This window comes from Cynocephalus volans, chromosome 1, assembly GCF_027409185.1.
Source record: "Cynocephalus volans isolate mCynVol1 chromosome 1, mCynVol1.pri, whole genome shotgun sequence".
Lineage (NCBI taxonomy): Eukaryota > Metazoa > Chordata > Mammalia > Dermoptera > Cynocephalidae > Cynocephalus > Cynocephalus volans.
Window position 1 is genome coordinate 22,205,793 of NC_084460.1, and position 144,179 is coordinate 22,349,971.

Consider the following 144,179-nt stretch of genomic DNA (forward strand, 5'->3'; position numbering starts at 1 on the left):
AGCTCCTTGAGGCCACGGGTCCTGGGAGATACGACTTCTGTCTCCATAGCACTCAACCCAGGGTAGTGCAGAGTAAATGGTGCTTAATAAACACTGATTGATAGGCTCGACTCAGGAAATGAATTGTTATGAACAGCAGTTTCATTCTCCCTGCAGTCACTCCATGCTGCTCAATCAACCTGAAAACCAGTTTCCTGAATCCACCCTCATGGAGATTTGTCACAGAATGTCTGGGCCTGAGGGGCCTTAGAGCTTTGCTAATGTCCTCATTTTGCAGATGCAGAAATGAGGTCCAGAGGAATTATATGAGCCCCCCTGGATGTCCTGCTTGCTAATGGCAGTGTTGCTGCTTCTCACGCCTGCAACTGGACTCTTCCTTCTCCCACGATGTCTCTCAGAGGGGTCAAACCATCTCTCACTCTGGCCTCTTACTCTTGGTTTTTAAAATTTTACAGTTTCTGTTGCAGGAAAGAGAAAGAAGTGGTCAAGCTGCCTCCACCAAGAGGCTGAACAGAAGACATGAATATAGACCAAATTCACTTTATGGTCATTATTTACCCAGCACTGGTCCATGCCTAGCCTTGGTAGGATAAGCTCTCTGGCCTTCAGGAAATTTCTTTCTATTCAGAGAAGGAAGATTTACACATGCTAATAGTTAAAGGATCGTCCTGCTATGTAGGCTTAGAAGCACAAATGAGTAGTTGGGTTAAGCCTGGGGGCTGAGGAAGGGTTGAAATATTTTGGAGGGTCAGGTCCCAGGAATTTGGAGAGGTAGAGAGGGCAGGCCATCTGGGTGAGATCAGCATGGGCCTGCAGTTGTGTTTCATCCTGCTGGCATTAAGGAGACTGGGAGGTTTCTGTGAGGGATGGGATGGGATTCCCTCAGTGGTTTGGGAAGATAAGCACAGTAACAACAGTGTATGGAAGAGGCTAGAAGAGAGAGAACTGGAGACAGGGAGAACCTTGAGGAGGGTCTTGAGGAGATGAAAACTTGAAGCAGGTGATGTCAGCGAGAAGGGAAAGAAAAGGCAGATGTAAGAGTCTTGTTTTTTAAGAAAATGAAATCCACTATGCGCCAGTACAGTTCTAAATACCATACAAATCTGAACTCACTCAAGCCTCCTGAACTAGGTACTATTGTTATTCCTGTTTTACCGATGAGAAAACTGAGGCATAGTTAGGCTAAGTGACACGTCCCAGGATACATACTAATACATGGCAGAGTCAAAATTCACACCCAGGCAGTCTGGCTTCCATATCTCAGCTCTTAACCCCCATTCCAGCTATATATAGTGAGACATTTAGAAGTAAAAGTCATGGTGAATTCGCACTTTGTCAAGTCTGAGTGACTTAGAAAATGTTAATGCCATTGATGGGTTAGAGACATCAAATGAGAATACTGGCCTGTGGCAAAGAGGATACACTTGTTTTTTTTTTTATACATTTTGTTTAAGGTGACAAAAACATGTATGAGTAGAATGTTCCATGGGAAATTAGAGGTACAGGAAAGGACCTTGGTAAAGACTTGGAAATTGGCAGATAGGTGATAGTTGAAGTTCTGAGAGAGGGATAGTTCAAGAGTGGCAGACATAAAGTTGAATTCTATGATATTGTTGATGCTTGCCTACATTGACCAAGAAAAATGATGGTTTTTATATGGATCAATCAGGGCTCATGACTGTGCCTTAAAAAAAGACCAGAGGTTGAGATCAAGAGGGAGAGAAACTGCTTCAGAGATTGACATATTAAAAGACACGTGCACACACACACACACATATACACACAGATCATATTCTTTTACAATATTTATTTCTAAGCTGTATTTTTTGTTTATTTTTGAATAGGCAAGAGAATCACATAGCTGATAATTCAAAAAGGGATTTTATCCGTCAGCATTACCAGCTGCAGACAACAGAATCCATTATAGGGGCAAAGGAAAGTTTCAATAATTTGAGTCTATAATAAAAACTGACAATAGATGGATTAACAAGAGAAAAGGTATATAAATTTATTTATATGCAATTGCATGGGAATCACACAAAATATGAGACTCAAAGAAAGGTCAGATGACTAAAGTTTTTATTCCATAGAGAAAGGGGTAGGGTCTTGGGACTCTTGGGGAGAGGTGGCAACAGGTTATGGGAGGTGAGGGAAGGAAAGCTATAGCAAGCAAAGGCTGTCTTATTATGCAGGTGAAGTCTCTCAGGTAGCAGTCCTCAGAAAAAATGGGTGGTAGTGGTGGTAAAAGTTTCTCTGTCAGACCTTTAAAAGTGTCAGAGCTTTAGTCTCCTTTTCATGTGAGTTAATATTTCCTAGGTTCAGATAAGGGGGCCTCAGAGAAAGCCTCTGCCTGCATCCCCTGTTTGCTTTACTAATGTAGATAGATGTAAATTTCATTTACAAAAAGAGAGCTTTTCAGAGATATTCCTGTCTGCAGCTTCTCTGAATAACCAACATGAAATACGCCAAAGAAGTATATTTTGGGGTGGCATATTTTGGTTTTCCACACTACTCTAGCTAATTTAAGCAGGGAGGGATTTGCTAGAAATGCACCAGAAAGTTGAAAGGGCTGAAGGAATAAGCTATAAACTGGGATTCCAGCAACAACTCCCCAAATCACAGCACAGAACTAGAACAAGGCTGATTCCTGTGCCAGGTTTCCTTGGTTCTGGTCAGGAAACCACTCCCCTCACCAAGCCCAGAATCACACGATATCTGCCACAGTCAAAAAGGTGTTGGCACCACTACTAACCCTGGAAATATCCTGCTTCCAATTCCTCCAGCCCCAACAAAATGAATGCCCCATGCCCTGCGTATTTCTTCATAGGTGACTGCTGAATGTCACATGTATGTCTGGAAGGCGGAGCCCATCACATGTCTGCAACAAGATGCTAGGGAAGGTGGAAAAGGGAAGGTTTATTCCCAAGGCTGGGAAATAGCTGAATGTGGAGAGGCATTCAAAAATATTTGGGAAGTTGCAAATGATAGAAGTCCATGAAGAAATAAAGTTGAAAAATCCTTCTCACCCTCTGTGATAGATCATTTCATAAATGGCCCCCAATGAATCATGCCTCCTTACGTTAATGCCCTTATGTAGTCCTTTCCCATAATGACTCTGAGTATGGCCATATGACTTGCTCTAGTCAACGGGGCATCAGCAAATGTATTGCAAGCCAGCAGCTTGAAGAGTGCTGTGCAGTAGGGTATGCCCTCTAGGAACCCTACTTTCATGTAATTCCCCAGTCAGTGGCCAGCCCCAACTGCCAGACATGCAAGCGAGACCATCTTAGAGCATTCATCACCAATTGATCTGCCAGATGACTGAAGCTGCCTGAGTGACCCCAACTCCTCAGATGAGCCTGGCGCAAGTTGTTGACCCTCAAACTTTAAGTTATAACACCAGTGTCAAGAGTTCGAATCTCCATACCGGCCAGCCACCAGAAAGAAAAAAAACACAAAACATTTAATTAAACTTATTTTGAGATAACTATAGATTCATGTGCACTTGTAAGAAATAATGGGGATCCTGTATATCCTTTACCTAGTTTCCCTCTGTGATATCATTTAGCAAAACTGTAGTGTAATATCACAACCAGGATATTGCCACGGGGCAGCAAACAAATCTTGTTCAGAGTTCTCCATTTGACTTGTATTCATTTGTGTATATCTAGTTCTACGCAATTTTGCCACGTGTAGGTTTATGTATCTACTACCACACAGAATAGTGATATTGGTGATTTGTAAGTTTTATTCAATTTTATTGGTATTTTTGAATAGCCAGCTTTTGGTTTTATTGATTTTCTGTATTGTTTTCTTATTCTCAGTTTGATCATTTCTGCTCTTATTTTTATTATTTTCTACTTTCTGCTTATTTTTGGACTTATTTTGCTCTTCTTTTTCTAATTTCTTGAAGTAGGAACTTAAATTTAGATTTTCTTTCCTCTTTTGTAATGTAAGCATTGCCATAAATTTCACACTCAGTACTGCTTTAGCAGCATCCCACTTTGACATATTGTATTTTTTCATTTTCATTCATTTCTACATGTCTCCCCCAGCCCCTTTGAGACTTCTTCTTTGACCCATGGGGGGTTTTTAAAGTTTGTTGCTTAATTTATTTAGAAGTGGGCTGTTTAATTTCCAAGTGTTTGAAGATATTCTTTTGTCTTCTGTTATTGATTTCTGGTTTGATTCCATTAGAGTTGAAGAAAACACTCTATATGATTTCAATTCTTTTAAATTTATTGAGGTTTGTTTTATCACCCAGGATATTGTCTGTCTTGGTGAATGGTCCATGGATGCCTAAACAGAATGTATATTCTGCTGTTGCTGGATAGAGTATTCTATAAATGTCAATTAGATTTTGTTGGTTAATGGTATTATTGTTCAGTTCTTCTATTCTCATATATTTGCTAATTTTATGTCAAGTGGTTCTAGCAATTGCTGAGAGTGGGGTTGTGAAGACTCCAACTATAATTGTGGAGCTCTGTTGTTTGGTGCACATACAATATATCTTTTCCGATTACTTTACCTTAAACCTACTTATGTTGTATTTGCTATGCTTCTTTTAGACAGCATTTAATAGGATTGTGTTTCTTTTGGCCAACTCTGAAAATATCTGTATTGTAGGTGTATTTAGACTATTTACATTTAAAGTAATTATTGATATGTCAGGGCTTAAGTCTACCATTTTAGCATTTCTTTATTTCCTTTATTTGTCTTTCGGAGAGCTACCTAAACATTTTTTTTTAATTTACCTTTTTTTTTATATGTGTTCAAATATATCATTTTGTGAAGTTTCTTTTAGTGGTCGCTCTAGGTGTTAAAATATACCATAAAAAAAAATATATATATATATAAAATATTTAGCCTACTATATTGACCTTTTATCAATTTCAGTGAAGTTTTGAAACATTACTTTCATTTAGGTCCCTTTACCTGTGTGTATGGCAGGAAAAAACCAAACTGACCGATTACTGTTTTCTACTACTATATTTTCATACTCAATGCACTACACACTTCTATGACAAGATTTGTGGAGGTTTCCTCCCATATCAAGCAATTCTCCAGCAGACACCAACTCAGTGTCCTACAATTTAACTCAATTCTGACTGCACTTACCTGGAGATCGCATCAGATCCCATTGGTTAAGAGCACAGTCCCACAAGACTTCCCCCTCTCCCTACATTAGACACCAATCACAAGTTGCAGGTTGTCACCTAGACTTCTACCAACTGGCTATCAATTGGGGTTGCCACGACTGCCTATTCAGGTTTGATAATTTGCTGGAATGGTTCACAGAACTCAGGGAACCATGTTACTTATGTCTACCAGTTTATTATAAAGGGTATGATAAAGGATACAGATAAAAAGCCAGATGAAGAGATACATGGGCAAGGCATGAAGGAGCGCAGAGCTTCCATGCCCTCTCTGGGCACATCACCTTTCCTGCACTTCCATGTATTCAGCAACCTGGAAGCTCTCTGAACCCTGTAGTTTAGAGTTTTATGAAGGCTTCATCATTAAGCACTATTTATTATTAAGTCAATCTCCAGCCCCTTTCCCCATCTGGAGAATGGAGGATGAGGGGTCGGGCTGAAAGTTTCAAACTTCTAATCACCGCTTGGTCTCTCTGGTGACCAGCCCCTATCCAGAAGCCAGCAAAGAGTTGTCTCATTAGAACAAAAACCACTCCTATTATCCAGGGAATTCTTAGCAGTTAGGAACTTTGTGTCAGCAACTGGGGTCAAAATCAAGTATTATAATAAAAGATGCACTTAGCATTCCTATCACTCAGGAGTTTATAAGGGTTTTAGCAGCTCTATGCCAGGAACTGGGGGCAGAAACCAAATATGTACTTCTTGTTGTATTACAATATCACAACCTGCCCCTCTTTTTGAGTATAATTGTTTCAAGTATTTCCTCTGCATGTATTAAGCATCACAATAGAGTTGTTGCAATTTTTGTCTCAGCCATCAAATATGATTTAAGAAACTTGTAAGGAGAGGGATCCTCTATTTTGTTTACCTCTCTTTTTACCCATTCTGATATCCATCTTTCCTTTCTAAACTTCTAAGCCTTCTTTTATAATTTCCTTTCTGTCTGGAGAGTTTCTTTTAGGCATTCTTTAAGGTCTGCTGGCAATAAATTCTCCTGTTTCTCCTTCGTCCCTAACATATAGTTTCACTGGATATAGAATTCATGGTTGACAGTTCCTTTCTTTTAGCGTTTGAAAAATGTTGTGCTACTTGATTCTGGCTTTCATGGTTTTAGATGAGAAATCTACCCTCATTCAAATTGGTGTTTGCCTATAAGTAATGCATTTCTCTCTGGTTGCTCTTAAGATTTTTTTCTTTAGTTTTCAGAAGTTTAATTATGAGGTGTTTTAGTGAGGATTTCTTTATATTTATCCTATTTTGGGTTTACTCAACTTCTTGAATCTGTAGGTTTCTGTCTTTCACCAAATTTGGGGAGTTTTCAGCCATTATTTCTTTGAATACTTGGTTAGCCTCGCAGTCTTTCTTGACGCTTTTATGGGCTCTGATGACATGAATGTTAGATCTTTTGTTATTGTCTCATAGGTTCTTCCTTCCCACCCTCAGTCTCTTTTCTCTCTGTCATTCAGGTTGAGTAAATTCAATTGAAATGTCCTCAAGCTCAGCGGTTCTCTTCTGTCATCTCCACTCTACCACTGAGCCCATCCAGTGAGTTTTTATTTTTATTGTTATACTTCCAAGTTTTATAATTTCCATTTGTTTTTTTTTTTTTTTGTAACTTTTACTTCTTTACTGAGGTTTTCTATTCTTTGATATGTTTTGAAGGATTTCGTGGTTACTTGTTGAAACCATTTTACGGTGACTGCTTTAAAATCTTTGCCAGATCCAACATCTGAGTCATATCTCACTATCTGTGTCAGTTGATTGCATTTTCTCACTCAAATTGTAATTTTCCTGGTTCTTAGTATGAGAAGTGATTTTCAATTCTATCCTGAACAGTTTTTGCATTATATTAGGAGACTCTTAATCCTATATAAATCTCCTATTTTAGTAAGCAGCTTCTCTGTTTAGGTTTAGCATGTCAGTTTTTGCCCACTTTGGTGGGCTGTATTTTTAAAGGTGGTTGCACTTTCTGAACCTTTGTAATGCTATTCTGGTCTGCTTTCTTCTTCTGGCTCTGCTTAAGATCCTACTATATCCCCACATATGGTGCCTGCAGGGGCAGAAGGTTTTCTTCTCTGGGTTGAGTGTTCTTATTATGTGGGTGTAGGGTATGCCCTCCATTACCTTCTGACACTGCATGGATGGCTGGAAGATTCTGGGCCTGCTGGTGTCACCTGGTATGAGGCAGTGGATGACCTGGCCTGGGTTTCATTCTTACCACTGATGTGGGCAGATTGGGCCCACTGCTGCTGGTGGGGGTGGGATGTGAGATGGGTTGGCCCACATGGCTCCTGCTGTTATCATTGCTGTGGGCACATCAGCCTGCTGCTATCTGCGGCTGTGGGGTAAAGGGGAGGTTGGAAACATTTCTGCTGGTGCTGCTGCTCTGGGGAGATCAGGTCCACCACTGCCAGTGGAGATAGGCCTCCCCACTAAGTTCTTGCTGAGTTTCTCCTTTCCTGGTCCTTTAGACAGAGAAAGCAGACTTTTCCCTCTCTCCTTTCCTTCCTTTTCTCTCTCTCTCTCTCTCTGTCTCTCTGTTATCTATGCCTGTTGGTGGTTTCAGGATGGTTGGTACTCAGAATATACAGAAGATAAAAAGAAAACCCAGGGAACTCCCTGTGGTGTTGTTCTTTAAGTCCTGAGATCCCTAGCCAGTCCACCTTCTTTCTACTTTTCAGAATCCTTTATGGTCGTCTGTGGAACTGTTTCCATGGTATTTGGTTGTGTTTAGAAGGAAGAAGCCAGGAAAATTGAGTTTAGACCATCTTCTCCTGAAACTGGAAGTCACCTCAGGATTTTGAGCAAATGCTTGTTGGTTTAAGCCACTAGAATAGTTTCTGATTGTTGCTTTAATAAATTACCACAAATTTAGTGGCTTAAAAACACAAATTCATATCTTATCCTTTGGAGGTCAGAAACCCAAAAATGGGTCTGGCAGAGAAAATCAAGGTGTTGGCAGGGCTGCATTCCTTCTGGAGGCTATAGGAAAGAATCTATTCTTTGTCTATTCCAAGGAAAGATATCTGTTCCTTGGCCATGGCTGCCTTCAGCAATGACATCACTCAGACCACTTCTTCCACTGTCAGAGCTCTTTCTCTGACTCTGATACTCCCACCTTCCTCTTATAAAGACCATTGTGATTACATCATGCCCCCCTGTATAATCCAGGATAATTTTTCCATTTCAAGACCCTTAACTTATTCACACCTGCAAAGTCCCTTTTGTCAGGTCAGGTAACATATTCACAGGTTTTGGGGATTAGGACATGGACATCTTTGGGGGACACTGTTCTGCCTACCACAGCCACAAAATTTTGTGTTGGTTTGTTACTTAGCAGTAGATAATGGATACGCACTTTCCCCCCAGCCACCCAGTTCTACACCATAGAGGCAGCAAGAGTTAGCAGATTATTTTGTATCTCTCCAGAGATATTTTATGCATATACAAACATTTCTCTCTTTCCTCTTGCCTCACCCAACACACAAAATGGTAATTTACTACACAGGCTGTTTTCCCTTTGTTTTTATCCCCTATTAATAATATATCTTGGAGACATTTCCATATCAGAATAAAAACACCTTTGTTCATTTTTACAGACACATCGTAGTCTATAATGTGGATATGCCATAATTCGTCTAACCTTACTATTGGACTTTTGTGTTGCTTTCAATCTTTTGCTTTTTCAAACAACTTTGCAAATGTGTAAGATGGGAGGCATTAAAAAAGCCCCTGCTGGGATTTGAGGGTAATTGACAAAGGCCTTATCTTCAAAGGAGATGGTTGCTAGTCTCTGTCCTGGCTGAGAGGGGCTTCAACTGAGCAGTGACAGTGGAGGCTAGACTTGAAAGGGATAAGGAATTAATGAGCATGGAAAATACAGGACCATATCATAAGTTCTGTGCTCTGTCACTTACAAAGCATTTTCAGGCATATTTTGTTTACATATATACTGAACAGTCATTAACTTATGAGATTCTCCTAAAGACTCTGAGATATAGCAATCATCTATTACCTCTAATTTGCAGATAAGGAAACTCAGGCCCAGAGAGGTTGAGTGACTTGCCTGAGGATGCACCGTGGCAGAGCCAGATCTCAAATCTAGGCCTTCTCTGTCTCCAAATTCCAGCATGTTATTGTGTCTTAACTATTCTCTGGGTCCAAAAATATGTGAGTAAAGGGAAGAGGAGGAACTGGGCAGAAGTGAGCCATAATTAAGTTTTTTGGTGCATGGGGGTGTATGTGTGCTTTTTTTTTTTTTTCTTAAAGATAACAGAGACATGTAAATATGATGGAAAAGAGAGAGGACAAAGGAGAGATATGAAGATATAAGACAGTGGGAGAGAGAATGTGAAAATCAGGGCAGGGTTAGGCATTATTGCATTCTTGCTGCCAAGAACTCTAACCACAGAATTTGACAGTTGTATACCTTACATCCCAATGATCCTCACAGCTTCTAGAGAGTCAATGTGGCAAGCATTCAACAGGATCCCAGGGGGAATTTGCAAAAGCAACCAGAAAACTTTAACAGTTTGAATATCCATGAATTACCATCTCATGAAATAAAAAAAAAAAAAAGTGTGCTTATGGCATCTGACATTTAGCTGCAAATCCTGAAAGAAGCAGAGGAGAAAATAACAGAGAGGGCAGGGATGCTAAATCTGTGTCTTTCATGAATGCATCACCCATTGACACAGCAGCTAGAAAAAAATCTCACTTGGGTGGATTTGAAGAACTCTTGATTTGGTTGCTGGCAAAACCACTGTCTCTGATGCACAGCTTTCAGGGATTTAAGAAAAAAGCAGTGAAAGAATAAGGTCAGTTGGTTTCAAACAGGAAAACAAGCCTTGTCTGGTCCACAAGCATATTTGCTGTGAGAATAATTTATTCCTCCCAGTGGTGGTGGGAGGTGAAAGGAAGGGGTCAAGGAATAGTCTGGAAAGGCCTCTCTGAGAAATGGACCCCCCAGGTAGAAAGAGCAGCACGTGGGATGACCCCGAAGTGGGAACAAGGGCAGCATCCTGGACCAGGGCATAAAAATGTGGGTTCTGGAGCCACTTCTACAACCTATTAGCACTCTGTGCTTCAGTTTCTTTTTTTCTCCCCCTGGGGTTGGGGTGGAAGTTGAGAGAAGGAGGCCCCTCAGTTTCTTCATCTATGAAATGGGGCTGGTAATAATGGTGATTGAGATGATGTTTGACACTTAGTAAACACTCAGCAATCCTACCTTAAAACATGTTGGTTAAGGAGATGGCATGTGGGCAGAGGCCAGCCGTCAACCCAAGGGCAAGGAAAAGCATGGAAAGAAGTATGTGATGAGGTCAGGTCTATATTTGTAATTTCTTAGCTATTTGTGATACATGCTTTCATATTAGAGCACCCATATCCCCACATCTTTGTCAACACTAGATAAAATTCAATTTTTCAATGTTTTGCCAACCAAATTTAAAAATGGTGACACATTTTAAAAACTCCATTTCTTTAAGAATTAGGTCAAGTGGTTGTTCATATTTATTTACAATTTGTATCACACTCTTAGTTCATTTTTCTATTTGTTTATCATTTTAGTTTATTTGCAGAAGCTCTTTATATATTATGGCATTAAACTCTTGTTTGTTGTGCTTGCTTTGGCAGCACATATACTAAAACTGGAATGATACAGAGAAGATTAGCATGGCTCCTGTGCAAAAATAACATGCAAATTCATGAAGCAATCCATATTTTTATCGTAAGCAAACTCAAGGAGATAAAAGAAGACTCAGATGACACATAAAAAAATGAGAAAAACAATCCAAGTTTTGAAGGAGGAAATTTACAAAGAGATAGAAACCTTAAAAAATAATGTAGCAGAACAATAACTAAGATATGGAACCAACCTAAATGTCCATCGACAGATGGCTAGGTAAGGAAAATGTGGTATGTATACACAATGGAATACTACTCTGCCATTAAAAAGAATGAAATTCTACCATTTGCAGCAACATGGATGAGCTTGGAGAAAATTATGTTAAGGGAAATAAGCTAGGCACATAAAGAGAAATACTGCATGTCTTCACTCAAAAGTAGGAGCTAAAAAATAAATAAATGAAAAAGAAAGAAAGGAAGGAAAGAAGGAAGGAAGGAGAGAAGGAAGAAAGGCCACAATAATATGTTGAACTTTCAGAAGGAGAGAGAACAGAACTGCGGTTACTAGAGGTGGGAAGTGAGGAGATTAGCAAGAAAATGGCTAACAGTCACAAGAATGATTATGTTTCATAATGATGACCAATTTGATCATCATATATTGTACACAGGTATTGATATTCAACTCTGTACCCCACAAACATGTATAATAGTTTTGCACTGACTTTGCACATGCTGTTCCCTCTGCCTGGATGCTCCAGCCTTTGTGATGTTGGCTCTTGTGACTCCTGCAGATTTCAGCTCAAATGCCATTTCTTCAGCATCTTCCTCAGACCACCCAAACCACAGTGCCCACCCCAGGCACTACCACCTTATGCCCGCCCCAGAGCACTTCTCACTATTTGAGATTACCTTGTTTTTGTCTGTCACCCCTCGTTAGCAGGTAAATGCCATTAAGTTAGATCTTCCAGGTCGGGTTCACTGCTGTAGCCCCAGCTGTAGTAGATGCTCAGTTGCAGTCATGGAATGGATGAATCGTTGGGTCAAAAAAATCTGCTTTTACAATTTTAATAGAAGTTGTCAAATTGCCCTGAAAAAGCTATACCAATTTACCTTCCCACTGATAGAGCGCCTGTCTCCCTGTGCCCTTGTCAGCACTAGATTCCTTCCAACTTTTCACTGTCTCCCCAAAGTACAAAAATCAAGAAACAAACAACAACAAAAATATGTTTAGGATGACAAAAAAGTTTTGGAAATAGAGGCGATGGTTACATAGCATCATGAATGTAATTAATTCCATGGAATTGTATGTTTAAAAATGGTTAAAACAGGGCTGGCTGGTTAGCTCACTTGGGAGAGGTGGTGCTGATAACACCAAGGTCAAGGGTTCAGGTCCCCATACCAGCAGGCTGTAAAAACAAACAAACAAAAAACCAAAAAACCCACATGTACAAAGCAAAATGAAAGGTTAAAATGGCAAATCTTAAGTTATACATATTTTACCACCATTAAAAAATTTATTAAAAAAACCCCCAACAACAGAGTATCTCATTGGAGTTCTAAATCACAGTTCTTTATGTTTGAGTGTAGTTGAGCATGATTTCAACTTATTAGTCATACATATATTATTAGCCATATATATATATATATACATACATATGTTTCTTAACTACCTGTTCATGTATGTCAATTTTTCTCTGCAGTTGCTTTTCTTTTTTTGTAAGAATCCTGTTTGTTAAAGAAGTAGTCTTTCTGTGTTCTAAGTATTTTTAATAGTTTTGATCTTGTTTATGGCCTTAAATATTTTTTGCCTGCAGAAGTTATATATCTTTAGGCACTCAATTTCATCAAATTTTTCCTTTATGGTTTTTATGTTCTGAATCAGTCTTAGACAGATCCTCTCTATTCCAAGATATCTAAATATCTCTATATATGTATCTATCTATAGCACCCATGTTTTATTCTAGCATTTTAATGATTTTTTTTACTTTAAAATCTTTAATCCAACTAGAATTCATTTTGCTCTACAAAGTGAAGTGGGGAATCCAGCCTTTTTTACTCTTCCTCCTTGATATGGGTCTTGGAGTAAGACCACTTGCTAAAAACTCTACTTTTCCTTATGGATTTGAAATGCTGCCTTCATCATATACTCAGTTTCCATATGCATTTATATCTATTTATGGACTAAATTCTTTTCTTTTGATTTCTCTATTTCTGTTTTATTGCTGCTTTAATTACTGTAGACTTCAAAATATTTTCATATTTGATAAAGTTAGTCCTTTCTTTTTAATTTTCTGGCTATTCATGAATGTTTTGTTTTTTTAAATTGAAACATTGTACATATTTATGGGGTACAGTATATGTATACAATGTGAAGTGATCAAATCAGGGTAGTTAGCAAATTCATCATCAAAAAAACATATCGTTTCTTTGTGATAAGAAGATCTAAGCTTCTCTCTTCTAGCCAATTGATTGTTTTTTGGTGGCTGGCTAGTAGAAGGATCCAAACCTTTGACCGTGGTGTTACAGTCTTCTAGCCATTTGAGTACAATAAATTATTGTTAAATACAGATGTCTAGCACTATTGTACACCAGTAGAGCTTATTTTTCCTATAAGCTGTAATTTTGTGTCCATCAACCAACCTCTCCCTATCCCCCCCCACCTCCCACCTTCCCTTGCAAGCCTCTAGAAACCACGGTTTTCAAAAGAATTTGCATTATGCTTGCAGGGTAAAGAGGGGCAAAGGTAGATATGGGTAGACCCGATGGAAGTTTCTCACAGTATTCCAGGAGAGAGATGGTAGGAGACTAACAGGGTAGAATCGATGATCTATCCTACTGTATTTGAAACTTCAGTCATTATGGGGTATACTTTCATAATTTTTGACAAATCTATATGTCACCTACATTATTATTAATTTATTTTTTCATTAATTCAGTCTTTTAAATTTTAAATACTTATATTAAGCTCGTCCTACGTAATATCCATGAAAGCATGGATTAGGTGTAACAGTTTTATTTTTATAACATATTAAACTGAATAGATGAACAACATAAACATTGTTTGTCCGTGTAGCACCTAAAATTATTTTGTGTACTACAAGCAGCTGAAGAAACATTGGTCTGAGAAAACTATTCTCATCAGTTCTCCAGATAAAAATCTCCACATAAAAGGGGCCCCATCTGGGTTGTCTGGTAGTATCTTGTATTAGTCTGTTTCTGTTGCTTATAAAGAATACCTGAAACTGGGTAATTTATAAAGAAATAAAATTGATTTCTTACAGTTTGGAGGCTGGGAAGTCCAAGGTCTAGGGAAGGCATCTCATGAGGGCCTTGTTCTGGGTGGGAATTTTCTACAGAGTCCTGTGGTGACCAGGGCACCACATGCCGAGGAAAACTAACCTCTTGCTTGCTCTCCTTATAAAGCCACCAGAATCATGCCCATGATGTCTCATTACTTCACGAATGGATTAATCCATTCATGAGGACACACCTCTCAAAGGCCCCACCATTCAAATACCATAATCACATCTCCCATCCTCTTAACACTGTTACAATGGAGATCAAGTTTTCAACACATGAACTTTTGGGAGAAACATTTGACCCATAGCATATCGGTTGCTTGAATAGGATGCTGCTTGTGCCAGTTCAATGAGTTTGGGTGGTTTCATTTGTGAAAAACATCAAGATATTCACTTATATGGTATGTGCACTCTTTTTGTAATTATTATAATCCAAAAAAAGTTTTTAAAGAATTGCTATACTGGTTTGTGCTAATTACCTGCAATAAGATCTGTTACACGTGCACTTACATAGGTTATGCAAAGAAATACACTAATAAAATGAATAATATTACACCAATTTAAAACCCTGGTAGCAATTCACTTCTTTAGCTTTCTGATGTTTCTGAAAGCAAACCTAGTCTCACAAAGACCCCAGTAGGTCTGAGAAGTGCCACAGATGATACCAGAGGCCAGTCAGAATGTTCATGGAATGATAAAATGTTGGTAAAATTACCCATAGGGCAGAATTAGACAATAATGCCAAAGGCCAGAACCTCAATATCCTTATCTCTTAGCCTTTATTAAAGGTTCACAGAGATAAATGGAAAATGCCATCCTAACTTCATGGAGATCAAATTAAGGAATGAGATGGCAGGGACTCAAATATCTTGTGCTGACCTGTCACAAACACTTACTCAGATGCAAGTAAACACACACCACATTTTTACCCTGAAGTGATTCTGGCTTTCAGACTCCTAAATTCTCTGCTTTCGCAGTCTACCTCCTACTGAGGACCCTCGGCACCAATATTAACGAAAGTTATGATATTTCTGACACTAAAATCTCACTGTGAAATAGAAGCTGCTGTTTCCCAACATGGTGATTCATAGAGCTTGTTTTGTCCTTTAAAAACAGTATCAAATAATCCAGTTTCCTTCTGTTCATCGCCATGGAGACAAATTACAAATATTTCAGTGGTTGAATAATGCTAAAAGTACAGCACTCTTCAAGGGCATCTATTAATATTCTTCACATTAAAAAAAAAACAACAACACAACTAGCTACCTTAAAATTTAATCTTCAGCTTTTCAATTATAAGTCCCACTGGTTTCACGATTATTTGGGGGCCAGTTGAATAGCAGAAGCCCACAGAGAACGATGCAGAGGATTGCTTGTGAGACCTGGAGTCTTGTTTTCTCAAGAATCTCTCAAAGACCTATTCATTTCCTATTGACTGCCATTTAGGTCTCCTGCCAGAGGCACCTCCACAATTCAGTTTGAAACACCTCTGATCTTTCCAGAACTGGAAGCATGAGTATGTCATTCCTAATCTTTAAAAGGCTTTTCTCTCCGTCCACCCGTTCCTGAAAGACCTTCTTGAGATGGCGCACTCACTTTTAATGTACACTTTTAGGCTGACCCATGTACATAATCTGCTTTCTGGAAAGCTTGTGGAGTCTTATGACAATTAAATTTCACCTCAAGCTTCTCAAAATCTAATTGCACAGGGCTGCCAGCCTTCTTTCATTGTTCCCCCAAACAAGCAATATTGCCCTTTGCGTCAGTGTAATTTGTTTGAACTGTCGAGGTAGGGATTAGTGTGAGGTTTCCAATTACAGTGTCAGAGAGCCTGGTGCCAGGTGATATAATTCTACCAACTGAGTCTCAAATGGGGGCTCAGGACATGACCCACAGGGCGCAGCATCTGTCAGCACAAGCCTGCACTGGCTATTTAAGGAGCTCACTGGCAATGCAGAGCTCAGGACCATAGGGCAGGGACAGGACAGCATAGAACCCTGTCTTGGGCAAGTGTTTGCAGATGGAGCTCAGGGTGTTGGAGGCAGGGACAGGGCAGAGGTGAGGGACAACTGTTCAGAGGGTGACAGAGGGTGCTGGCAGCAGTCAGGCAAAAGATAAAAATAGCAAGAGGAAGGAAGACTCCACCTGGGCAAAGGATTCCTTACTCTCTTCGACCACAAACTGACATAAACACATGGCATTAGCCTAGCATGTCATAACCGTGCTTGCACATACTTTGGTGGCAGATGCAAATTGTTTTCTTCTCACCTTTCACATTTGCAATCTTATGGAGACAAAGAGACTTTTATTCTTAATCTGTGAATTTTAGCTGTTATTTTAGATGGTCCAAATTTTCCTTTCACATCCACTTAGTGTCATAAAACAGGAAATTCTGGCTTTGGAGAGGAGGCAAGGGTATATGATTAAGGTGTGATGTACTTTTCAGGACAGTATTTAAATCTTTACCTTATTTTATGACATATGTCCCACATCACATGGTCTCAGTTTTATAACTTGGTATAATTCTTGTACCTGATTCAGCACAGAGCTTTGTACCCTTCAAATAACTCATCTCACAAGAAGCCTATCCTCTTAGGTTGGGTTCTCCCAGAAGCAGACTGAGTCAAGGATTCAGATATAAGAGGTTTATTAAGGAAAGGCCCCCAGAGACACGAGTAAGTGAATGGGAGAAGGAGGATGGGGGAAGGGACAAAACCGAGTAAGGGTGTGATTTTATGTGAAGTCCCAGCCTCAGCCTGATCCCAAGGGGATGGAGCTCTGGAGCATGTCCTTCCTTGAGGGAAGCTGGTCTTTTGACTCCTAACTTGTCAGTCAGTGGCCTTGCCCAAGGGGTAGGGTGACTATGGCGATAGAAAATTCTCAGACTTGCTGGCTCTCCATATGGGCTGACTGGCTCCCATGCCAGGTGATAGATGCCAGCCTTTAACTGCAAAGCACTTAGCTGAGGGTTGAGTACACAGAGCTGGTTAGAGACCAGAGCAGGTCTGGGGAGCCCATCAACAGTGCAGGCCACAGCGCTACACCTCCAATTCTGCCTGCTTTCAACATGACGTACCAGTTATGGGTCTTTCATCACATTCTGCTGCAAGAGAAAACGAACAATATCTTTTGAAAGCCCTGGAGTTGGCTTTTCATCATCCAGAGACATACTTCCTTCCCCCAGTGGGTAGAAGTGGGTGTCCCTGGAATGCCTCTGTAAGATGGAGCAGCCATCCCGGTTGAAGATGACCCGGGCCATTTGAAAACTACGGAGGGCATACTTTTGGCTTTCCTCGTCCCTTAGTTCAGTGATTTTCTGAGACAGGCACTGGCAGACAGATGTAGAGAGTGTATTCCCAGAGCCTGACTTTGGATGGCCAAACATTTCATAGAACCTGTCCAGGGATTTCCGAATTCCATCTTCCTCTTCCTTGGTCTCTGATTCGCCTTTCACAGAAGGGTCAAGCCAGAAGTTCTCAGAGGCCCAGGAGTCATTTTGTTCAGTATTTATGTTACTGGTCTCTGCAAGACAAAACACATTCCAATACTCAGACACACAATCAAAATGATCAGAAAGCAAGCCAAGAACAGACGATGTTACTTTTCAGTTCAACACACTTACTGCCCTTGGGTAACGGGCAATGGGCAGAATCAGTTGATTTCAGAATCTGCTCCCACCACCCCGGGGCTATGCTGCTTGTTTGCTCACAACAAGAACATCTTACCTGCATGTGTCAGGGGTTCTTAACCTGGGGTCCCTGTATAGAAATTCAGGGTGACTGTGAACTTGGATGGGAAAAAAATCACATTTTCACTAAGGTTTACCTGAAATTAAGCATTTCTTTCCATGATAAATATAGGCAACAAGCCACCACACTACCTTTAACATTGTTGGCCAATAGATCAATGCTGTTTTTATTTCACATTAGTGTGTTGAAGATGTTCTGAAATATTTATGCTTATCACTATGCTATGAACTGAAATGTGCCCCCACAAAAATGATAAGTTGAAGACCTAACCCTTAATGTAACTGTATCAGGAGAGAGGGCTTTTAGGAGGTAGTTAATGTTAAATAAGGTCATAAGGGTGGGGTCCCAATCCAACAGGATTGGTAGCCTTATAAGAAAAGGAAAAGAGAAAGATCTCTTTCTCTTTCCATGTGCGTGCACTGAGGAAAGGCCATGTGAGCACATAGTGAGAAGGCCGCTGTCTGCCAGCCAGGAAAAGAGCCCTCACCCGAACCTGACCATGCTGGCATGCTGATCTTGGATTGAGGAAAGGCCATGTGAGCACATAGTGAGAAGGCCGCTGTCTGCCAGCCAGGAAAAGAGCCCTCACCCGAACCTGACCATGCTGGCATGCTGATCTTGGATTTCCAGTCTTCAGAACTGTGAGAAAATAAATTTCTGTTGTTTAAGCCATCAGTTATGATATTTTATATCAGCCTGAGCAGACGAAGATATACTACTGTGAAATTACCATAGTTATTAATCTTGATACTAAATCTTATTATTTAAGCATTAGTTAAAAATCATATATTCATTACAGTACCATAAATTGCTTTTAAATATTTTAATAACTACATTTCAACAGTTTTTCTTGGTAATCCTATATATTTTACTTCATGCACTTAAAAATACAGTTTTATTCTTTAAAATTTTATGCTTTAAATCAAAATATTACATTTTCCTTTTTGTGCTCTGATAGAAACTTTTCTAAATCACCTGCTTTGACAAATCCCTGCCCCTGCTACCTCAATTAGCAGCTATGGTAAAAATATTTGTACTTGCTAAGGATGAAGGAAGGTGCACAATGCAGTCGGTGGAGCTTTAGGAAAGAAATGAGTTTTCAATTTTGGTCCTAGTTTTGCTACCAGCTGGATATATTACCTTGGACCAGTCTACAACCTTTCTGGGCTTCAGCTTCCCCAACTTTAAACAGGAGTTTTACCAAATAGTCTCTCTTCTAGAATGTCTATGGTAATATAAGGATCAGAGAAGTAGATAATCCAAAGCATTAACACATCCAAAAAGAACGTGGACACATGTTCTGTGAGACACACACGAGCCCACACACAAACAAGCATTCATTGATTCAATAAATGTTTACAGAAAGCTGATATTAGAGCAACTCATTACAGGTTGCTGCAAGATATACAGAAGGATGCCAAAGACCCCGTCCCTCACTCGAGATACTAGAAACCTAACTAGGAAGGGAGATATACCCCTAGATATAAAGCAAATGAAAAATAAAATAGGATTTACATAGATACACAATAATGTGATGACATTTACTGGGACAGTGTGGATTCAGTGGACAAATGCAGTGTAAGGGAAGGATCAACTTATAGCAGAATTAGTGAGGGGTGCCTCTTTGGAAGGTTACTTGTGATCTTATTATCAAAGGACCAGCAATCAGAGGCCATGGAAACAGAGAAGGAGGGTTAATGAACAAAGGCCAAGTGGCAAGAGAAACAGAAACTAAACTTCCCCATGGCTGGTCCAGTTCTCCTCCTCTACCAGTTGGCCATATCTTCAGTGGTCTGAGACCCTGCTGGGAGGCAGAAGGAAAGAGAACTCACACAGTGGCCAGGGAGGCTACTGAGACCAACAACAGAGACTATGCGTTTTAAAGAATTCAGTAGCATTCTATACTATTTCTACTATACTAGCTTCCAGAAAGCCTAAAACTATATCCCAGGCCCCTTAATCACTTAAAAAAAAAAAAAGGAAAGGTAAAGAAACTTCCCTTGACCCTGCTATATCCAGAGCTTCTGCCCAATTCTTCTGTCTGAGTTCCCCTCAAAGACTCCCTCGCTGGACTGAAGCTCTCTGGATGGATGGAAGGAGAGGGAGGCAGACACTAGCCTCTTTCTGGTCCCAGTTTCAGAAACAGCAGGAGAACAGTTCCTGGTCTGTACTCTGCAAAAGTGCCAAGTTCATGAAAAGCAAGGAAGACTGAGCAACTGTTCTAGACTGAAAACAGTCTAAAAAGAGACATGACAACTAAATGCAACAGGTGATTTTGAACTGGATCATTTCACCATAATGTTTGTTACTGGAACAACTGGTGAACTGTGAGTGAGACCTCAGGATTAGATGGTAGTCATGTACCACTGTTAGTGTCCTGATTTCGATGGTTTTATTTTGTTATGTAAGGGAATGCCCTTTTCTGCAGGAAAATCTGGGGTGATGGGCATGAGGTTGGCAACTTACTCTCAAATAATTTATGGGGGAAAAAAAGCTCTTTGTACTGTACTTGCAAGTTTTCCATAAGTTTGAGATTTTTTTGAAACAATTTGTTTATTTATTTATTTATTTTTTTAAAAAGATGACCGGTAAGGGGATCTTAACCCTTGACTTGGTGTTGTCAGCACCACACTCTCCCAAGTGAGCCACGGGCCAGCCCCTGAAAACGATTTAAAACAAACCTATGGAGGGATAATTGCTAAAACTTCCTTTGGTGGCCTACTTTAATGTTAAAATGAAAAACTAAACAAAAAGCCTTAGCCCAGGGCTTGGCAAATAGTATTTGCCTAACGAGTAGTATCGCTGTCAGAGAACCAAGGGGAGAAGGGAGAAGGGACAAGGGACAAGGTCTTGCAATAGCAGGATGAGGTGTCCCTTCCCACTTTCTTTCCCACAGATGACCTAGTTCAGGGGTACATTGGCAGGAAGACAGGGCCTGAGAAGGGTCAATAGGAAGGGTGGGAGCCAGCAGGGAGATCCCCACTAGCAACACTGGGAAAGTTGGAGAGTTACTAAAATTGCTCAACTGACGCTGCCATTTATATAGAACACTCCAAGTACCATGGCATGTGCGTAGTAACTGGTCAACATGCTTTGACTTACAGAATTTCAAATTTTTATCTGAGATTCATTTTTAGGTTTCATTTAATTTTAACTTGTGAAATCCAATGTCCTCAAAAGAGCCTAAAAAACTAGCCTGTCTTCTCTATTTTTCATGCAAATGTCAAGCAGACTGCAACTCATCCTCAAAGAAATGACCCTTTCCCTTTCAGAAGAGCAATGACATATGAGTTGAGTCATCTACTGTATCAGTTCTTTTGAACACTGCCTCCAGTCCATTTTAGTCTTTGATTTTCTTTTAAAATTTGCTTTCCTACCAATTACCAAGCTTTCTCTCTAATCATATGGCTATTGTGGCCGTTTGCATGTTGCTGTTTCTTCACCAGCAAGTAAAGCTAATCTCCTTCCCTTTTCTGATGCACCCACATGGGAGGTTGATGGATCTTTCATAACTCAGTCAGTTCCTGCTCAGTGGTGCATCCTCACAGCTATGTTCTAAACCCACCTTATTCTACCTGTTGATATATCCCAGACTTGTAAGGCTCTCAAATGGGACAGTAATGTCCACTCTAGGGAGAGTCCAGAGACGTTTTGTGTCAGTGATTGCAAAGTACTACTTGCATTTTATTCAGTGGGGTCAAGAATGTAAACATCCTACAATGCACAGGACATTCCCATACAACAAAGGATCATCCTTTCCTAAAATGCCAGTAATGCCCCCCTACCTCCCGACCCCTACCCTGAAGAGGAACACTGGCTCAAAGCAAACACTCACTGGCTCAAAGGATGGATTTGGGGAGGAGTGGGGAGTGTATGCTGAATCCCACTGCATTGCAGTATACTGATTTGCCCAGGGCACCTTTGCTATTGATATCCACTTGCTGCACAACACACAGTACCCATTCACGTTATGCATTCTTCCTTTCACAGACCTCCAGATGGCTTTTTTTACCCTCAGCAAGGACCCCAGTCCCATCAATTTTGGCATTACCTAAATAGGGTGGAATTTCCCTTTTTATTTCAATATGCATTCCATCATGAATAGGACATCTTTAGGAAGAAGAAAAGGAGGACAGGGCTTGATATCACAATGCTTTTGCGTGCACTGTTTCAAGGTAACCCATTTATTAAATTTCCTCTTGGTCAAAAAGAAAGGAGATAACAATAGAGATGTTTGAGATCTTTAAAAACCTAAAAATATTTTTATATCTTTAGGAGTTACAGATGCTAATTCGAACTCACTAATCTGAGACAATCAATTAGCATGGAGCATTTGAGATTAACGGTTGCATTCTGTGAGAGATGCCATTAGCCTTTGGAAACCCCGATGTGTGATGGGGGATTCTTCCAGAGAACCCTCCACGGCTACTTCTGTGGCTGATAACCGCACAGCAGGATTTCATCTCTATGACACATTTTAGCCCTCTACTCTAACGAGTTTCTGCTAAATGGATTTGATATTTAGAGTTCTGTCTCCTTCATACATCTGCATCAGTAGCCACCTACCCTATCTTATTTGTCCAGAGTTTCTTTTACTAGCAGTTTCTCATAAGAGGATCTGTGGTTTCAAGGCTATACAGAGCTGAAAGAAATCTCAGACTTAATTTGAAAAATATGGAAAATATCAGGATTTAAGGAAAGAAGAAACATGTGGCTTATGCGGTCTCCTTCCATGCAGCTCCCATGGGAAGCTGCCCCTTTCTCAGGGCCCTGCATGCCACTCCTAAGTCCCCAGGCCCTGCTGCCTTCGTTTGTCTGTTGGAGGCTTCCTGGGCTCTGTGTGGCTCTAAAAAACAGTCATGGCATGAGAAGAACAAGATGAATGGGGGACATCCTGGTCATCACTGGTCAATTATTAGCACACTGTTGATGTACTACTCATCTGTGTGACAGGAGTCAGATTTCAGGGGTTTCTCAGTGCCCTAGACAGGTTGCCTCCATGGGTGACACTACCATTTTAAGTATATTAAAGGCTGTGACTCACGGATCTGGGCTAGGCTGTATCTTCCTGCACCAGACCTCACTTTCTTCTCCTTCACACCCTCTTCTGTTCCTCTCACTCTGTAATCTGTAGAGGAAAGCAGGAGTGAACAGGATCATTGGATGAACAAGATTCAGTCCTCTCTTCAGCCCTACAGGCTGCATGAAACTCTGGCTGGTGCTCACATCTCCATCTGCATCACTGCCTTGAGAAATCTGGCTTCCTTCCTGGCCCTTGATCTCATCAAGCAAGCTCCTCTTCAGAACCTCTGCACTTAATGGTCCTTTGTGTGCAACAAAAGTTTTCTGCATAAGTGCATGATTGGTTATTTTACCTCCTTCAGGTCTCTGTTCAGTTGTTACTTTCTCATTGAGGCCTTTGGTATCAGTCAGAATGGGCTAGGTTACGCTGCATAACAAGCAAGCCCCACGTCTCAGGGGCATGAAACAACAAAGTGTCATTTCCTGTTACTTGTAGATCTGTGTCATACTACAAGTACAACCATTCATCCTAGTCCTTATCCTGGAATGCAACCAATGGAGTAACTACTACCTCAACTTTGCTTTGTGGTTGTAGCAGAAGTAAAAGGGCATAGGGAAGCAGGCACTGACTGGGAAAGCTCCATCACCTCTGCTCACATTTCACTGGCCAATGTGAAATCATATGGCCAAGCCTGACTTCAAAAGGATGAGCATAAAAATTAACCTGTTGGGAGGGGCAGAGAATGTTGGTGAACAATAATTCAGTCTACTCTAGCTTCCTTAACATACTATTTATTTTTTTTTTACTTTAATTTTTTTAAATTTTATTTTATTTTGTCAATATACAATGTGGTTGATTATTGTAGCCCATTACCAAAACCTTCCTCCCTCCACCCTCTCCCCCCTCCCTCCCAACAACCTCATATCTGTTCGCTTATCGTATCAACTTCAAGGAATTGTAATTGTTGTGTCTTCTTCCCCCCTCCCCCAGTTTATTTGTGTATTTATTTATTTTTAGCTCCCACAAATAAGTGAGAACATGTGATATTTCTCTTTCTGTGCCTGACTTGTTTCACTTAATATAATTCTCTCTAGGTCCATCCTTGTCCTTGCAAATGGCAGTATTTCATTCTTTTTTATAGCAGAGCAGTATTCCACTGTGTAGATATACCACATTTTCCATAACCACTCATCTGATGATGGACATTTGGGCTGGTTCCAACTTTTAGCTATTGTAAATAGTGCTGCAATGAACATTGGGGAATAGGTATACCTTCGACTTGATTTCCATTCCTCTGGGTATATTCCCAGCAGTGGGATAGCTGGGTCATACGGTAGATCAATCTGCAATTGTTTGAGGAACCTCCATACAGTTTTCCATAGAGGCTGCACACTCCATTTTGCAGTCCCACCAACAATGTATGAGAGTTCCTTTTTCTTTGCAACCTTGCCAGCATTTATCATTCACAGTCTTGGATATTATCCATCCTAACTGGGGTGAGACGAAATCTCAGTGTGGTTTTGATTTGCATTTCCCGAATGCTGAGTGACACTGAGCATTTTTTCATGTGTCTGTTGGCCATTCATATATCTTCCTTTGAGAAATGCCTATTTAGCTCTTTTGCCTATTTTTTAATTGGGTTACTTGTTTTTTGTTGTAAAGTTGGTTCAGTTCCTTGTATATTCTGGATATTAACCCTTTGTCAGATGTATATTTTACAAATATTTTCTCCCACTCTGTTGGTTGTCTTTTAACTCTGTTAATTGTTTCTTTTGCTGTGCAGAACCTTTTTAGTTTGATATAATCCCATTTGTTTAATTTTCCTTTGGTTGCTCGTGCTTTTGAGGTCATATTCATGAAGTCTGTGCCCAGTCCTACTTCCTGAAGTGTTTCTTCTATGTTTTCTTTAAGAAGTTTTATTGTTTTGGGGTGTATATTTAATTATTTAATCCATTTTGAGTTGGTTTTAGTATATGGTGAGAAGTATGGGTCTAGTTTCATTCTCCTGCATATGGATATCTAGTTATCCCAGCACCATTTGCTGAAGAGGCAGTCTCTTCCCCAGTGTATAGGCTTGGTGCCTTTGTCAAAGATCAGATGGCTGTAGGTGTGTGGGTTGATTTCTGGATTCTCTATTCTAGTCCATTGATCAGTGTGTCTGTTTTTATGCCAGTTCCATGCTGTTTTGTTTATTATAGCTTTGTAGTATAGCTTAAATTCAAGGTAGTTTTATGCCTCCAGCTTTATTTATTTATTTTTTTGCTCTGAATTGCTTTGGCTATGCGTGTTCTTTTGTTATTCCATAGAAATGTCTGCATAGTTTTTTCCATTTCTGAGAAAAATGTCATTGGAATTTTGATGGGGATTGCATTGAATTTGTATTTCACTTTGGGTAGTATGGACATTTTCACAATGTTGATTCTTTCAATCCAAGAGCATGGGATATCTTTCCATCTTCTTGTGTCCTCTTTAATTTCTCTCAGCAGCTTTAACACACCCTATTTAAAACTGCATTTCCCATATTCACATTAGCCAAAGGTGGAAGCAACCCAGTGCCCAATGTCAGATGAATGAATAAACAAAGTGTGGCATGTGCATACAGTGGAATAATATCCAGGCTTAAAAAGGGAGGACATTCTGACACATGCTACAACATGGATGAAACTTGACATTATGCTAAATGAAATATGGCAGCTGTGGCTATGGCGGTGGCTGTGGTGGGCGGCCCATGTGGAAGTAGTGTTTTTGGTGTGCTTCTGGGTGCGGGATGCTGCCCTCAGCTCCCACCTAGGACCCTGGGCATGCTCTGCTTCTTGCTTGCTTGAGAGTGGAGGGGGCTGCCCTTGGCTCCTGCCTAGGACATCTCCCTGCCCTACCACACTCAGTTACTTGCTGCTAGAGAAATTGTCTTGTGGGGTGTGGCAGATATCTGTAAGCATATGGTGAGGTATCACCAACACATTGAATATTGAAGATCAGAAATAGAATGACCTTGAGTACTTGTGTAAGCCACTGTACCGACACTGGAATCAGTAGGCTCTGGACTTATGTGAGATGAATAAACCCCACTACATTAGCCACTGTTCACTGTGTACTATTACTAGGGTAACTAGTACTCACTGAGGTGACTGGGAAGTTTGCCCAGGACAGTCCTGGTTTATGCCCATTGTCTCAATTAATAATTAATAGCACCTTCTTTCACTTTCAAAAGGTTCCTGGGTCACATGACTCATTACATGTGTGCATGCATCAAGACACATTACATATATAAGCTGATGCTGGAGGAGGGGCAGATACACCTGGGTTAACAGTGACAAGTTCCTACCACACACTCTGATGTCTCAGGAGCTGAAATTTGATGCTAGAAATAATCCTAATCTATGGTATAAATAATAAGATGTCTACAGGCTTGTTTTCTTTTGTTTTTTGCTCAACCTTCCATGGATTTGTTCTAGTACACTCCAAGACTATCCTGTTTTCCTTTTCCCTCTTTTCAAAGCTGGCATTTCTTCTACTCCCCTGCTGTCTAAGAACCTTTTGGTCACTGCCCAGCAAGTGACTCACTCTACCCATCAGCACCTCGCTAGATTCCTCTTTCTGGTGTCATCTGGCTTTTTCCCCACTACATAACAACACCAGTGTTGGGAGTTCTAAGGCACCTTACTTCCTATTTTACTAACATAAAATTAATGATAAAAAAAATCAATAAGCTTAAGCCTCCTTTTTTTCTGATAGCAACCCCACCATCCATGGTTTATACATTTTAGAATTTGCAACTGTTTCTTTAAAGGTCAAAAACCAAATACTTACAAAGAAAGGTATGTGGATATCAAGATATTTAATGCAAATTAACACTTCAAAAGGATGGTTGGGTCAGGTGCTTTTGAAACTACAGTCTCTGTACTTGTTTACATCTGAAAGTTAAAACTGGATGAATCACCCAGAGGGGAAGTGGCATATGCTGTCATTCTTCATCCTAATGACAAACAGATGCAATGGGCAGAGGCCAGGTCTTGCAGGAGGCCACTGTTGAGGAATAAAATAAATGCAGGAAAAAGTCAAAGACATGTGTGATCAGTAAATAGCCCTAAAATTAGGTGCTAGGGCACTTTAACAAGAACAATGTTCTGATTTGTAAGCTATCTTACTTTTATCTCGGCATTTTATATTTTAATTAAGAAATTAAAATGTTGTACAAATTACAGAGAACTAAAACATCCAAGTTCACACCACCCCAAATGAACAATTAACATATTGTCATATTTGCTTCAAATCTTTTTTTCTTATTAAACATTTCAATTAACATCGACTGCTTCATAGATATTAATTTGGTTCCTTCCAGTCCATTTTTGTACCTTATGTACACATGTATCCATGAGAAATATAGTGTTGCTTTGTGTGTGGTGATCATTTTAATTTCACTTTCAATATATGAAGTTTTGCATCTTGGTTTTTTTTTTTAATTTTGCTTTCAATATACAAAGTTTTGCATTCTACTTTAGGATTTTTTACTTCTAGCCATTATTGATGTATATAAATCTGCTTTGTAGTATTCTAATACAGGAAGATACGGCATTATTTTCATCCATTCTCTTGCTGATGGACATGTAGGTTGTATATAATTTTTCACTATCACAAATGAGGTCTCAGTGGGCCTCCCGATACATACCTCCTTATGCACACATGCAAGACTTTCTCTGGAAATATGTTCAGAAACAGAATTATGGATTTGAAGGGAATGTGTATTTTCAATTTTACTAGATTCTGCCACAATACTCTCCCAAGTGGTTGTGGCAATTACATTCCCACCAGTAGTGCCTGGGTTTTCCTTTTCCTCCACATGTTTGCCAAACTCTGATATTTTCACACATTTCAAATTGTAGCTCCTTATATGGGTTTGCCTTTCCCTGGTTACTAGTAAGCCTGCGTTGTTTTGCATACACTTATGGGCCATTTGGGCTTCCTATTCTGTGAATTGCTTATTTACCATTTTTCTGTTGGGGTTTTTTTTTCGCTCCTTCTCTCTTTTATCTTATTTATTTTTAATAGCATATGAAATAATTACAAAGAAAACATTTTTGTCTGACCTTTTTGTTTTTGATTAATCTCATAACTAGATAGCTCCAGTTTCTTACACAGAAGGGAATAAAAAGAATATGACGGTGAAATAAAGACTTCCTGAGAAGCCACACGGTTTGTTTTTGTTTTAAAGGCAAATCTTTTCAAGCAACACAACCCTCACAGTGTCAACTTATCATGACCAAAAGGTGACACTGGATTTCAACTCCACTTAGTAAAGAAGTCATGCACCAAGCTGGACACAAGAGCAGGGAAAACATCTGGCTCCACCACTTCTTATTTTCCAGACAAGAAAACTGAAACAAGGACCAAGTCTCTAGAATCAGTGGATGAAGGGGTTGGCAATTAGAACACAGAAAAGGTCTATCTGTCCTCAATTTTCTTAATTAGTAGGATCTTCGTGTGGTTGTCGTTTGCCATAATTAGGGCCAGTGATAGCCTTGCATGTTGCTGATGATAAGCTAGGCAGGGGAGTTCAAGGGCCTCCCTAAATGATTTAGAGAATAAAAGTTTAGGAACTACTGGCTTAGATCATAAAAATGCTTAACAATTCTCTTCTTTACTATGAGACTGAGGCCTTCCCTGAGGCTTGATTTAAAACAGCTTGAGTTTGCATTTTGTCATAAAGGAGTAACCAAGTTAAACTATCAGAACCTAAAAGCTAAAAAAAACATGGCAAATTATCTGGTTCAACTCTCTCACTTTCTGGACTAGAACCTTATAGCTAGAGCTGGAACAAGAACTACTGAGCCCATCCATGTTCTGGGGAATGGCTTTAAGGCATTTGTGCACCTGAGTCCTAAAAGGGGACAATGAGACAAGGTGGTCAAAGGAATTGGAGAGACAATTTCCTTCGGGCACCATTTGGATTCAGGAGTTTCACTGAAACAGTAAAGCCATAGTTTAAAAAAACAAATTCCCCCCAAATGGTTTTTAAGCTTTCATTGCACACAGGCAGTTTCAACAGATTTGTTCATATCCTAGCCTAGATGAGAGATCATACTTGTGAGCAGAAAGGAAAAGCAAGTGATTTGGATCTCGGTTGCTATGGCAACATTGCTATTTTGATTAAGCCTGTTTACTTCTGCAGAGTTAAGTTAAATGTGAGCAGCTAATAAAGATGATGCTTAAAACTTTAACATTACCTGTAAGAAAAATATAAGCACTTTAAAAAAATGATGCTTGAAGCACTACCGGATACATATATTTTTTTAAATTAAGTAATTTATTTTAATTGACACACTATAGTTGTACATACTTATGGGGTACAATCTGATGTCTTGATACATACATGTGTTGTATAATGATAGGGTCAGGGTAGTTAATATATCCATTGCCTCATGCATTTATCATTTCTTTGTGATGAAAACATTCAAAAGCTTCTCCTCTAGCTATTACAGAATATATAAAATTTAGCTGTTAACCATAGTTACCTTACCATGCCATAGAATACCAGAACTTATTCCTCCTATCTAATTGTAATTTTATACCCATTGGCCAACCTCTCCCTACTTTTCCTTTCCTTCCTCCCCTTCCCCAGTCTCTGGTAACTACTGGTCTACTCTCTTCCTCTATAATATCAACATTTTTTTTTTTTTTTAGATTCCACATATAAGTGAGATCATGCAGTATTTGTCTTTCTGGGCTTGGCTTACTTCACTTAACCTGATAGTCTTCAGTTCCATTCATGTTGCTGCAAATGACAGAATTTCTGTGTGTGTGTGTGTGTGTGTGTGTGTGTGTGTGTGTGTGTGTGTGTGTGTGTGTGTGTGTGTGTGTGTGTGTGGCTGTGGCTGAATAGTATTCCACTGTGTGTGTATACGTTGGATGGAATGTTCTGTAAATGTCTGTAAAGTTCATTTGGTCTATGGTGCAGTTTAAGTCAGATGTTTCTTTACGCTCTGTCTAGATGATTAGATACATACTTAGCAGGGATATCATTCCCATTTGCTGGAGAAGCAGAAACCTCATCCTTTATCCTGAAGAGGAATGCGGGCCTCCCACAGTCTGTCCAGATTGACAAGTGAATATTCGGTGATTTTTAAGATTTAAAGAGGAACAAAACAGTTTTCCTATCAAAACAGAGTCAGTTCCAGTGTTGACATCGGCAATAAGACTTTCCAAAAGGGAACATCTGTGACAGAGAAGGAAAATCTGATGTTTTTCTATACATAGCTGAATTTTTACTAGATGCAAATTTTTGCAGACAGATTTTGCTCCACATCAAATCAACATTAAGTACATCTACAAAGTCACAGTCTACGAAGTCACAGACTGAATTGTAAACAGAATGAAATTATATAGCTGAGTGCTCCCTCTTCAAAGTAATAACCCTAGGGGCCAAGCTCCTTTATTTCTAAAAGGCTGACATTGCTCAGAACATGTGGGAGCCTCTTTGAAAATGTCTTCACTCCCTCTGGAAGCTTCTTCTGAATATACTCATTGATGACAAATCTTCATCCTCAGAGGACAGAATTGCCTTTTATAGAAACTGTCAAGAGCCATTAGGAGTAAATGTGGTAAACAGAACAGGTGATCAAGCAGAATAACATGGCATTGTGGAGAAAGCAAGGTTTATCTACAAGAGGAAATTTATTTTCTTATATTTTACATGCTGATTGGGAAAGCAATTCTCATGAAGGAATTCCAAATCAGTTCGGTGCAATGGCGGGCAGCACAGTTTCAATGTGTACATACTTTCAAATTTGTTATCTTGTATAGTGGATTTAAGTTCTGGACTTGATAAAAGTTCATAGTCATAGATCAGAAATCTGAACAATTTTGTTCTAACAAAAGAGATGTTTGTGAGCATGATCTTTGAATTTAGAAGACTTGAGCTATGTGACCTTGGGCAAATTGCTTAACATCTTTGAATCTCAATTGGGATAATAATAGCTCCTAATTTATAGGACTGTTGTAAGAAATAAATTATTTATTAGCATAAAGCCTAGCACACAGTAAGTGCTCAATAAATAAAAGATACATTGTAATTACCACAGTAACAAGAGTAGCACCCAGAGTTGTTATATCTAAGTATTGAAGTGTTTGTCATTTAACATCTAGGAATTTAAAAAGTGAATTGTAAATGCTCCAGTATATCTACTACACAGTGATAGATGCATACCATAAGGAAAGTCCAGACGACCAAGCATTCATTCGTGACTGGAAGGAACGTCACCTTTACCAATAGCGACTGCCCCATCCTGGTATCAGAGCTGAAGATATGACTCATAGTGAATATTACCCATCTCACAGCAGTAGGACTATGACTATAGAGAGGTCCCAGGTGCACCCTTTGCAAAGCAAACATGATCTCAGCGTGGGTGGAAACAGCAGGTGCCTCAGTGTGTGGGAGTGTCAAACACAGAAGCCCAGGCTGGTGGAGTGCTCCAGCTGTCCCCAGTCACACCCCTCCATGGGGGACCAGCACCAGAGTGTGGGTGAGACTGAAATGATTCAACCTCCAGAGAGCCTGATGGTGGTGGTGATTTTATAAGTTGATGGTAACTATAAATCAAGCAAAGAGCTTCAGGGAAAAGTTTGGGTTAGTAAATACATTAAAGAAGAAGAAACATGCTGCATTTAAAAAACAAAAAAAAAGATTGTGAAATTAGGCAGAAAAGATCTAGGGTTGAGCATCACATATTGCACACAGGTATTGATATTCAACTTTGTACCTCACGGATATGTACAATTGACTATGTTAAAATAAAAAATAAAAATAAATAAGTAAATGAATAAGAAAAGATCTAGCGTTCGCAGAATGATTGCTGGCCAAGTCAGAATTGCAATGCTGAGCTGAATTTAAACTGGCAAGATGAGACTGGGAGATATGATGAGAACAGTTATAGGAGATAATTCTTAACCTCCCTTTCTCCTCATTTACACTTGAATTTGAGGACAGCAAAGCTTTGAGTCTTCTCTTTTGGAGCACACAACTTCAGAAAACAGAGCGAACTCAGAGAAACTGAAAAAAGCCACAAACAAAATGTAAAACTAGCATAATACAACTTATGGAGAAAAGGATCACAGACAACAGACAGTGAAAGTTGAAGCTGACTAGATGACAGAAAACATGGACCGTGAGGGGTATGGGATGTACTTATGTTGATATTTCTTCTAACATGAATTATTAAGGACTAAAAGTGGGAACAAATATGGAATTGAATTTTCACCTTTGCAAGGACAACTTTAGTAGGTTGTAGTTACATATTTTTGACAAAAGAATATGGTGGACATATAATGAAAATGCTGCATGTTACCAAATGTTTAAAAATGCTGGATAAAATATTTTTAAAAACCTTTCTAAATGCATGACTGAGCTGGTAATAAAGTAGAGAAAGTCCTTAGAGACCAAAAGCAAAATGAGCAGAGGAGTTCCAAGAGGTAAGTGAATCCTGAGCTGGTGTCAAGACCTAGCACGTCAGCCTGAATGGCCACACAGGGTTCAGGACACAAAATCTAGGGCCATGGCAAGATACGGTGTTTAAAAGGAGATCACTGCATAAACAGCGGAGAGCCCTGAAGTTATGCCCTCATAGAAAAGGTGAACTAGGAAAAACAATGTCTTGCAAAGGGTCACAGTAAGAAAACTTGTTTGTTTTGGCTTTGGCTCTGGGTGGAGAGAAAAAAAAGAAACGTCTCCCCAGAGAATTAACTACAAGCCAGAATTCACATGTGTTTGCAGCCTGAACTGAGACTATTTTTATGGTCTAAAGACTTCTAAGCCAGGTACTTATTTTAATACAGTTCCAGACCAATGTGCTTTCGTATGTTAGAAAAAGCAAATGCAAACCTTAGAGGAATGTACTCTCAATCCAAACCTCCAAAGAAACCCTACAAATAAAGTTGCACTGAATGTGAGCTCACAATGAAAACAATATTCACAAAATACATACTGAAAAAAGGTACCTTATTGAGAGGTAGTAAGCAAAGAGAGCCAGCACCAGAATGAGACCCTCCAGAAACTTTAGATACTAGAGTTAGTGTACACATAATATAAAACAAATATGCTTAACACATTAAAGAAATAAAACAGGAAATTGAAAGTTTGGGTAAGGAACAAGAGACTCCATAGAATGAACATGTAAATGAGAAAAAGAAACAAAAAGAACAACAAAAAATGTTAAAGTACAGAAAATTAAAAATTAGAAAAATAAAAAATTATAATAATATTTATACTTCAGTAAATGGGTAAAGCAGAAGACTAGACATAGTTGGAATGAGAATTAGAAAATGGAAACTAGAGTTGAAGAGATAACTTAGAATTCAGTACATAGAGACAGAGGGAAAAAATTAGGAGATAATGCAAGTCAAAGTGAGAGGGTCTAACTTGCATCCAATTGGAATTTCAGAAAGAGATAATAGAATGGGAGAAGGCAATGCACAATGAGTTAATGGGTGGGAATTTCCCAGAACTGTTGAATAGCACAAATCCTCAGCTTTAGCAATTACAATGTTTTGCACGCAGGATAAAGAAAAAGAAACCTATAGCTAGGCACTAGGTAAAACTGCAGATTATCAAAGGCAAAGATAAAAATCCTACAACCAACAAAAAGAAAAGACAAATGAACCATGAACAAATGACAATTAGGTTGTATGTGATGTTTCCATAGCAGCAATGCTAGCAAGAAGGCAATGAATAATACCTCCAAAGTTCTAAGAAAATAATTACCAACCGAGGGCCATACAGAAAATGGTGAGGAAGTTAAGACATCAGTTTCTTAACTGGCCAGATCAACAAAATGATAAATGTCATGGCCAGATTGCCCTTACATCCAAAGCTCATTCTCTAAGGGTACTGAGAGTGGACAACATTCATATCACCTAGGTCAATTTATGGAGATTTTGCCTGAAAGTACAGGAAAGAGCTATATGGAATTTTAAGGTTTCCTATTCTTTTGGTAACACAAGTCTGTTTAGTTCACCAAGGCACTCCAGCTATCTTTGAAACAGTATTCCAATACTTGACTTTGATCCTGAATCTCATGTGATCATCTTAACAGTATAGTTCATGTCCATTCTACATTTTGTCTCTGAAAGTTTCATTCCCTAATAAGCCAACTATGCAAAATCATTCAGTTTCAAAGTTGTTTTACGCTGGTTTTATTAACGATGTAAATGCTCTTAATGTTTGGCAGATTCTCTATCATCAACTATTTCCATTTGCTTTTCAAGTAATTACTAATTTTATCTTCCTCACCCAGCTTATGCTTGCTGCTCTGGTGGCCTCTATATTGCAATACTAAGTGTGCAGTTGGCCCACAGACTAAAATATTTGTTCCAAACACTCTTTTGGAAAAAAGAAAAAATAATTATTTTTACTCTTTCGTGATATTCATTCTCTTTGAAGACATCACATGAAAGAAGCTGTAAAGCTTAGTTTTTAAAAAGCAGTTAAACATTCTTTTAGCTAATAAACTATGCCAATCATAGAAAGATAAACAGAGTCAGAAGTTATGAGTCACAAAGATATTACTGGTAACAATTACTGCCTTATTGACATTTTAGAAACTTTTGTCCTCTGTAAATTTCATTTCACATATAAACGCATAAACCTAAAAAGGAACACAAATTTGAAGGGCACCATGAAGAAGTAAAAACAGAAAAATGACCTAATTATACTGGTTATTATGGATGACTAAATTTTTTTGACCTGTAAATGACAAATCCTTAAATGAATTTAAAATTTTATTTCCTAAAAGGAGCCCAAAAAACCCATGCACACAATAAACCTTTCATACACATACCTGTTTTTCTAGATCTTGATCTGTGTAGTGGCTATGTGAGTATATACATATGAAAAAATTCACCAAGCTGTATGTAACACACAAGATTTGTATACTTAAGGGCTGGCCAGTTAGCTCACTTGGTTAGAGCATGGTGCTGATAACATCAAGGTCAAGGGTTAGGATCCCCTTACCGGCCAGCCAGCAGGAAAAAAAAAAAAAGGAGATTTGTATACTTTACTAGAAGTAAATTGTATCTCAATTAAAAATATATCTACACACACACACTCTCTGTCTTCAATAAGTCTTGGATGTGGCATAGAAGTTAAATTTTTGCAAAAAGATTCCTAGATGGTTCTAATGTTCAGATAGTTTAGTAACCACTATCCTAAGGCAACTGGAACATTTATTTATTTAAGGCAATTGGAACATATTAGAACAGACATTCAGCAAATATTTGTTCCAGTAAACACATAAATGAATGAATGAATGAATGAACCAACAAACTAATATCTATGTTATTCACAGTTATAGGTGTACCATACACTAAGGCCAGAAAAAGCCCTATGAATATTAAAAAAAAAAAAAAAAAAGCATGTCAGATAATGTTCTGAGCACTTTAGATGCCTTTCCTTATTAAATTTCTCAAAAATCCTATGAGATAAGTTGACTGTTCACACTCTAAGCAGAAAGACATTGAGAAGTGTAATACAATTCACATCATTGTTGGGAGAGCTGCAGGAACAGATTCTAGGCTGAGCTTTTAGGAATTACTGCTCAAATTATCCAGCAGAACTGGCCAGCCAAAGGGGCTACTACTGCCTCTATAACTATTAGGAATCTAAAAATTAGAAAGCTGCTGTTATAGATATTGCTCCAAACTAACAGAGTATCTGCTACAATCTGGAAGCTTCACAAGCAGGAAGTTGCCTGCTATATCAGGAAACTATCAACACAGCAGTTAGTTCCTGAACCATGCTGCCTCTGCCACTTTCCATACCAGCTAAAAATGAAGGTCCCGTACCCCATCTCTCTTCCCACATAATTTAGGTCGAAACTCAAAGCTCTGTGGGAATGCATTTGATTGGCAGATCCTAATTTACCTGCAAAGGATTCAGGAAATGCAAAGTTTCCACCTTCTGTAAGACAAGAAATCATGCTAGAAGGGGACTGGAATAGGTATTGAGTGGGCTGATTGACAGACTCACAGATGATGAAACTGAGGCATAGAGACTAAGAAACTTGTTCAAAGACATGACGTTAGTAAGTGGCAGAGCCAAGATTCAAATTCAAGAAGTATGGCCCCAAAGACTCATGAAGCATATAAGAGAATAATACTACTGTGCACAGGCAAGCTCATGGGTATGAGGTCTTCAGTACTGACATACAAACTTCTGTGCTCATAAACAGCACCTTCTAATTTACTGTGCTCATTAATCTTGATATTACCTCTAAGAATTTAGTCTTGCAGTTTCTCATCTTCAAAATAAAAAAGATAACATTAATTTTCTTGGCCGTCTTATTTTTGATCTAGATAGTGTTCTCCACTATTGCAGGGGGAAAAAAATCCAAAAAAAGTTCCATCACCAAACTGTAACTGAAGACATCCATACACAGACTTTGATAACCACCTTCAACTCCAGCTCCTCGCATCAGTTCCATGGTACAAATTAAAAGAATACTTAAAAGTATCCTGAAGTTTCAGGGGATGAGGGAGGAAGGGATGTACATGTGGAGCACAGAGCATTTTTAGGGCAGCAAAACTATTCTGTATGATACTGTAATGGTGAATACATGACATTATGCATTAGGCAAAATCCATAGAACTGTACAATATAAAGAGGGAACCCTAATGTAAAATTAAGTTAACAATAATATTCAATATTGGTTCATAATTGTAACAAATGTATCACACTAATGTAACATGTCAATAATAAGAGAAGCTGCATATGTGGGAGGGGAGGGTATGGGAACTCTGTGTACTTCCTGTTCAATTTCTTTGTAAAACTAAAACTGCTATAAAAATAAAGGAAAAAAAAATAGTTTTTTAAGTATCCTGAAGTTATATTAGGACTTTCTAATGGAACATCTTACTGATTTTATCTTCATCAATAAGTTTGGGAAATTATGTTGGAAGCAATAGAATGATAGTTATTTAGCCTCTGCTTGGAAAGCTGACCATTAAATAGCTCCTATGGACTGGGAATATTGTGACTAAAGCTTGTGGTATATTCTCTGTTATTTGAAACTGTATTTCCACACATCCTTAGTACAGTTTGGTCGGTCAGTCTGTCGGTCTGTCTGTCCATCTATGTCCATCCATCTCTCTATGAGAATGACCAAGATATCAGAATAAAAACATTAAACTGTATCCAAAATAAATACATCTATAAGGACAAACTAAGGCTAAGAGGAGTGAGAGGGTCAGTTCCAAATCATAGGATGGAAATGTTGAATGTTCCCCATGAAGGAGAATGTATTAGCTGTTTTCAAAAGATAATAATTTTGAACAGAGTACCTTCTGGGGGTGAAGGAAAGAGAAAATGCTTCATTTGACATGACAAGTTATAAATTGGAAGTCTACCAGTTTGGAAAGGGTAAATATTTACTGAAGATTAAGTACATAACAAAGGTCATTAAATCTAAAGTAATTAAAAAGCTCAATTTAATATCACATGCATCTACTCCATTTTTAATAAGCAAACAGCCTCAACAACCATGAGCCACAGTCTATCTCCATGGTAGAGAAGGAAATGATAAATATCTTCAGCATGACTTCCAACAAGGTGAGTCTAAATTAATTATTCTGTGTTCAAGTGAGAATGGATTTGCTTAAACAAGGGAGCCCAGTGGCCAAGGACATCAGTTACATGCTGGAAAAAATTTCATATTAATCAAATGTATATCAAACTGTACGGGTGACATGTGCACAGAAGAAGGGCTGCTTAAAACATATTTTGATTCATAACTAATATTTATTTCTATCAATGTAATATATGCTCACAGCTTTTAAAAGTCAGATGAGGCTGAAAGTCTCCCTTCCATCTTCCTTCCCATTCCACAGAGTCTACCATTCCAACTTAGTATTCCTTCTGGTTTTAAAAATCTTTGTCTAATTAATATGTTTATATATGATAATGCATCAGTTTTGGACATTATATGTTGGTATATGTTATAGTAAGTGAGAATTTAGGTCTCAGGCACAGACATGCACACACACTCATATATACACAGATACTTCCCTTGCTCCATTCTCTAAATACGTTATATCAGTTTTTTACTAAAGCAATATTCAGTGTCGATATTATTATAACTATATAAATGTTAAGCTAAGTGTACCAAGAACGCTTCCTTTATTGTATAACGTTATTGCTTCTTTGCTAAATAGTTATTTCTTTTCTGCATTGCTTGCTTTGCTTTGTAACTATTTCTAACTCTACCCACACCCTCCAACAGCCTTTCAATACAATTTTCCACATTGCTGGGATAATCCCTCAGTTCCCCAACCCTCCTGGTAACTTCCCCTAGAGCCTTCTACACTCTTGCTCCAATCTGCCTGGCTGCCCTCCAGGTCTGCTCCATAGCTGCTGACATGGGACTCCGCTCTGTTCCTTTCCTAAATTTCTTATATTATTTCCATGACAATTTCCTGTGCTCCATTTTCTATTTTGTGTTTTGCAGATTTCTCCTGCTCCATCATTGTCTCTTTTTCTTCCAAGTCCTTTACTTCTTATTAGTCTTGGTCTCTATATTTTGTAATAGAGGATTTCCTCAAATAGCTGGTAATCTTTGGCTGTGGGTTCATATTTCAGGGTGAGGCATTAAAATACAAATTGGAAGCTCTTGCTATGGGTAGGGCTTATGAACTGGGGGCTTCATATAGGATGACCAAAGTGTTTTTTCAGAGGTGGATCCTCCCACTTCCTGATAGGGATGGGTGAGGTTGCTGCTTTAGACAGGAAAGTCCAGAAAGTCCTCTCCAAGACGTGGCATTTAACAAGAGACCTAAATGCAATGAGTGTGGGAGCAATGCAAATATCTGGGGCAGGCAGATTCCAGACAGAAGAAACGTCAAAGACCCAGAGATGGAAACAGGTTAGCAAGGATTCAAACCAGCCAGGAGGCCACTGTGGTTAGAGCCACGTGAGCAAGCAGAAGAACAGGAGGAAGGATGTGCATTTCCAGGACAGAGAAACAATTTTGTCAAGACACAAAATAATCAGAGACATTACAAAGCCAAATATTAAAATATTTTGTGATATTTTGTAAAAATGAACCCAAATCGTTTTTATGGTATTTGACAACAGACATAGAAAATCACTATTGATTTGCTTTTGTTTGGTTAATCAGGCAGGCTAACAGTTATGTGAAATTATCTACTCTGTTCAACACTGCAAAGATCCTGAAAAATAAAAAATCTATACCTCATATATACTTACACTAGAGACTCTCTGAATAAGATATAAATCTGTATACACATGTCACGGCCAAACCAAAGGAAGCAGCTCATGGTGTTGAGAAAAATAAAAAGCTTAAAAAAAAAAAAATCAACCAGTTGTCAAGGCAACAAGAAAAAAAAATTAGACAAAAATATAGTTTCCATCTCAAGCACTATCATATTCAGAAGTTGAGTATCTCCTGGCTCTGCTTTGGAAGTTTTATTTAACCTTTAATCAGTCATTTTATCAGATGGGGCATGAATGGAGAATCCACAGCACAGAGGCAACTTGCTAGTAAAAAGCCACTTAGGAGAATGAAAGTGAACCCTATGGTTTACAGGCTAAGGCATGAGAACTATTTTTCTTTATTTAAAAATTACTCTGCAACTTTTCCTGTGTGACACAGTTTTGCAGAGAACTTCCATTTATTAGCTAGATGCCAAATGGTTATTGACAGACCAGAAGGTCAAATAACTTGCTGGAGGTTTTCCAGATCCTTCTCCTTGAATTTCTCTAATTTCAGAGAGTGACTCAGAATTGACTTTAAATGCCATCTGTGCTCCTCCACCAGCCGCCCTGCTGAAAGCCTGACACTTGCATGTTGCCAAACATGTTCTCGACTCTCTTCTTCCCCATTTTCTCTACCTGGAGGACTCCACTACTCCTTGGGGACCTCGTGCCCCTCCTCTGGAAAGCCTTCCCCATTCCCCTGATAAAGCTGGCTGGCCCCTTCTTCAGGTCCTGCAGTGTTCAGTACATGGGATTCAGCAGCTCTTACATCCTACTGAAAGTTTGTGTGTCTATTACACTGCTGTGACTTCCTAGAGGCAGGGACCCTACCCTATCTGTAGTGTCCTGGCACAGTGTGAAGGTAAATGTTTTTTTAGCAAATGAGAAAGAATGAGTTAGTGGACTGCCCCAGCTTTTAATGCTAAAGAACAATCCCAAATCACCATCAATACAACCAGTGGGAATAATCTGGTGGTGAAGGAAAGCAGGAGATAAAGGCATCTGGTTCCAGCTCAGCCCCTAGCCAGCAAGCCTAACTGCTGAACTTCTCTCATTTCCCAAACCGTGTCTGCAGAATACCACCGTGTCCTCAGAGATGATAGCAGATATTCCACAAAAAACGGAATTCAATTTTCTAATAAGTTTGAGAATAGCAGGGTGCTATGGCCTGAATATTTGTATACCTGCCCCCACAAATTCATATGTTAAAATCCTAACCCCCAAGATGATGGTATTATGAGGTGCAGCCTTTGGTACTGATTGGGTCATAAAGGAGGCACCCTCATGAATGGGATTATGGCCTTTCAAAGGAGACCCCAGAGAGCACCCTTGCCTCTTCCACCATGTGAAGACACAGCTAGAAGGTGCCATCCATGAACCAGGAAATCTGCCCAGCACCTTGATCTTGGACTTCCCAGCCTCTGGCACTGTGAGAGATACATTTCTGTTGTTTATAAGCCACCCAGTTTATGGTATTTTGTTATAGTAGCTGGAATAGACTAGCACATAAGTTTAAAAACATTAACTGTCCTTTTACCATAGACCTTTGTGCAGCAGTACGTCACCCACAGAACTGGAGGCACGTGGGATGGAGCAACACAGACGAAGAGCTTCTAAGTGCTTGATAAGTGCTAACTGCTGTTTGCAGTATTATTCCTCTTCTTGTCCATCTATACTCTGTAGATTTTTCACAATGATGATACAGTACTTTTAATTTAAAGAAAGGAAGAGAGAGAGAGAGAGAGAAAGAGAGAGAGAAAGAAAGAAAGAAAGAAAGAAAGAAAGAAAGAAAGAAAGAAAGAAAGAAAGAAAGAAAGAAAGAAAGAAAGAAAGAAAGAAAGAAAGAAAGAAAGAAAGAAAGAAAGAAGCCTACTTTACTGAATTAGTCAAATTAGAATGCAACTCACCTGGGTGAGTTTGTAATACTTTTTGCCTATATTATACAGATGATCCCTTTCCTAGTTCTTCCTCTGCAAAAAAGGTATACACTGCTAATTCTTCTATCAAAAAATGTTAACTTTAAAAAGTTATATTTGAAGAGAAAGACTCACAAGAGAGCAGAACCACTCCCCAGAGGCAGGAAGACTCCACCATAAATCTTCCTCCTGCAGGCAGCTCTGCTCCCTGTGGTGCCCAGTAGCCCTCCTTGCCTCCAGGGAAAGGCTTGGACATAAATGGTAGCTCCCAATCTGCTCTTCAAAAATTGAGCACTGCCTTCCTGATAGTCAGCAGAACGTGAATAAACTCACTTTTAAGCAGATATCTGGATCCCAAGGGTCACAGAGTCTAAGGAAATCAAATGTAAACATCACTTGAAGTTTTGTCTCCTCAAAACCAAGGACAGCAGGAACACCTTAGATAAATCGGGCTCCAGGGGACAGGATTATAGGGCCACTTTAGGTAACTGGACATAGGACAAGTGTGAGACAATATGGAAATGGTAAAGATGGGAATCCAAACTATATCTCTTTTCTCCTTTCTGGACCGCTATTATTTCTAAGTTTCTCTCTGTCTGCTCTGTCTCTCTCTCTCTCACACACACATACACACGCTCTGTTCAGGACAGACAATAATTTACAGCAACACAGTCAGGTAGAAGCCCAGAGAAAATGCAAATGTCACATTGCCCTCAACCAGAGCAGAACAAACAAAACAATGTACCCATTCAGGTACTTCAAAGGTCAAGAGAAACACTGTCAGTGTTACAGGGGTGATTTTTCTTCTTACCAATGAATAATTTCATTTAAATGAGTATCATTTAAATACTTTAGAAACTAGGGACAAAGTTCAGAGGAGTCTGGAGGAAAAAACTCAAGAAAGTCAAGAAGGAGAGCACAGGAGTTTATTTTAGGGCTGTTTCAGGAAGAAAGAGCAAGAGCACAAACACTGTGTGGTATGTGCACCCAAGAGCATGACAGACCATGTAGTGGACTGAATGTCCCCCCAAATTCATTGAAGCTTGAATTGTGTCTCCCACATTTTATGTATTAGAAACGTGGCCCCCACTGTGACTGTTAAGAGGGTGGGAAATCCTATTACGGTAATTGAAAGGTGGAGCTTGAAAAGGTGATTAGATTACAGGACCATGCCCTAGTGAATGGACTAATAATGGTGGTCATGGGTGTGATTCTGAGGGCTTTAGAAGAAGAGCACATGAGAGGTTAGTCCTGCTCTCTGCTCTGCCATTTTCTGCCATGTGAGACCCCTGGGTCACTGTTACCACCACCAAGACCCTTACCAGATGTGTTCCCCGGACTTTGGACTTCCCAGCCTCAGAAACTGTAAGCAATAAATTTCATTTTCTTACAAATTACCTAGGTCTATATATTTTGTTATAGGCAACAGAAATGGACCAGGAGCTTCAGGTCATGACAAGAAGCCCATGGCAGCCACGCAGCTGGCCGATTACTGCGTGGATCCAGAAATGTCAATAACAGCACAGCATTGGACAACCACCCAGAACTCCTCCACCTGGAGAAGCAAATCTGTTAATATTCTAAGGCAGAGACCCAGGATGAATGGGACTTTAAAGCCTAAAAGACATTGGATCCCTGCTTTCAGGGTGAGATTGAGGACATGGATATTAGTAAACAGCATGGTGCTATCCTGGGTGACTTCTCATTCGTTTTTAGTGCTTTGGAGTATAACGTATATGCCAGGTGCTAATCACAAAAATTTAAGCAGTGGATAAGAGGAGCTTGAGCTGCATAGCATGTTGTACTATCTTCTCGCAAGACACGAAAGCCCAGATCTTAACCCCACATACACCTTCATATATGGAGTCAAGAAAACAGAGGCAGCAATCCACACTGCTCTACTCTGCCCAAGACGCCTTTAACAACATGAAGAAGTTTCTCTCCTAGACTCACTGCCATTACTCTTGAGAAATGAAGAAAAAGGGAGTAGGGAGGGGTGGATGGAGAGGAGGACAGAGATCATGAAAGCAACGGTATTATAGTAAAAGCAAAAGGAGAAAAATATAACCAAACAGTAAAAGAGATTCCTTCTGCTTGGAAGGAATATGGGTGTTTATCTTTTTCTTCTTTGTGTTTTTTCATATTTCCTAATCTTCTACAATGAACATGTAAACAAGAAGATAGAGAGAGAGAGGTGTCAAAGGGTTTAGAGAAATCAAATTGAGACAGCTCAGGGGAAGCAACACAACCAGGGCCACTTGAGGCCCTCAGGCAGGTCCTCTATTCATCTTATTTCTTCAAAGCAAAAATCATTTGTCAAATACTTATTAAATGTCCACCAAATGCCTGACCCTGGATGGAGAAAGGAAAGGTGGGGCTGTCGGCTTCAATAAACTTGCAGTCCAGAAACAATCAAAGGAAATAAAATACCTAGAGAACTATTAGCTGCAAAGCTACATTCTTTCAGTGATGGCTGTGATCAGAGCTTATGGAGAACAGAAGTCAGAGGTGTCCCAAAGACTTCGCCAAACAAGGAAACCTGAGCTGATGCAAAGGAGGGGGGATTTGGCTAGGCTCTCATGGTTCTTCACAGAAAGACTAGGTTGATATGTCCCAACAGTTTCTTTTGGTAGGTAATAAAGTTCTGCTTAAAGACAATGCAGTACTTGTGCGACCTTTAACCTTTTGTTGGCACCACTTTAAATGGTTTGCGCTGCTGGGGTGGGCTTTTTCTCATGAGTCAGCACGAAGCACATGGGGGTTAAGCACAGAGAATAGTGACCAACTCTTCCTTAAATTGTTGTAACGCTGTATTTTCAAACTGATATATTTTTACTTTTCATTAAACTATAACATGCACATATAAAGATGCCTAAATCATAAACTCTATTACAAACTGAATGCACCTAGTATAATCAGCAACCAGATCAAGAAATGGAACAGCACGAGAACCCCAGAAGCCCCCCTGTGACCTTGAGATCGCTTTGTCTTTTTCTACACTTTATATAAAAGAGATCGCACACTTTGTACCCTCTGGTATCTGGCTTCTTTCACTCAACTTTATGTTTGTGAAATTCACCTGTGCTGTGTACAGGCATAGTTTGTTCATCTACAATGATGAATGATATTCTATTGTGTGTATACACCATCATTTATTTATCCATTCTCTTGACAATGGGCATTTGGGTAGTTTCTACTTAGAGTTGTGATGATTAGTGCTGCTATGACTATTTCAGTGCATGTTTCTCCATGAACATATGGATGCATTTCTGTTGGGTACGTACCTAGGAGTGGAACAGCTGGATTGCAGGTTATACGTATGTTCAGCTTTTGGAGATACTGCAAATAGGTGTAATAGCTTATCTGAGAATTAAGGGCCCAGTTCTACTTTTGCCTGCTCCTAGCTCTCATAATAGTGTCCTATACCAGGCCTGTGCCAAATCTGATCTATCACCCCATATTGAGAGCCCCCAAACCATTCTATTTTAACATACCTTAAAAATATTATCTTCACAGATATTGCCTATGCTTATTTTTTCCTAAAGAAGAGGCTGTTAACCAAGAAGACAGAAGAGATTATACTGTGGTTAAAAGCAAATTATATTATAAAGGACAAGCTGTCTAGTAAAATACAACTTATAATTAATTTCAAAACAAATCAAATTATCCATATAAACCCAACCACTCACTGGTAAATTAATGAAAAATACGACAGTGTTGAGCTTTTAATTACTTCTATTAAAAAAAACCCAAACTTAAACTTGGGTTATCAGGCAGAAAAGAGGCAATTAGTTTGCAATAGATGCATCAGTAAAAACCTGTTATAACATGGCTCCAAAGTTAACCTTCCCCAATTTTTATGAAGACCATCTGTCCAATTTTTTCAGTTTTTAACTTCAGACAATCCTACTTAGACAGTCCCCCAAGGTTAATTGCTTTTTGCTTTTTTTTTTTTGATCAGTATCTTTTTCTAATATCTCCAGTGTATAAGCTTCATAAGAGCTCTGTTATCTCAAACCCCAAGTTTAATTTCCTTTCCAGAACATATTTTTTAGTATATTAAACCTCAGAAAAGTGACAGATGAAAAGATTACTGGGCAATGGTAGGGCTTAAATATATTAAGGTTTCCAGACTTTGTTGATACTTCCTGTTTCCAAAAGGTAATCTTTTTTTCAGGTTATTAAACATCATTTGTGACCTTTAAAAAGAACTCCCTGAAATCATTCATCAATAATAAAATCTGGTTAGACTGTCACAATAGTGAAATGATATGAAATGACATAATATAAAATGATGCCAATTTTCAATTGTAAGACCTGACAATGCCTATTATAAATTTTCAAAATTACTAAATAGGTTTTAAATGGTCCAAATCACAATCAAATATATTTTACTTGGCACCATCAAATTAACAGGCTGTATGTAAACACAATTAGGAAAGAGAAATGAGAAAGAATAATTTCGGAAAAAGAATAATTCCCCTGATATTACTATATTCTCCTATGGAGAAAAGGAAATTTGTTCTTGGTACAAGAGCTACTTCCACACAAGTGGGAGGGGTGGCTGCTCTAATAAAGGGAGAGTGGGGTCATAAAGAAATGGCTCCTTCAAGCAGTTAGGACTGATTTAAGGGGCATGGAAAAGAACCTTGTGGGCCCTTCATGGCAGGCACGTAGATTCCCCACTCTGCTGGCCTCCTGAGTAATAACATGTCACAGTGTATTGTGACCCATATATTTATGCATTCAGCAAATATTTACTAGAGCCCTAACATACACCATGCACTGTTCTAAGGTCCAGAGATTCTGTGATGAACAACGTAAATACAATCCCTGTCCTCATGAAGCCGAAGATCTAGAAGAGGAGGTAAAACATGGAATAAATAATTACAGCATTTCAACTTTGGAAAGAATGAATAAATTGATTGTTACATTTCTCTGACATCAGTGAAGGCACTGCAGCATTCTGAAAGAGCATCAGGGGCCCAGTTTTCTTGGCTCTCTCTGCTCCCACTGTCTTGCAAACTGAGACCCCTGAGTCACTGTCACCACCACCAGATGGACTTTGGACTTCCCAGCCCCAGAAACTGGAAGTTGTAATTGAACAAGAATGAAAATTCTAAGCTAAACACGGAGTAGAGCAGTGTTTATGAGGTGTGCTGGAGCCAACTTATACCAGCTAGCAAGAGCCAATTGTTAAATTTTCAGGAATTTTGTGAGCCAGCTATGAAACAGCTATTATAAAAAGGTCAGCCTCGAGCAGCGGCAGCGACAGCAGCGGTGGCGGCAGTGGCAGCCCCTCCTCACCCCAACATCAGGGCCCTCCAGAACCAGGCGCCCCAACATATCGAGCCGAGCTGGAGCTGATGTGGGACCAGGGACTCCGCGCACTGCCCCCGATTCTCCTCTGAGTCTGCCTGCTGCGTTCATCAGACTGCTCAGTGGAACAGAAGATACTCTGCTCATTTCATCTGATCTGTGGACTGTGAAACCCCCTGCCACAATGAATAAACATCAAAGAAAAGATACCAGAAATATGAAAAATCAAGAAAGTATACCACCCAAAGATAATAAATCTCAAGCTCTAGATCCTATAGAACAAGAAGCCCTTGAAATGACTGACAAGGAATTTCGAGTGATAATTCTAAGGAAACTGAATGAGATACAAGAAAACTCAGCTAGACATCATGATGAAATGAGGAAAAGTATACAGGACCTGAAAGAGGAAATGTACAAGGAAATCAATGCCCTGAAAAAAAATGTAGCAGAACTTGCCGAACTGAAGAAGTTATTCAGCAAAATAAAAAACACAACGGAGAGTTTAACCAGCAGGCTTGTGGAAGTTGAAGAGAGAACCTCTGAACTTGAAGATGGGCTGTTTGAAATAACACAAGCAGACCAAAAAAAAAGGAAAAAGAAAAAAGAATCAAAGGCATTGAAGAAAAGCTGAGAGTGATATCAGACAACCTTAAGCGCTCAAATATCCAAGTCACGAGTATTCCAGAAGGGGAGGAAAACGGAGATTGCATTGAAAACATATTCAACAAAATAGTGGCAGAAACTTCCCAGGTATAGGAAAAATCACAGATCTTCAGATCCAGGAAGCTCAACGATCTCCAAATGTATTCAACCCAAAAAGGTCTTCTCCAAGACATGTTATAGTCAAATAGGCAAAATTCAGAGACAAAGAGAGAATCTTAAAAGCTGCAAGAGAGAAGCATCAAATCACCTATAAGGGATCCCCAATCAGGCTAACATCAGACGTTTCATCATAAACCTGAAAATCCAGAAAGGAATGGGATGATATATTCAAAATACTAAAAGACAGAGATTGTCAACCAAGAATTCTCTACCCTGCAAGGCTATCCTTCCGAAATGAGGGGCAAATAGGATATTTCTCAGACAAACAAAAACTGCGGGAGTGCACTACCACACGACCACCCTTACAAGAAATTCTGAAGGGAGTACTGGGTTTGGTTCTTGAAAAATAACTACCACTGCCATAAAAACCCAAGAAAAATCTAAACCCACTAGTATAATAAAAATGGCATTCATGAAGAGAAGACAAACAAACAAAAAGGCTATCTATAACCTAAGGAACCAACAAACACAGAAAACAAACAGTAAATCAGAAAGCAAGGAACAAAAGACACCTAAGACAACCAAACAACAATCAACAAAATGCTAGGAATAAATCAACACTTTTCAATAACAACTCTTAATGTAAAAGGCTTAAATTCCCCAATCAAAAGACACAGACTGGCTGACTGGATTAAAAAGGAGGACCCAACTGTATGCTGCCTTCAAGAGACCCACCTCACCCATAAAGACTCACATAGACTAAGAGTGAAAGGATGGAAAAATATTTACCATGCAAACAGAAAAGAAAAATGAGCTGGAGTAGCTATTCTTATATCTGACAAAGTAGACTTTAAACTAAAAACCATAAAAAGAGACAATGAGGGACACTACATAATGATAAAAGGACTGATCCATCAAGAAGACATAACAATCATAAATATGTATGCACCCAATTTTGGAGCAGCCAGATTTATAAAACAAACTCTATAAGACCTAAAGAAGAAAATAGACACTAATACTATAATAGCAGGGGACCTGAACACCCCACTGTCAATATTGGACAGATCATCTAGGCAAAGAATCAGCAGAGAAACACAAGATCTAAACAATACTCTAGACCAATTGGACTTGGCAGATATCTACCGAACATTCCATCCAACAACCTCAGAATATTCATTCTTCTCATCAGCACATGGATCATTCTCCAGGATAGATCACATATTGGGGCACAAATCAAGTCTCAACAAATTCAAAAAAAGTGGAATTCTCCCATGTATTTTCTCAGACCATAATGGATTAAAACTAGAAATCAATAACAAACAAAATTCTGGAAACTATACAAACACATGGAAATTAAACAGCATTCTACTTAATGACATATGGGTCCAAGAAGAAATCAAGCAGGAAATCAAAAAATTTATTGAAACTAATGAAAACAATGATACATCATACCAAAACCTGTGGGATACTGCAAAAGCAGTATTGAGGGGGAAATTTATTGCATTAAATGCTCACCTCAGAAGAATGGAAAGATGGCAAGTGAACAACCTAACACTTCACCTTAAAGATCTAGAAAAACAAGAACAATCCAAACCTAAAGTTAGCAGACGGAAAGAAATCATTAATATCAGAGCAGAACTTAATGAAATTGAAACCCAAAAAACAATACAAAAGATCAATGAATCAAAAAGTTGGTTTTTTGAAAAGATAAATAAAATTGACAAACATTAGCATGGCTAACAAAAAAAAGGAGAGAAGATTCAAATAACAAAAATTAGAAATGAAAAAGGTGATATTACAACTGATTCATCTGAACTACAAGGAATCATTCGAGACTACTATAAACAACTATACGCCAACAAATTTGAAAATCTGGAAGAAATGGATAAACTTCTGGACACACACAAGCTCCCCAAACTAAGCCGTGAAGATGTAGAAAATCTGAACAGACCAACAACAATAAAGGAGATTGAAGCTGTTATCAGAAGGCTCCCAACAAAGAAAAGCCCAGGACCAGATGGATTCACAGCAGAATTTTACCAAACATTCAAACAGGAATTGACACCGATTCTTTACAAACTATTCCAAAAGATTGAAACAAATGCAAATCTTCCAAACTCATTCTATGAAGCAAACATCATCCTGATACCAAAACCAGGTAAAGATATAACCAAAGAAGAAAAGTACAGGCTGATATCCTTGATGAATATAGATGCAAAAATCCTCACTAAAATACTAGCAAACGGAATACAGCAACACATACGTAAAATTATTCACCACGATCAAGTGGGATTCATCCCAGGGATGCAAGGTTGGTTCAACATATGCAAATCAATAAATGTGATACACCATATTAATAAAATCAAACACAAGGACCATATGATCATCTCTATAGATGCTGAAAAAGCATTCGATAAAATTCAACACTCATTCATGACAAAGACCCTCTATAAGTTAGGTATAGAGGGAAAGTATCTCAACATAATTAAAGCCATATATGATAAACCCACTGCCAATATCATTCTGAATGGGGAAAAGCTGAAAGCTTTTCCTTTAAGAACAGGAACTAGACAAGGATGCCCACTCTCACCACTCCTATTCAGCACAGTGTTGGAAGTACTAGCCAGAGCAATCAGAGAAGAGAAGGAAATAAAGGGCATCCAGATTGGAAAAGATGAAGTCAAACTGTCCCTGTTTGCAGATGACATGATCCTATACATCGAATAGCCTAAAGCCTCTACAAAAAAACTCTTGGAGTTGATAAATGATTTCAGCACAGTAGCAGGATACAAAATCAACACACAAAAATCAGTAGCAAATCTATTCTCCAATAGTGAACATGCAGAAAGAGAAATCAAGAAAGCCTGCCCATTTACAATAGCCTCCAAAAAAATAAAATACTTAGGAATTGAGTTAACCAAGGATGTGAAAAATCTCTATAATGAGAACTACAAACCACTGCTGAGAGAAATTAGAGAGGATACAAGAAGATGGAAAGATATCCCATGCTCTTGGATTTAAAGAATCAACATAGTGAAAATGTCCATACTACCCAAAGTGATATACAAATTTAATGCAATCCCCATCAAAATTCCAATGACATTTTTCTCAGAAATGAAAAGAACTATCCAGATATTTATATGGAATAACAAAAGACCATGCATAGCCAAAGCAATGCTGAGCAAAAAAAATAAAGCTGGAGGCATAACACTACCTGACTTTAAACTATACTACAAAGCTATAATAACCAAAAGAGTATGGTACTGGCATAAAAACAGACACACTGATCAATGGAATAGAAATGAGAATCCAGAAATGAACCTACACACCTACAGCCATCTGATCTTTGACAAAGGCACCAAGCCTATACACTGGGGAAGAGACTGCCTCTTCAGCAAATGGTGCTGGGAGAACTGGATATCAATATGCAGGAGAATGAAACTAGACCCATACCTTTCACCATACACTAAAGTCAACTCAAAATGGATTAAAGAATTAAACATACACCCTGAAACAATAAAACTTCTTAAAGAAAACATAGGAGAGACACTTCAGGAAATAGGACTGGACACAGACTTCATGAATACGACCCCAAAAGCACGGGCAACCAAAGGAAAAATAAACAAATGAGATTATATCAAACTAAAGAGCTTCTGCACAGCAAAAGAAACAATTAACAGAGTTAAAAGACAACCAACAGAGTGGGAGAAAATATTTGCAAAATATACATCTGACAAAGGATTAACATCCAGAATATACAAGGAACTCAAACAACTTTACAAGAAAAAAACAAGCAACCCAATTAAAAAATGGGCAAAAGAGCTAAGTAGGCATTTCTCTAAGAAAGATATACAAATGGCCAACAGACATGAAAAAATGCTCAACATTACTCAGCATCCGGGAAATGCAAATCAAAACTACACTGAGATACCATCTAACCCCAGTTAGGATGGCTAAAATTCAAAAGACTCTGAACGATAAATGCTGGTGAGGTTGCAGAGAAAAAGGAACTCTCATACATTGTTGGTGGGATTGCAAAATGGTGCAGCCTCTATGGAAAATGGTATGCAGATTCCTCAAATAATTGCAGATAGATCTACCATATGACCCAGCTATCCCACTGCTGGAATATACCCAGAGGAATGGAAATCATCAAGTCGAAGGTATACCTGTTCCCCAATGTTCATTGCAGCACTCTTTACAACAGCCAAGAGTTGGAACCAGCCCAAATGTCCATCATCGGATGAGTGGATATGGAAAATGTGGTACATCTACACAATGGAATACTACTCAGCTATAAAAACGAATGAAATACTGCCATTTGCAACAACATGGATGGACCTTGAGAGAATTATATTAAGTGAAACAAGTCAGGCACAGAAAGAGAAATACCACATGTTCTCACTTATTGGGGTGAGCTAAAAATAAATAAATAAATTCACACACACACACACACACACACACACACACACACACAAACACACACACACACACACAAACCGGGGGGTAGGGGGGAAGAAAACATAACTACAATTACTTGAAGTTGGTACGACAAGCAAACAGAAAGGACATTGTTGGGTGGGAGCGGGGAGAGGGAGGAGGGAGGGGGGTGTTGGTAATGGGCAACAATAACCAACCACATTGTATATCGACAAAATAAAATTAAGAAAAAAATTTTTTTTAAAAAAAGGATCAGAACATATCGTTAATCAAATTCAAATTCTCAATGGCAATTAAAAAATTTTGTATTTAATGATTATTATTTTTTATTGTGAAAAATTTCAAACTAACAGAAAAGTAGAAAAAAAAATAATTACATAAATAAGTTCTAATAAGTGCCATACAGGGTGCCCCCAGAGGACATGACAGCAACTACATTTGGATGCGTGGGAGGGGGGGAGGGGGTCAGGGAGTGACTTGGTTACAAACAACGTGATACAGTGAATCAGTGTTAAATACGCTGAATCTACTATTCATAACTAACATCATTTTTAGCCAGGTAAATAATACTTATCATATCTTTCCATCAGTCATTTCAATGCAAGTAATTTTTTGAGCACTCGTTTTTATTTCAACTACTTGGAGGCACCAGAAAGGAACGCAGAGATGACTGTGGTGTGGTCTCTGCCCACGAAGAGCAGATGATCCAGTCTGTGGAGGAAGAAAGTCCCACAGTCACACAGCAAGCTCACAGATCCCGTCAGGAGGCCCTCTCCATGCAACTGCTGTGAGTGTGCTCAGGGCTGCCAGCCCTAGGTACGGGCCTTCCCCTGGTGGTTTCTCCTATCTTCTTGTGCCTCTGTACATAACCTCTTTATGAAGTTTTCCTCAAATTACCAGGCTACACTGCGTTATCTGTTCCCCACCAGGACTCAAACGGATATAGTCATGTCCCAAGGAAATCGGGGCTGGGGGAGTGAGGGTAGCTAATGAAGGCATTAGGGGCAAACGCAGAGAGGCAGGTGCCTCTGGGAGAAGGAGGGGACTGGAGGATGAAGGTCACGATGGTAGTGATGGGGGGTGTGGGGGAGGCAGCATGAGAGACTTATGTGAAACCTACTGTGTGCTAGGCCCTATTCTCCAGGCTTTAACAGAATTCGATTAACTCTGACAGCATCCCAATGAGGCATCCTATCTAAAAGGTGAGGAAACTGGGGCACAGATCGGCCAGGAACTCACCCAAGGTCCCAAACTAGTAAGTGGTGAAGCTCAGATTCAAACCAGGGGAGTCTGGTACCAGAGTCATGATCTCAACCACTGCACTGGACTGACCACTCTGGTTGGGGCCAAAGAACAGGGCTTCTGAACTCAAGATCTTGGAGGAGGCAAGGCCCTAGGTGATGACGATTCTCAGGAAAGCCATCTGCATAGATTGCTGATGTAAAGCTACTTGGAGAAAATCTTGCAATGCTGTACACACTCTGTTTCAATGACAGAGCATAATCTTGCACAGGTATCAGAATGGCAGAAATCCTCAACTAAATGGCTGTATGCAAATTAAATTATAGTTCTGCTATAAAATCATATTTATGTTCCTAAGAAACTTCACTTTATAAAAAAAACATATCACATAAATAACTATTTCAGTATGGGGAAAGGAGGGCTATGGCTACAGAGGATTGATAAAACTTGGTAACTTTTTCTATAGGAACTTTGATAATAAAGTATTTGATTCTATTTTGTTACCATCTAAAAATAATAAATGGCTTAATCACAGACCAATGAAAGAGAACAAAAACCAAAGCATGAAGAGTACAAACAAATAACCTGCAGCCAAGTTCACATCCACCAATAGTAAAGAGGAGCCCTTGACACCGGCTGGACTCCTGCTGCTCGCACAGTGACTGCAGTGTGTCTCTGTGCCCCTGTGGCCCACAGGCACCTGCTTCCTTTCTCCAGGCCCAGGGCTCCCTCTGACGGTGCTCACATCTCAACCCCTAGTGGTCTAGAAAATTCCAATCCTGCTCCCCTTGCGGTTGCTTAATAGCCAGCTTTTGGACTGAAAACTTACACTGTATAAGAAAAATATTGATCAATAATGTTTGTTTAAGGTCTCTGGCAGCAGATAAGATCGTGAAAATAACAGTGCTCTGGAAAATGAGGAGCGCCCTGTACATGCAACAACAGCGCAGCACATCCTGTTCCTTATGTTAAATGGCATCTCATCATCTCAACCCAGGCTGACTTCAAGCCATGCCAACACGCCTATTAATATGACAAGTAACTTCCACAGCAATCACTTTCCTCTCCTTAAGGAGAAGGACAGGAAGGGAAAAAGCTCCCTAGTCAGATCCATATATTTCTCATTTTGCACCATGGGCTGTCAAACGAGCTAGCTCAGCTGAGACTGTAATGAGGAATTCAATAGCAAGCTCTGAGAAACGTCAGGTAGGAGCCTGCAGCCACATGGCAGACGTTTGATACCAGCTACTGGCTGTACTGACTGGCCTCTACCTTATTCTGCTCTTCCTGAGTGTCTTCAAGCTGGGTCCCACACACTGTAAACACAGGGCGAGAGGCAATGGTCCATTTCTGTAGTTGTTCACTCGGCATCAAAGGCAGGTTGCCATGATAATGTGCACACTCAGCTTTTATGTGCAAGACAGGGCAGCCGCAGATGACACTTGTTAATCAGTCATGTTCCATACATTCATGTTAATCAAAGCCAAGAAAAGCTGACACTATTGTGAATATTTATCCTTTCAGGTTCAAACTGTTAACATGTTTTAAAGGATTACACCTTCTCTTTTGGGTATAACAGATGGAAAGATCCAATAAAGCACTTTGGAAGGGACAGGGTTTAGCTAAGCAATCCTATGGTTTTGAAAAGGAAGCTAAGGCTTCTAATGACTACAGTGGTCAAGATAGATACATACAAGCCACAGGGATCGATCCACAATTTTAGATTTGAAAAACACAATCTAAACATTAAGACTTAGAAAAGGCAATCTAAATTTTAGGATCTCCATATAAAACTGGGAAGATACAAACTTCAATCCACATTGTAGAAAATTAGAGATTTTGTCATAAAATTGTTCCATAGGTACATTTTTCTCCCCTTGAAAATACAACCTTTACCTACTAAAGTCAAGGTTGGGAGCCAGCTGCCTGCAGGAAGCATCCTTTCTGGTCTGCTGCTCCATGCTCTGACTGTACAGGGGCAGCCCTGCCTCATGGTTCTTGAAATTCTTGTTGGGGTTGACATGGAAGAGAGTGTATACTAACATCTTGCTCCATTCTCATGCAAATACTAGCCCTGAAATAGTTTCCCCTTTTCTCCTGACATTCTACTACTTCTCCCCCCAAGTCTGACTTTCCCTTCCTTGAGCACACAGCTAAGTTGCACTTTCCAGCCTCCCTTGCTGCCAAGTGTAGCCATATACTAAGTCCCCTCCCATGGACATGATCAGAAGGGATGTGTGCTCCTTCCAGGTGTGGCCATAAAAACACCCCACTCATTCCTCCACAATCTTTCCTCTGTGTCCGTCTGAATGACTGCTTGGAGAAAAGCCACCCTGCTGCCCTGATGACCATCCGAGGAGTTTTATGTAAAGAAGAACTCAACTTATATTGTGTTAAGCAAAAAAGAGTATGGTATACAAATTCTATTCCTAGAAAAGTTATTAAGAAGTTTAATAAAACAACAAAAATATATGTTATCTGAAAAAGCTTGCCATTGACAGTTCAAAGTTCTGTTTATAAATTTCCCTGAATAGACATTCTAGAGAAGGCAAAACTATGGAGACAGCAAAAGATCAGTGGTTGCCAGGGGTTGGGGAAGACGGAAGAATGAATATGCAGAGGACAGAGGATTTTCAGGACAATGAAACTATTCTGTATACTATAACGATGGATACATGTCATTATACATTTGTCCAAACCTACAGAATGTACAACACCAAGATTGAACCCTAATGTAGACTATGGACTTTGGGTGATAATGATGTATCAATGTAAGTTCGTCACTTATAACAAACGTACCACTCCAGTGGCGGATACTGATACTGGGGGAGGCTGTGCATGTGTGGGGGAAGGGGTACAAGGGAAATCTCTATACCTTCTGCTGAATTTTTCCGTGAACTTAAAATTGCTCTAAAAAATAAAGTCTATTTTTAAAAACGTACACTGAAGCAGCTGATATACTTCATATAAAGAAAAAAAAATTCATGGAATAAAGATAATAGACTACTTATATAGCAGTCTCGCAAAAGCCATTAGGTTGTGACAGGAAAGGTTCATTTTTGTTTCCCTCCTTTAAACCAGCACTGCCCAACAGAACTTACCACAATGATGGAAATATTCTCTATCTGTGCTGTACAATGTGGTAGCCACTAGACCATGTGATTACAGAGTACTTGAAATACGGCTAGTGCAACTAAAGAACTAAATTTTAAATTTTATTTAATTTTAATTCATTTTTATTGAAATAGCCATATATAACTTGTGGTTACCATACTGGACAGTGGAGGTCTAAACTGCTCCTGAATCTCATGGCTATCTACCTCAAAATGGAAACTGGATGACCTAAATTCTATTTGTGGTCCTGATATCTAGCATAAAGTGTATCAACATTTTTAAATCTCTACAACTTAAGAGGCAATACTTGGTATTTCAATGGCTTCTGGACTAACCATCAAGTCTCTAATCCACACCAACCTAAATGTTCCCACTTGCAAATGACTAAAAATCTCCCTGCATAGACTAGTCTTACCTGGTATCTTAGATATAATATAAATAGTTCACTGTACTGTTTTCCTTCAATGTCATTGTTCAGATGTGTGTGCATTTCAGTACACTTTCCTTTAAATATTGCCCAAATAATTTAACTATTTACTGATAACTTTGAAGAAAATGGCAAATGTGTGTGTGGGAAGACATTTCTCAGGTAGAAAACCCCTTGAGGGCAGAAATCACCTTAATTCACAGTGATTGACACATCATGGAGCAGTAATACAAATGCTTAACAAAAGGAACTTTGTGTTGATAAACCTTTATAGCACAGAATGTCTTAATAGTAGCTTATGAGTTACTTGTGGAACAAAAATAAAAGATTTATACCTTATTTCAATGCAGCCTGAAAATGAAAAGATAACCTTGTTTTATCTCAAAACTTCGAAAAGTCACTCACCTAAAATACACAGCCCTAACATTACTCAAAATAATAAAAAAAATTAAATTACAGGTTATTCCTAGGAAGGTAAAATTTCTTAACATCAAAAATGCAGAAATCTTTAAATAAAAATTTTAAAGATTAAAAAAGCTTAATAAAAAAATAAAATTCTTTGCAGAATTATGAGTGCCTGAAAGAGAAGAGCTAAATCAGTGTATCAAGTATTGCGTACACATTTGCCTACAGTGCTCTGGATGTTGCCTAAGTATTCAGCTGCTGCATACCATGTGTACATATCGAGAAATTCATGAACTCTGAATCATCAAACCCACAGCACGGGTTTCCTAGGAATGGGGCTGGGGCTGGGCCGCTGTCCTAACAAGTGCTGGAGCAGTCAGAAGAGGCAAAAGCCAAGAAGAAGTATCTGTCTCCTTGCCATGATCCACAGACCCCAGCTGCTCAAAATCAACTTAAGAATGTGGGTGAATGTGGAAATCTAAACGCTGTATTCAAAACAGTTTTTACTGGGGATGCACTCTGAGTTCTAAACAACTGACTTACAAAACAGTTTTTTGGGTTTTTTTAAACATAACTCATCTGTAAACTTAGGGGTACTCAAATACATGTAATTTAACTCAATTCTAGTTTGGAAAGAGTATTTTTTAAGTTGTACATGGTCAACTTATACAACAATGTGTATAATGTTAAATAAGTATATTTCTTATGTTTCCAATTTGTTTTAAAATATTTGATCCAGATTTCTTTTAGTACCATTTATCCAATGACTGGTAACATTTTTCTGTGATCTCTTGTTTTTATCTTGCTCAATTCCCTAGCCACCTCCTTTTCCAAGAAGGAAATAGCTCATTTCACTTAAACAACAGTCATGGGTGAAACTCATGTCAAAATTCTAGTCAACTCCAAACTGTGTTTGACAGTTACCATAAAAACCAGCATCTCCAGTCCTCTTCACTAAAAGGTAAAAGTAGATGGTAGATAGCTGTAGGCTTTAGATCCTTCACAGATGCAGAATCTTGTAGATTCTCTGTTGCTATTGCTTCATTTCAGACATAATCAAGGCAAAAAATAGGTAATAGGCTAATAATTCACCCTACAGCTGCACTATCATGTTTAAAATATAGCTTTTCAATTACAGTGGAAGAATGTTAATTAGTTATTCATCATTTAGCACAAATTTCCTGAGCAGCTACTATGGGCCAGGCATTATTCTAGGTCCTGGGGATACGGCTGTGAATAAGAAAGGCAAAGTGCTTGCTCCCATGGAGCTTATGTTCCCAGTGGTAAAACAGACAATAAACAAATAAATTGAGAACTTAACTGTAGTTAAAATGCAGGCAGTGAAAATGCCATGATGAAAGACAACGTAGACGAGGGGCTAGAAAAGGATGCAAATGGGGAGGCCAGGTAGGAAGGGTGGGCGAGAAGCTTCTTGGAAGAAGTCACATCTGAACCGAGAACTGAAGGAAGTGAAAGAACGAGGCCACGCTCCAGTGGAAGAACACTCCAGGCTGAGAGAAAAGCATGTACAAAATCCTGGAGGTGGGAAAGAGCTTGTGCGTGAGGGACAGAAAGAAGGCCAGTGTGGCTGGGAAGATGCAGTAGGAGCAGCACAGCCAGCCAGGCAGAGGCCAGATCATGTGGGGCCCTGAGGGCAATGGGAGAGTCTGGATTTGTGTCCTAAGCGCACAGGAAGGTTTGCAGCAGGAGGAGGAAGAGGTGGAACTCAGTTTTTAAATAGGTCACTCTGGCTGCTGCTAGAAAGTAGGCCGAGGAAGGCAAGAATGGGGCTGGAGACTGTTGTGTGAGTTTGTGCAAGATGGTGGCTTGGGCTTGGGTGGAGTGGAGGAAGGGATGAGTCATTGCCGTATTTCGAACACATTTTGGAGGCAGAGCCAATAGGCTTGCTTGCACTGGAGCCAGGACATGAAAGGAAAAGAAGAATAAGTGTGGTGCCTACAGAACTGGATGAACAGAAGACGCCTGGGAGAGAGGCAGAGTTGTTTGCATGTGGAGGGGATCAAGAGTTCTGTCTGAACTAGTTATGTCTGAGGTGCTTATGAGATAGCCATCGAGAAACACTGAGTAGCAGCTCACTATCCATGGCTGGGGCTCAGGGTAGAGGTCTGGAACCATAGGCGTTAAAAGGGGCCCACGAGAGACAGAGGGCAGAGGGTGTGGGAGGAGGCCGGAGGTCCGAGGTCAGCTGAAAGAGACTGGAAGAACCAGCAAAGAGTAGCTGGTGAGGTGGGAGGAGAAGCAAGAGGAAGAGGTGTCCCAGGAACCAGGGGAAGGGAGGGGATCACCTGTGACAAATGCTGTTTGGTCAAGCACCAAAAACAGTGACTGAAAACTGACCACCGGGATTTGGGAAGACAAAAGGCACCACCACAACTCCATGACAAGAGCAGAGGTGGAGTGTGCACGGGGTGGGGGTGGGGGGAGGCAGAAGCCCAACTGGAGTGGGTGGGAGATAAACTGGGAGAGGAGGAAGTGGAAAGACTGGGTCTGCACAAATTAGACACATCTTTCACAGCCTTTTGCTATAAAAGGGAACAGAAATGGGGCAGTCTCTGAAGAGGAATATGGGATCAGAAAGGATTTTTTTTTTTGAGATGGTAAATATTACATCATCTTTGATGTTGCTAAGAATGAGCCAGTCGAGAGGGAAAAATCAATGATGTGGGAATGAGAAGATAATTGTAGGTGTGATGTCTGTGATGAGGAGGCAGGAGATGGGGATTAAGTGGAGGGATGGGCCTTAAAGAGGAGCACAGACAGTGCCTCCACTGGCACGGCTGGAGCGTACGGAAATAAACGCAGGTCGTAGGGAGACGGGAAAGTTCTTTCCATTTTCTCAGTAAAATAAGAGGCAAGAAGCAAGGTTATGGGCTCACAGGGTGATCCTTAGAAAAGGCAGAAACAACACAGCTTCTTCTAGACCCGGACAACAGCGAGCCTGGGGCTGGACAAGTCAGGGTCAGAGCCCAGGAGGCCACCCAGCCTTAGCCCATTGCTAAGGGGAGGAAACACCTGGGAGAAGCTGACCCAGCAGCTAGGAAGGGGCAAAAGAAGGCCCATCTCTCAGGAATCAGGACCAAGCAGAGAAAAACTGCTATAAACACTGAAAATCCTTGATCCATTTGCTCTCAATTTTCCTAGTGAATGCTTCTTACTCACTGAAAAAAATACTAATGTCCCAACAGGAAAAACAGGCTAAGGATGTTTACAAAGAATTCATAGGTAAGGAAGAGTGAATGGCCAATACATATGGACAGACGGAAAGTAAAACGGTATTTGCCAAGGGCTGGGGAAGGGGCAAGGGGAGTTAGTATTTAATGGGTATAGAGTTTCAGGTTTGGGAAGATGGAAAAGTTCTGGAGATGGATGGAGGTGACAGATTTGATGCCACTGAACCGTACGCTTAAAATGGTTAATAAGGTAAATTTATTATGTGTGCATTTTATCACAAAATTTTTAAAATTGCATTTCATTGGCAAAAAGTGCAAGTTCAGATAATGAGATGACACTTTGTACCCATACTGCTTCCTCAGGGAGGACACACAGTGGGCATCCATACCTAGTGTGTAAAAAGAAACTGAGGTGAAATACACATAGCAAGGACTTATTGAGCCAGTATCTATGACTGCAACCAGGGAGGCGCATAGGCAGGTCACCCTGAGAAATCCATTCTGAACAGGGTCACCAGAGTTCAGAATTTTATAATCACAAAAGGGGGAAAATCAAAGGAAAGAGGTAAGAGGACGACCTTCCTAATCCTTTCATCAGTTTTTCTATTGGCTGTACATGACATATAGATTTGAGATTGTTACTAGGTTACATCCGACGTGCAGAGATCTAGGGTAAGGATAATAGAAGCATTCTAGATTATTTCATGGCTTTTTGGTGCCATTGAGTCTTCTTTTAAGTAAAAATGGTCTTACGATAATGTTTTCCAGGACAGATGGACGTGATTACTGACTTATCTCAGATCTCCCAAGACACTATAATTTAGCTGACCTGGTCAGGGCAGTTGTTTGGTAATCAGTAGGAATGAGTGAATTTTAATCAGGGTGTGGGGAGATGAGCCCCTTCCCAGCCTGCTGGGTGGAGGGTAAGCATGTATCATTTTCCCAGAACCATGAGACTAAAATATTTATACCCTGTAATTTATCTGTCTATTCTAAAGAAATCAGCAGCAGCCAAACTCAGAATGCATAACTAAGCACATACATATTGCTACAATCTGAATGTCTCTGTACCCTCAAAATTCACATGTGAAACCTAATCACCAACGTGATATTAGGAGGTGGTGCTGGAGGGAGGTTATTAGTTCATGAGGGTAGAACCCTCATGAATGGGATTAGTACCCTTATAAAAGAGACCCCAGAGAGCAGCCTTGCCCCTTCCACCATGTGAGGACACAGCAAGAAGGTGCTATCTATGAATCAGGAAACAGGCCCTCACCCCACACCACCTGTTGGCACCTTGATCTTAAACTTCCCAGCCTCCAGAACTGTGAGAAAAATGTCTGTTGTTTTTAAGCCACCCAGCCACCCAGTCCATCGTATTTTGTTATGGCAGCCTGACAGACTAAGACACGTATCAATCCACTGCATCATGGAAGGCCAGGCAGGTAGCATCAGTGGACAACTGTGAGGAATGTCTGGAAGATACAAAGCACAGTGGGCTAGATAGACCATGAAACCCAATGGTGCCAGTGTACCCACAACCATGCCCACCTGAAAGAAGACTACACACAAAAAGTGAGTTTCTCAGCAGAAATCTGAAATGATCCTAAAATCAGAAGCAGGAGGGGCTGGAAAGAGAAAGAATGGAGAAGGCAGGGAGAGGACTATCAGGATATTATTTAAAAGGGATCAGAACAGCTGAGTCAGGTGTCCTACAACACACACCATAAACACATATCTTCTTAGAGCTGCCAGCTCTGGTGAGTGTGACAGAAGGATGCAGTGCAAAACATATGGGATTGAATAAAGAAAATGTGGTATAGGTACACAATGTAACACCATCCAGCAATAAAAAAGAATTTTTTTAAAAAATGAAATTCTGAGGGCCGGCCCGTGGCTCACTTGGGAGAGTGTGGTGCTGATAACACCAAGGCCACGGGTTTGGATCCTATATAGGGATGGCCGGTTAGCTCACTTGGGAGAGCCTGGTGCTGACAACACCAAGTCAAGGGTTAAGATCCCCTTACAGGTCATCTTTTAAAAAAAAAAAAAAAAATGAAATTCTGCCATTCACTGCAGCATGGATGAGCTTGAAGAAAATTACGTTAAGTGAAATAAGCCAAGCACAGAAAGAGAAATACCGCATGTTCTCACTCATATGTGGGAGCTAAAAAATTAATTAGTTAATTAATTTTTTTTAAGTGGGGCATTTGTATTCATAGTGAAATTATTTGTAAGAGTAAAAATATTGAAAATAGCCAGAAAAATGGTCAATAAATTATGGTGCAGCTACATGATGTAATGTTATTCAGCCATTAAAAGCGAATTTTTAGGGACTGGCCAGTGAGCTCAATTGGTTAGAGTGTAGTGTTATAACACCGAGGTCAAGGGTTTGGATCCCCATACCAGCCAGCCACTAAAAAAAAAAAAAAAAAAAGATATCTTGAATTTAAATGACATAAGAAAAGGCTCACAGTCTAACGTTGAAATAAAATTGAGACAATTGACAAAATTTGAATCAGGTCTGTGGACTAGATTAATAGTTCTTTATCAATGGTGATTCTCCTGATTTGATAATCGTATTGTAGCTATATGGGAGAAATACAGGAAATATACACAGCACTAAGGAACTTAGGGGTACAGGGGGATTGTGTCTATACTTTCTCTCAAGAGATTAAGAGAAAAAATGACATACAGAGAGAAACAGATGAAGCAAATGTGGTAAAATGTTAACAGTGGGAAAATCTGGGTGAAGGGTATAATTTTTTAGAAAAGCAAATAACCCAATAAAAAAAGAGCCAAAGATATGGACAGGTAATTCACAGGATAATAAGGATGACTAACAGATTGTACGGAGTGATGCTCAACCTTACTAATAATGAGAGAAAAGCAAATTAGATTTATTGCTTTTTGCCCAGTTACCACCTAGGAAAACAGGTACTCTCAGACATTTTTGGTACAGCCTTTCAGACAGTTATCAGCAGTTGTCTAACAAAATAGAAAATGTGCAAGCCCTTTGATGTGCAGTTTCGCTTTTATGAACCTGCTCTACAGACCATGCTTAGAGAAGGTATTCCCAGGATATTCCAATGAAATAAGGTTCCCTCCTCAGATTTCCCATACCTTGATCCTGGCCAGTGCCTCCTTCACGGAAGCAAAGAATCAAAGGGAAGGAGCTTTTCCCTTTTACCTGGATCACTGGTCTTGTTCAGGCTTAGACGTGTTCACACAAACTTAAGTCTTGGTGGCTGATCCCTGCCTCTCAGATGTCAGCTTTTTGATGCTACAGTATGATAAGGAACGCCCAATTGGTCCCATTGCTGGGACTTTGGGTCACACACACACACAGCCACAGAACTCTGGGTGTTCACCTTAAATCTCTCAAGAAAATGAATAACGGAAACAGTAATGTCAGGTCACCTGAGCCAACATCATGAACTTTTCATTAAATGAACTTGTGCCTGACCAATAGCCCATGTGGTAGCTGGCCTCCAAGATGGGCCCCGAGAATTCCTGCCTCCTGGTGTTCACACCTTGTGTAGTCCCCTTCCCTTTTGTACCGGGGTTGGTCCATGTGATTGGCACAGTGCAGCAGAAGTGATGGCCCATCACTTCTGAGATTAGATGATAAAGGACATAGTGCCTTCTGTTTTGCACTCTCCCTCTCTCTCATGACTCACAGTAGGGGAAGCCACCTGCCATGTTTAAGGACACTGTGGAGAGGCCCATGTGGAGAAGAACTCCAGCCAAGAGCCACAGTGCGAGTCTTCTTGGAAGAAGATACCCAAAACCCCAGTGAAGGCTTCAGCTTGATGGTGACCTCATGAGAGACCCGGAGCCAGAACCACCCAGCAAAGCCACCTGGATTTCTGACTGTGAGATAATCAATGTTTGTTGTTTTAAGCTGCTGGGTTTGGAGGTAAATTGTTATTACTCACAATAGATAACTAAATTCCCTATCCTTCAATATATAGTATACTATAACAAAGTTTTTACCAAACTATACCTTACAGGGTAAAAAAATGTTGGTCACAGACTTCCATGCAATTTTTAAAGTCCCATGTTTAATATATTTATAATTGACAGATCCATAATTTTTTATTTTCTCAGTTGATTAAACTCAGATACTGATTTTCAAAGGACTAGAAATTTCTGCCATAACATCCAATACCTAAGCAAATTGTGTGTATCAGAGAAGGACTGGGACACTCTTTATTTTATGGGGCTTTAGGGGAGCTAACTTCCCAACAGGCTCTCCCTGAGCAGTCTGCTAGAAATCCTTTGTGTAACTCTAAGAAAGCTCTAGATCTAGGACAACACATCAGGTGTTTAGGTGCAGCCTGGCTGGCTTTGATGCTCACTCCTAGTCTCTTTCTCCAGAACACTGTAAATCAAAGGCCCAAGCTAAAGCTCATACATCAAACCTGGAGATGAAAAGGAGAAAAGACCAAAGGAGACATAAATAAAATCTTTCCCTGTGAAACAGAATAGCAGCAGGTTAAGCTATCATGTAATATCAGTCTGAAATAATATTCTCCTATCTTTATTTTATGACCTTTACCTGGTCTTTCACAACTACCCTTTTTAAAACCTTACCATGACAAAAACTCTCAGTTTGCCTGGTGAAAATGTCACCGTGGGAGAATCTCTTCTAATCAGAACATTTCAGAGACTGGTTTCTTTGGTGTTCTATCACTGGGTGGTAAACTTCAAGAGGACAGAGACCGCATTTAACTCACACTTCATCCCCAGGAGCTAGCACAGTGCCTGGCACAGAGTAGCTGCTCAATGAACACCTGCTGAATAAATACACTGAACTTGCTTTCCATCTCTGAAGGCCTACCAATCAGTCAAAGAGTATCTGTTGAGTGCCTGTGGGTATAGCACAGTGCAGGAAGCTGTGAGGACGATAAAACATAACATGCATATTCTTGAAGCACTTAAAAATGCTGCCAAGTCCTCAATGTGTATTCATCGGAACCCAGTAGTTTTTTAGGCATAAACACAAAAATGTGGCTTTCTTAGCAGGTTACATGATGCTTTAAATATCTATGTTGTTCTTACAGTGCCTGTAACATTCACTGAGTACTTACTATGTTTGATGAAGGCAAAGTAATAACAAAGGTGAACATTATAGCTTGTTTGGAGTTGGAAATAACAGATAAGGGTAAAAACATAGATGATTTTTTTTTTCGCTTCTAATGTTGCGTATTTTCAGATTCTCCTACACTTAGCATGGTTTTAAAGTCAAAGAGAGTAAATGGTACACCTACAGGGGTGGAATGAGGTGGAAGAGGGAAAGTACTGGCAAGTCAGCAAAAATGAAGCAACTCCTGACAGCCGCCTGCAATCATTAAAAGCACAAGCTGTGGAGTCCGCAGAGCTGGGTTCAAATATCAGCACTGCTGTGTATTAGCTATATCTCTGGCAGGTAACTTTGCCTTTCTGAGCCTCAGTTTCCCGATCTGTAAAACAGGGGTAATAGTGTCTTCTTTAGGTAGAGAATGAGGATTAAATGAGATAATACAGTGAAGGCTCCCAGTAGAGTGGTAAGAGTAGAGTAAAAGGTGTCTATTATTTCTATGTTATCATGAGTGACAATGAGTAATACGTTGCACCACTTTTGGGATTACTCTACCAGTCCCAAATCTCTCTCCTGATGCACAGCTGTGGTGCTTTCCCCCACTCCATTTTTCTACCACCTCCCTGTTTTACTCTCTCTTTTCTATTATTTTGTTTCACTGGTTTTGTCTCTGCCAGTGGTAACCAGTAACACCCACTGTGTGCTTAGGTCAGCAGGAGGATGGAAGTGGGATTTAGTTTAGTGAGGCGAGGACTGGGTCACTAAATTACAATCCAGGGGTTCCTGCTATCCTACCAACCTAGTATGTGATTTCAAGCCTCTTACTCATTCTTGGCAACTTTGTTTTAAGCTGCCTGCCTTGACTTACTACAGAAAAATATCAGAAGATGATCTAAGTAAACAGCCTCAAACAATCTTGCCCTTCTGCTGTCAACAACTAGAAAACTGCACAAAAAGCATGAAACAACTGTTTTCAGATACTAGGCACAGATAATATTGGACTTTGATCTCTAAAAAAAGGGAATGAAGATGTGCCTATGATTGCTCCAACTTTCTGCCTGGAGGCACTTTCTTAAACACAGTGGAGGGAGGGGGAATCCAAGCAGAGCACTGCAGTCTCATGACTCAGTTTCAGGTGCCTGGAATTTGTGGGTAAAGTCCTGGATATGAGTGAGCTACACAGAGAAAGAGCTCCAGAAATCTGCCCAGGAATTCTTTTGAGCCTTTGCGAACACTAAGCTATGCGTGTTTAGTTTGAAATTCTATAAAGCCAGGTAAAGCCAGGGGAACTGTGAGCTGAACAACTAGAGCTCACATAAGGCTGGTAGACATGCATGTTCTGACAGCCAGAGTGGGGCAACTTTGATGAACACCTGTGGTATTCAGTAGAGTCCCAGAAAGGCCACACCTTGGTAGTGAGTTAAACTAGCCATAGCATAAAGGTGACTCTAAAATCTCCCTGGTGAGCTTAAAAACAAGCCTTGAAAGGATCAAGTTGATCTGCAAGTAATTTAACTGCCTGCCAAAAAAAACTTCAATACTTTTTAAAGACGTCAAATTACAGACACAGTACAGTGTAATCATTAAATCCAGCATCCAATAAATTACTAGACATGAGAAGAAGCAGGAAAATGTGACCTATAACCAGACAAAAATCAGACAATGGAAGTAGATCTCGAAATGACAGAGATGATGGGACTGGCAGACAAGAACTCGAAAGCAGCTATTATAAATATTCTCAAGGTTTTAAAGGAAAGCATGAATATAATGAGTGAAGAAACTGGAATATCTGTGGTCGTTTTTAAGCTGACCCTTTTATACTGTCAAGCATGTCAGTCATAATATTAGTTCTTGAGTAGAATGTGATATCACAGAAAAAGAATGAACTGGAATCAAATCAGGAAAACAAGTTCCCATTCTCTTTCTGCCATTATCTTGCTCTGGTCTTCAGATGCTCACTTGCACTTTCTAGAGCTCAGCTTCCTCATCTGTGAAATGTAGATGCTGACCTCAACAATTTTCTTTTTAGACTCACACTGCCTCTTGTTTACCCACAGGCAATGGATCCCTGATGCACCAGAATTTATTCATTCAGCATTTTAGTTGAAATAAACCTTTTATTTTTCAGTCAGATTATATTTGGCAAATCCTGTGTTTGCACAGTGGAACTTTACTATTGCTGAAGAAGAATCTTCGGTGATTCTAAAGAATCTATCTGCTCTGGAAATCCTTATTTAAAGCCAGAAAATTGTCACTAAAGGAAAATGTCATTTTGGAGCTACATTTACAATAAAATCACTAAAGAACTTTTAAAACAATAAACATAGAGAGTAGAAATTTCTTTCACAATATTTATATTTTTAGTCAGTTCCATGACCAACAATTCATGGGCCCAAACTCTACCAGTTATGCTATTTCTTTTATTTCAAAACAAATTCCTAAATAAAGGAAGAAAAGGGGCCATGGAATCCAATAAAGTGGGATAATATTGAGAAGGGATTTTCAGTGGTTATAGGGAGCTTTATTAAGAGTTCTTCTTCTAGGGCAGGTGTTGAAAACTTTTTCTGTAAAGGGCCAGAGAGTAAATATTTTAGGTTTTGTGGGCCATATTTGAGGGGTCTTCAAAGAGTTCGTGGAAAGATTTGTATTAACTTTTAATTCTATTTTTCCACAAACTTTATGAATTACCCTTGTAAGTTCTCTGCTGCTTCTTCCTCCTCCTCTTCTCCTCTCTCTTTTAAATAACTCTTTAAAAATGTAAAAGTCATTCTTTGCTTGCAGGCTGTACAAAAACAGGCCTTGGGTCAGATTTGGTCCATAGGCCATAGTCTGCCAACCCCTGCTCTATGGCCTTATTTAGACATCACTGGCCTCTACCTCAGGCTTTACTGAATTAGAATCTGTATTTTATTTTAACAAGATCCCTGGGTGATTGATATTCACAGCACATTTTGAAACGTACTGCTCTCAGGCAGTAGTTTTTAAGCTTGGCTGCGTATTAGAAGCAACTAGGAGCTTTTAAAAAAATCCGATTCCCAGGCTGCCCTCCATACCAATTAAATCAGAGCTTCTGGAGGTGGGTCCCAGGCATCAAGATCATTAAAGCTCCCAGGAGAGGCCACTGTGCAGCTCAGGTTGAGCATAGCGGTTCAACAGGCTCATTTAGTACAATCAAACCAATCATCAAGCTCATCTGCTTGGCAGAGAGAGCCACCCAATTCTCTACCAGGCCCACTCCCTCTCAGGGATGATGGATTCCAGAACCACAGAAAGCCCCAACAAGCATGAGTGATGAAAAAGAACAGTAGGGCAAATTCTTAATGTCTCCTTCCAATCCTCTGGTGGGGTGTGTCATTAGAAAAAGCAATGTTGGAAATTCAGAACTTATTTAAAAAGATGTTAGCAATTTCACCTCAAAAATTCGAATTTAGCTAAAAGTAGACAACTCATTAATCTTTTTTAACTTTGGAATGATGTTAAAGATTAATTCAATTCTATAGGGCTATGCTCAGAAGAATTTTAAATTCTAAAACATGTAACAGAAAATACACAGGTATTCTCAAATAAGCCATCACTGAGTGGTCAGTACTTTTCTTCAAGATTCTTGGGTCCTACACAACAATTTCACAAATGAGACTTAACACTGGGCCAGTATCAATAAATATTTAACACCTTTTAAGATGCTTGCTGGAGTGATACCCGGGCAGTCATAAAGGAGAAGCAGTAATAATAGGTGTTTTAAGAAAAGCTGGCTCGTTTCTTGGTATAAAGTCCAAAACAATCACTTAAGTCCGTTCTTTTTGTTTCTTTTTTTGCTTTGTAATCGGAGGAGATAGTGCTGTAAGTAGTGCTCTTTTCCAGTATTTGCATTTTCTCCTCCACAGAAAAGTCTAGAAGAGGCACTTTATCACAGAATTAACTTTATAAGCAAAAGTAAAATGTATTAACTTACTCTATTAATACCAAAATTCTTTTAGACGCTATGCACGTCACCTCATCGGAGAAGCCTAGAAAGGCCCTGGTGTTTAGATCGCACCCCTCATCTCTAATACTGCTTTTCTTTTCTTTATAGCACCAGTTGATATATATTTCTTTGTTTTATTGCCTAGCTCCCTCTTCTATACCCCTCCAACCATGACCCCCATAACTAGAATTTAAAAAGGCCCTTGAAGGCAGGGCCTTTGTCTATTCTGTTCACTGTGTATCCCCTGTGCCTAGAACAGGGCCTGGAACAGGGCCTGGAACATAGTAGATGTTCAATAACCATTTCTCAAATGACTGAATGAACAACATCTACTCCTTTTAAAGAATCCAGTCATCAGGGGTTCAGGTAAACAATCCAATAAAATATGAAGAAAATGGAAAAGAACTCAGCATGTCAGTGAAATATAATACCTGGTGAAAATAATACTCATGGCAAAGCTATTTCTCATTAACCTAATGATTTACTTTATAAAGCAGAGAAATAATTTTACTGAGTTTATGAGGGCTTTTGTAATCTATTAAAAATATGATCTATAAACTTCATATAAATCCATAGAAAAGAATAGCCCTGTTGTCCTACAAAAGGCCACTCATTCAAAGACTGTTGGAATTTTTAGAAATAAAAGGAAGAACTCTTAAGTTTTATGCATCATAATTTCTAAGAAACAATTATTAATAGTTCTCATCTTCCAGTTGCCTACTGAGCACGGAGCATAGTAAACATACATCAAAGTTTCCCAAGCACTGGCCTGTAGAATTACGAGTCCATGGCCAAGTAGAAAACTAGGAACTATAGAAAACTCATCCTTATCTTACGATTAGGTCCTTCTTTATTTGGATATTAAAATATCCTTTCTTTTATAAAATGATGGTAGACTTGTGGAGATAGTGGTATAGACTTTTTTTTTTTATTGAGAGCTAAAAGTCTTTATTGCTAAACTACATATATTTTCAAATTACAATACAATATTTATAGACAGAATAAAATATAAATACTTCACTTCTATGATTAATATGTAAATAATATTCACAAAACGATGTTTTAAAAAACGTAGTTCCACAAAGTTTCAACCTGAGTAGAAGACTAGTTTCTAAAGTATAGCATTTCTTCATGGCTAATGAGAGAGAATTCAAACCTTGTCTGAAAAGGAAGAAAGTTCCACATTTCTTGTCATGTTCTAGGAATAACAATATTCCTTAGATTGGGAGGAGTCGACCTTGAAGGAGCTGACCGCTGTGTTCAGCATGTGGAGGAGGAGGAAATCCAGCCCAAGGAGCGGCTCCCCTGGAACCACTGGTCTCAGTGATCCTCGGATGCAGTCAAGGTGGTGAACACAGTCTGGCAGCTCTGGGGCCCTGAGTGGAGGGAGGGTGACAGCTCCGCTTTAAGACCCACACCCATTGCTGGGGAATGGACCAGTAGAGCTTGCAGGTTTGAAAAATCTCCTTGTGATGTGGTGATTCCCAGGACTTCTCCTAAAATCTCAATTTTTAATCATCCCTGAAATCACCTGTTCTTGTTTGGAAAGTTTGGATCTCTCTGCCTTCACTCCTTGTACCAGGGAAGTTATTTCCTGTCTCACAATCAATTTGATCCCCTTTCCTTTATGTGTCTATAAGGACAGGTATATTTAAAGATTCTTTTTCTTGCTGGAGATTCTGTGAATATGACTCAGTCTCTCCATACTCTTTTGCAGCTGCACGAAGCTTGTCAATGAGTTGGCATTTCTACTCAACCTGCACAGCCAGGGTTTCTGCAAGCTGCGTTTCTCATCCTACATAAAGTCAGCTTTGTTGACATGACATTAAGTTGTTCTCAAAGCTGCGCCACTGCCTCCCTAAGGCACTTGGTCTCTCTGAAAGCAAAAGCTTTTGTTCTTCCTGGGGAGGCAGCACCAAAATCAGTGAGGCTGAATACAGAGGACTTTCACACATTGCTTGAGGTGTCAGCTGATCAAGAAAGTCAAGTAGGGTACCTGCTTGGCACTCGCTGTTTAGCAGTTCCCTTATGTCCCCTTATGACCCTCTGACTGAATAAGTGAACTTCAATGTTCAGATTGGTCAATGCCATCATTTTAGAAGATCAAATGGTAACATAGTTCAGTATGCCATGCCTGAAGATGGTGAATAAACATAACAAAACGTGAAGTGTAAGTAAGGTCAATATAAAAATCCAGTTGATTTCTTCTCTATAAGCAATGGACATTGAAATTAAAATTTCAAAGAATACGGGCCGGCCTGTGGCTCACTCAGGAGAGTGTGGTGCTGATAACACCAAGGCCCCAGGTTCGGATCCCATATAGGGATGGCCGGTTAGCTCACTGGGTGAGCGTGGTGCTGACAACACCAAGTCAACGGTTAAGATCCCCTTACCGGTCATCTTTAAAAAATAATAATGATGGGCCGAGCCCGTGGCGCACTCAGGAGAGTGCGGCGCTGGGAGCACAGCGGCGCTCCCGCCGCGGGTTCGGATCCTATATAGGACTGGCCGGTGCGCTCACTGGCTGAGTACCGGTCACGAAAAAGACAAAAAAAAATAAAAATAAAAAAAATAAAAAATAATAATGATAAAAAAATAAAATTTCAAAAAATACAATTTACAATAGTATCAAAAATAAATTTGTCTGTACAAATCTAACAAACTATATACCAATCTATATTTACAAGCGAGGAAACACTAAGGAGAGAAGTCTAAGACAATCCAAACAAATGGAAAGATGGTTCATTTTCACTGAACAAGATGGAACTTCTTTCCAACTTGATCTATAAAGTCAATGCAACAACCACCAAAATCCTAACAAGGTATTTGGTAAATACCAAAAAATGGTTTCTAAACATATAACAGCCTATGAAATGAAGAACAAACTTGACTAAGTCACAGTTACTTATTCCGAGACACATTATAATGCTATAAGAACTAAAAGAATGTGATTGTGAAATAAAAACAGACATGTACATAAATGAAAGAGAATACAGAATTCACAAATAGAATCATGAAAATACACACCACTCATCTTTGTCAATGAGTAAAGCACATTTTAATAGAACGATTAGATGACTAAACACTAAAAGACTCCAATTTTGCAACTTGCACAAAAATTCACTTAAAATACTTCATAGATACAAATGAAAAACACAGAAGTATAGAAATTCTAGAAGAAAACACAACAGAAAATCTACATCACCTTGGATTTCCTTTGAGCCGTTATATACAACATTGAAAAACTAAGTGTACTTGGTCATAATTAAAATTTTCTACTCCGTGAAAGATATTGTCAACAGAATCAAAGACCATTCCCATACTACAAGACATATTTACAAGACATACATCTGAAATAAGACTTGTATCAAAATATACCCAGAGTCTGTGAAACTAAATAATTAGAAAACAAAGCACCTCAAATAAAAAGTGGTCAAAAAGACAAAGAATAAAAAATACTGTTGATGATGCAGAGAAAGGAGAACACTTCTACATTGTTGGTGGGACTGCAACTTAGTACAGCCAACATGGAAAATGGCATGGAGTTTTCTCAAACAACGACAGACAGAACCACCATATGACCCAGCAATCGCAATACTGGGATTGGAAATCATCATGTCAAAGGGACACCTGCACTTCCATCTTTACTGCAGCTCCACTGACAACAGCCAACATATGGAACCAACCCAAATGTCCAACAATGGATGACTGGACAAGGAAAATGTGATAAATATACAAAATGGAATGGTACTCAGTCATAAAGAATAATGAAATTCTGCATTTTGAAACAGCTTGGATGAGCTTGGCAAAAAATATAAGTGAAATAAGCCAGGCACAAAAAGAGAAATATTTCAAGTGTTCAGTCATAAGTGGGAGAAAAAAATAAACAAATAAGAAACAAAGAAAAAGAGAGAGAGAAAAAGACAGAAAAACAAACAATCACAATAGCTTGAACTTTCTGGAGAGAAAAACCTGTGGTTACTAGCAGTGAAAAGAGGGGGAACGGGGCTAGACTGTTTTTAAGAACTTTCCGGGCCGGCTTGTGGCTCACTCGGGAGAGTGTGGTGCTGATAACACCAAGGCCATGGGTTCGGATCCCATATAGGGATGGCTGGTTCACTTACTTCGGAGAGTGTGGTGCTGACAACACCAAGTCAAGGGTTAAGATCCCCTTACCGGTCATCTTTAAAGAAAAAAAAAAAAAAAAAAAGAACTTTCCTTGGCAAAACAAAAAGTTGGGCCAATCTATATGGGAGGAGGTAGACAAGGAGGAGAAGGAGAAAAGTCCAGGACTCATCACCTCAATTAATTCTCACAGCAAGACTATAAATTAAGTATTAAGAATTCCCACTTTACAGGTGAGACAATTAAGGCTTAGAGGTAAAGTAACTTACCTTGGGTCACGCAGCTGGCAAACAGAGGAGATGGGATTTAATGCAGGTCTCCAGCTTCAAAACATGTGTTCCTTTGTCTACCATTCTGATGCCAGACAAGAACAGTTTAGTGCTAATACCCTTAATGTCAGAGATGTGTTATTTAGGGAACTGAAACAGAAGCGATTAAAAACTCCTGAGATTTTTGTCCATTTTGTGAGACTTCACCTTTCTGGGGGCACGTGTTTTCTAATCTGATAAGTAAAAGCCTCAATTCTCAGATGCCACTGGCTCTGGTTCCACTGTCCTGTGACATGCTGAGATCACAGAAGGAAGATCCTCTTTCTGATAATTAAGGGGAGCCAGAAAACTTCCATCCTGGAACTTTCACTTATGGAGCCAGATGACCTGGCTCTCTGAGCTACGGACATCTCGCTGAGCTATGGTTTCTTTGTCTGTAACTTGGGGGAAGATAAGCCCTTTTCTGCCTGCCTTCAGGTTTACAGTAGGGATCAAATACTCGGCAGAGATCAGCACTCAGTAAATGTCTGTTTAAACAGTGGATATATGAAAAAACTAATACTGTATGTTACTGCTGTAGGAAAACTACCTGTCATGCGTGAGTTGTAATTATTAGATCATCAGAGCTTCTCAGAGTTGGATGACTAGATTCAAAGTACAGAATGATCTTAATAGCTAGGATACCTCTGGAGTTGGCAAAGGCTTATGTGACAGAAATATGTCTAGTGGTGGGGAAAAACAGAAAGAACCAATGGGACAAAACATCTGTCTGTATGTATCTACAGTTTATCCTTACCCCACTTCAACATATATTTGCAATGGCAGAGTAATGGGCTATTTTAAGACTTAGACTCTGTAGATAACCCAAGCAAATGGTCTCATTTCACAGAAAATAATTAAATGGCTTGCCAAAGGTCACACAGCTAATTAGAGGCAATAATGAGATTAGAACTCCTATCTCTTAATTGCCACCTAGCCTAATGCTATCACTCCACCAAAGTATCAGTCCCCTTAGTTACTCAACATCTAAGATGGTCCATTATTGAACAATACAGTTTTTGAGAAAAGTGCAGAAAGTGACAAACTAGATATGCCAGAAAATGGAAGTAACAACGAGACCTCAGTATGTTGCATCACTGTGTACAGCAGGGTTTGATAACCTCAGCACTACTGGGCTGGATAATTCTTTGTTGGGTGCTGGGAACTGTTCTGTACATTGCAGGATGTTTAGTGGCATCGCTGGCCTCTACCCACTAGATGCCAGTAGCACACCCACAGCTGTAACAACCAAAAATGTCTCCAAACTCTGTCAAATGAGGAGCAAAATCATCCCTGGTTGAGAAGCACTTATATAAATACTTGAGTTAGCTACACAACAGAGGGAGGATGAATGCAGTTGTGAGATGTAGGATAACAGTAGTTAGAAGAAAACTTGTTCAGTTAGACTGAAGGCACTAAGGACCAACTGGGTCTTTCTTGCTGGCACAGTGGCAGTCTCCCTCAGAAACAAGGCAGGCTGTGGTACTGGGGGGCCCACCTCATGGGGCACAGCCAGCTTTCCCTACCCAGATGCTGCTAATCAGACATCTGATTGTAAGGACATGACATAAAGGGAAATGGGGATTTAACTGTGTGAGCTTAGAGCAAATAAATCTAATTCTAAGGATCTGTTTAAAGGGAGCCATATCTGCTTAATGCTATCGAGGTTCACTTGAAACAGTAGTTAGTATTCATTTCATGGAATTAAAATGTGTTCCTCATTTTTGTGCAAACATGTACGTTCAGATCATTTTTATCATTTAGTTGTACATTTGGTGCTTTAGAGATTTTTAAAAGCTGTCATTATAATCACTTATGAACCCAGTTTTGGAAAAATCCACCCCCAACACTTCTCACCTCCTCCTATGAGAAATTATTCTTTTTTAGTTCCCCCTCTGGAAGTAAATTCTAATGATATATGAGCCACAGCTCTGTATCTGCCACTACAGCAACTCATAAAAAAATGCTACCCCTTTAGATTCCTTCATGGTGTATTAATTTAATGTTTGTTTGTTTGTTTGTTTGTTTGTTTGTTTGTTTTAAAAAAAAGATGACCGGTAAGGGGATCTTAACCCTTGACTTGGTGTTGTCAGCACCACGCTCACCCAGTGAGCCAACCGGCCATCCCTATATGGGATCCGAACCCATTGCCTTGGTATTATCAGCACCGCACTCTCCTGAGTGAGCCACAGGCCGGCCCGTACTTTGATGTTCTAAACCAAATATTTTACCATGAATTAACTCCTAACAAATAATTGAAACCTAACTAAACTGGCTTCTATATCACTTCTGCCATTGGCAAATATGTTTCTTAAACGTTTTTAAGGAGACCTTTTGTTATTAGTCATTAGGCTTCATTATAAATATTTTCTGCTAAAATCTGCTAAATCCCTAATATGTAATATACGGCAATATAATTCTCAAGTTTCACTCCACTAATGAAAATATTCATTCACCAAATGCATCAGGTAAGATATGTATGAGGAGATCCACTGCAAGATTGTTTATGAGAATTAAAAAAGTGGAGACACCTAAACATTCATCAACAAGCATCACGTTAAATAAATTATGACCCAACCACATAATGGAATACTATGCAGCTACTGAAATATGAGAGGTCTACATATACTAATGTGGCAAGATACCTTGATACAGTATTCTGTTAAAAAAGCAAGATACAAAATACTATTATGGTAAAATTTGTATTCTTTAAAAGTAGATACATGTGCTGTTTGTGTGTGTAATGTGTGCATGTACACATGTGACTATTTACATATGTGTATGTATATACGTACATGCTTACAATTGCATGGAAAATACCTGCAAGGATACAAAAAAGTTATTTACAATGATTACCTCTAGGGAAAAGCATTGAGGAGACCCAGCACTTTCACATTTCTTTTTTTTTTTTTCAGATGCTAATTTTATTTATTTGTTTATTTTTATTGAATCATAATTGATTATACATATTTTGGGGTTCAATGTTGACAAATGTTGATCAAATCAATATTACTAGTATGTATATTGTTACAAATCGTACTTATTCTTTATGCCCCTTGTCCAATCTCTCCGTAACCCCCTCTCCCTCCCCCCTCCGACCACTGATTACCCTAGATTTCTTCTCTCCCTCTGAAAGAGTAATGGTTACTCTGTTGATTTGTTGCCTAGATGATCTGTCCAATGCTGAGAGGTGTGTTCAGGTCCCCCAATACTATCATAGAGCAGCTGCTTCTTCTGTCATTCTGGAATGGGCTTTGTGGAGAGAGACGTCCTCTACTTTTCTTTGGTCTCTGCTGGTGACTCTCCTTGTGTCAATGCGCTCCAGTGGCTGGTGGACCATCTGTGTGGTGGTTGTGATGTCTAGCCATTTTTGCAGCAGCCATGGTTACTGTGGTGGCTGTGGCAGCCCACCCACATGGAGGTGATGTTTTTGGCATACTCCTTGGTGCTGGTGGTGTGCCTTGTTGTTGGGGGGGGTCCAGTCCCTGGCTCTGTGCCTCAGGAATCTGGGTGGGCCCCAAGGTGCTGGCGTGTGTGCCTGGTTGTAGGTAGGGGAAGGTCTGGTCCCCAGCTCCATACCCCAGGCCCCTGGGCGGGACCCTGAGGTGCTGGTGGTGTGCCTGGGCTGAAACTAATTTTTTGTCCTTTGCTTACTTCTAAAACGGGGGAACTTCCTGTGGGAACCAGTACTTAAGCTGAGTGGTTTAGCTAAATTGCTACTTTGCTGCTGTTTCCCTAGGGAAGGCTTTTTGTGCAGCTCAGGGTTTAATGATTGCCCTTATAGGTCGTTCTGGCTCTTCCGAGACCTGGTGCACCTGAGTTGTGTAGAAACTCTGATCTGGGCCTGAGTTTTTTCATCAAACTGCACCCCATGCAATTCTGCATTCCTGACAAGTCTCCTCTGAGTGGTCCTGCGCTGATTTGGGGCCTGGGTCGGCTGTCCTTGCTGTGTCCCAGTGTTTTCCCGGTGGGCCCGTCTCCCCCACCACCTGTGCTCCAAACACTTCCCAGGGGATGGGCCCTGCGCCGGTCCCTTGCGATGACTCACCAGCCTCTGAATGGCTCCCCTTTTTCAGTTGTTCTGGCTCCTTGCTCCTGCATGGGTCCACAGGCACCCTATTAGTGGTCTTGCTGTTCTGGGGGCCACCAAGGCCCTCTTCTCCCCTGCTGCCTCCAAGCAATTCCATCTGAAGGACACAGCTGTGACTTCTTCCAGCTCCTGCTCCATGCGCTCATCAGCTTCAGCCTTAAAGCAGCCGCGGCCCAAAATGCTCTGAGCAGTTTTTTCTTTCTCTCATCGTGGTTTCTCCTGCTTTCATCAACTCCGTAGGGGTCTCCTCCTCTTCCCCTGAGCTCCAGCGGCCCCAGCTTGGCTGTTGTTACATTTTTATAGTTGTAAATTGGTTGATTTGTGGGAGAGAGCGATGCTGGGGATCGTCTATTCTGACATCTTGACCGGAATTCCAGGACTTTTACATTTCATGTCATACTCTTCTGTACTATTTATTTTTATAACTATTTTTCTTTCTTTTTTTTTTAAAAGGGTCTTTTTTTTTTTTTTTAACTTTTATTTTGTCGATATACATTGTGGTTGATTATTGTTGCCCCTTACCAAAACCTCCCTCCCTCCTCCCTCTCCTTCCTCCCCCCCAACAATGTCCTTTCTATAACTATTTTTCTTTAAAGAAAAGGATGACATGCTTTATCATTAAAAATAGCTAACTCTACTACAAGTATCATATTTATCGTACATATTCCAAACATATACTCTAGATTTGTTCTCTATAGTTCATGGGCTGAAATCGCTTCTGGCTTCTATGGAGTGTAAATTCTGAGGCCTGGCAAAGAGAGGCTATATTCTCCAAAAGGAAATCTAAGGAGTACCTCTTTGCCAACAATGTTAAAATAATTCTAGGGTTCATGACTCGCTAAACTGGGAGTATTCCATAGAAATAAGGCTCTGTAACTTATGAAATTTCTTTGAAGAATTGGGATAGGTATTATTAGAAGTATTTTCAGAAGAAGTTAGGAGTTTATGCCTTATTTACAGATTTTAATTTTTTAAAAAACCAAACTGACAGCATTGTGGCAATTTTGAATCACAATTCAAGCATAAACAAATGTGGCCAAGTGCTGCCCTCCCCCCAGCATAGGAGAGGTGCACAAGGCAAAGGACCACTGAGGAGAGGCCCAGCCCTGCAGGGCTCAGCTGAAAGCCACTGTCCTGTCACAGAGCTACGAGCCAATGGATTTCTAAGCCAATGTGTTCATGAATAAAATAATTCAAGGCAGAAGATTACAGGTACAGGTTACAAGACCACTCACTCCGAGGTGCTACAATGATGTCTTTCAGTGGAAAGACAAAATATGTGGCATTCTAGTGGAGAGGGTGGTGACAGAGGGCTGGTGACCATCACTGCCACCATTCTGCACCTTCCCCCACCCCCAAGTGACTCAGTTCGCATCCCCTGGGTACACAGAAACAAAACCACAGAAGTAAATAAGAAATGTCGGCATCTTAATTGATCGGTACATCACGGGCAGGCAAGAGGGCTAAAAAGACAACTGTCCCACCGTTCTGCAATGACATGGTGATGCTGAATCGCTCTGCCCAGGGCTGCAAGCAGGCACCAGTGCCCTCCACAGCTCCTGGGACAACACTATAGGCCTCTGCTCCACTTTCTGTCAGAATTCTTTTGTTTTAGGGCCAGCCCTTGGCTCACTTGGGAGAGCGTGGTGCTGACAACACCAAGTCAAGGGTTAAGATCCCCTTACCGGTCATCTTAAAAAATAAAAAAAAACAAATTCTTTTGTTTGACTTCTTTTAGGCTAAACCTAACTCCTTCATAACTTAGAAGGTAGTTGATCAAAACTGTCTGCCTGACTGGTAAGAGGGAAAAGGACATGAGCCATTTATTGCAGATGGATAACATGGTTCCCCATAGAAACATAGAAAAACATCAGTGCTTCATAACCATCACAAGAGATGAGATGAGTGACAGAAGAACAGGAGACAGGCTGTGTGATCTAGTTTTCAACAGGGAAGAAGAAGGCACAATCCATAAATCCATACACGATGGAGCACTGAGTGTGACGCTTAAGCAAGAGTTTAAAAGTATGGGAATAGAGACCGTCATTTATGTCACCTGCTGTGTGTCCAACTCCAACAGATAGATATTATTATCCCTATAAAACAAATGAAAAAACTGAGGCTCTAAGAAGTTCTTTAACTTGCCTAAGGACACCAGGTAAAAAGTGATAAAGCCCCTTGGACCCCAAAGGCTGTACTTTCTCCCCGTTCAACAGAGAAGTGGAGGTCACCGCCCAGCCATCAGTCCTGCCACGGTAAGGCCACCTCTGCCTGATAATAAGTTTAGCAGACAGTTCAACAAGCACTTACATTTCTACTTTGATGTCTGCCCAAATCATTTATTTTTTAACCTTTTAAAGAAATTGACAAAAATAAGTTAAAAAAAAAAAAAAAAGGAAATTGACAACACTTGACTAGCTTAAAAGAAAAAAAATGGAAAAACATACCATTTTCTTAAAAATGTAGAAAGTCCTCATTCCTTAATTTAGAGAAACCAAAGGAGGATTGAGGCACTGATCAATAAAGGCAATTAAGAAGGGGTAACACCATCATATTACTGTGGCTTCATGACTGCTAGACCAAGAATTGGGCATGAAGGTACAGCTTTCCTAGGCAAAGACAATACTATCTTCTGGGTGGGAAAAAGGGTGTTTGGGGTTAGTTTTGTAAGATTTTTGTTTTTTCCCTCTGCTGATCACTGTGGAAGGTTGCCAGGGCTCCTGCTGCCTGGATTCCACCAAGATTTCCCAGGCAGGGCAACGGGTTTATTTCACCACCAGCACACAACTCTCTGTTCAGTAAACACACTGCAGTGGAGTCTCTGCATATATAGAATCTCTTGGGTTGTTTTTCTTTCACTTCTGCCTTCAAACAATTCAAGTTTTCAAAGTCAGTAGGAAAATCTCATGCAAAATTAAACAAGATTCTTCTACTTAATGCAAATTCCTGTTTGATGCACAGAGACAAGCTTCCATGCCAGTTCCAAATGTAAAGGGGCACTGGCATACACAATTAGGTGACAAAAATGGCTGAAGGCCACCTTTGTCAAGTGCAACTTCTGCAGTGGAATTCGTGGGGTACACATTATGTTAGGCCATAATTGAAATTAAAATTACACAGTCACAGACCAGCTCTAAGATAATGAAAGAACACAGGATGTAGCAGACCCTGAACAAACAAAACGGGCCTGCAGGCACCATAAGATCATGTAAAAAACACATAGGAGACTGAGTGTAAGCTAGATTATTACTTTTTTGCACTATACAAATGTTTTACACTAATTATATTGATCTGGCCATAAGAGTAGGCAACTTCCCCCCCCCTTTTTTTTAAATTTAATTTTATTTTGTCAATATACAATGTGGTTGATTATTGTGGCCCATTACCGAAACCTCCCTCCCACCTCTCTCTCCCCTCTCCCTCCCAACAACCTCATATCTGCTTGTCATATCAACTTCAAGGAATTGTAATTGTTGTGTCTTCTTCCCCGCTCCCCCAGTTTATTTGTGTATTTATTTATTTATTTTTAGCTCCCACAAATAAGTGAGAACATGTGGTATTTCTCTTTCTGTGCCTGACTTGTTTCACTTAATATAATTCTCTCTAGGTCCATCCATGTTGCTGCAAATGGCAGTATTTCATTCTTTTTTATAGCAGAGTAGTATTCCATTGTGTAGATGTACCACATTTTCCTTATCCACTCATCTGATGATGGACATTTGGGCTGGTTCCAACTCTTAGCTATTGTAAAGAGTGCTGCTATGAACATTGGAGAACAGGTATACAGCAACTTCCTCTTTTGATTGAGGAGACAGGGGACAGGCTCCAAGCCCCAAATAGCAAGCCCACCACCACCTGCTCATTTGTCATTTTTATTTTATTCCTTTAAATGTTAAATCCAAGGCCTAGGTTTCTGGGAACTCCCCTGAAACCATACATCACCACATTTGAAGCCCACCACCCTTTTATTTTTTCTGGGGAAAGCTTTCATTCTTCCTAAGAGATTCTCTAAAGGATCTGTAGTCAAACAAGGTGAAGAGCAAATTTCTTTAAAAATGCCACCCTGAAGTACAGTCCCTCTTGAGCTGCTTATTGACTGTCTACTAAGGGTGAGAATAAGCCCAGGATGGCGAGAAGGGAAGGCCAGGGCTGGCGATCAAGCCAGACGGGAGCCAGAGCAAAATGAAACCCATTTCACACTTTGTCCTGGCACTAGAATGGGTCCTGCAAATGTGAGTGACAGAGAATTCTGTGGCATGACCATTAGAAGAAACCTCGAGAAGCATCACTGCATACAAGGGTATGGGCTTGAAGGGCCCGCTTGGTTAAAGGGCAGTGTTGGATATGATGGTCTCTGACAAAGCTCTGAAGTGAGATTACTTAATTTTACCATGTCCTGTGTGGCCTTGGTTAAATAACCAAGCTGGGACAAAACTTCTCCACTGTGAAATGGAGGTCAAAATAGTACCTCTCCCTTTATTAAAGGATTGCCAGCTACCATGATTACTAGTTTTAGCTGACTTTACACTCCCTTTTTAATCTTTTGTGTGTGTGTGTGACCTTTGCAGTGAGCACTTCTTGAGAGTGAGAGACTTATGATCTCTATGTTCATTCTTCCATTTAAGAACCTCACAGTCACATGTTTCAAAAATACATTCTTATCTGCTACATAATGATTTCAGAACATCTATCTTCAGAGTATCAAAGTAAGCCTATCTCCTTCATGTTTGTGTTAGAGATACAGAACCAAGAGAATATATACAGATATACAGAAAGAAAGTCATTATGACGGATTGGCTGTCACGATTATGGAGGCTGAGAAGTGCCATGCTCTGCTGTCTGGAGGCCCAGGAAAGCCGGCAGTGTGGTTCCAGTCCAAACCCAAAGAGCCAGTGGTGTAAGTCCCAGCCTGAGTCCAAAGGCCTAAGAACCAGGACCACCAATGCCCCAGGGCAGGAAAAGACGGATATACAAGCTCAAGCAGAGAGGGCAAATTCACTCTTCCTCCAACTCTTTGTTCTATTCAGGCACTCAACAGATTGCATGATGCCTACTACACTGGCAAGACAAGATCTTCTCTACTCAGTCTACAGATTCAAATAATAATCTCTTCCAGAAGCTCCCACACAGACACACCTAGAAATAATGCTTTACCAGCTATCTGAGCACCACTTAGTCCACTCAAACTGACACCTATAATTAACCATCCAACGTTTTTCTTATATTCTATTTTCTGTAGATATCACATGAGGTTTACAATGATTTGAACATTTCTAAGCTCAATTGACACAATGACAAGGTGGATTTTCCAACCTCTGCCATTTTCCAATACTTATTGCCTAAAAATGTCTTTATGATATAACTTCTTTCAGTGCTTTCATAACTACTCTTTATTTTATTCATGTGTTTCTTTCTTTCTTTATTTATAGCACTACCTTTTCCTATCAAGGGCTGAAGGTGGCCTTAAGAACACACAGAAGTTGACAAGCTGGCAAAATAGAGTCAACAAAGAAAAACAAGGAAGAAAGAAACCCAAATCCCTGGGAAACAGGAAGAAAAGGCATTACTCCCATTTCAGAGAGAAAGAAATCAGGGCACAGAGCCAATAAATCACTTTCTGAAAGTATATGGGGTTAAAATCTAACAATAATCTGATACTAAGCCAGACTTAAAGATAATATCCTGGGACTCTAGAGTATTGGCAAACTGACTTAATACAAAACAAACTAATGTCAAAAGAGACCACCGTCCAGGTCAGCAAAGTGGAGACAAAGAGCTGAGGACTCTTCTGGGAAGAAGTCCTGGGAGCTGGATATGGATACAGCTTGGAGGGAAGGCAGTGACAACAGCAACGAAGATGATCACTAACACGGATCATAGACTTTCAAAGGCCAGGCACTATTCTAAGCACTTTCTGAGCATAATCTCATTTCATAATTACCATACGCCTCATGATATAGATACTAGTGTTATCCAAATTTCACAGATGAGGAAAATGAGGCCCGGAAAGATTAACTAGTTTGCCCAAAGTCATAGAGCCGGAGGGTAGCTGAGTTGATCGCAGGCAGTCTGACTCCTGAACCTACCCCTAACCTATACTGTCTCCAGAGACTCAATGCAGCCAGAGGCCACCAACAGGGCAACAAGGAAGACCAGGGACATCCTTTTGCAAAGCTGAGAGGGTGAGAAGGGCAGGCATGCTGGGTGGGTCAAGAAGTTGCAAGGGAAGAACAAGGACTCAGCAATAAAACAAGGGCAATCAGGATCTAAATCCATAGGCTGGACATGCCCTTTATTTGGATCCTGGCAGCTTACTGGGCAGCAGAAATTCCTTAAAGTCCCTTCCCGAGGGGTCAGAACTTTGACTTGTTTCCAAAACCACCTTCATCTGTAATGTAGAATAACAGGAAAAGAACAGTAACAATTTTTAAAAACAGTATTTGCTTTCACCCTATGGTTAGTTTAGAGCCATCATTCATTTCAATAAGTATTTACTGAGCACACATGGCTTACCACGCACTGTACTAGGCACGATGATTTTGAACACAGGACTTTTTAGAGAAGACTTACATAATTTCCATAGCACGTTAAATATTTGTTAAATGTTAAGAAATTTCTAAATGTTAAAATAGACCACTCCTCCTAAATCTCCATTCTCTAGGAATCAATCTATAGGTATCAATCTCCTAGGCACTTCTATCACAGTACTCTAATAAATTACTCTGTGTTTTGTACAGGGTCCTCTCCTCCTTCCTACTCTCTCTTCAGGAGCCATTCCCACCTTCCACAGTAGTCCTGCCCCGTGTGCACTTTGAGCTATGACTTCTTCTGCCCATCAGATCCCATCTGCCCTGGCCTTTAAGAGAGTCAGTAAGGCTATATGCCACATATTTTCAATTCTCCCCTCTCCAGGCCACTGACAGGGTTGTACTTCCTTGCTCCTTTGTCGAAATGGGGCCATGTAAATAGTTCTGAGCCATGAATTGTGAGTACAAGCAACACTTGATACATGTCACCTCCAGGGCAGATCATTTAAATGCCAATGAGAAGCTCTCCAGAGTTCTCTTTTTCCCATTACATGGCAATGGCAACATTTTATATGGGGCTGCTAGGTACTTAAGTGATAGCCCTTCTGGCAGCCCAGAATGAACATGTAGCATGAGTGAGAAATAAACTATAGTTTTAAACCTGCTTAGGTTTGGGGGTTGTTTGTTACACAGCATAACTTAGCCTCTCCTGACTGACACGGCCCTTCAATGATGCTCAAAATTTCTGCTGCATAGTGATTACCCTGTTTCTTTTCCAGGAGATAGACATACATATAGACATGGATGCAGATATAGGCATGTGCGCATATAGACACACAGACATATAGACATATATAGATACAGATGTAGAAATATATAGATATAGACATAGATATAATTTTTTTCTTTTCATTTCTTAGAGTTTGCTGTGAGCTGAAAAGGGTGGAATGTGTACCCTGCCAGCCACCTTGATCCAATCTCTGTACAGATGCTCTTCAACTTACAATAGGGTTATATCCCAATAAACCCACTGTAAGTTGAAAATATCATTAAAAATGCATTTAATACATCTAACCTACCAAACACCATAGCTTATCCTGCTGTACTTTAAAAATGCTCAGAACACTTACATTAGCCTACAGTTGGGCAACATCACCTAACACAAAGCCTATTCTATAATAAAGTGTTGAATATCTCATGTAATTTAATTAATACTGTACTGAAAGTGAAAAACAGAATGGTTGTACAGGTACTCAAAGGACGGTTTCTTCGGAACATGTATCATAAAGTCAAAAAATTGTAAGTCAAACCATTGTCAAGTAGGGGACCATCTATGTATTTGTCTGTTTCTGTTGCTTATAACAAAATACCTGAAACTGGGTGATTTATAAAGAAAATTAAATTTATTTCTTACAGTTTCTGAGGCTGGTAAGTCCAAAGTCCATTTGGTGCTGGCAACAGTGACCCAGGGGTCTCACATTGCAGATGGTGGAAGCAAAGAGAGCAGAGAGAGAGACTAACCTCCTCTCTCACTCTTTTTTTAAATCCCTCCAAACCATACCCATGACCACCATTATTAATCCATTCACTAGGGCATGGTCCTACAACCTAATCTCCTCTTCAAGGCCCCACCTTTCAATTAACACAGTAGAATTTCCCCACCCTCAACAGTTACAATGGGGATTAAGCTTCTAATACATGAAATTTGGGGGACACAATTCAATCAGTCCATAACAATCTATACATAAATTATTTAAATACAAAAGTAAATAGAAGTTGTAGCTTTAAGAGCCTTTAAAGAAATCTCAGAACTTGAATTTCAGAATATATAGATAAAAAGATTTTTTTAACTTCTAGGAAAAAAGGCACAAATGATGTCTTGATGTATAAAAAGCAATGTGCTTTGTATGAACTTACAGGACAGTATAGGAAGAATCTTTGCTCTAGCTCGGGGTTTCTTAACCTCAGAACTACTGACACTCTGGGCTGGAATTCTTTGTTGTAGGAGAGAGCTGTCCTGTGCATTGTATGATATTTAGCTTCATTTCTGGCCTTTACCTACTAGATGCCAGTAGTACTAGATGTCCCACCACAGTTGTGACAACCAAAAATATCTCCAGACATTGCCAAAGACCACCTGAGGGACACAGATCGTCTACACTGGAGAACTGCTGCTCTAGTTATAATTACAAATGGACTTAAACCTTGTCTTACAGAATCGGATAATAATTTTCTTTTATAAGAGATTAGATATTATCACATTTATGTACTAACACAAGTATTGCTTCAGTGCCACACAACTGGATCCAAGATAAATCAGTCCAGGTTCTAATGTGTAGACTCATATCTCACCACCTTGTCCAGAATTACTTCTGAGGCATGAACCTTGAGTTTATGAGTATCCTTTTAAAAGACCTAGAGGCAAATATAAAGGAATGTGGTATTTACCTTATAGTATGATAGCCACTCATCAGCTCCTTCCCCCCTCCATGCACATGCCATTTCCCATCAAGAGTTGAGTTAATTGCTTCATTTCTTGAATCTGAGCTGGCCTATGACTGCTTTGACCAATAGAATACAGCAGAAGTGAGACTAGCCTTTAAGAGAACCGGCACTTTCTTTCTTTTTTTTTTTTTTTTTTGGTAGCCAGCTGGTACAGGGATCTGAATCCTTGACCACACTGTTAGAAGCCCAAGCCACATAGGCATGCAGAGGCCATGTGTGGCCATTCCACCTGATGGCTAGCATCAGCAGTCAGCCAAGACAATAAGCAATCTTGAACATTCCAGACCATTCAAGACCTCAGGTGACTGTAGCCCCAGCCAACATCACATGAAGCACAAAACCCACCTAGCTGAATCATGTCAAGCCACAGAATTGTGAGGGAGAATACAATGGTTGTCATTTCAAACCATTAAGTTTTAGAGTAGTTAGGCAGCAATAGAGAACCCAAACACAACCTCTGATACCACTGCTGTTGGTGACAGAGACCAGAGGGTCATGTGCACATGTGTGACAGGCATGTAGCCTAAGCGGTGGCATAGGAAATAGTGAACAAAGAGGCCTGTGATAATGGCAGAGCCTAGAACCACTTGCCAGGAGTCTGTAATTCCTGAACATCCCAGAGATGTCAGTGAAATCTAGTGATTGGATGTGTGTGAGTATCAAAATCATCATAATGTAACTTATTAAACAAATTTAAACATGCCTTTAGTCAAATATTATTCCCTGAAACACACAGTTTTAAATGACTATTATCATGGCAGACACTATTAACAGAGTATCCAGTGCACAGGGGTGCTGCGGTGGGTATGTCACACAGGTCACCCCTAATCGTCTCAAGAGTCTTGGCAGATACAGCGTAGCTATCACTCCTTCCCTCCCCTCTCCCTCTTTCCTTCCTTCCCTCCTTTTCTGCCTCTTTCCTTTTTGTATTTCCCTTCTTTCATCAAGAAGGGTAGTTTTAATTATTTTAAAACCACATCACGCATTGCTAGATGAATAAAGCTTCCTGTCATTACTTTGAGCAAAAAATAGAATCCAGAGCTCTGTCTCTGTTTTCCTCCCAGTTCTTCTTAATATGCTGAGAGATGCTCAATAATCCTTCTCATTTTCCTAGCTAGCTGAGAGCAACTTCAATGTCTCATGCCTGTTGAAGGTTGAGTTAATATTTGAAAAATGATAGGCAGACTTACAGTCTAAAACTGGGAGAGACCTAGTATCCTTCAACTCACCTCCCATGTTCTAGCTCACCCAGCAAATGTTTACTGAGCACCTATAATGTGGGTAAATACCATGTCACCTCCTCAGCAGATGAAATTTAGAAACAGATCCCTCCAGGGACTGGAGGACTGAAGAAGAAAAAAAAAAGAAGTAAAAAAGAAACATACCAAAAAAGAAACTTTCCACCGTTCTGGAAGACTCCTACAGATTCAGCACAAGGCACAGTATAGAATACAGAGCATGCACTTACTCAGTGCTTACCGGATGAAAAAAAACATAATAGACAACTGTGTAAATGTGTGGAAAGAAAGATAACTGTGCTTGCTGTCTAAAATAAGTAAAGTATGATTATCTAATGTTATCAGTTCATATTGACTCCACAAAATCCACTTGAATATATATTTAAATATCTGATTGATAGCATGCTATAGCCAATTCCAAATTTGCTTCTCCCAATTTCTGAATCCTGTTAATTCCTATTTTTGCTCAGACTGCTATTGTCTTGGGATGTTGTAGAGAGTGATCACATAATCCATATTCATGAGGTCCAAGTTTGAGAAACACCACATTTCAATCAAGCCATTCTTTGAAGAAAGAAATCAAGATTAGCCATAGACTTGGCCACAAAGATGAATGATCTTCTAATGTTCACAAAGAAACTCAAATTCGAATTTAGAGAATTAGCTATAAGTTTATGGGCAGAGATAATGTAGTGGGAAACTATAGGGTACCTCTCAGATATACCACAAAATATGTACCAAAAATCTCCGGGAACTATCCTTAAATCATAATTCAGCAATTGTGACTTCCAATCAAAATGGCAGAATAAATGGTATCCAGCATCACTCTCTCCCACAGTCAACCAATTTACAGCCATAAAAAGCAAAGACTGCCAAGCTGGGGCTGCCAGAGCCCAGGGGAAGAGGAGGAGAGACCCACAGAGCGCGTGAAGGCAGGAGAAGCCACAATGTGAGAAAGAAAGGTCCACTCTGAACATTTCAAGCCCTGAACACTTCAAAGTTGGCCCTGGTGAGCACACAGAGCAAGAGCTGGCAAAAGCCACTGCTGTGCCCTTTGTGTGAAGTTGCTTGGAGGTGGCAGGGGAGAAGAGGGCCTTGGTGGCCCCCAGGCCCGCAAGAGCTCTAGCAGGATTCTTGTGAACCCACACAGGAATGAGGGGCCACAGACAACTGAGAAAAGGAGCCACTCAGAGGCCAGTGAGTCATCACAAGGGACTGGTGCATGACCCACCACATGGGAAATGTTTGGAGTGTGAGGGGTGGAGGAGATGGGCCCACCAGGGGAACACTGGGGCACAGCATGGACAGCTGACCTGCCCTCCAGTCAGCACAGGCCCACTCAGTCAGGAATGGTCAGGAATATAGAACTACAGGGGTGTAGTTTGCTGAAAAGACTCAGGGCCAGACCAGAGTTTCCACACAACCCAAATATACCAGACCTCAAGAGACCTGGAAGTGCTTACAAGGTCAACAATTAAAACCTGATCTGCGCGAAAAAAGCCTTCCCCAGAGAATCAGCAGCAAAGCAGCAATGTAGCTCAACCCCAGGGTTCAAATACTGGTCCCCACAGGAAGTTTCCCCATTTTGGAAGCAAGCAAAGGACAACAAATTAGTTCCAGTGCAGAGTTTAAGTGGGTGGGGATAGTGAATAATCCAACACGGAACTGAAAGAAAACACAAAAACCCCACAGATCAGAGACAAAGTTCTGATACTAAACAGCAAAGGTCTAACATCACCAAAGAACACCTATAAAACCTAGGAAGGACTGGAAACCAGCCAGGCTCCCAAATTGGGGTGGGGATGGGCCAAGGGCCTCAGCCAAGGCCCGTGACATCCACATCCAGCCCTGCGACGACCATCAGGCTGCGACGACCCTGGGCTCCCTAGCTGGGAGTGGGGAGGCAGAAGGCCTCAGCCATGCCCCACCCCAGCCAGCGTCTGCATCCAACCCAGTGATGACCATCAGCCACCGCTAGAAGTGCACCGGGCTCCTGAGCTGGGACAGAGAGGGGCCCAGGGCCTCAGCCATGCCCCACTGCAGTCTGACTCCAGCCCAGTGATGACCACTGAGGCACAGCCAGAAGTGCCCCAGGCTCCCAAGCCAGGACTCTCCCGCCTTGGTAAGTGTAAAACGACATGCTAATTTCTATTCCTTCAGTAATTATTTCTAGCATCACCCAGAATGTAATAGCTTCAACAGCTAATCTTCACATAGAGGACTCTGACATGGGAAATAGATATCTGCTCTTTCCGGAAGCGATGGCCTTTCCTTAATGAGTTTGTTCACTTCTATTTGGTCTGTGCAGCTATGAAACTTACATGGCCTGATTTTGTCGCCTCGTATTTTAAGTTTGCATATCTTATTTTCCCAAGTAGGCCATCAACTCCTTGAGTACAGGAGTCATGTGTTCCCATTGCTCATATCACCCTCAATCTGCTTGTATTCTAGCCTGCAATCTACCCAGCAGGATAAAGGAAAAAGGTCTCGTCAAATTATATAATGCATGTGCAATGACTGCACCTATCAGTGGTAAGCTTAAAACAAATTAGCTTCTCAGATTTCAAGTGAATAAAATAATCTCTAACAACTTTTAATTTTACCTCTAGTAGGCACAGAACTCTGCAAAGAATAAATGACAAAAGCTTTAACACATCTGCTACATTGAATTGCTTTTTCTCAAGAAAGCTCAGAAATGTGTAAAAAGTAGTCGCTAGAGGGCAGTAGACTCAAACACCGCCCTGTAGCAAGAACTCGCCAGGCACCATCTGCAGGACCTGACTCAAAGCTAAAAACAGGGAACATTATTTTAACAAATTTCTCCCAAACTCTCCTTCTAAAATGGTGTTGGCCCGTGGGTAACTTGCTCTTCTTTTTATTTATACTGTGCCAAATATTCCCTGTTATTTTCCAAGAGCTCTTCATAAAAGAAAATTCGGGACAAAACAACAATCACTAAACATTTTATGAAAATATAGGGGTACATCTGTTTCTTAGAATTTATTTAAACTCGCCACTCAATTGTATTATTGTGTGTGTGTGTGTTTCCAATTGTATTATTTTTTAAGCATAAAAAAATTCACAATGCTGTAAAATATGATAGGAATACAGTTTTCTTTAAAAAAAAAAAAAAAAAAATTGATGACCGGTAAGAGGATCTTAACCCTTGACTTGGTGTTGTCAGCACCACGCTCACCCAAGTGAGTTAACCGGCCATCCCTATATAGGGATCCGAACCCGTGGCCTTGGTGTTATCACCACCACATTCTCCCAAGTGAGCCATGAGCCGGCCCAGGAATACAGTTTTCTTAAGAAAATTGCTTTAGATCTGGCCAACTGGCTCAGTTGGTTACAGCATGGTGTTATAGCACCAAGGTCAAGGATTCAGAGCCCCACTACTAGCCAGCCACAAAAAAATAAATAATTTTATTGAGTCATTCATTACAAAATAAAACAAAAACAAGAAAAACAGAAAAGAAAATTGCTTTAAAAGTAATCTTTTAGTGGTATCCATAAAGCCATAATCTCATGTACTGTTATTAGAGAAATATTTACTGAGAAAAAAAAAAAAGAAACAACTCCTCTAGAAACCTACTTTCCTCTTGAGGAGGAAATGTAGTGAAAATATTCTATTCTCAGTAGCATTACATCTTCTTATCGCTGTTCATTCTCCACTGTTTTGTTTTCAAGGAGAAAAGCTGGGGGCTTGAGAAAGAGACCAGTCTGGTCTAGTCTGAAGACTTTCTAAGTGAGAGTTAAAGAAATCTGCAGGGCTTATGTAAGAGTACATCCTTTTTAACTTAGAAACTTTCTCATTCTACCACACACACAAGATCAAGCACAGCTTAAATCTGACAATAAAGTTACTAGGTGATGAGCAAGGCACTGCGATAGTTTATACTTAACTTAAAAATCATATCAGGCTTCATTTACACGAGAATTTTTCACTTATTCATCAATCAGCCTTCACTGAGCACCTACTGTGTGTCAGGCACTGCACCTTTGTTCTCTACTCACATATCAGGGTCTAGGTCTAGCAGACAGCAGCTGCAGGCTCTGCATGATTAGCCTAGGCAGAGAGGAAAACAGGAACCCTCAAACACGGGGGACCCAGGAATTAATAAAAAAGGCACTTACCTGTAAAACTTAGGCTCCAATAAGCTGGGGTTTATAACTTTAAGCAGGTTAACACCCAGCTATCAAAAACTCCAGGGAGCTAAAGGGCAGCCACTGAGCAGACAAAGAGCAACTTGGAAGGGTGAAGACCTCAAAATAAGAAGAGTTCTGGAGCCAGATGAGAAACTGTCTTCTGGGTTGAAAAAGTTGTCAAGGGTTTCATTCATTCCAGCAAACGGAGTTAAAATTGCTCACTTGTTTCCTTCCCTGGCGTTTACCATAGAAGTTGGATCCTACCTGATGTGAGAAATTTGACTGGGAAGGCCATATCTTCTCTCCAATTAGTCTGCAGGTCATTAAGGCTTCTTCCTCTACGGGAAGATGAGAGGATGAAAGGAGAACTCAGTGGACAGTAGACTCAATGCCGGTCAAGTCCTGGTCGCCCCTGAGAGGGGACTGATATTGGTTTAAAGGTATTCAGAGTTGGTAGAAAGAAGCTAGCAGACACCTAAAGAGGTAACCACAAATATTTAAGGCTTAATACTTAATGCACAGTACTTAATCATGCCTGGATGTTTGTTTGCATTTCTTTAAAGTTCTGCCTTTGAAGTCAGTCTGACCCAGTTTTGAGTCTTGGCTTTCCACCACTCTTTGGGTAACATATTAATATGTAACCAACCTCTCTAAGGCTCTATTTCCTTATGGGTAATGTGGAGATCATAATAACATTTACTTCTTGGGGGTGGTTGTGAGAATAACAAGGAACAACGCATGTAAAATGCATACCACAGTGCCTAAAATATAAGCGTACAATAAACGATAAACTATCAATCTTTTGGTCTTCCCTTAATTGTATATAGTCTCATTTGTCTTACAAATATACAACAATGAATAAAACTAGTGACAGTGTCTGTTGCAATCAAATTGTCGTCTTGTATTTTAGGAAGACACAGCTGAGTGACAAGACATGAATGAAGGCTCACTTGGGGAAAGCCATTCCATCAGACTCTAAGGTCACGGCTGTGCACATAGACTCAGCAAGTAAGTGTCCTGAAGGTGTGGCTCACAACAGGAACATGGGCTGCTTTTCAACTCAGTTGGGATTTCTTTTTAAAACTAACCACAAAGTACACAGAAGTAAACAAGTCTCTCCTCCCACAGAAGGTGTCCTTGAAATTCAGAAGTGAGGAGCAACCAGAGACCTCACAGATGGCAAACAGCATTCCTGAGCTTTTAAAAATAATTCTCTGCTTAAACTATTATCCTCCCCAATGCCTGTTTAATAGGATCTATGATTTCACGATATAAAATAGAAAACTACATTTTTTTAATGTTTAAAAAAGGGGTGGAGAAGTCACATACAGTTTGAAGTAGTTTGCACAGAGGGTCACCCAGGAAATAGAAGTTGCCAGGTTACTAGGCGACCTTGGGTGATTTTCTTCATTATCCTGGCATTCAACTTCCGTATAAGAAAATGAGAGGATCAGGTGAGCTCAGTGGTTTTGAAGCAGTTTTTGGCCCTGGCACCCTTTCTTGGCATGAATGCTTCCCACAATGTAAATAAGTAGATACGGATGAGCAAGGGCGGAGAGTCCAGGGCCCCCACAAGTTCACGACCCCTCCCAGTCCCAAGCCTGTGGTTCCTAACAGGCTGTCTGGAGCATGGTTTGAAAACCACCAGCCTGGAAGCCGTAGCATTCTCCATCTCTGTGAGCCTTAGTCATATACACTTACGGTTTATCCTCAACTACGCGAGCCACACAATTAGGACACATTGCTGAATTCCCACAGCAGCAAGAGGAGTTCAGAATCCTGTTTCAGAACTGAAAATTCAGTTTAGACAATTGCATATGCATAACTCGATCCAAGAAGAGGCAAAAAATGCAGAGATGCACTGTGATGCAGAATACGCAAACCTTCCAGTGAAACCCATTAATGTGGTTTGTGATAGAAGTACCAGATTTTGCTCTCAGTCATGTCTCAGAGCATTGGTTCGACAATCACTGCACTCTCCTTTCCTTTCCTCACCGTATCTTAGGTCCAGTTTAAGGGGTTCTGGGACATTAGCTACTAGGTTGGATATCATTTAGTGCACCTATAAAAAGAAAATGCCTTTAACATTATTTACATGTCTAAAATACAGTCGTGTGTCACTTAACAACAGGGATATGTTCTGAGAAAATGTGTCATTAGGCAATTTCATCATTTTGCAAATATCATACAGGGTAATTACCTAGACCTAGATGGTATAGCCTACTGTACACCTAGGCTATATGGTACAGCCTATGGCTCTGAAGTTACAAACCTGCACAGCATGTTATTGTACTAAATACTAAAGGCAATGGTAAGTATTTATGTATCTGAACATAGAAAAGGTACAGTAAAAATACGGTATTATAATCTATGTGACCACCATCTTATATGTGGTCCACTGTTGACCAAACGTCATTACACAGCATATGACTGTATACCTCCTATTTAAAAACAACAAGAACACATCCAGAATTTTACAATTAGTGTATAGATTCTATTTTGAGTTTTCGGATCTAAAAGCTTACCACTTCATTCTTTTAGAAATAAAATTTTAAGAATTACAAAAAAGCATATGAATTATAGAGAGAAAAAAAAGAAAAACATACTTATCTATTCTTAAATATTAAATTCCTTGGATGAAATGCCAAAAAACACAGGTTACAAAATGGCCTTTGAAGATTGGGATGTTGACAGATTCCAAAAGAACAAGGGGCATTAAACCATTATTTAAACTTATAGCTACCTGCCAACTAGGGCTTTTAATCATGAAAGACTTATTGTGTTTAACATTCAATCTGCTGTATACATTCAACCAGTTTCCCCAACACTGCTCTTAGACGTAAGTACAAGTTTGAGGAAACAGCTGAGATTTCCTACAACAGTATGCGATGTCTAAACAACTTCAGAGAAACTCTTTGTCCTGTATTAGAATGAACCTTGGGTGCGCTCCAGGACAAATTTTTGACAGGGCCATGATGAGATATGCCATGTGAGCTACTTACAGTTTATCAAGCTACAGTACTACACACGGGACTGTGCCTCCAGGAAACCTTTGCAACCTTCCCTTTGAGAGGTTTCACCAAGATCATTTGTCACTTAATGCGGCTCTTCCATTCTATATACTCTATGCTTCCCTTGAGCCCAGCAGCAAAGGAGAATGGAAACAAATACCTAACGGGCAGGAGTTCAATTCCATCAACAAGTCGGCACTTGGGACTAATTGATGGACTCAACTCACCTGTCTCTGGAGTGGACTGGAGTTGATCAGGGAGAGGGAAGCACATTCCAAGGAAGGGAACAAGGCAACTAAGGAACTAAGGTTTGGCTCAGCCTAAAAGCTGGCCCGTCAGAAGTGGCAGGCCTATGTCCATGAGTAGTTAGACACCAGCAGGGGCCTATATTCAGTGAGCATGCACCTGTATGGCCTTGCCAGTTGTCAAAATATTGCAATACTGCTGTATCGGTTGTTAAATATTTTAAACAAATATCCCAGATACCAAATTACACAGAATCCTGAAAAGGCGTCAGAGGAGCTCTGATTGGAGCTGGGAGGAAAGAAGAAATATATGATGATGTCTCAAAGGGATTTAAACAGAGGAATGTGATGGCTATGATGTTCCAGGAAGACCTTTCTGAAGGCAGTGGCTCTTCTGCCTTATCTCACAAGGAAGGGCAGAGGGGAAGAGGGTCATAATCCTGCTCCTGGTGAAAAGCTGTTGTTTACTCCACCAGCATTTCATGAGGCGTGGCTGGCTGGTAACTTTGGGACAGATGAACTCTGTTTATTGAGACATATACAGCCCAGCCTTATCTGCCTTTGTATACCCAGGCTGAAATGACCAAGTCTTTTGGAGTTTTTCTAATACTCTTGGATTCTTATCAACACATTAGTTTCTAGGAAAGTGCTCTTAAGCCTCATGTTCCTTTCCACTAATACACTCCTCCAGGGCATAAACAGTGATATGGCAGTTGGGCACATAAGATAAGGACAGAGCAATGTACATGAGGTTTGATCACTGGCATCTGAGCAAGGGCAGGCTTGGTGCAGTGAGTGGGTAGTGGGGGTGGAGGCCACATGCTCAGGAACGAGTAATAATCATGAAATGAGGAAGTGGAAAGAAGGAGTGCAGGCAGCCCCTTCAAAAAGCCTGGTTGGGAAGAACAGGGCAGTGATAGGCTTGTAGCCAGAGGAGGCTGCAAGGTGAAATGTGGAGTCCTTTACAAAAGTTAGGATTAAGCTTGGGTTCACGTCCTCATAACCTGGCATTTGCAGTGGTCCCTGCCACCTCCTAAAACTGAGGCCACCCTTTTCTTGCCTATTACTTTCCCAGGGGTTAGAACTGTGATGCTGACTCCAACCATGAAGTTGAGACCTTGCACACTGCCTGCCACCTGCCTGGATTTCTGAGTACTCTCTCTCTGGCTTTCCTGTTCCAGGGCTATGCTTTGTTACTAGTAGGCTATTCCACTTCACCATTGTGGACCCCACCCCTCTTGCCAACTGTTTGTCTAGATTTTGACTAGAGATTTGGACAACTGGAAGGATTTCACTGAATCCTAATGGTCAGCTCCTGGCTCCTATTTCATCCAAGGAGCTAGGGGAGCCAGGCCCTAGGTTCACCCTTAGACCCCTATTCCACTGTAAGCAATCTGCCATACTCTGCCAGTTCTTAAGATGGTCAACTATATTTTGAGCTAAGCACAAGATACATGAATATAGTGAACAGTGTACCTAACTGAGTGAGTACCAGGGTGGGTATAGACCAGTGCAGAGTTACCTTGAACAACTACCCAGCTGGAAACCTTTGACTGTATTCACCAATCCCTGGAAGACAATTTCCTAGTGACACTTAGCAGCAAACAAACAAACCAAGAACATCAAATTGGCTGGGGAACTGGAAGTGTTAAGAATCTGAGATCAAACAGTAGTATCAGCACAGAAACAGAGGTCAGTGTAAAGGTAGGCATGTGTGAGCAAACAACAAATCCAGGATTGTAAGAACTAGGTTAAAATGTCAGCGAAAGTCTTCTGAAGGCTGTAGGGGAGAGAACTCACGACTACAGCTAACCTGTAACTGCAACTACCTATGAACATGCAGTGACAGGAAGGAAAATGGACTCAACTTACAGATGGAACATGAAGAGCCCAGGCCCCTGCACAATTGTGAGTCACTTCAGGTGGAAACTGGTCAGGTCACAGTAAACCAGGTGGGGCTGGGCAGGGACCTCCCTCAGTGCTGAGGACTGCCCACCTCAAGTTCACTGCTTGGCAATGGCCAGATTTCCAGTGACGACCTTTCCTAATTGACTTTTGTAAGCAATCTCTCACAAAAGGTAGCTCTCGAATGTTTACAGAAAAAGGGATAGCCTTCCATACTGTATAAAAGTCTCCTACTGAAGGTCCCTTGTGGCAGATAAACCTGAGCACATTTACTTCTGCTTAGGATAAACTATTAGAGATGACATTATTAAATAACCTGGATGGCTGGTCTTCCATTTGATTTTAGTGTCATTCTGGCTCCTATCACAGCTGGAAGATAGCATTTTCACTTAGTTCTTGGAAAGCTCTGAGTGATTTGGTCCTTTTTTTCCTTTCTTTTTAGGACAAACCTAGTGAGCGTTGCAAATAATAAATGGCATAACATACAAAAGTACTACAGAATGGCAGAATGCACAGCAAAATAAAAATGTTTTTAAATATTTAAGTCTGAATAAAATAGTATCAAAAACTTATTATTCCTCCCTAATCACCCCTTCCCTCAACCGTGAGTTGTTTGCTCTGTCAAGCTAACAAAACTTACCTAAATTTATTTCTGGCAGTTCCTTGTTTCAGTGGTATCATCCTCTTGGTTATTTCCCAGGTTATTTCTTTTTTTGTTGTTCTCGATAAAAATGTGATTTGAAACACTGCCTTTAGGTTCTCCCCAGCTCTATCACTTACTAAGTGACATAAGGCAAGTTTCCTAATTTTGCCAAGCCTCGGTCTCCTCATTCATAAAATGGGAATGACTTCCACTTCCCAGGTTTGTAAGAAGAACTTAAATAATAAGAACTAAAAGTGGTAAACGTTTGTAATATACTTAGCATGGAGACAGCACAAAACCTGACAAGCAGTAAGTTCTCCATAAATGGGAGTGATCATTATTAATGTAATCTGAAATATCCCAGTGTCTAGACCTGTAGAGAAAAATGATCATACATTGAACCTCCCTTGGGATGGTAGATGCAAACCAGTGGAAGTGTCTTAAACATGTTTTGTAGAGAAGAGAGATCCCTTCTGCTTGGATAATCAGAGCTGGCCACGCGGGAAAGTAAGATGGACTCTATGGAATGGTTACCTGGAAAGGTCAAGTTGGGGGGTGCAGAGAGGGGAGTGTGAGAATGTGTGCGGGTGGGAAACATAAATAGGATTCATTTCTGGGACACCAAAGAGGCAAATGCCCCAAAATTTCTCTTCTACTTGCCCACTGACTCCTGAAATTTCACCATTGTTGTAGGTGAAGGCTAGGTACTTTTAAAAGAACACCTGCCTAGAAAAGCTAACATTTGAAGCTACGGTCATTCATTTGTATTTTAGTCTGAGTAAGTCTCAAATCGGTTTTTCAGAGATTTTGATAGGAGACATGTGAAAGCTCTGGTCACCTGAGAAATAGGGAGAAGGAAGAGAGAAAGTGAGAAGTACTGGGATGTCAAATGGCACAGGCACAGAGCTCCTGTTTGTGTGGTGCATGTTGCATAAGTTTTCTAACTCGACAGAAATGGTACAGTTTATACCACTGCAGAACTGTTTATGACTTGTGTTGTACACATTAAACGATTGACGGTTCTGCCATGTCTCCTTCAGTCACACATTTTGACTTTCCTTCTGGGGAGCAGAGCAAATCTGACAATTCCTCTTCCAACACTGATCATGCTAAGGAGCTAAATTTGGGCTTCACCTAATTCATTGCTGCCTATGACTCCCACTGCTTTCACACGGAACATCTCAAAGTTACCCATACCAGCCTAAAGCTAGGTAAAGGGGGCGTGGGGAGAATGGAGACTTGCTATGTTGTTATCAACTTCAGCCCTAAATCCGTACAGGAGTATCACTTTTTTTTTTTTTTTTTTTTTTAAAGATGACCGGTAAGGGGATCTTAACCCTTTGACTTGGTGTTGTCAGCACCACGCTCACCCAGTGAGCTAAGTGGCCATCCCTGTATGGGATCCGAACCCATGGCCTTGGTGTTATCAGCACCACACTCTCCCGAGTGAGCCACAGGCTAGCCCAAGGTGTATCTCTTAATGAAATAATAACAGCAGTTAACATTCATTCATTCATTCATTCCTCATACAAGTATATAGTGAGTACTTGCTATACTGGAATTCATATTCTAGTGGCAGGAGACAAACAAATAAATTAACAATCAAATATGTCAGGAGCCTAAGGAGCTAAGTGCTATGAAGAAGAATAAAGCCAGGAAGGACATGACTAAGGAGTGTCAGCAGAAGACTAAGGTGGGCCTCCCTGAAGGATGGGTGTGCTGGGAAGTAGGGGACGCCTGGTGTGGCAGAGGCACAGCTAGGAGCCTGGTGGGGCTGGAGCCCAGCAAGGGAGGGGAGAATGCCAGGAGATGAGGTCAGAGAAGCAGCAAGGTGCAGAGCCCAGAGATTATGGACACCTCAGTAAGCACTTAGGCTTTTGCTCAGAGTCAGATGAGAAGCCACAGCGGGTTTGTTCTGAGGACTAACATGATCTGACTTATGTTTTAAAAGGATACTTCCGGTTGCTGCATTGAGAAGAGCCTGTCGGGGGATAAGGGCAGATGTGGAAAAGCTAATTAGGAGACTGTAATAATAATCCAGAAGAGAGATGATAGTGGTTTGGACCAGGGTGGTGGTAGTGGAAATGGCAAAGACTGTTTAGAGTCCAGATTTATTCTAATAGTAGAGTTGACAAGATTTGCTGAGGAGCTGGATGTGAGGTTTAAGAGAAAGAGAGAAGTTGAGGACAACTCCTAGATTTTTGCTAAGTGAACAGAAGGATAGAAATGCTTTTTTGAGATGGGAAAGCCTCAAAGAACAGATGGGGGAAGGTTGGGGAGGAGGTAGAAGAACTATGAATTTCTTTTAGAATATGTTGGGTTTAAGAAGTTTAATATACCTGTACCATCCAGGCACCAAAAAAAAAAAAAAAAAAGAAGTCTAGGATAAATCAAGTGATGATGTCAAATACACAGATGGGCTAAATGTCAGGCCACACTGGAGGTAGAAATTTGGAACTGAGCAGAGTACTAAGCGCATCTGAAGCCACCAGACTGTGACCTTAAAGGTCACAGACTCAGGGAGTGAGTGATAACAAAAAGAGATTTGAGGACTTGGCCCTGGGGTTTCCAACATTAAAAGGCTGGAGCGATAAGAAGGAGCAGCAAAGGACACTGAGAACAAATAACAAGTAAAGTAAGGAGAAAACCAGGAGAGGCTGCTTCCAAGAAGCCCAGAGAACAAAGGATTCAAGAAGGAAAAAGTAAACTGTGTAAATGCTGCTGATAGATCAAGAAGGATAGGGTTTGAGAAGTGACCTTTGGATTTAACAATGTGGAGGTCACTGGGACCTTAACAAGAGCTATTTCCATGGGATAGAAGCCAGGTTGGAGGGTTTTAGGAGGAATTGGGAAGAGAGGAATTGGAGACAGCAGAATCAGATAACAGCTTTCCTGTATAAGAGAACAGGAAAAACAGGACTATAACTAGAGGGAGATCTGGGGTCAAGGGTGGGTATTTTTTTGAAGATGGGAGATATTAAAGCATGTTTGTATGATCATGTGAATGATCAGCAGAACAGGGACTGATGAGGAGGAGATTGCCAGAGATCTAGTGTGGAAGCAGAGGATAGGAGAGGAATGGGTCTTCCACAGGAACAGGGGGAAGGAAGTACATGCATATGGAATGGGAGAATGTGAACACTCTCTTCGATTGCTTCTGGTTTCTTGATGAAAGAAACAAGGTCATCAACTGGGAGAGGTTGAAGGAGGAGGTAACGGAGGCTTGCAGAGAGAGGAGAAGATACGAAACAATCATCTGGCAGAGTGGGAGAGGGCGCATGCCAGGAAAACAGTATGTGATGGAGGGGCAGCACAAAGGATCCACTTGAGGTGGGAGATCATGAATTTAAATGAGTCTGGTCAGCATGTGCTATGAACTGGATGTCTGTGTTTGCCCCCTCAACCTCAAGTTCATATATTAAAGCCCTAATTCCCCATGTGATGGCATTTGGAGGTGGAGCCTTTGGGAAATAATCAGGTCTTGAAGTAATCAGGTCATGATGGGATCAGTGCCCTTAGAAAAGACACAAGAGAGAAGATCTCTCCCAGCCATGTGCGAATACAGCAAGAAGGCAGCTGTCTGCAAATCAGAAAGGGGCCCCTCACCAGACACTGAATCTGGCAACACCTTGATCGTGGACTTCCCAGCCTCCAGAACTGTGAGAAATAAATGTTTGTTGTTCAAGCCACACAGAAGACGGTATTTGTTACAGCAGCCTGAGCTGCCTGAGACAGCGTAGTGGTGTGTTGAACAGCCAGCTGATAAGAGCTGGGTTTCAGGCACTGTGCCTCAGGTGTTAACTCATGCATCCTATGACCTCCCTTCATGAGCGGATGTTATTAACTTCATTTTACCAAAGACAAAACCAGCACAGGGCAGCCAAGTGCCTTACCAGAGGTCAAACCACAGGAAAAGCAGAACCAGAATCAAACCGGATAGTCTGACCCAGCACAACCATCACTAATACCACATAAAATGGTTGTCTTAGCATCTGAGTACTTCTTCCCATGTTTAGATCTTTATTTATTTATTTTTTTCCAGTGGCTGGCCAGTATGGGAATCCGAATCCTTGACCTTGGTGTTACCAACACCATGCTCTAACCAGCCCTCCATGTTTAGACATTTATAAGGGTTTCCAAAAGAACCCACTTGGAATGAAGTGTCTAGATTTTTAACAAATACTCCAACATAAATAGTTCAACATGCTTCTCATTTTTTGAATTAACCAAATTCCAATTGTTAACAGTTACTTTCCTACGGATTATTCAGCCAGCAGGCAATAAAAAATAAAAACTGAATCCACACTGAATTCTCTATAAAAATAGAGCCATTGCCCTGAAGTAGTTTAACAGACCAAGACTTCTAACGTTCTGTTCAACTGAATCCATTCACTCATTCCAGGAAACGCTGTCGACAACCAGAGCTGATGAACAAAATCATTTTGGGGGGATGGAAAGCAATGTCCAGGCAGTAGAATAGAAGGAAGAAGAAAGAAGGTTAAAAGAACTGAGATGTTAAGTCTGTAAAGAAAAAGGATACAGAAGGACCTAATTCTTGGTCAGGAACTAAATTAAACAGGAGGCTTACTGTCCTGATTACTCTATGTCCTAAAAATCAGACCAGAATCACAAAGGAGTTTTAAAGTATTTTTTTCATAGACAATGACAGGTACACACCCTAACTACTGCTGTCAATGAATTCATCATCATTGAAGCCTACATTTTCTTAGTGTCCAATGATTTATCTTTAAAAATGTATATTTGGATTTCTTAATATTAATAACAACAACAACATGGACTGAGCACCCACATATGGCAAACACTATGATAAGTACTTTACATTGTTCCCTGAGTTAAATCTACTCCATGAGGCAAGCATTCCAGTCACCATTTTTTTTTTTTTTTAGGTGGCTGGCCAGTATGGGGAACCAAACCCTTAACTCTTGGTGTTACAAGGCTGCAATATAACCAACTGAGCTAACCGGCCAGCCCCAATCACCATTTTGTAGATGACTCCAGAGCTCAGAGGGGTTAAGAAACATGCCCCAAGTCACACAGCCAGTGAGTAGCAGAGCTGAATTTTGAATCCAGGTCTGGAGGTCCCTCCAGACCTGGATTGGGTGATGAATGGGAAAGAGATGGGCTTTGCACCCAGAGATGGTCATTACCCATATCAGGAAATTATCTATTAGGCTTAAATAATAGACTCTTTGGCAATTCAGTCAGGAAAACTTGAAGAAAAATCGTTACTTAAATTCAGAGTATACTTCATAAGAGGAATATTCTAATGAGGAAGTCTCCATTATTTCTATGCACAATACATAACAGGCCCACACTGCTCTTTTCTGAACTTTTTGAAGAACAAAACAGAAAACAATTCCACTCCTTGTTGAATGAACCAAGTGTTCCCCTGCCTCTGAATGCATTTGGATGTAGATCAGAAAGGAACCTAAGATAAAAAAGATCTTCAGGAAACAGCTCCTTATTACTGTTACACCAAGGAGGCTGTCCTTTGATGTCCCTCCCCACAGCTTTGCTTAGGTAAGATGTTTTTCTACCTAATGCAATGTAATCATTCCTTGGAGATCTGCTTTTGGAGGAGAGAGAAACTACCACACACCTAGACATCTGCTAGATGTTGTTTTGGGGTTTTTTTAATGTAAGTTTGTTTTAAACTCTGCTTATTACCTGGATCCACATCAGAAGAGCAAGGAAAAGAATGGAATTCTCCAGAACTGAGACTCTCGCTGTTGGCCTCCGGGCTGGGTCTCTGCAGCACATAATCTCTTATATCACACACGGATGGCAGGTCCAAAGTGCTGTCCTCTTCTTCCTGGCTGCTTGGAGTGGCTTCCTCGGCTGCCATAGACCTGCCACAGAAAAAATAAAACTATTCAATACATAAGACACTGCACAGCAAGAGCTTCTATTAGAGCTCGAAGAATCGTAAAGATCAAACAACAGTAAAACCAGGATAATTTATTTTCCTATTATTAATGGTCTTCCTTATCTTTACTTCAAACCCAGTATTCATCTACTGTGTTTTCTTCATCATGAGAAAGAAATACTCTCAGCAGAAAGAAAGCATTAACAATTGCAGCTGGAAAATAAGGTGCATGTTTGAAAAGGGAACGGTTCAATCATAGCACACTCTCCCCCACCCCAGTGAAATACTGTGTAGCACTACCATCCAAGTGCTACAAGAATACAAGGGGAAATATTCATCATATGTTAAATGTAAAAAGGTTTTAAAACAATAGGCAGGGTTTGATCCTGATTTTATAAAATAAAATATTGTGTGTAGGAAAGTGTGTGTATAAAATATAGAGACAAAAAGCTAGGGAAAAAATGTCTGGAAGGGTATGTCCCAAACTAATTTTGGTGGTTATCAGGGTAGTGTGATTACAGGTGATTTGCATTTTCCTCTCTGGCCTACTCAAACATGCATTCTGTCAATTATTTAACATGCCAGGCCTGGTGCCAGGCCTAGGGACAAAAAGGTGAATGTCATGGGCCCTTCCTTCATAGTCTGGGGTGATCCAAACACAGAGACATATCATATTAACACAGATAGTCAAGGCAAAGAAGAGCCCAGACAGGGGCAGTCGGCTTTCTAAAGAAGGTTATCCCCAAGCGTGGGCAGGCCAGCCATAGCCAGAGGAAAGCCTGAACTTGAGAAGAACCAGCTTTAGCAACCACAAGAGGAATGGAATATCAGGAGTTTAAAGTGAAGGTCAAGGATTGATTACACACTAAGTAACTGGGGAGGGACAAACCCTGTGGTCTCAGCTGGATGGCCAATCCCTCCTTCTCCTGCACCAGCTCTGGGAGGGAGAGCAAGGCTTGCAGGCTGTCAGCAACTTAGATATAAAAACTCTTTAGCTGAGCTCTGGAGACCTAGAAGGTGGCTTATGAGATTCAGTGTTTAGACATTTCTTGTTTAAAACTAGATGTTTCCTATCCCTCTTGGGTCTATGTCTACCAGTGGGGCACTAAATCCTCTGCTAAAAGGCTCTGTCTGCACATCCAGCCTTGCTCACCTCTCCATGAAATAACTACAGGCCTAGGGAAATCCTGTATCCTCTGCTTCTTGGTCTCATAAGTTGCCGTCATCAGTAAAACTCGTGATGGCCAGTACCAGGGGTCAGGAGTGCCACGGGCCACCATGCACCATGCAGAAAAATTACATGGTCAGATTTGCAGATTTGGTGGCAGGATAGCAGGTGGATTTTCAGGGCTTAAGCCCAGTGGCAGGCAATCTCATGAATAACAAGAATTCATTCATCTGCAGTGGTCTAGGTGAGAGAGAAAGAGCTTATGAACTAGGTCAGTGTCCTATGGATCAGAAGTAGGGGAGAGATTAAGAATCTATTTAGGAACTAAAATGAGAGTAGAAATTAATAACTGAATGGAGGAAGTTGTTAAAGAGGAGCTCAAAGTCAACAAGGAGAGAGAGTTTTGGTGGGCTGTATTACTAACTGAGTTAGAGAAGTCAGGAGAAGCCCAGGCCATCTCGGCAGCTTCTTTTGGTTGGGGGCCATCCTGCACCTAAGGCAGGAAGATGGTGGCTGCAAAAAAGATGAAAAAGTCATTGTAGGTGATCAACTCTAGACTCCAGCTTGTTATGAAAAGCAGAAAGTACGTGCTGGGGTACAAGCAGACTCTGAAGATGATCAGCCAAGGAAAAGTGAAATTGGTCATTCTCATCAACAACTGCCCAGCTCTGAGGAAATCTGAAATAGAGTACTACGCCATGTTAGCCAAAACTGGAGTCCATCACTACAGTGGCAATAATATTGAGTTGGGCACAGCATGTGGGAAATACTACAGAGTATACACCCTGGCTATCATTGATCCAGGTGAGTCTGATATCATTAGAAGCATGCCAGAACAGACTAGTGAAAAATAAGCCATGCAAAATCTTTCTTTAATAAAACTTGCCAGAGCTTGTTTTTTTTAAAAAAAAAGAGAGAGAGAGAGAGAGAAGTCAGGAGAAGAAATAGGTTGGGGAGGAGGCAATATTCCAAACTATGAAATACTATGCAGCTATCAAGATGACAGAACTTGAAAGATCTCAAAGACGTACGCTTGAATGAAGGAAGCAATTTCAGAGTAACATGAGCTGCATAATAAGGGTAGTTCATATTTTCCGAGTGCTTCTTAGATGCCAGGCATTGTGCTAAGAGCTTTATCTGCAATAATCCTATGAGGCAAGTAATACTATTATTACTACCCTCATTGACAGTGAGACCCAGATACAGAGAAAAAAGTAGCTTGCCCAAGGAAACAAATCTAGAAAGCAGCCGAGTTAGGAGGAACCCAGCTTAAAGTCCTAGCCTACTGTGTCCGCACAGTCTCAGTGCAGCAGCCTAAGCTAGCACCTGATTAGGCAAAGACAGGAGGTAGATAAAAACAAATCAACAGTGAGGCCTGGCGAGATCTGTGTTTCAGGACACCCGGTCACATGCTGTTGTGAATATTCGCTCAGGCAAAGAGTGAGCCAAGATATCAGCTGATTGCTTCTGAAAGGAGTGGAATGACCAAGGTTCCCAAAGAAGCAAGAACATCCTGTCTTTTCACATGTGCTATATTAGCCAGTTGAGCCTAACTTTCAGCAAACACCTCTGCAGCAACTTTGGCTCCCCTTCTCCCCTCAAGTTACCTAACATTCTGCTCTGGAGGCTTCTGGAAGGGAACAAACAAGTCAATAAATAATATCAGCATGTTCTGCCCGTCTGCAACAGTACCTTGAAAACCATCAGGGCTGGCTGGTTAGCTCAGTTGTTTAGTGCACAGTGTCACAACACCAAGGTCAAGGGTTTGGATCCTGTACCAGCCAGGTGCAAAATAAATAAATAAATAAAAAAGAAAAGAAAGAAATCAACCATCAACTGAAGGTGTAATTAATGACACAAAATGAATCCTTGAAAACAAATAGCACATTGGTGTGATACCTTTCTTTTATTTCCTTTTAGAATCACTTATATTAAATGCCAAATATACTCCAAACTGGGCATTGGACCAAAGAAAGGAAAAAAGTGCTTACTGAAAACCAGAATCCTTTTTATAATAAAATAAGTATTTGTGCATGTAAAATACATTATTTGGGACTCAGTGAATTCGCACAGGAAAAAGCAAGCAACGGGTTACATATGAAACCCTTCTTGTGGTCTCAAACAACCTGGGCTAGCATATAGTATGTAATGATTATCCTTTGCCTCAAACCTTTTGACACGTAGTTCAACTTTCTTCCCTCAGAAGTGATTTTTCTCTCTTAAAAGTGTTTTATCAGTTGGTTAGAGTGCAGTGTTATATAACACCAAGGTCAAGGGTTTGGATCCCCATACTGGCCAGCCACCAAAAAAAAAAAAAGTGCTTTAATTACACAATCTAAATATTCTTTTCCAATACTGGAGAGTCTAGGATGCCCTGGGATAGCAGGCACAAGAAGTCTCTAAGTACATAAAAACCTGTTTACCAGGAGGAGGCAGCCAGTCTTCTATTACTCCACAGATTCTTACAGACTTACAAATACAAGTCGATCAGGGTCCACGCGTAAAAAGTGATTTAACTTCATTTACTTTTTTTCAATTAAGGCACTTCCCTCCCAATATTTTACATGAAAATGTTCAAACGTAAAGAAAAGTAGAAAGAGTGCTGTCCAGTTAGCTCAGTTGGTTAGAGCCTGGTGTTATAACACCAAGGTCAGGGGTTCAGATCCCCATACTGGCCAGCCGCTAAAAAAAATAAAGACAAAAAATAAATATATATATATATATATGGCAAGAAAAGTGGAAAGAATTATACAACAAGCATCCATATAGCTACCACCTAGACTCCCCAATTAACATTTTACTATGATTTTTACTATGACTTGCTTCATCACATAACTATCCATCTATCCAATTGTCTGTTTTTTCTGTTTCTCAATCCATCTTAATTCTTTGATACATATTTCCATTCAAATCTTAATGGGAAATTCTGAGCTGGGGACGGATACGATCAATTTGCATCTTCAAACCCTCACTCTGTCAGCTGAGTGTAGCATGAATTGGAGGACCCTGCACATCCCTGGAGTTAGAGGCCCAGGTTAGAATCCCTGCTGTCACTTTTTAGCTGTGTCACCTTGGGCAAGTCATTTAACCTGTTTCCTCATCTATAAAAATGGCCTGATGAGCATAGTTACCTCACAGGGTTGTCATGAGAATTATATGAAGTTAATGCATTAAAATATTTGTACAGTTTCCATGGCTTAGTAATTGCTAGCTCCAATAGTGAAATAGTAATACTTTATTTATTATTTTTCAAATAAAGAAAAATGATTTATTGATAGTCAACTAAGTTACTCAAAAACGTTTAAATATGTTTGAAACAATTTAGGTATGTGCAAATACTCTTGTATGTTTGACGAAATTTAAAAGTAGCTTAAGAACGTCTGATAAGAATTTAGCTCCTGAACTGAGATTTATTTTTATTTTTAATTTTTTTTGTTTATTATTTTTTAAAATTTATTTATTTATTTATTTTTAATTGGTTATGAATATTCATGTGACACAAAGCTGATTGTCACCCCTCGTGCCCATGATGTGGGGACCGGATTCATAGTGGCAGCATACCCATTACCACAAATTGCATTTGTACCCTGTGTCCCCTACCCAATTACCCCCAACATTCCTCTCCCTCCCCCTTTCTCCCCAACTCCTTTTTGTAGCCCAAGGAATGTTCTCTCCCTCTGCAAGTCCAGCGCACTACAGTGGTCTTTCTTTCCTTCAATCTTTCTCTCTTAGCTCCCACATATGAGTGAGTACATGCGGTATTTATCCCTCTGTGCTTTGCTTATTTCACCCAACATAAGTTTCTCCAGGCTCATCCATGTTGTTGCAAATGGGAGAATTTCATTCTTTTTTATGGCAAAGTAGAATTCTATGGTATATATATATACACCACAGTTTCCTTATCCAATCATCCATCGATGGACATTTAGGTTGGTTCCATGTCCTGGCTATTGTAAATAGAGCTGCAATGAACATGGGAGTGCAGATATCCCTTCGACATGATGATTTCCATTCCTCTGGGTATATACCCAGAAGCAGGATTGCTGGATCATATGGAAGATCTATCTGTAGTTGTTTGAGAAACCTCCATACTGTTTTCCATAGTGGTTGTACTAATTTACAGTCCCACCAACAGTGTAGAAGCATTCCCTTCTCTCCACACCCTTACCAGCATTTGTTATTCACCGTCTTTTTTACTATAACCAGTCTAACTGGAGTGAGGTGGTATCTCAATGTAGTTTTAATTTGCATTTCCCTGATGACTAGTGATGTTGAGCATTTTTTCATGTACCTTTTGGCCATTTGTATGTCTTCCTTTGAAAAATGTCTATTCAGCTGCTTTGTCCAGTTTTTAACTGGGTTATTTGGTTTTTTACTGTGTAATTGCTTGAGTTCTTTGTATATTCTGGATATTAATCCCTTGTCGGATGCATAGTTAGCAAAAATTTTCTCCTATTCTGTAGGTTGTCATTTCACTATGTTGATTATTTTCTTTGCTGTGCAGAAGCTTTTTACTTTGATATAGTCCCATTTGTTTATTTTTCTTTTACTGCTTGTGCTTTCAGGCTCTTGTTCATAAAGTCTGTGCCCAGACCTAGTTGCTGAAGTGTTTCACCTATGTTTTCCCTTAGCAATGTTACAGTTTCAGGTCTTTACACTTAAGTCTTTGATCCATTTTGAGTTGATTTTAATGTATGGTGAGAGGTGCATATCTAGTTTCATTCTTCTGTTTAAAAAAAGATTACAAGCCTCTATCTTCCCAGCCTACCTTTAGTCCATTTTCCTCTCTTCCCTATCCAGTAGCCATCTTGCTTCTTTCATCTTTTTACAGTATAGTCTATGGTTCATATTTTTTTTAATACCCTAAAATCCCCTCCATTGCCCCCCTCCCTTTTTTTGAGGCAGCTGGCCATTACAGGGATCCAAACCCTAAACACTGGTGTTATTAGCACCACGTTCTACCAAGTGAGCTAATTGCAGCCCCACCTGCCCATTTTGTCTTTTCATCACACCCCTTTGGCAAATCCCAGCCCCCCAACCTCAGCTTTAGATGCCAACCTCTGAACCTTTCTAGAAGCCTTCAACAATGACAATCTTTTCTCTCTCTTCTGTTCCACTGGACCCTTTAGGCTTTTCAACCTACTCAAATCTCATTTTCAACCAAAAATTGGTGTGTCAGAGAACGCACTTGTTCTTTGAAAATGCCACTAAAATATTTAGCGGTAAAGGGACATGATGTCTGCAATACAAGGGCACTTCAAAAAGTTTGTGGAAAAATAGATTTATTTATTTTTCTTTTTCATTTCTTTTCTTTTCTTTCTTTCTTTCTTTCTTTTTTTTTTTTTGTGGCTGGCTGATAGGGGAATCCACACCCCAAAAATAGAATTAAAAGATAATATGAATCTTTCCATGAACTTTTTGAAGTATCCTTGTATACTCTCAAATGGTTTTATACATATATATAGAGAGAGAATGATAAAATAAATGGTGCAAATACAGACAATTGATGAATCTGAAAAATATTATTGGGGAATTGTACCAGTCTTGCAATTTTTTTTTTTTTTTTTTTTTAAAGATGACCGGTAAGGGGATCTTAACCCTTGACTTGGTGTTGTCAGCACCAAGCTCACCCAGTGAGCAAACCGGCCATCCCTATATGGGATCTGAACCCATGGCCTTGGTGTTATCAGCACCACACTCTCCCGAGTGAGCCACAGGCCGGCCCTAGTCTTGCAATTTTTGAAAGTATAAAAAATTATATCAAGATTAAAAGCTGTCAAGAAGCAAAGAAAAATGAAAAGAAAATCTTGGACACCTGCTCTCCCTACAGTGGGTCTCCTGTTCCCTCCACAAACTTCTCAAAAGAGCCTCTAATTAGCTCATTTCCTCAACTCTACCAGCTCCATCGCTCCTCTACATAACTTCCAGAAACTCTGTCTTCTAACACTTTTCTTTTCAGGAAGCCCCTCTCCAGACTGTCCTCCCACCTCTATGCCTGTTCCTATCCTCCATCTTCAATTAGACTCCCTTGAGACTTGGCCCAAAGCTCTCTCCTTTCCTTTCCTCTGCTGAAACGTTAATTACCATCCAGAAATTTCTCTGTAACCTAGATTCCCCAACCTCAGCTTGTGCCTCATGCCCCCTTGCTTTCCTGCTTCAGGCATATTGTCTTTCCTTCGAGTTCTAGAATAAGCCCTGCTTCCACTGCTCTTGACCGTCCTTCCATGAGGAGTGCATCTCCTCATCCTGGGAAACTGTTCTAAAACAATGCAAGAGGAGGGAACACTTCTTAATTCACTCTATGCACCAAGTATTATCCAGACATCAAAACCAGATAATCTCCTGTACCAATCAGTGCCAACAAACAAACAAAAACCCAAAACCAGATAATCACAAGAAAACTACAAAACCAATATTAAGAATATGGACACAAAAATCCTTGACAGAATACCAGCACACCAAATTCTAAAAAGGATTATACTCCAAGACTAAGTGGAACTAATCCCAGGAATTCAAAGTTGTTTTAACAACTGAAAATCATACCAAGGTCAAGGGTTTGGATCCCTGTACCGGTCAGCTGCCAAAAAAGAAAGAATATCTGAAAATCAATCAATGTAATACACTATATTAGCAGAATGAAGGACAAAACCCACAAAAGACACATGCACACACATACACACACATGAGCTTTTGATAAAGTCAATACACTTTTTTTTACGATCAAAAGACTCAACAAACTAGGAATAGAAGGGAATTTCCTCAACTTGATAAAGGGCATTTTTTAAAAAACCCACAGCTAACACAGCACTTCATGGTAAAACACTGAATGCTTTCCCCCTAAGCTCAAGAACAGGAGGATATCTGCTCTCATTACTTCTACGCAACATTTTGAAGTAAAAGGCAGTCAGATTGGAAAGAAAGCAATAAGACTATCTCTATTAGCAGAAGCCATGATATGTACAGAAAATCCTAAGAAATCCACTAAAAAAACCCAGTAGAACTTATAAACAAGTTAAACAAGGTTGCAGGATACAAGATCAATATCAAAAAATCATTTTTATTTATGTTCAGTAACAGTAACAATAAAACAACTGAAAATTAATAACAGACCCACAAAACTACTTAGAAATACATCAAGTAAAAAAGGTGTAAGACACATACACTGAAAAACTTTTTTTTTTTTTTTGGCAGCTGGCCAATATGGGGATCCGAACCCTTGACCTTGGTGTTATAACACCACATTCTAACCAACTGAGCAAATTAGTCAGTTCTGAAAACTATTTTTAAAATGTTGGAAGAAATTAAAGATCGAAAGGAATGTTCATGAGTCAGAAGACTTAATACTTTAAGATGGCAATATTCCCCAAGTTGACCAAAAATCAATGCAATATTTATCAATATCCCAGTTGGGTTTTTGCAGACATTAACAAAACTGTTCCAAAAATTCATACAGAAATGCAAAGGACCCAATATAGCAAAAACAATTTTGAAAGAGAACAACGCTGGAAACCTCATATTTTCTGATTACAAGACTTACTACAAAACTATAGTAATCAAGACTGTGTAGTACTGGCATAAGGACAGACACATTGCTTAACTAAATAGAATTACAAGTCCAAAAGTAAAATCTTACATTTATGGTCAATTGATTTTTCACACACTGTGAAGAAAACTCAACCTGGAAAGGATAGTCTTCTCTACACTGCGACAACTGGGTAGCCAGATACGAAAATGCAAAATGATGCAGGCATTCTGGACAACAGTTTGGCAGTTCTGCAAAAGGTTAAACATTGACCCTGCAATTCCACTCCTATGTGTATGCTAAAGAGACATAAAAACATACGTCCACACAGTAACTTTATACCAATGTTCATAGCTGCATTATTCATAATAGCCAAAAAGTGAAAGTAAACCATATATCCTTCAACTACTAAAAGATAAATAAAATATGGTCTATGCATACAGTGGAGTATTTTTCAACAATAAAGGAATGAAGTTCTGACACATGCTTCAAGCACAAGCTACGAAAACATGTTCAGTGAAGGAAGCCAGTCACATATTGTATGATTCCAGTGATATCAAATGTCCAAATGGGCAAATCCATAGAGACAGAAAATAGACTACTCATTGCCTAGGACTGGGGGTGGGGGTGGGGGGTAAATCGTGAGTGACAGTTACTGGATACAGGGTTTATCTTTGGGCTGGTGATGAAAATATTTTAAAATTAGATAGCACAATTAGATGCACAATTCTGTGAAAATATCCCCCCCAAAAACCCTCTAAATTTTACACTTTAAATGGGGAACTTTTTATGGTATCTGAATAGTAATTTCTCAAGAAAGCTGTTTCTAAAAAAAGAAGAACCGAAGCTCATCCAGAACCAGTGCCTGCAAATTCCGGAGATTCCCCAGAGCGAAGGCTGCAGAGGCCGCCCGCTGGGACGGAGGGAGGCAGAGGCAGGTGGAAAAGGGTAATGTGCAAGGGACAGCCGCCAGAACTTCCCAATCGTGAGAGAACGATGGGATGCACTGCCGTGAGCCCCTCCCTGCCCCCTTCCCAGGACACTTTTGAGTCGACGAAGAATACCGGCCAAGAAAAGCCGCCAGACCCCAGTTACACTCACCGCCCGCCCAGCAACAGCAAGAGCCCAAAACCCGGAAGCAGAGGCGCCATCTTTGTTATGGGAAAAGAGAGGTTTGACGGGAAGTCACCGGAACCATCCTTGCTGCGGGCAGGCAAGGGCAATGGAAGGCAGCCGTGGTCATCTTAACTGAGGGCATTCGCTCCGCCAAGGAATCCCGGCATGTGCCTCAATTGGGCAATTTATAGAGGAGGCTTACCGATGGATGCGCTCGGTGTCACTAAGGGAAGAGGAAAAATACTAAAAAAACTTTTTAATGTAAATGTCTACATATAAAACATAAAAAGTAGAGAAATTAACAAAAAGGATGAAAATATTCTAATATATTAATGCATGCAAGCGGCCCTACACAACTTTTGGAATTGCAGGACCACAGAGAAGATACTGGTAAAAGACAAAATTACATTAAATTTAGCTTAAAGATCTAATTGGCTTTTATTTGCTTCTTCTTGGCTTTTTATTTATTCTAGAATGGGGCTGAGCAGAGGAGGTTAGCTTTATAAGCAGAAAAGGGCCGAGGAAAGCAGAAACAGAAAACAAAAAGCAGATTGGTCTTTTCAAAGTTACTTTCCTTACAAGGTTAAAACAGGAGACTTTCTTATTACACTGACTCAGGTTGACTGGAATCTCCTGTTGTTTTCAAACTGGCCCGTTTCAAAGTCTGATTATGTAGCACTTAGCTCAAGTGACTCCATTATGATTTGGTCTGCTCTGCTCCTGCCTAGTGCAGGAAGCTAGTCCCAAGCAATGGCCTCTCATAAACTTTGTTTAATAAGACTGAGGACTATTTTCTTAGTTCACCATCTTCTTGAAAGAGTTGTGTACACTCACAGCCTCCTATAGATGCCTTCATTGGGATAAGACTCCACAAGTTAAGAGTCTGCACCTAAGATGAACATTTTAAATAACACAACCTGGAGTTTGGCCAACTACATGATAGATACTGTGAATTTAAGACACCATTGGACATGTTGTGACCTTTTGAAGGGAAATTTAAGAATTCAATTAGAAGCAAAACTAATTTTCCTTCACATTCTGGCAACCTGACACAGCAACTGTAAATTTCACTTTCTCTTCCAGCTTTGTGCATGGTTATCAAAGTATGTAATTCTGATTTTCACATTTTTCATCTACTATATTTCATAAGAACAGCCTTCTAAAAGTAACACGGTAGGTTGTCATTAGGGAAAGCATAGGATGACATTGTGTTACATCCTTGTTTATTTCAGAAAATGACAAACTCGAATATAATAGAATGAAATTAATTGGATCAGTATGCAATCATTAAAAATGATAAAAGATTTAGCCAAAAAAACCCAGATCATTCATTGCATTTCCAGTTTTCATGTCTCTTTAGTTTCTTTTAATCTCAGTTTCTAAGTCTTTTTTTTTTTTTTAATGTCTTGGCATTGACATTTTTGAAGAGTATAAGGCTAGTTATTTTGTAGAATGTCCTCAACTTGAATTTAAGACTTCCACCTGTCCCTCAGTAGTATTGAACATTGTTGATCACTCCCTCCTTCTGAAAGCTCTTGTCCCTGGGTTTCCCTGACACTATCTTCTCCCAGGTTTTCTCTTTTTTCTCCAAAACTCCATCTAAATTTCCTTTCACTCTTCTTTCTCTTTAATGTGGGCCTCTCTCAAGGTTCTTTCTTGAATCTTCTCTTCTCTTGTTACCTCTTCCATGTAGATGATTCCCAACCCTCTCAGCCAATGCTTCTAGTGAGTTTCAAGTCAACGTATCTTCCAGTCACCTTAAACTCAACCTGTCCCCACATAAAACCCAGCATTTCCCCTACCTCTCAGTCAATCTGCTCCTACCCCAGTGTGTTCTGTCTCAGTGAGTTGGCCCATTTAGTTGCCAAAGCCAGAAACCTTTTCTCTTCCTTTGTCAGTATGACCCATATCCATCAATAACCAAATCCTCTCCTGTTGATTCTTCCTTTTATATGTTGGTGGATGTTTTGTTTTGTTTTGCTTTTGGCAGCTGGCCTGTGTGGGATCTGAACCTGTACTTTGGTGTTAAAACACCATGCTGTAACCAAGATTCTTCCTTTTGAAGACCTACTGACTGTGCTGGGTGCATGCATGGAAGCCCATGCAATCCGGCTGGCAGTGGAGGGGTGAGCCCGGTGGTCTCAGGGCCCCTGATGCACCACTTTGGTCTGCAGAAGGGCCATCAGTGGGCCAGGGACAGAAGGCGGCCACATTCAGTTGCCCCCGGGCCACTACCTAGAGGCTTTTGCTGAGGAGGTTGGCACCACTCTATGCATGTCCGTGGAGCCTGGTCAGCCTGGGCCCAGCCATGCTGCCCTGCATGCTGGCCATGCAGAGCTGGGCCACTGTGGCTCCCGGTGCTGCACAGACCTCAGGTTAGCCCTCCTGGGCCTGGTGTGCTGCCTGCACCTGGGCCACAAGTTCAGTGATCTTGTGCTCAACCCTGTGGGTGCACAGTACTATGGGAAAATAGCCTAAATAATTCATTTTCAAGAATAGCTTGACAAGGGTTGCTTGACTAACCTGTGGTGTGATAACCCCTGACAGTGCACTTTCCCAAGGGTGACTTCTCATGATGGTGGCTGGTCACCTTCTTCTTTTTACTTCCTGGTTCTTCTTCCTTCTCAGACTTCTGGGGGCCTTTTTCATGGTCTTGTCCTGAGCTCACCCCTTTCCACCAGAGGGAAGGGGACAATAAATGCCTTATAAGGAAGTAATAAAACTTAGGTGATGTCCAGGAAGATTGTACATCCCATAGTACTCAGCCAATGAGGAATTGGGGGAGGGACTTGCACACTAGAGAATAAATTGCATGATGTAACTGTTTCCAACATGCCTGCCCAATAGACAACCGATCTTGCAAGACTACGGTAAAAGTCTTGCTTCATCATACCTCATGTGTTTCTGTGTCCATTCCTTGGCATTGGGCAAGTGAGGGCATTTCTCACAGTACATGTCACCCACAGACAGCTGGTGGCAAAGTGTGGGGTCACTGTCATCTACTGCTCCTGGGCAAGACTGGATAAGATGCTGTTTGGAAAGATGCAAGGGAGCCACTTGCAGCTGGTGCCCTACCTGGTGGCTGCCAACACAGTGAACTATAGCTGGCCCTGAAGATTTTTTCCTGCATGGAAGCTTTCGCTTCCACCTTCTGCATTGTAGGCTTTTCAGAACTTGCTGTTATTTTGCTGTGGAAGTTTAAGTGGGTCAAGAGCTTCCTGAACCTGAGCCACCAGCTCCTGGACAAGTATGCCGCCTGCAGTGGCCCAGAGCAGGTGTTGCAGGCAGAGCAGGAGTTCTGGCGAGCACCAAGGAGAGCCCCAAGGAGGACGAAGTTGATGTGGATTCAGGGTGAGAGTCTGCAAGCCCCAACAAGCCCAGAGCCAACACCCAGCTGCCCACAGACAGTGATGACAGCGACGAGTCTGAGGAACAAGGGCCTAACACTGAGAACAGTGGAGACAGCAGCAGCTGCCCCGAGGAGGAGGGGGTCCTGGAGGAAGCAGCTGAGGCCAGGGCCCTTGGTGGGGTCTGGAAGGGGAATCAAGAAATGGAAGACAGACTGAAGGTTGCAAACATATATGTTTTTGAGGCTGGATGATAAGGACATCTAGAGACAGCAGTGAGACATGTGGGGACACAGGCAGGCCTGGTAGTCTCAGACCCTAGCAGCAGCCAGCAGGACTGGACCCTCTGGGTTCTGTCCCAGTGCTTCTGGACGCCTTGCTCTGGGTCCTGCCTCAGAGCTCTCTCAATGAAGCAAGAAATGCAAAGCAAGAAAAAAAAAAAAAAAAGACCTACTGACTGTCTCTCAACTCTCTCCATCCTCACTGAAGCTTTGTGAGTACAGCCCACCATTATGTCCCAGTGGAATGACAACAGCTTCACAACTGTCTATCCACCTCCCTAACAGCCAGAGTTAGCTTTATAAAAAGGAATTTTGATCACACCACTCCCCTACCCTCAGGCTAAAGCTCAACCTCCTTAACAAGACCCAGAGGACAACTACCCCTTATTTCGCATCATGATCCCCCAACCCTCCACCCACACATTGACTGTTTTCCTTAAATACTCAAGGCTTGCCCTCTCTCACCTCTGAGCCTTCCCCCCATACAATTTTCTCCTCTTCTTTGGACTCTCATCCTTCAGTTCTCAGCTTTAGAGAATTCTTCCTTCAGGAACCTTCTCTGGCTTGTCAAATAAGAGTTAGTTGTCCCTCCTAGAAATGCTCACTTTTCTCTATTTATCCTGATTACTCTAAATTCCCTTGCCTTTTCTGTTTTTCCCACAAAACTGAAGGCATCTTGAGGGCAAGGACCATGTCTTTCTTTTTCATGCTTGTATTCCAGAGCCCAGCTCAGTGACTCACATATAAGTGCTCAGAAAGCACTGGGTTTTATGTTTTTGTTTTAGTAGCTGGCCAGTATACAGATTGAATCTTGGACCTTGGTGTTATCAGCACCGTGCTCTAACCAACTGAGCTAACCAGCCAGCTCAGAAAGCACTGTTATATGAATGAATAGAAAAGTCTTTCCAGGTCTCCCTCATATCCCATTTCCCATCCACATGTCACTCAGCCCTCACACCCTCCAAGAAGTCTCAAAAATGTGACTTCTTCACAACCTGTTTCAGTGAAATAAAACTTGGAGCTTTTTGCCCTTGGCATCTTCGCTTGAAAAAGAAGTTTATAAGTTAATGCTAATTTATTCTTTTGTGGTTTTTCCATGATGAGGCTTACCTTTCCAGTGGGATTCCTGGAGCAAATTTCTGAAGTCTAGAGTGACTCTCTTAGCCACAGAGCATACCTCTGATCAAACTCTCTTACCCTTTTTAGTTAGTCCACAACAAATGAAAACTAATTGAAGTAGTCATCAAAATCTTAACTCTGCCGAGAAAGCAAAATAGTCTTTTTTGCCACCGATTATGTAATGGCTGCATAAATTGAATTATGCGACAATTTTGTGAAGCTCTTCATATTTCATGGTTGATTTTCTACCATCAGCTAAGCCAGCTACTTCAGTCAAATCTCTTAAAACAGAAAGAAGTCATTTTAGTTGAAAGACAAAATAGCTCTTTCAGGGTGGCATGATGTTGTCTGCAATTATCTTATCTCTCTTTGTCATTCTGAACCTTGACCTACTTACTTTCCCATCTGGGGAGCTGACTTTAAGAAAGGGAAAAGGAAAGATCACAAAGTTCAAAGATTAAGTAAGTACTGAGTTTCAAGGCATCTTATTGTTTTTCCAATCATGCAATATTCTAAAGTCATAAATAATTAAGCAATAAATTGACAACCAAGGCAAAAACATCAGGTGGATGATAAGCTTCCCGACTAGTCTGGAAGAGCCATGAGGGTGGAAGTGTGGATTTTATTTGCCAGTGAATACCCAGCCCTTACACAGTGTCTCACTCGTCACTTCTTGTATATTTATAATGAATATAAGTTTGGACCGTAAGAACTAAAATCAGTATTAGCACAATGCTAAGCAAATGGGATTACATAAAACCAAAAGGCTGCTGCACAGCAAAGGAAACAAGCTATAAAGAGACAACCTACAGAATGAGAGAAAATATTTGCGAACTATACATCTGATAAGAGGTTAATATCCAAAACATATAAGGAACTCAACTCAATAGCAAAAAAAAACCCTGATTTTAAAAAGAGCAAAGGACCTGAATAGACTTTTCTTCTAAGAAGGCATACAAATGGCCCACAGGTACATTAAAAAATGCTCAACATCACGAATCATCAGGGAAATGCAAATTAAAGCCACAATGAGATGTCACCTCACACCTGTTAGAATGGCTGTTATAAAAAAGACAAAAAATAACAAGTGTTGATGATGTGGAGAAAAGGGAACCCTTGCACACTGTTGGTGGGAAAGTAAATTAGTACAACCATAGCGAAAAACAGTATGGAGGTTCCTAAAAATAAACATAGACTACCTATGATCCAGCAATTCCACTACTGGGTATATACCCAAAGGAAATGAAGTCGGTATGTTGAAGAGACATCTGCACTCCCATGTTTATCACGGTATTATTCACAACAGCTAAGACATGGGATCATCCTAAGTGTCCAAAATGAATGGATAAAGAAAATATGGTATATAAACATAACAGGATACTATTCAGCTATTAAAAAAGAAGAAAACCCTGTAATGGGTGGCAATATAGATAAACCTGAAAGACATTATGTTAAGTGAAATAAGCCAGGCATAGAAGGACAAATATCTCAAAATTGCACTCATACTTAGGATTTAAAACTGTTTTTTGGTTTTTTTTTAAAGATGACCAGTAAGGGGTTCTTAACCCTTGACTTGGTGTTGTCAGCACCACGCTCAGCCAGTGAGCAAACCGGCCATCCCTATATGGGATCCGAACCCGGGGCCTTGGTGTTATCAGCACCGCACTCTCCCGAGTGAACCACAGGCCGGCCCAGGATCTAAAAATGTTGCACATAGAAATAGAGAGTAGAAGGGTTGGTTTGGAAGATGTTGATTAAAGGATACAAAATTTCAGTTAGGAAGAATAAGTTCAAGAGATCTGTTGTACAACATGGTGACTATAGTTAATAATATATTCTTGAAAAATACTAAGAGAATGGATGTAAAGTGTTCTCACCACAAAAATGATAACTATGTGAGGTAATGCATATGTTAATTAGCATATGTTAGTCATTCCACAATGTTTATATACTTCAAAGCTGGTAAATACATATGATTTTTTCTGTTAATTAATAAAAAAAGATATTCATAGAAACACCTCACTGTCAAAGATACAATAATCACTCCATTCTTCTTTTTGAATATCCACTTGTCTTTTTGACAGATACTTCGGAGCGATATTCTCAAAGATAGTGTCTCACTGCCCAAACTGGGCAAATAGGCAGAGCACTGGATGGAATTTACCAGGAACTACTGGCTTCAGGTGGCTTTATCAGTAACTTTTGAGTCTCCAAATAATTTTGCTGTCGTTATCCTTAACGATGACATTCTGAAAGAAGGTAAAACTACCTTCCTACAATCCATGTTGGTTAAACCACAAGTTCAACTACATCAAAATTGTTGAGCACCTCATTGCTGACCCTCTCCTCTCCTCGGCACATCACGACCTACAGGAAGCCTGTGCCATGCACTAAAGAGATCCGTGCAAGCTGTGGGATGTCCTCATCGTGCATTTTTCACCTTGAGCTGAAGGTCACATTTCCCACCACACCTAAAAGGGTTTGAGTAATGAGTCACAACGTTTTATGTATGTTTAGAAGTTCTCTTGAGTTGCACATCTCTTCGTTTTCTGATCCTGGTGTTACCGAACCAGGAGGGGTCCGTCATCAGCTGCCTGCATTTCTAAGACATCTCTCACGCCAAAGTTTGCAGTGTTAAAGATTAGCATTTATTTGAATGCCATTCAAAGGAGCTCGTGGTAGCCAAGGGAGCTTTTAAGACCTCAGGTTCCTCAATAGCTTAGAATTACAGCATTTATAGAGCAAAATCATGGAAGGGGTGGGTCCTCGGGAGTTGTGTGTGAATGTGATTGGTCGTAGGTGAGGTCTGGCATCTTAACTGACATTTTCCATGGCCACTTAGGATCTAGGGTGTGTGCACTTCAGACCAGGTTTGTACTTATTTGTTATCTGCAAAGAGAAGCCGGCCCCTGATTCACTCGGGAAAGTGTGGTGCCGATAATACCAAGGCCACGGGTTCGGATCCCTATATAGGGATGGCCGGTTAGCCCAGTGGGTGAGCGTGGTGCTGACAACACCAAGTCAAGGGTTAAGATCCCCTTACCTCTCATCCTTAAAAAAAAAAAGGACAAGTTGAGATTGGTGTTACAGATGTTACACTAAACCCTAACGCATTTATTTAAGGAACAAACACTCTGACCATCTAATCAAGTCTTAGCCTAAGGAGCAAACGTCCTGACCTCCAGATCAAATCTGAGCCTAAAGAACTTTGTTTAATCAGCTCTAGTCTTATCTTATTATTGTTACTCCTAGAAATCCAGCCCATTCTGCCTGATCAGGCAGTTTTTCTTTAGCTAATCTCCTTTCTCCCTAGACTGGGGTCAGGGAGATAGCCAGGAGAGATTGGGGTTGTTTCACTGGCAAGTGTCTTTTTTTTTCTTCTTTTCTTTTTTCTTTTTTTTTTTTTTTGATGGGTAAGGGGATTGCAACCCTCCGCACGATGTTGTCTGCACCACACTCAGCCAGTGAACGCACTGGCCATCCCTATATAGGATCTGAACCTGCGGCCTTGGTGCTACCAGCGCCGCACTCTCGCGAATGAGCCACGGGCCAGCCCACAAGTGTATTTCTAAATGCTGGTGAGTGAGAAAGTCTTTGAAAGCATTACACAAAACCCAGAGTGTGAAGGAAGAGTGAGGATTTGACTACATAGAAATGTGAAAGTGACCCTAAACACATACTTGAGCCACATACAAATCAGACAAGGAGCTAATGCCCATATTATGTAAAGAGGTGGCTCCAGAGGCTGCTATGGAAAGATGTCAAGGTCAATTTGTTAGAGAAGACAAGCCAAGTTCCAAGATATTGGCATGCATGTGCATGAAAAAACTGTGATCGATATACAGTGGTTATCTCTAGAAAGTAGGATTGTGTGGGGGCTGGGTCAAGAGTGGACACGATAATTTTTTTTTTTTTTTTAACAACAGGCACATATTACTTTTGCAATTCAAAACAATTTATAATAATGCTAATGGTAGGGTACTCTAGATTTTGCTAAGAGCATTACTTACATGAACTTTCTCATTTAATCTTCATAGTAAGGCTGTGATTAAGGTACTATTATTATGTCCATTTCACAGATGAAGAAACTGAAGCAGAGAGAAGATAGATAACTTGTGACAGGGCTCATGAGTGGCAGAGCTGGCTAAAAAGATATTAAAATATATAAACTGCAAAGAATGCTTTATCCCAAAAGGAATCACAGTTGCGGCTTTTCAAGATGGCGGCGGCTGCAGCGGCTGGCGCGGAGTAGCTGAGGTGGAAAAGGCGGCCACTGGGCCTCAGGCAGCTGGGAATCTTGTGGACCTTCCTCTCGCCATCTCTTAAGGGAGGACTGCTGCTGCTGACCGGTTGTGGGGGGTGACCGCCACTTTGCCCCCGGCAGGAAAGGCTGCCTCATTTACAGACAACAGCTTTGAAGTGTGGAGCAGGAAAAGAACTGTTTCTTAGCTGCAAAAGCGAGTCTCGAAACAGGGAACACGGCGCCAGGGCTGCTGTGGATGCAGCCAGGATCCCGGAGGCTGGGGCCGCACTGAAGGCGGCCAGCTGCCCTATTCAGGATTCGAGGTTTCAGGCCGGCATTAAAGAAGATTCCTGGGAGTGCCCGAGCCGCGCCGCGACTGAACAGCCCGAGGCGGCAGCAGCCGAGAACTGGGAAAGGCGGCAAACCAGAGACAGAGAGCAAGCACCCGACCTGGCACAGCACTGTGAGTGATCCCTGGCACAGCTCTGTTCGGGGGGTGGATGCCCACGCGGCTCCCGCCTGCACCACCAGGCCACTCACCGCCTGGTGCTGCCTCCATTTTCCCAGGTGCGGGCAGCTCCGCCCTGCTCGGCCATCACTGAGCCCTCCCACTTGCTTGGCCTGGCGCGGGGGCCTCTGCACTCACTCCCTCCGCGGTTCTCTGGCGGGGCTGGTGGAGGGGGTGTCCCGGGCCAGTGTCGGGACGGCAAGGAAGTACGGGCGGGCCGACTGTCACTCCACCATACCCTGGACTCCGGCCCCAGGTAAACTCCCTGTTACTGGGAGGCAGATACCATCTCTGCGGCCACCAGTTTGGAAAAAAGCCTAACGAATTTCTGGTTGGGAAGAGTGTGGTAGGAGAGTTCCCAGGTCCGCTTGAACCTGCCAGAGACCAGGCTGCAGGTGGGCGCTAGACTCGGTTTATACTGGGGGGATACAAAGGTGAACAAGACCCGAGAAAGATCTACATAGTGCTACAAAGGCACCCAGAGAGACCAGTCGTCTGTGCCCAGCAGAAACCTGGTAGACTTCCTGGGCGAGGCGGTGCCAAGCAGGGTCTTGAAGGCCCAGCTGATAGACGAGGGGTGCAGAAGACACGCCCCAGCCCAGCACAGTGCGCACAGAGTGGGGAGACGTGCGGCCAGGGAGAGGGAGACTCGACAGAAACCACATACCCGGTGGGGTCGCCACTGCACAATCTAACAGCCTGGGCCAGAGCACACGGAACAGGGAGAAGTCCTGCACAGGAAGTGAAAGCTCAACAGAGATCACACACCCTGTGGTACGTGATCCACCAGCCAACAAGAGTCCAAGCTGACCAGAAAGGTGACTCCCCGGAGAAGCCCAAGACCCGAGGCAACCACACACACAAGGCACTAGAGGCCAACTGAGCAGTCACGGAGGGAGCCATACGAAATTGGCAACCACAGCAACATCCTAGTTAGTCATTAGTCTCAAACCGGTGGACTGTGAAACCCCCGGCCACAATGAATAAACACCAAAAAAAAGATACCAGAAATACAAAAAATCAAGAAAGTACACCACCAAAAGTTAATAAATCTCAAACTCTAGATCCTATAGAACAAGAAGCCCTTGAAATGACTGACAAGGAATTTCGAGTGATAATTCTAAGGAAACTGAATGAGATACAAGAAAACTCAGCTAGACATCATGATGAAATGAGGAAAAGTATACAGGATCTGAAAGAGGAAATGTACAAGGAAATCAATGTCCTGAAAAAAGATGTAGCAGAACTTGCTGAACTGAAGAAGTTATTCAACGAAATAAAAAACACAACGGAGAGTTTAACCAGCAGGCTTGTCGAAGTTGAAGAGAGAACCTCTGAACTTGAAGATGGGCTGTTTGAAATAACACAAGCAGACAAAAAGAAAGAAAAAAGAATCAAGGACATTGAAGAAAATCTGAGAGAGATATCAGACAACCATAAGCGATCAAATATCCGAGTCATGGGTATTCCAGAAGGGGAGGAAAATGGAGATTCCATTGAAAACATATTCAACAAAATAGTGGCAGAAAACTTCCCAGGTATAGGAAAAATCACAGATCTTCAGATCCAGGAAGCTCAACGATCTCCAAATGTATTCAACCCAAAAAGACCTTCTCCAAGACATGTCATAGTCAAATTGGCAAAACTCAGAGATAAAGAGAGAATCTTAAAAGCTGCAAGAGAGAAGCGTCAAATCACCTATAAGGGAGCCCCCAATCAGGTTAACATCAGACCTTTCATCACAAACCCTAAAAGCTAGAAAGGAATGGGATGATATTTTCAAAATACTAAAAGACAAAGATTGCCAGCCAAGAATACTCTACCCTGCAAGGCTATCCTTCCGAAATGAGGGGCAAATAGTATATTTCTCAGACAAACAAAAACTGCGGGAGTTCACTACCACAAGACCACCCTTACAAGAAATCCTCAAGGGAGTACTGGGTTTGGTTCCTGAAAAATAACTACCACTGCCATAAAAACCCAAGAAAAATCTAAACCCGCTAGTATAATAAAAATGGCATTCATGAAGAGAAAACAAGCAAACAAAAACACTATCTACAACCTAAGGAACCAACAAACACAGAAAACCAACAGTAAATCAGAAAGCAAGGAACAAAAGACACCTAAGACAACCAAACAACCAATAAAATGCTAGGAATAAATCAACACCTTTCAATAACAACTCTTAATGTAAAAGGCTTAAATTCCCCAATTAAAAGACACAGACTGGCCGACTGGATCAAAAAGCAGGACCCAACAATATGCTGCCTACAAGAGACCCACCTCACCCATAAAGATTCACATAGACTAAGAGTGAAAGGATGGAAAAAGATTTACCAAGCAAACAGAAAAGAAAAACGAGCTGGAGTAGCTATTCTTATATCTGACAAAATAGACTTTAAACTAAAAACCATAAAAAGAGACAATGAGGGACACTACTTAATGATAAAAGGACTGATCCATCAAGAAGACATAACAATCATAAATATTTATGCACCCAATGTTGGAGCAGCCAGATTTATAAAACAAACTCTATTAGACCTAAAGAAGGAAATAGACACTAATACCATAATAGCAGGGGACCTGAACACCCCACTGTCAATATTAGACAGATCATCTAGGCAAAGAATCAGTAGAGAAACACAAGATCTAAACAAGACTCTAGACCAATTGGAATTGGCAGATATCTACAGAACATTCCACCCAACAACCTCAGAATATTCATTCTTCTCAGCAGCACGTGGATCATTCTCCAGGATAGATCACATATTAGGTCACAAATCAAGTCTCAATAAATTCAAAAAAATTGGAATTATCCCATGTATCTTCTCAGACCACAATGGATTAAAACTAGAAATTAATAACAAACGAAACTCTGGAAACTATACAAACACATGGAAATTAAACAGCATTCTACTTAATGATGTATGGGTCCAAGAAGAAATCAAGCAGGAAATCAAAAAATTTCTTGAAACTAATGAAAACAATGATACATCATACCAAAACCTGTGGGATACTGCAAAAGCAGTATTGAGGGGAAAATTTATTGCATTAAACGCTCACTTCAGAAAAATAGAAAGATGGCAAGTGAACAACCTAACACTTCACCTTAAAGAACTAGAAAAACAAGAACAATCCAAACCTAAAGTTAGCAGACGGAAAGAAATCATTAAGATCAGAGCAGAACTGAATGAAATTGAAAACCAAAAAACAATTCAAAAGATCAACGAATCAAAAAGTTGGTTTTTTGAAAAGATAAATAAAATTGACAAACCATTAGCATGGCTAACAAAAAAAAGAAGAGAGAAGACTCAAATAACAAAAATTAGAAATGAAAAAGGCGATATTACAACTGATTCATCTGAAATAAAAGGAATCATTCGAGACTACTATAAACAACTATACGCCAACAAATTTGAAAATCTGGAGGAAATGGATAAATTTCTGGACACACACAAGCTCCCAAAACGGAACCGTGAAGACGTAGAAAATTTGAACAGACCAATAACAATAAAGGAGATTGAAGCTGTTATCAGAAGGCTCCCAACAAAGAAAAGCCCAGGACCAGATGGATTCACAGCAGAATTTTACCAAACATTCAAAGAGGAATTGACACCGATTCTTTACAAACTATTCCAAAAGATTGAAACAGATGCAAATCTCCCAAACTCATTCTATGAAGCAAACATCATCCTGATACCAAAACCAGGTAAAGATATAACCAAAAAAGAAAACTACAGGCCGATATCCTTGATGAATATAGATGCAAAAATCCTCACTAAATTACTAGCAAACAGAATACAGCAACACATACGTAAAATTATTCATCACGATCAAGTGGGATTCATCAAAGGGATGCAAGGTTGGTTCAACATATGCAAATCAATAAATGTGATACACCATATTAATAAACTAAAACACAAGGACCATATGATCATCTCTATAGATGCTGAAAAAGCATTTGATAAAGTTCAGCACTCATTCATGACAAAGACCCTCTATAAGTTAGGTATAGAGGGAAAGTATCTCAACATAATTAAAGCCATATATGCCAAACCCACAGCCAATATCATCCTGAATGGGGAAAAGCTGAAAGCTTTTCCTTTAAGAACAGGAACTAGACAAGGATGCCCACTCTCACCACTCCTATTCAACATAGTGTTGGAAGAACTAGCCAGAGCAATCAGAGAAGAGAAGGAAATAAAGGGCATTCAGATTGGAAAAGATGAAGTCAAACTGTCCCTGTTTGCAGATGACATGATCCTATATATCGAACAGCCTAAAACCTCTACAAAAAAACTGCTGGAATTGATAAATGATTTCAGCACAGTAGCAGGATACAAAATCAACACACAAAAATCAGTAGCATTTCTTTTCTCCAATAGTGAACATGCAGAAAGAGAAATCAAGAAAGCCTGCCCATTTACAATAGCCACCAAAAAAATAAAATACTTAGGAATTGAGTTAACCAAGGAGGTGAAAAATCTCTATAATGAGAACTACAAACCACTGCTGAGAGAAATTAGAGAGGATACAAGAAGATGGAAAGATATCCCATGCTCTTGGATTGGAAGAATCAACATAGTGAAAATGTCCATACTACCCCAAGTGATATACAAATTCAATGCAATCCCCATCAAAATTCCAAAGACATTTCTCTCAGAAATGGAAAAAACTATCCAGACATTTATATGGAACAATAAAAGACCACGCATAGCCAAAGCAATGCTGAGCAAAAAAAATAAAGCGGGAGGCATAACACTACCTAACTTTAAGCTATACTACAAAGCTATAATAACCAAAACAGTATGGTACTGGCATAAAAACAGACACACTGACCAATGGAATAGAATAGAGAATCCAGAAATCAACCCACACACCTACTGTCAGCTGATCTTTGACAAAGGCACCAAGCCTATTCAGTGGCGAAGGGACTGCCTCTTCAGCAAATGGTGCTGGGATAACTGGATATCCATATGCAGGAGAATGAAACTAGATCCATACCTCTCACCGTATACTAAAATCAACTCAAAATGGATTAAGGATTTAAATATACACCCTGAAACAATAAAACTTCTTAAAGAAAACATAGGAGAAACACTTCAGGAAATAGGACTGGGCACAGACTTCATGAATACGACCCCAAAAGCACGGGCAACCAAAGGAAAAATAAACAAATGGGATTATATCAAACTAAAAAGCTTCTGCACAGCAAAAGAAACAATTAACAGAGTTAAAAGACAACCAACAGAGTGGGAGAAAATATTTGCAAAATATATATCTGACAAAGGATTAATATCCAGAATATATAAGGAACTCAAAGAACTGTACAAGAAGAAAACAAGCAACCCAATTAAAAAATGGGCAAAAGAGCTAAGTAGGCATTTCTCTAAGGAAGATATACAAATGGCTAACAGACATATGAAAAAATGCTCAACATCACTCAGCATCCGGGAAATGCAAATCAAAACCACATTGAGATACCATCTAACCCCAGTTAGGATGGCTAAAATCCAAAAGACTATGAACGATAAATGCTGGCGAGGCTGCGGAGAAAAAGGAACTCTCATACATGGTTGGTGGGACTGCAAAATGGTGCAGCCTCTATGGAAAATGGTATGGAGGTTCCTCAAACAATTGCAGATAGATCTACCATACGACCCAGCTATCCCACTGTTGGGAATATACCCAGAGGAATGGAAATCATCAAGTCGAAGGCATACCTGTTTCCCAATGTTTATCGCAGCACTCTTTACAATAGCCAAGAGTTGGAACCAGCCCAAATGTCCATCATCGGATGAGTGGATACGGAAAATGTGGTACATCTACACAATGGAATACTACTCAGCTATAAAAACGAATGAAATACTGCCATTTGCAACAACATGGATGGACCTTGAGAGAATTATATTAAGTGAAACAAGTCAGGCACAGAAAGAGAAATACCACATGTTCTCACTTATTGGTGGGAGCTAAAAATTAAAATCACCTTTTAAGAGGTGATTCGATTATGATGATTGTACCCTCGTGAATGGATTAACCCACTGATGGTATAATGGGTGGTGATTGGCATGGTTCTGATGGCTTTAAAAGGAGAACAAGTGAGAAAGTTAGCTGTCTTTCGTTCAGCCCATTTGCCATGTGATTCCCTGCATTGCTGTGAAGAGTCACAACCAAAGAAGGGGATCTTCACAGATATGTCCCCTGGACTTTGGACTTCCCAGCCTTTGAAACTGTAAGAAATAAATTGTGTTTCTTTGTAAGTTACCTAGTGTCAGGTATTCTATTATAAGCAATGGAAACGAACTAATATACCCCTTTATGACATTTCTGCTTGGATATGTCAAAGGTGTCTCAAAGTCAACACGTCCAAAACTGGACTTGAGAAAGACCCATTTCTTTTTATCTTCATACCCAAATCTGGTTCATCTTCCTCCTGTCTCACTAAATAATATCACATCCATCAGGTGGAGGAACTCAGAATCCCAAGTGTCCTCCCTGACATCTCCTTCCTCACACCCCAGATCTAAATCATTGCCAAGTCCTCCAAAGACTTCTCCCATCATTCTACTTCTCCCTGGCTACCCTCACCTCAGCTGGATTCCTGGCATAACCACTACCTGGTCCCCCCTGCTTCCCACTCTTGCCCCCACCCCTGTGTTCCACTCTTCACTCAACAGCCAGAATCATTTATTTTATTGTTTTGTTTTTGTTTTTGGCAGCTGGCCAGTAGAGGGATCGTACACTGGGCCTTGGTGTTATCAGCACTACACTCTAGCCAGCTGAGCTAACCCGGTCAGCCCCAGAGGATCTATTTTAAATGAAACCATTTCATTTCCTTCCCATTGCTCTTAAGATGAGCCAAAATCATAACATGGTCTACAAGAGCCTCTGCAGTCTGGCCCCCACCTGCCTCTCCAGTTTCTTCTTGCATCACACTCCATTCCGCTTGCTCTTTGAGCCCCACCTCTCAAGTCGACTTTAGTTCCTCCAGTGTCTTCCCCTGCTACGGGGTCTCTCCTCACACCATGGCCTTGGCCAGGCCACCCCTCCACCTCCGCCATCCAGCCCAGACCCTTCTGCGCTACCCCTAACTAGGGCCAATGCCCGATTATATCCTCTCTTCATGCCATGCACCTATCCTTGAAAATGTTTTAACCACAGTTGACATTGTATGTTAACATGGGAGATTTATTTTTAATAACCGTGAGGTAGGACCTCATCAGTCATTCATTTCCACTTTATCCCAACATCTGCCTCTGGGCCTGACACATGATAGGTACTAAATAAATAAATGGATTAAGTAATTAAAAGCAAATCCTAATTTTTTTTTTCTTGGTAGAAGTGTATTTTCTTATTTTTTAATTTTATTTTAACATTTACTTGTACGTATTTGTGGGGTACAGTGAGTTGCTTCAATACATGCATACACTGGGCCGGCCCGTGGCTCACTCAGGAGAGTGCGGTGCTGATAACACCAAGGCCCCGGGTTCGGATCCCATATACGGATGGCCGGTTTGCTCACTGGCTGAGCGTGGTGCTGACAACACCAAGTCAAGGGTTAAGATCCCCTTACCGGTCATCTTTAAGAAAAAAAAAAAAAATACATGCATATACTGCACAATGATTCACTTAGGGTAGATAGCATAGTTTTGTACCTGTCAGTTCACCACTGCTCCTCACCTCCCCCTCCTGACTTCTGGTAATCATTATTCTACTTTCTACTTCTATGAGAACCACTCTTTTCTTTTTCTTTTTAGATTCCACATTTGAGTGAGATCTTGTGATATTTGTCTTTCTATGTCTGATTAACTTCACTTAACATGATGCAAATCTTAATTCTTTCAAAGTCCTTATCTATACTTTAAACTTTTATAGAAATAAGACTTTGTTTTTCAAGATGTTTTTAATAAACATGCGATGACAGCCAAGTGTGGAATCTGATATTATGACCAGAATATTGGGAATCAGACAAGTCAAGTTCTAATTCCAGTCTTGTACCTTACAGTGGTGAATTCAGGAAAAGATTGAGAATATTGCAGACTTCCCCAAAGCATCTTAAATATGGCTGCCTCTGTTCTATTTTCATTATGTTGGTTGCTTTCATATTTCTCTCTCTCAATGGATTGTCAAATTCTTGATGTAAGACCCCTCGTCTTATTGATTTTTGTGTCCCTATGATGTCCAATACTTTAAAGCATATAGAAGATAGTCAATTGATGTTGAATAAATGAATTAATAAATGCATAACATATGATGGTATGGTTATTAACAGCACTGTGAACATGATTCAGGACTAAAAATAATCGAGGGATAACTTGGAGGGATTTCCACTGCAATTTAATTAGAAATAAAATATAAGCAGAGGTGCCTCAAAGGCAAATATGATAAGCCTTTAGTCAGAGATTTGAAAAAACAGAGCTGACGCCAAGTCAAACCGTGAGATAGGTGTTCAAAAAGACCTTAGAGTAAGCTGAAACAGGGATTTGAGGAAGACACAGGCATTTGAAATGTAGGGAAGGCTGTCCAAAGGAGCAATGAGTATGTACAATTTAGAATCAGCCTCACTTACCTACAATAGAAAACTTATTTAAATATAATAGAAGATTTTTCTTTACAGAAATGAAGTCCAGAGGCAACTGGTCCAGTGCTGATATACTGGCTCCATGATCATACGGAACCAAGACTCCTTCCATCCTGTTGCTTTGCCATTTAAACACATGGCTTCTCCTTCATGATCCAAAATGGTTGCCTGAGTTCAAGCCATTGGGTCTGCATTCCAACAGGGGGAAACAGGAAGAGAGAAAGATGGTTATGCCTAATCTTTTAAGGGCATTTACTAGGAGTCATATAATACTTCTAATTATATCCTACTGGTCAGAACTTAATCCCTTGGCCACTTCTAGCTGGAAGACAGGCTTGGAAGTATAATCTTTATTCAAGGAAGTCGTGCTCAATTAAAAGTTAGAATAAATAATGGGGTCCAAGTAACAGTCTGCCCCCACATATAATCAGAAGAATTAAAAGAGGAGCTTGTGTTGCAGGGAATAAAGTTTGGAGAAAATCCATAGATTGAGCCAATCTTCCTATTTATAGGCTCTATAACCAGACTGCGAAACACTATACAGCTGCACAGGTAGTAGCCAAATGAGTGATCATTGGACCTCACGTGGACCTCAGCACCCCAGTAAATCCTGCTCTGGTACCTGCAACTCCTTCTTCCACTCCCATAGAGGCTATTCCAAATCTTTAGCACCCCTCTAAAGCCACTGTCCTCCTGCTTCTCTGACCTCTGACAACTCAGAGGAAATGGATGCTTTCAGGCATGAGGTATCCATCCTCATATCTGTAACCTAATCTCCCCACAGTGCCTACCCACCAGTTTTTTTTTTTGTTTCATTGTTTGTTTTATGGTTTCCTTCCTGCTGATTAAGATAAATCCTGCTTCTCAGGAATCAAACCCCAATGATTATTATGACTTTTGAGAATATCTTCTGTGTCCCAACACTTTCTAAACATTTTCAAGCCTCCCCTATCTTAGAAGAAGAAATAAAAAAGATTCAGACCTCCTTGACTGTGTGTTTTTATTTGCCACCCTCTCTCTGTGCTTGCCTTCACAGTTCAAACTCCTAGGAAAAATAATCTACTTTCTCAACTCTCACTCATTCTTCAACTTATTATAATCCCACTACAACATGACCTCACCCCCACTGTCTGCTGAAACTGCTCTGGCTCAGATCCTTAATGACCTACCAATTGCCAAATCCAATGTTCTCTTTTTCAATTTTCATCTTTCCTAACACTTCCTTGGCACATGGCACTGCTGTTACTTTTCTTCTTCTGGAAATTCCTCTTAGGGCTTTTTATGAGTTCTATGCCTCTTCCTTTTCCATTTCACTTTCTGTCTCTCCTTGGTATTCCTGAGATTGCCTCAAGGTAATCTCATCCTTTTTCACAGCTCCAAACACCTTCTATGTGTTAATAACTCCCAAATCTCTATCTCCAGCTCTAGATCAAGGGAATTCAACTACCTCCTGGATGTGGGATGCTGATTTGCTTACAATTCTGTGGGTAGAAATTTGGACGGGGTTCAGTGGGGTGGTTCTTCTGCTGATCTCAGTGGAGTTTACTCATTTGTTGGTCATGTGGTGGTTCATCTGTGACTCAATGTTTTATAATGACCTCACTCACATATCTGGTGGTTGGTGCTAGCTCTTGGGTGGGGCACCTCAATTCTCCTCCATATGGCTTATCACCAGGCTTACTCACATTATTGTCTCAGTGTACCAACTCCAGATGAAAGACAGCAAGCCTCAGTGTGTAAGTACTTTTTAAATCTCTGCTTGAGACACCCTTTGTCCCACTGGCCAAAACAAATTACAAAGCCAAACCCTGGTTCAAGGGGTAGAGGCATTAACTGTACTTCTTGATGGAAAGAACACCAAGTCATGCAGCAAATGTCCATGTATTCGGAGATGAGAGAATTATTGCAGCAGACCACAGTGTTCTACATTGTTCTTCCATGATGTTCTTCCTCTTTCAAACCTTTCTCTTCTCCTGTCTTCCCTACCCTTGGGAATGTTGCCAGTGTCCCCCAAGTCACTCCAGCCAGAGTTGTGCTATTTTACTCCTTCATACCTTGCAGCAGATACTGTAGGTTGGAGGGCTTAATGCCACTTCCCAGCCCCTTTCTCTACTATGCAGATGTTAAAGGATAAATACTTTCTTAGACTATTTTGTAGCTATAAGTCATCATGTGATGTAATTCAGGCCATCAGGCAGAAGTCTGAAACTGGTTTTGTGAAAACTTTTGATTTCTTATCAAAAGGAACAGACCCTGCCTTTCTTATTTCCTCCTTTCATCCATGAACACAGACAAGATATCTGGAGCTACATCAGCCATATTGTGACCAGGAGGTGACAAATATTAAGGAAAAGCCTAGAATATCACAGAGACACACAGTTAAATCATTTAACTATAGGGGCTAAGGGAAGACTTCCCAACTTCAACCTCCTAAAGATTCACTATAAACCATGGACAAATTCAGATTAATATGAAGAAAAAGTATAACAAATTTTATTTTAATGTGCTGGAGGCAGCAATGGATGAAGGAATGGCAAGATAGTGACTGTCCAATAACCCAAGGGGGTACAGATCTTATATACCCATCTCCATAGGGAAAAGGGAGATGAGGATGTATGAGTAAATGATTTTTAGGGGGGTTTAGTGGGCTTGGAGAGCATACAGTGGCCTGGAACAAAGTCTGTTGGACCCACAGAGCAGACAATGACTGGTAAATGATTCTCTTCAGAATACTCTTCAGAATGGGACTGAAATGGAAGACAATGGTCTGTGACAAAAGTCTGTCTGGGTGTGTTCACAGACTTCAGTTTTTCTTCCTGTGATATGAGTTAAGTTAATGAAAACTCAGGGTAAGAACAAGAGATAATTGTCTTCTTCTTTGACTAGTCTGGAATAAGGGAACAGCTTCATCCTGCACTTTGGAGAGTGACAGAGGGTTGAGACATGGGGGCTTGGGGGGCTATGAGGGGGAAGTTCAGAGAGACCTTGAGGTTGCTTCTTTATTCCAGCATGTCAAAGCACCATATTTTTGAAGTAACAGCCTGTGAGTAGGTTCAGGGTAGGACCTAAGAATTTACATTTCAAACAACATACTGGGTTATGCTGATGATGCTGCCTGTCTGGGGACCACACCTGGAGAATCACTGCCTTAGTGCAGGGTTTCTTAGCCTTGACACCACTGACATTTTGAGCCAGGTAATTCTTTATTGTGGAAGAGTTGTTCTGTGCATTATAGGATGCTTGGAAGCATCCCTGGCCACCACTCACTAGAAGCTAGTTGCAGCCTTCCCAGTTGTAACAAAAATGTCTCCAGATACTCCCACATACCCCCTGGAGGGCAACATCATCCCTCATTGAGAACCACTGTCGTGGATGACTGTTTGATTTCTAAGTTTTGTAAAAGCAGGATCCTGTTTTATATTTCTAGTCTTAGGCCTTTGTTTAAGAAGTCTGGTTCATGTAGGGGAATTATATCCATTGTATATATCTTCCAGAGGGAAGAGAAAGAGGTTTTCTTTTTCCAGGATGGATCTAGCACCTACCTCTGTAAGAGCTCCTGGGAGGTGGCAGGACCTCAGTGGGAGAGGTCTGTGTGGATGAACATCAGTGGAGGTTGGAATGGCAGTAAGGGTCTCAGTGACAAAGCCTAGGGTCACTGAGCTCCATGGTCCACCCACAGTGTCAGAACCCTACAGGTAATGACTATGTTTCCAGTCTTCTTTCTGTACTTTCATAATACATTTGTGCTTTGGGCCGGCCCATGGCTCACTTGGGAGAGTGTGACGCTGATAACACCAAGGCCATGGGTTCGGATCCCATATAGGGATGGCCAGTTCGCTCGCTTGGGAGAGCGTGGTGCTGACAACAACAAGTCAAGGGTTAAGATCCCCTTACTGGTCATCTTTTTAAAAAAAAATACATTTGTGCTTTTAGTAGCAACATTCTGGAAATAATATCTTAAGCAAAAAAACAACTCAATAATGAGAATTTTATGCACAGTGGCAGGCTGGTAGAAAGAAGATATTTTTGGTCAAGGTTCTGCTGCTCCCCAGTAACAGCATCACATTTGAGTGGACCAATAGCAAAGACAGAGGCTGAGGACATGACAAGCCTAGCAGACAGCAAGAAGGAGTCAGAGAGCTTGCAGAATAGGACTCACAGACTCTTCCTACTCAGGCATATTTGACTTACCCGACTCCCTCCCACGGCCACATATTTCTAAATCCAGCAGCTCAGTGAGCTTGTGCTGCACCAGCTAAGGTAATTAGGGAATAAATGGCTCCATTCTGAATTGTTTTGGACCACAAACAACTCACTCTGTGTGCCAGTCAGGTCTTCAGGCCAGGTTTTGTGAATGCCAGAGGGCAGTTGAAGACTTGTTAATTCACCTGTGGGGAGATTAACAATCATCGTGGTGCTCTCTGGGCTGTGAGAAGGAAATTCTTACAAGGAGCACAGTGGAGCAGAACTTTCTGGCTCACTGATAACAAGCGTGTAATTTTTTGATGCTTTTCTGGAGTAATTGACTCTAGCAATATACAATGGAAGTTGCTTGAGCTAGCTAGAGAGATGGGGAAATTTATTATATGTATATTGGCATAATTCACAGGCCAGGAGCCAGATGTAGGAGGGCTTCAGGAAGGGAGAAAGCCTAGCAACAGGAAGGCATCTCTGATCCTCTGGCCCATTCTTCTCTAGCTCTATCCCCCTACAGACTGGCTTTCTCTGCTTCTCTTACCCATATGGTACACTATGACCCTGTAAAGCTCTCAAGTTCACATGTCAAAGCCCCAGTGTTCTGCAGAAACTGACCAACATCCTCTCTGTTCCAATGCAAGAATCCAGGGAGAGAGAATCTGATTGATGCAGCTTGGGTCAGGTGCCCATCTTTGGTCCAGCCGGCTATGGCAGTACAAATGAAGCTACAGGGGCCTATGCTGAAGGGTGGGGGGCAGTTCCTAGCTACAGTGCTATGTTAGATTGGCTTCCCCCAGAAGCAGACCCTGAATCAAGAATTCGAGTATTAGCTTATTCAGGAGGAAGCTGAGAGAATGTATAATCCCACTCAGCCTCTTTGTTCCCCTTGACTGCCTGCAAAGACTCTCTATTTGCCAAATTCTCAAGCTAGAAGGAAGTCCAGAAAGCCCATTGAATCAGCCCATGTTAGGCCAACCTCTCAGGGCACAGAGCAGGGTGGAGAAGGGTAGCAAGTGAATCTGAAATGACAAACAGAAGATAGGATTCAGGCATTTCCCAAGGGAATCTTGTTATTTATATATCCTAACACATATCTGAAAAAAGATGCCACTTTTTCTAGTAGTAGGTAATTGTAGCATTTAGGCATGCCCAATTTCACAACTGTTATTTATGAGATTTGAATAGTCTATCAACATTTGGCATTTATCACTACTTCATACAATCTGGGGTCAAAAATGCCAACAAATAACTGGAAATATTGTCAATATATGAGTATTTAGATTTATATACATATGATCAAGGTCTGCCATAACAAACGCAACCAGCTCAAGTGTCAGATGCAACATTTATATTATACCCCTTGTGAGTAATTATGTCCTAAGCAGAAGGAAAGTTGATTTTAGGACAGTGATCTTGGATCGTGTTAGTTATATCTTCATGTGTTGCTTCTGAAGTCACTGTGCAGGGCTTCATTTAAACACCCATCAAGCTGGTCCAAAGGTAGTGAGTTATCTCAATTGCTCGTTCATAGTCATTTACAGACTGAACCTCTCATTCTGCTTTGACCCTTCTCACTCCTGCCCTTGACTAGACTAAAAACAAAAAAACAAAAACATCACACTGATCCAACCTCAATCCATAAAGACTTGTAGACATAATTCTTCCCCAAACAGCTTTTACTAAAAGCCTCACACAATTACTAAAACAAACAAAAAAATAAGTTACTTGTATTAGTTTCCTACTACTGCTGTAACAAATTACCACAAACTTAGTGGCTTAAAACAACACAAATCTTTTTGTTAATTTTTTTTTTTTTTTTTTTTTTTTTGGCTGCTGGCCGGTATGGGGATCCGAACCCTTGAACTTGGTGTTATCATACCGTGCCGTAACCAACTGAGCTAAAGTCTGAAATAGGTCAGCAGGACTGAATTCCTTCTGAGACTCTAGGGAAGAATCTGCTTCCTCGCCTTTTCCAACTTCAAGAGGCCGCATGTACTCCTGGGTTCGTGCCCCTTCCTCTAGCTTCAAAGACAGCAGCATATGTTCACATTTCTCTCCCCCTCCCCTTTCTCTTTTCCTCTCCCTTTCCCTGTGTCTCTGTTTATCTCTCTCTTTCTGCCCTGCCCCAACTTCTGCTTCCTTATCACATCTCCTTCCCTGACACTGACGCTCCTGTCTCCCTCTTATAAGGACCCTCGTGACTACTTTGATCCCACCCAGAAAATCTAAATAATCTCTCCATCTCCCATTCACTTGATTACCTCTGCAAAGTTCTTTGGCCATGTAAGGTAACATCTTCACAGGCCCCAGGGATAAGTATGTGGATATCTTGGGGGGGGGCATAATTTTTTCTACCATGTTGTTATTAGGATCATTCTTTTGATACCACAATATATGAACACCCCACACTAACTAAGAAGGAAGATCTATATTACTGTCCACATTTTCAGGTGATGGTAGGAGCCCCTTCTAGTGTTCAAGGGAGGATCTCAAGTCTACCATTACCAGAAATTTATGGGAAATGCAGGTGGATGGAGGAGCACCCTGTCCCAGCATTCACCAGAGGTACTTGCCTTTTGGGATTTGAGACTGAATTTGGGTCTGGATAGAGTTGGGTTCTGGAGAGAGAGGAGGAGGAGTTGAGGCAGAGAAATCTCTTTGTGTTAAAGAGTAGTTGCACTGAGCCTTCCAAACAGTTAGAAAATTTGGTTCTGGAAGGGAAAAGAGGATGTTAGGCACTAGTGCAACATTAAACCCAAGGATTGTCTTGTTAGTTTTGGGCTGACTCTGCAGAGAGCATTCTTGCTTTATTGATACTTGACTTTGCCAAAATGGGTTTTTCTCAAGCTTCTACCTCAGGCTGCTGTTTATCTCATCAAGCTGTCTCTCCTACTCGCTTTAACTCCTCTTTGCTTAGATCTAATGTATTCTAAGGTTTCAGGGAGAACTCATTATTGTCAAAGTATGTATATTTACCAATAATTCTCATTTTCTCTACCTTGGCTATGTATTAACAAACAAAGGTTATTTTTCCCCTTCGCCAGTCCACAGAGAAAATGATATTCATTAATTTTTTGCAAACTGCAAACAGATTCAAAGGCTACAGACATTTTTATTCTTTATACTACCTGAGAAAAATTAAAACGTATCTTACACCCAATGAGGCACCTCCTATTTTCTAGAGATTGCCACAGTAATATCCACCTTCTGCCTCTTCTTACAATGTGACTGACACCCCTCCCATGGCTCTCCAGCCTGTGTTCCCTCCTCTTGAATCTGGGTGGGCTTGCGACTACGGTGACACTATGTGACTTCCAAGGCTAGATCATAAAAGAGCACAGCTTCCTCCAGGTTCCATGGGATACTCACTCTCAAAACCCAGGCACTTTGCTGTGAGGAAGCTCAAGCAGCACCAGCGGGGCCAGGTGTTGCTTTCGCAGCCAGCAGCCAGCTTCAGCTGCCAGATATAGGAGCAAGCACCTCCAGGTGATTTCAGCCCTAACCCATCAGGTCACTCCCTGCTGTTGGAATCTCTCCAGATGAGGCCTCAGGCATTATGGAGCAGAGACAGGCTGTCCCCACCGTGCCCTTTCTGAATTCCTGACCCACAGGATACATAAGGGATACATAATCATAATTAAATGGTGGTTATTTTACGCTACTAAGCTTTGAGTAGTTCGTGCAACAGTGGGAGTAACTGGAATACTCAGGTACCTATAAGTGTTGAAAGATGGTAGGCATTCTTGTCGGCAAACACAATACCCATAACAGGATGTCTGAATTTACCACTTTTTTTCCCTCACCTTGATTCTTAAGAATAACAAATGTCTTACCCCCATTAATCTAATTCAGAGCTGGCCTTTCCTTCTTCCTTCAAAGCAGTTCACCCTTTCCAGTCCTCTAGCGATTTCATGAAATCTCATAGAACCTGAAACACAACCCATTTCAAAAGATCTTTAGTCTTTTTCTTCAAATCTATTTTTGTAAAATGTGGTCATTGAGGCAACAAAGCAAGAGGGAAGCGCTTTTCTTAGGAGAGAGGGTGAGAGGGCATGGGGCAGAACCAGATGACAAAGCTCGAAAGCGAGGCTGCAAATGATACCCAGCTGGGAGAGAAAATAATCCCTATTTTCACTTTTCTGAGGTTTCCCTGTCTTTAGAACATTAGTGATTATAGATCTGTTGGAATGAAGCCCTTTTCCGAGATAATTTTCTGATTTCGCTAGTTTATTCATTTTTGGTTTTGTTTGGTTTATTTTTTTTAATTGAAACCTACTTGATTCTACATATTTGTGGGATACAGAGTTGAAGATCAATACCTGTGTACAATGCATGATGATAAAATCTGGATAATTAGTATACTCTATTTTGCTACTTTAGATTCCTGTTCAAATCTCTTGACCACCCTTCAAAAACGTCTGTGCACTCAGACTTCGGGGAGCAACTGTTTTCCACTACAGTGTTTTGTGAGATCAATTACATGGAGGAAACTACTCATTGTTTCGTTCAACGAATACTTGTGTTGGCTCTATGAAAAGGAAAGACCATAAGGAGAGCTGATGGATGAGATGCACATTGGAGTGAGGCAGATGATTGATTTAATCAACCTAAACATAAAGCTGTGTGTGATTTCATTAAGAGCTCCCACACTGAAACCATGGAACTTGCTCGTTTTTCTACATAGTCATTTAAGCTTACCTTGTGTTCCTTGAATTTCTTCTAAAGAATGTGAAATAAAGAATCTGTTTATATAATAGAAGCCTATTGTTCTTGAATATTTTTGTATATCAAGTACTTGTTCTTTTTAATGGCAGCTACTTATTCTTTTGAATGTTACACCTTTTTTGATGGACAGCTCAAGAGAGCCAAGGCTAGCTTACATGTGCGAATTGATGGCTACAGGCTGATTTTCACACTTTACCAACACTTGATTTCACTTAAAAACACAACTCATGGAAATAGGAGACTGAGAAGGAATGGGTGGTTAAAATTCTCAGACATTCTCTAAGCCACAGTATTGACACTGTCCATCTCTTCCCCATCAGCCTTACATGGGAGATGGCAATTTGCAAATAGTCCGAGTACTGTCTTACCACCCTCCTTGCCCTAAACTGCTGCTGCTAACCAGCAAGAAAAAGGTGATGGCCTTTTGATGAAGAGTAGGAACATAAATAATCATCCTCTTAACACACCGATACCTCTTAGAATGCTTCAAGTTGTGTCTCATTGGTTCTATCCCAAATAGAATTCAGAATTTCAGACATACTGACTCATTTAGTCCTTGTAACAATCATTAGGGATAGATACTATTATTACATCTCCATTTTAAAGACAAGTAAACTGAGGCACAGATAGGTTATGTAACTTGCTTAAGGTCACAGTGGGTGGGAAAGTCAGCATATGTACCCTGAATTCTAATTCCAGTGTCCACGCTTTTAGCTGTTACACTATGTTGCTATTGGAAGTATATATTCCTCTTCATTAAAAAAAAATACTACAAAACAAAAAATTCTGAGACCAAATTGCTGGTGCATTTAGTCCTTGTTCTAGGCTCACCTACTCTCTAATCAACAGTTAGAAGCCATGATTGTAGTCTTTTGTACTTTAACCCAAACAGCATTAGGATGTGTTATTTTGAAGAGCTCATTCTTGGAAAGGAAATGTTTATGATTAGCATCCAGATCCTGCTGGATCTCATTTGCAGAACATTTTGCAGTGATACAGTCAGTTTTCAAAAGCTGCCAGCACTTCTGAAACAAAGTATGGGACAATGCTCATACCAGAAATATGCAAAGGGTGGATATAGCTAACTTCTCCCAAACATCTGAGGCAAACTGGGAGGGCTTAATTGGCCACTTACGTACATTCTGTCATTGTATCATATCTCTGTTTATAACTTCACATACCACTGCCTTTTGTGGTTATGCATTTGTTGCTAAGGCCACATGGGACATCTAAGATAATTACAGAGTAAATTCAGTTCACTCATATTGTCGACATTAATTGGCTTGTCTGCAGCACTTGCCTTGAAAATATACACATTGCTTCACCCTCCCTGCCCCCTATACACAATGAGATAAAGGGTCGGGGGGTGGGGCGGGGGGCATGGTTACATTATATTGCAGCTTCTCTCATCTAGAGATGGATCATTTTTCTGGTGACTTGAATCTGAGCTTGGCTATGTAACTTGCTTTGTTTAATGGGACATTAGCAAATGGGATGCAAATAGAAGCCTGAAAAATATTTGTGCATTGGGGCTTACCCTTTGTTCTGGAAGCTTTTCTATCATCATGTGAATGGCCTAGCCTAGGCTCCTAGATGATGAATGACATGTGGCCAAGTCATCCTGTCACCCCACCTGATACCAAACTGAGTGCCAGGCATGTAAATGAACCACTTTCCCCACTCGACTCCTAACCCGAACCAAACAGCCTACCAATCACCAGACAATTGAGGAAGAACATCCTGGACCATTCAGCCCCAGCTCAGCAGGCCCAGAACAGAAGAAATGCCTAGGTGACCAGCAGAATTGTGAGCAAACAAAGTGGATGTTGTTTGAAGGTAGTTTATAATACAGCAAAAGCTAATCGATACTCGTCTTTACCTAGCCACATGGCTATTTGGGAACCTGCTTTTTTTTTTTTTTATATGTAACTCTTCTCTCCTCTCCTCCCTCCCTTTCCATATTCAGCCTCAGTTAAGTGGTTCAGGAATATTGATGATCCAAGCTGAGCCAATCACATATCAGCCTTGGGATTTTTCTTTTTTCTTTTCTTTTTTTTTTTTTTTTTTTGTGGCTGGCTGGTGGATCTGGGATTTTTCAAACTGCACCTAAGAAAAAGAAGTGTTCTCTCTCCAAAAGCAGAATTTGAATTTGTGAGATGTGAAACTGGAGGTTGTTCATAGCCATGTTTCCTACCAGGTGGACAGCGCTAGTCTGCAGTGATTAGGAATAAAGCCAGCACAGAGAAGAAAGCAGAAATGAGAGGTGCAGAGAAAACGCCCTAGTAGCATTTAATACTTAAACATCATCCCTGATATTCCCATAGTTGGACTAGTTAACTCTTTCTTGGGTTTCATGAGCCCCAAATTTACCCCTTTTCCCTAAGCAGTTTAAGTCAGCTTTCCGTGACACCTACAATGCTCAAGACAGCTTCCCACAATGAAGAACTACCTGGCCAAAGTGTCAACAGTGCTGAGTTTGAGAAACCCTGAATGAATGAATAAATAGGATCTGAAACTGATTATGTTGTCATAGCTTAGTCTCTTGTGAGTCTAGGAGTAATAACTTTCCCTAGCTTTGCTGTTTTATCCCAGTCAGTTACCCCAGGTTTCCAGGAGATACAATTGGTTTTCCAGTGGGAGTGGAGCAAGGACAGGACACCCGTGCCTAGCCCTTACCAGCCACCTCCTTCAGGAGTCCTCAGTGTCCTCCTGCACCAGCCTGATTGTTATCATGAATTGGAGATATAGATGACAGGGGTATTGGGTATCTTACATTTGCCTCTTCGGATCTGATTTTGACCTTTCCTCATTCTGTCCTGTGTCCTGGAAGGCTAACCTTTGTGGACTGCTTCAGTGGGTCCCTTCCCTCTGGCTTCCCTTTGAATTCAGCCAAGAAGGGTGCTGGTGGGAGAAGAGTAAAGCTGGAGAATTTATTTTCTTGGATTCTTCCCTGCAGATTACTGCAGGTTGGCTGTGTCCTTCTGCTGAAAGCCAGAGCTTCTACCAAGAGGTTGCTGGTCTCTCAAATGTAACTGCTACTGCCCCTTGACCCTTCTGGTCTACGGATATAAATGACTTCCCACTCTTGCTAGCTCCATTGCACTCTACCTTCAATTTTTGGTTTCCTTTAATCTGCCCACACCTTGGTAAATAGTCTGTGAAATTCTCCTCAAATACCCCATTTGCATGTGACAGGGAATCACAAGACTACCATCTGCTTTACTTCATGGAAGACCTGCTATCTATTAAGACGTGCTGCTTTGTCTCATTCATTATATTTGATCATCTTAGATACCAATAACCTTAAGCAAGCTGAGTGCACAATGTTCCCTTAGACAATGAATAGTCTACAGTGGTACTCCATTTGGAGGTGGATCATACAGTCAATTTCCCTTCCCTCCCATACCACTCACCACCATATCTCACCAGTGCAAACCCCAGGGTTAAACAACACTAGATTCTTCCCTTCCCCCAAGTGCTTCATGCTCCTGAAGCTGGCAAGCCCCAAGAACCATTCCCTGCTGAGTTAGCACATGTTGGACTGGAATGACCTATCCTTTCCTGACTCTCTGACCTGCTCTGAGCTCTGGACACCTGCCTGCTGGCACAAAATCTGCTGCAGCTTTGCCAGGGATGACTGTGTATCTGGCCCCTTTTCCCTTGGCCTCTCTCTGCAGCATATATGTGATGTAATATTGTTATAGTTACTTTCAAATTTGTTGCTTGTATAGATCCCCAACACTATCAGATGCTTTCTCTGGCACCT

The 144,179-nt window shown here is 40.6% G+C and overlaps 1 protein-coding gene, 1 non-coding gene and 2 pseudogenes across 12 annotated transcripts; 3 read left to right on the forward strand and 1 right to left on the reverse strand.

Moving 5' to 3' along the window:
- Positions 1 to 10,774: 10,774 nt before the first annotated feature.
- LOC134365179 (U6 spliceosomal RNA) lies at positions 10,775 to 10,881 on the forward strand. Its single transcript, XR_010021950.1, has one exon. It is a non-coding gene; the product is annotated as a U6 spliceosomal RNA (small nuclear RNA).
- A 5,829-nt stretch (positions 10,882 to 16,710) lies between these two features.
- SHLD1 (shieldin complex subunit 1) lies at positions 16,711 to 113,442 on the reverse strand. Of its 11 annotated transcripts, XM_063103188.1 has the most exons (5): positions 113,395 to 113,418; positions 106,464 to 106,543; positions 103,405 to 103,586; positions 22,874 to 22,957; positions 16,711 to 17,602 (listed from the first exon to the last, which is right to left on the reverse strand). In XM_063103188.1, exons 3-5 carry the CDS (start codon positions 103,580 to 103,582, stop codon positions 17,160 to 17,162), a joined length of 705 nt encoding a protein of 234 aa, XP_062959258.1. In that variant the 5' UTR covers positions 103,583 to 103,586; positions 106,464 to 106,543; positions 113,395 to 113,418; the 3' UTR covers positions 16,711 to 17,159. The 11 variants fall into 11 exon arrangements, with proteins under 11 accessions (XP_062959258.1, XP_062959247.1, XP_062959237.1 ...); XM_063103177.1 differs by lacking the exon at positions 106,464 to 106,543 and having other exon boundaries at positions 113,395 to 113,442; XM_063103167.1 differs by lacking the exons at positions 106,464 to 106,543; positions 113,395 to 113,418 and adding an exon at positions 112,405 to 112,466.
- LOC134382579 (large ribosomal subunit protein eL30-like) lies at positions 105,278 to 105,657 on the forward strand (annotated as a pseudogene).
- On the forward strand, positions 113,245 to 117,010 carry LOC134369127 (18S rRNA aminocarboxypropyltransferase-like; annotated as a pseudogene).
- The last annotated feature ends 27,169 nt before the right edge of the window (positions 117,011 to 144,179 follow it).

Coding starts and splice junctions, on each gene's coding strand:
- SHLD1 (XM_063103158.1), bottom strand. Junction 22,958..103,404: donor CTCTTCTGATGTGGATCCAG/GTAATAAGCAGA, acceptor TTTCCTCTACAG/ATTACAGAGTGAGAGGAACA. Junction 17,603..22,873: donor ATACAGCCTAGCCCAGATCC/GTGAGTCACAGC, acceptor TTTGTCTTGCAG/AGACCAGTAACATAAATACT.